Source organism: Rhodamnia argentea, chromosome 9 (genome assembly GCF_020921035.1).
Source record: "Rhodamnia argentea isolate NSW1041297 chromosome 9, ASM2092103v1, whole genome shotgun sequence".
Lineage (NCBI taxonomy): Eukaryota > Viridiplantae > Streptophyta > Magnoliopsida > Myrtales > Myrtaceae > Rhodamnia > Rhodamnia argentea.
In genome coordinates, this window is record NC_063158.1 from 26,089,809 (window position 1) to 26,231,556 (window position 141,748).

Below are 141,748 nucleotides of genomic sequence, written 5' to 3' on the forward strand. Positions count from 1 at the left end.
TCAAAGCACGATAAAAACGCGAGTCGAAATTGGCGGGAGGAATCGAATTTGAGCCGCACGCTTACACAATTTTTTTTTTTTTTTGGTCGGAAGGAAAATTTTCATTTTATTTAAAAGAAAAGTACATAACTTCAAGATAAAAATACAAATCAAACAAAACAAATAAATCTGAAAGATAAATCAACTTAATACTGACTGAAAAGACTTGTTCATTTCGCAAAAACGCATCAAAGCATAATTGGAGGCCGATCACCGAATCTCATATCAATATCAGTAATGAGTATATGCCAATATTTTTCTCTTCAATAATTATAGCTTTGGCGGAAGGTGGTGTGAGTATAGGTTTGGCATCCCCAGCACCATTATTATATAGAGATGGCACTAACAACACCAACAAGTTGAAAAATCACAGATAACGCCTTATAAATTTCATATCTATTTCTAGATCGGAATAAGAGAGTATCCAAATTTAAATCCAAGTCATGATCGGGAGAGAAGACCAGCAAAACAAATGTCAATTGATCATAAAATAACCTTCAAATAAGCCGATTACAAAAGCAGTAGAGAAGAGCAGCGCTCGACTATATAGAATAAATACCGAAATCGAAGCGAGCGGGCAAATCCTGAATAGCAGATTCCTTCGAAACGCTCGCGCTCCGAATTCATGAGCTCACCGAACGAAACTTCAACTCGGACAGTCGACGAGAGTCCTCCATCTTCCTCGCTGAGTCTCATCGTGAGTCAACCACGGACCCTGTTCTTGCTTGAATCATCAAGATGACTAGTCAGCTCCCACGTGGCGCAGATCTTCTCGATACGGGACCCGCGCAGCATGATTGTGAGAAATCATGGCCGTCCAACGTGGTCGCAAAGGGGTACGGGGAGCATCCGCAGTCAAAACACATGATGCATGGCCATGGCGTGTAGCGAGCCTTTGACCCCCGAAAGCCATTCGCCCATTGGCTCCACTAGCAGTGAAAAAGTCGGACAAAAATAACATTTGGTAAAATCAACCAATCGTCACGGTGACGATTTAGAATATGGCAAAAATTGGCGGCTTTGGGCAGCTTCTTGTGTGTTTTGGAGGGGCACTCACTTCTCTACATTTCATTTCTTAATTATAAATAATAATGTTAGCAAAACATAATAATTTTTTAAGCTGTTGATCTAATTTTGCATTTTAAAAACTCATGGCTGCATTAGCAAAAATGGACAAAAACTTTGTGCGGTTAATGGGTACACAAGCAAGACTAACCTGGACAAGGAAAAGTATTTCACGTGGTTTCTCTGAGTACGATATAAATTTGCATGCGTTTACTTGAATCGTGAGCATAGACATGGCTTGGCGAGCAAAAGAGCTAAATTATAAGGTCTAGAATCCCCCCGATAATCATGACGATTTGTAGCTCATGGCATGTGTTGGTTTTCTAGATGAAAAAGAAAATGGGAATCATCCTATGGAGCATGAGACGTAAGATTAACAACATACGTGTAAGATCGATACATAATCCGGTGATGCTGCCATTATTTTTTAGGATCAATGAGTGTGGCAACTTATAGAATTCAATAGAATGTTACTCACGTAGCTGAAAGCAAGAGGTCTCGCAAATTCTAAGGGAGACTTTCTAGAGTGTAGCTTTCTATGGAAAGACATTAAGAAAGACCAAATGAACTACCGTGAAACTTCTTTAGTAAGAAAAGTCCAGATTGATTTAAACACAAAGAACTTTCTAGTCTTGCTTTTGTCTAAAGGTAGGAACCACATCCGACCCGGAAAAAAGAAAAAAGAAAAAGAAAGAAAGTTAGGAACCATATCAAGCAACATTGCAATAAAAATTTCCCATATCATTCGACACATTAGTATGCGATAATAAGTTATTATTTGACTTTTATTTTCTCGTGCTATTTAAATTTTTAATAAAATCATTAAAATCGGTTAACGGAAAATCATTTCGAATTTTTTTTTATGGCATATGAATCTCCTCAAGTACAGGAGATAGCGCCACGTCATCGAGATAGATTAAGTCAAGTTAATGAAATGCGGGGATTCCATTCCTTCTTTTGCATTAATAAGAGGTTTGACGAATAAATGAATAACCAAAAAGCGGAGGCATGTGCGATGAAGTGGAAAAGGCCGAGCGGGAGGAGCCAACCAGCGAGCCGAGCCGAGCCGGGAAAGGGCGCGAAACGCACAAAGGGCCCCGATCACGTGCGACGGGAATCGGACGGCCAAGATCTCGGGCTCTCGAGCCCATCCGACGGCACATCGCGCGTCCAAGTCGCGTAAACTTATCGATAAACGAACGGCGGAGGGCTCCCCCACGTGTCACCCGTGGCGCTCCTCCGATCCAATATTAAAATCTCACAACATATCATCAGTCAGAATCGAAACCCACTTTCCATACGAGCACACCCTCTCTCTCTCTCTCTCTCTCTCTCTCTCTCTCTAACCAGTAGACCGCGGTCTTCTTCTAAAGTAAAACCCTCCCGCAAGAACCATCCAAACCTCGTTGTCTGTCTGAATTCTCGAGTTCAATTCGCTTCGACCCGGTTTGAGTTTCATGGCGGATTCGGACAACGACTCGGGAGGCCACAACGCCGCGAACAGCGAGTCGTCGGCCCTCGCACGCGAGCAGGACCGCTTCCTCCCGATCGCCAACGTCAGCCGGATCATGAAGAAGGCGCTTCCCGCCAACGCCAAGATATCCAAGGAGGCCAAGGAGACCGTGCAGGTAAAATGACGACGACGGCGGCGGCTCCGTCTTCTGTCGAAAACCCTTTTGCGGCAATGAACCTGTTGGGAGAGATGATAATTGTGTGAACCCCGAATCCTGCAGGAGTGCGTGTCGGAGTTCATAAGCTTCATCACGGGGGAGGCGTCGGACAAGTGCCAGCGGGAGAAGCGGAAGACGATCAACGGGGACGATCTGCTCTGGGCCATGACCACGCTGGGGTTCGAGGAGTACGTAGAGCCACTGAAGGTCTACCTCCAGAAGTTCCGGGAGATCGAGGGCGAGAAGACGGCGGCCATGGGGAAGGGCGGGGAGAGATCGGACGGCGGGGACGGCAGCAGCAGCATCGGCGGCGGCGGCGGCGGCGGAGGCAGCGTCGTGAACAGCGGGAGCTCCGCGGGTGGGTATGGTGGGGGGATGTACGGTGGGGGGATGATGATGATGGGGCATCATGTGCATCATGCGCATCATCAGAGTCACCATCACATGTATGGATCCGGTAGTGGAGGGTCATCTGGTGGGAGACTAAGGTAGGTTCTTCCCACTTTTTCTCTCTTTCTTTTCCTCTTATTTTATATATATAAACAAAGAGAAAAAGAATTTAACTTCTTCTCCCTCTTTCTCAATTAATTAGTAAAAAAAATGCTAAAATGGTGATGATGACGATGACGATGATGATGCCTAGCTCTTTTCGTTTTAGCTTGCCTTTCTAGTTTTATTTTTTTCCTTAGTGGATCCAAGTATTGTTCATGAATGATGTTAAAGAAGGGTGGTTTTTTTCCTTTTCTTTTCTTCCTTCCCCAGTTCGTTAATGAGTGTTTTCATGGAGTAGGAAGGGAAGAAGAAGAAGAGGTTTTGTTCACATGTATAATTGTGATTATTAGTGGGATTAGTGACGGCTAATCTTTCAAATGTTCTCTCCATCTCGGACACTGTTGTAAATTGCTGTGAGATGAATGTAAGAAGGGTTCTGCTGTGATGGGTTGGTTTTTCCAGTTGAAATGGAAGTGGAGGAAGTGAAAGAGAGACAGGGAGTGGATAACGCTGTAGGTCCATCTTCGCCTTGGTCCCATTTTGTTTTTGCGGGGTGTTTTTTCCCAACTTGCGGAAACGATTATCCATGCTCAGTGGATTTGAGTTGGTTTGTCGCTATATTTAGCAAAATCTAGTCATGCAGGGAAAGATACGAAGTAAAAAAGCTTCCATCACTTGTCGGTCGGTCTCTCTTTCTCTTTGAGGCTGGTTTTGGCTGCTTTCAACTGCATTATTCAACTAATTTCGTTTCCACACATGGATGTTTGTGTAGACTCTTGGGTGACTTTTCTTTCCCTTTTTTTTTTCGCTACTTCTTCCGCTGCAAATGAGAGTAAACAAGGCATGCCCTCAATCTTTATAGAGTAAAACCATGCTGTCAAAAATAGAACGAAATGGGTAAATCCTATTTAGGGCAACGGCAACATAGGTATGTCAACTTTTGTTCGTTTTGCAACCGAGCATTCAGGTTTCATATTGTTGAATCAAGTATCTCACTTTTTTAGATTTGGCTGAATGTGAGGACACCGTTCAATATCGTGTGATGGGTTTTTACTAGGGTGACTTGCGTATCAGCAAGATGCATATCATCTTTATTTAGGAATTAGGTAATAAGAAGGGAGAGGGAGAGAGAGAGAGAGAGAGAGAGTGTGTTCAGTTGGACTATCTTAGTCCCTCTAACATGTCTATGGTGGCATGACATCATCTCAAGAGGCCAAATCAGATGACCATTACTTAATGGTGTTAATGTCCACGTTGGCATTTTTTTTTGTCGGTGATTGTAACGGGTGAGCCAAATTTGAAAAGTTGAGATATCCTATAGGGATGAACATGATTTTAGGGTAGAATCAGAAATCGATATGAAAGATAGGTTCTAAGTTCCAAAAATTGAGGAATCGGTTTCGACGGGCACCTGGAACCACGCAATCTTGCGGTATTCCATGTGCGTGTAATTTGGAATTTCTAGTATAAGCTTTCATGTCCGCCGATATCCATAATTGAAACATTTATTTTGTTAATATTTCATATTTTCATGTGTCTAAATATGAGTTGTGGTCAATGGATTATAATAGCAAATAGTAGTCATTAGATGTGATGATTCATTGCAATCGTTTAATTAAGAATACAAGTGGAACCTATGTAGATCCTGAAACTGCTCCCGAAACCCGTGACTCGATAGGTTCCATATTTCAATAATTGGAGAACCTGTTCGACGGATAAGGTCCATTTCCAGATGGAACTTGAACCGATCCTGAAATCGTTCTCCCCTAATAATTGGTTGAAGAAAAAATTTACATATTCAATTGTAGAATAGATAATAATTAACATAATTATGGTGTCATCATCCGTTTTTAGGCTTTAGGTTTAATGTAAATTCTGCTCCAATTTTCATTTTGTCTAAGAAAATCATCAACTTTCATTGTAATCCCAAGTTGCATTCGTTACCCCTCAATCCAAAAATGACCCGACGGTTCCTTAAATAATTAACAATATATGGAGGCTATTGTTTTCCATATAAAGGTCACAGTATTGATGAAAACGCACGTGATATTTAACCTCCAAGTGGTCATGATATTGATAATTTTAAAGAAGTAAGATCCGATTTTTGGAGGGAGAGTTAATTGGGACAGATTTGGGATTAAAGTGAAAGATGATGACCTTTTCTCGGACAAAAAAATGTTCAGGAAAGAATTAAAATTAGACCTAAAGTAGATTCTTTATAGGGAATTTTTTTTTTGTCTAACTTTATAGGGAATTAGGCCCCTTTTTTTGATATACATGCATGAAACATTGGAGAAATTTAGATATAAGCACCGGTCAAAGGTAAGAGTTGTGTGGTCACATCCTAGACCAATCGCTTGTTCCTTTAAATGAACACCAAATTTGCACTCATTAAATACTCGACAATGAAGAAGCCTCCTACCATGTGAACAGTAGCTGCGCTCCCCCAACCCCGCAGGCTTGCCATAGCCTCAAGCCAGCCACCATTGCTGATGTTCGTCTGCTATCTCTGCCGCTCACAGTTGTTTCAACACTCCCTCCACTGCATCATTGCCTCCCTCCTTGTTGCCGCACCATTGGTGTGCAAGAAGCGACCACAACAACTAAAAACTAGCCATCATTTGCGGCTCACCATTGAACTCAAGCCTTAAATCTGGGTCGATCCGAGCTCGATCGGGGTCATGAAGACAATAGCTGGGATTTTTAAGGTCGATCCCTAGCCAAGGAGTTGTAGGGTTGAGAGAGAGAGAGAGAGAGAGAGAGAGAGAGAGAGAGAGAGAGAGAGAGGTGGCTCAGTTGATGCCATCGTGCTTGGAAGCCGGTTGCAAGGTCGCTAGAGAAGTCAGGGGCGAGTGTTGCGGCAGCAGCAGCAGAGGGAGAGAGGTGCCGGTAGCGAAACCGGTGATGAGCACCAAGCTGAGAGAGAGAGAGAGAGAGAGAGAGAGAGAGAGAGAGGTGGCTCAGTTGATGCCATCGTGCTTGGAAGCCGGTTGCAAGGTCGCTAGAGAAGTCAGGGGCGAGTGTTGCGGCAGCAGCAGCAGAGGGAGAGAGGTGCCGGTAGCGAAACCGGTGATGAGCGCCAAGCTGAGTGTCGGCAGCAGTGGAGGATGACGGCTGTTGGAGGGAACAACTTATCATGTCTATCAATCCTCCTCGTCCGGTAACTATGCAACTGCCTTTACCAGTTTTCTCCTTAGCAGTAGAGAGTAGAGAGTCATGTGCATGGTCCCTCTCTCACTAAAGGAAAGCGGGCAAGTCATCTTTGCAAACAAGCCCTTTATCCAAGCGCTTGAGGCTCTACCCCTTTCTATCCCACACAATCCCATCTTCCCATTTTGCATGAGAAATGATTAGGATTTTGTCAGTATAATATTTTTTCAATAACCGTGAGAATAACATTATGTTATTGATTGCAAATTCTTGAAAGAGTGGACCCTACAATAATTTTATAGTTAATAATTATTTATTTTTTGTAAACCAAAACAGGTCGTTAGTCTTACAGTCACTTAAAGGCTGTTACATAATTAATTCTCAAATGATTGTGTGACTATCTTTAATTCAAATAAATAATGAATAACTATAGATTGTTGGGCGGTCCAATCCTTGAAAAATTTACTGCCTACAACATGCTATTACTCTCACCGTCATCCAAAAACTTTTACGCTAGCATGAAGAGTTGAGAAGAATGGCTCCTTTGGTTTTTGCGAAAAGTGAATGATTTGAACGATATTTTTCTGAAAACGATTACTTGTATCGTTTACAAAAATGAATAAATGAAAATTATATTAATCATCGATAAAACTACTAACTAATTATTTCAAACATGTAAGCAATCATTTTACGTTTAAATTATATGTCTTTGTCGTGAAACAATTGAAACTTGAAACAAGGTAGAACATATTGATGTTGTTTGATTCAATGGTTTGGGGCACGACCAACCGGTCCGCCACTGATCACCTAATACTGTTGGCATTTCCACGGTTGGGTCAACTCGGATTTCTAGATGGCCATTTCCTATATCACATGTACTACGTATAGAATCTGCGAAGAAATTTAATACGATGTTATGAATTCAATAATTCGCGTTGTTCTTTGATAATTTAGCCCATTCCAAACAACCCAAACAGCTATATGGGCAGTTGGGTAAAGATTGACAAAAAAAAGAACCCTGGACCGCTCCGTCTCGCCAAATCTTGATGACTCGGGTTATATGCGGTTCGAGCCTCAAGTTGAGTCGGGTCGGGTCGGGTCGGGTTGGGTCGGGTATCATGAAAAGTCGACTTGACCCATTGACACCCTTAATAGAGTGATTAATAACTCACTATCTCCAAGGAATTGCTTAAATGGTATGCATGTTCATCCTTTTTTCCTCTTTTCTCAATGGCCCGCGCCGGCAAAGACAGGGAAGGCACTTCTTTTTTTTTTTTTTTTCAAAAAATTTTTTGGGCTTATGTTTTTCTTATTTATTGTATTTTTTTTTCGGTTTTCTCTTCTTTATTTTGAACTTTTTTTCCTGATGTAGAGTCCATTTGGCACTGCATCGATCCTACATGTCCTAAAAACAGCACTTAAACATGCCCCATCGAACTTTTTCACTAGGTACAATTTCATTTTTTTTGTCTTGATAAACGGTTTTGGAATAGAAATCTATTTGATAACTCAATTTCATTTTTTATTTTCATGACAAATTTTTTTTAACCTAGAAATAGGTTTGGAACAGAAACAAAAGTAATAATTCTTTTCATTACTCACTCCTCTCTCTCACGTCCTTGTTGCCAGTCTCCATGCACCAGTCGCCGGTCTCCTTCTACCACCGGTCGCCTCTCTTGCATCCCTATCGCTGTTTTGCCATCCACTAGTTGTCAATCTCTGTTCGCCGATCCCCCTCTACCGGTCGCCTAATCGTAGAAATTTTATATTATTATCAAATGAATCATTGTTCCGAGAATTAAAATTTTTTGTTTTATCAAACACATGTCTCTGCTCAAAAACTTATCCAGGGAAGAGAAATAGAAAAATTTATTCCCGACTATATATAGAGCTCAATAAGAGAATAATTGTCATTCGTACCCTTAATCCCTCATTTCTAGGACATGATTACCTTTTAAATATCTCAGAAGAAAAATGTTATTCTCTTTCAATATAATTGGATGTCTAAAGACCTACATTAGTAAAACCTAAAACATAACTCTACACCGAAGATCATACATGTTTTTTGTGCATGTAACTACGATTGAGCACTGGAATTGGACCGAACTCGCTGAATTTGGACAGTTTCAAGTTCATAATATTTGAAATTGGTGATTGTTCATTCAGCTCTCGATTCTAGGTGAGGAACCGAACCACCCTAACTAAACTGATACACTTTTTTATTGGCAAGTTAACTATATGTGATCATATATTATCACACGTATAATTTCTGGTCACCAAGATTTTTATTGATTAAAGATCCAAAATAGTAGAATGAGAGTTTGGGATAAGGAACAACACTTGCAAATAAAAAATATTATTGTTGATTATTAGATGTTAGGATTCGATGCATAACCACAACGAAATAAAGCGTAAAGCGAAAAAGAGAAAACCATACAAGGTTTATCCTTAAATTAGGGTTATGCTTAACATATAATGCCACTATAATTAGCATATCACATATTTCGTTACATAACTCAAGTCGAAATTATTAATATAAAAATATAAGATCAAACTATAAAAATTATCTAGTGTTCGGGAGGCGCTGCCCTCATTAGACCCCCGCTCACTTAGCGGAGCGGTAGTCCCCGTGATTTTCTATTGATGAAAAATATGAATAATTCCATAATATTATACTCATCCGAAAATCAAATCGAGTCGATCGGTCAATCTTATTTGATTTTAAGACCAGGTGGACTGGTTTCCGATTCTGTGTGCCGAAAAACGACCATTTTGTCCGGTTTTTGGTTGAAAGGTGGGAATCGGGCGCCGAGAAACCGATTACTCTTTGCGGGTTAAGTAGTTTTAACTTCAATATTCGGAAAACCAAAAAGACAACGAACGTATTATCCAATAGAACCAAACACCATGACTGCTCGACACGTCAGAGGGGCAAACCCGTAAATTCGTGCCAAACATAAACCAACCACCGTAATTTCCAAATCACCCTCCTCATTTCACCACGCACCCACCCAAAAACCCCTCCTTTTTACTTTGATTCCATCGCCGCCGACTACTCCAACCTTTTTTCACCTCCACCGTCGCCGTCAATCCCATGGAACTCCTCGCCGGCGCGGCCTTCGCGGAGGGCGTGGACCCGTTTCCCGAGCCATCCCCGGCGTTAATCTGCCACCAGGGCTCGAACCCGGCGACCGGAGTTCGCTATCCCGGCGAAGGCGTTCATTACGGCCGCCCGAAGCTGAAGCCGATCAGGTGCGCCTTCAGGTCGCCGCTGGAGGCCCCGGACGGCGGCGAGGGCCTTCGGGTGCGCGCGGGCGATGATGGGTCTGAGGGTCCGAGCGGAGCTGGAGTTGCTGACGCGGCGGAAGGGTGTGGGCTCGGGTCCGACCTTCGTGAGGGGAGCGGGGACCCGGGCAGTGCGAAGCGATTCTGGGAGGAGTCCTGGGGGTGAGTCATTTTGGCTTATCTTGCTGATTTCTCATGTGTTAAAGCTCGCTGATTTGTGGCATAGTAGTCAGTGCTCACTTTTGCTTGTTGGTTATTAGTTGTTAAGCTCGTGTTAAATCATCGCTTTTTGTTTAACCGAAAAGCACGGGCTCTTGTCGTCGCCCCTGTAATTTTTGTCTTTTTCCCCACCTTTTTCACTTTTAGATGCTGCGAGATGCTTCACCTTCGCTTTCACTGTTTCCTCTGTAAAATTTGTGACGAAAGTACAGTCAAGTTAAGGTTTTTCAAGTAGTGCAAGGCATTTTGACTTGGGTGAATAGGTATTGGCCTCCTAGGTCGCTTGGGAACGATTGTCACTTGAAAAGTTTTGAGTGAACGATGCTATGGAACAGAGAAACTCGGGTATTGTAAGAGTATCCGAATGGTTCTGCGGGAGTATTGGAATGCGTATCGTTTTAACTGGTTGGTTACAGGGTAGGATTTAGTGGATTCCTTCCAATGGAATTACGAGGTTGAGATCGAACAATGGTGAGATGCCGTGAAACGAAGCGTGTAGCATCAGAGAGACTAATCTGATATGACACATGCTCATGGGAGAACCGTGATCATGATGTTGGGTGGTTCTACTTGATGTGAGCTATGTGCTAATGAGTATGCAAGTGCAGAGACCATGAAGAGAGGCTCTTAATCGACCATTCATGCCCTGCGATCCTCTGGCCACTCGCTTTCTGCAAATGTGAGATGCGGGTAACTGAGCTTACTAAAAGCTAACTAGTGCCAACGGAGTTAGCGGCCTGGTACGGAATGGTATAGGTAGTCATCTTGTGGCCATTGACCTTTTTCCCTTAATTTCCTCCTGCCCCCTTGTATATTTTGGATGCCAGTAGATCAACGTGTTGATTCGTTATTTTCTAACTTCCTCCTCCAATAATACATGTGATTCAGCAGTTCATGCCTCTTGAATTGAGAATTGTTGTGTGAAAGAATAATGATAGTCTTGGCTTGACATTTTGGCAAATGTAATGATTCTATTGACACGATAGAAATTCATGGACTCCTGCTTTACCCTCGTTGAATCTATATTGATTGTGGCTATCATGTTGGTCTTTTCTCTGTCCTCAGTTCGTCATCAGATAAGGGCGATGATGCATCGTCAGATGTTCGAGAACTTGATAACCGCAGGAGGAAGAGAACAACAGGGAAGAAACTCGAGCTCTTCATGAAGGATATGGTAATGAAACTGATGGCGAGGCAGGAGCAGATGCACCAGGAGTTAGTACAGATGTTAGAGATGAAGGAAAGGGAGAGAATCAGTAGGGAAGAGGCTTGGCGGCGGCTGGTGATGGAACAAATAAAAAGGAATGAGGAACTAAGGGCGCAAGATACTTCTCGTAGTCTCGCCCTTATTTCGTTCATTGAGAAACTCACGGGACATCAAGTCCCTCAACAATTAAATAGCTTGTCTGTTGAGGAAGAAGAAGATGAGAATCAAGGTTCAAAGGACGTTGAGTTTGATCCGCCAAATTCGGCAAAAAAGTGCAATCCAAACCAGAAACAAAATAATGGGAGGTGGCCCGCGTCTGAAGTACAGGCACTCATTGCTCTCCGAGCGTCTTTGCAACCTAAGCTTCACACGGGGTTCAAACGCTCCATTTGGGAAGAAATATCACAGAGCATGTCGGCTATGGGATACAAGAGGAGCACAAACAAATGCAGGGAGAAATGGGACAACATAAACAAGTACTTCAAGAAGTCGATAGAGAAAGGGAAGAAGCGTCCAGCCTATAGCAAGTCTTGCCCGTATTTTCATGAACTGGATGTCTTGTACAAGACTGGAGTGATCGATTCAACCAATGCCCTCGACAGCTCGGGCCACAAACAAGAGCTCGAGCCCTGCACTGTCTAAGGTCTTCACGGCTTCGGCAGCTCGAGCCAAAACAAGACCACGGATCAAAAGCCTTGTTCTTTTGATTGAGGTAGAGAATTGTTCTCTCTTCTGTTTTTGCATCGCCGGTCCTGCAAATCCGGGAGCTTGTTGTGCTTCTCTTTTTCTGTAAATGAAACAGATTTTGTCAAGGCGCGATGTTCCGTTGCCTTGAACCGGCTTTTACAATTTGATGAAGCAGATGACAAAGTGTTTGAAATTCGTCTTTGAATAAATCGTGAAACTGCGAAGCGATCCATTTTCTGGCATTAATAGTTGCTCGATACTGATACCTTCGGTTCCTTATTCATGGACAGGAGTATCAGACAGCATTTGCACTTCCAGAAAACTAGAACAAACATTCACTGGCACTAAAGAGAGTCGGCGTCAAAATGACAACGCTACACGCTTACGCGTGCGTAATAGAAATCAAAGGGTCGAGTCCATTCGATTTTCGTCTTTTCCTCTTCATGTCGTTGGTATACTTGCTACTAAACCAGTACAACTCTTCATCCCTCGTGACTTGGAGCGAAAAGGCAGCTTCCTATTAGCGTAGCATAATAACTAAATTTCGCACACATTATCTTCCCCTTATGCATAACTTGTAACTTTGGATTCAGTTTTTGACCCATTAGTGCTTGTGACCATTCTGCTCCAAATTCCCCTCAAACGCTGTAGAAACTAACGGGACTTTCGATTCTCGACAAACATGCTAATTGTCATCGACATTTTCAAGTAAACTCAGCAAGATCGCGAGTTGGGTTGTCATGCCGACCTCGTTTTCTTTTAACGCCACTCAGACAACTGAATGTAGGCTAGGCTGTTCTGGAAACAATGGCCATGGCAAAATCATCTGCATCAGTTTGCAGGCACGGAAAAAACGATAAATATAACAGCAGAATCGCATCTTGGGTTCTTAAAACATCGATACGACCTGTTTAAAACGAGCAAACTCACCATTCATCCATGCACTAACAGCATGAGCAACGACAAATTGGTAAACTTGATTGAACAACACAGAAATATGTGTTCTTACACACCAGAAAGACCGGCAGTGTACGTTCACAAACAAAATGAGTGCGAGAGAGAGGGAGGGGATAAGGAAACGAAACAGACAAGTCTAAACCCTATAAACTTATTTGGAGGCTAAACCGAGGAAGATGAAAACCGCGACGAGGACCACGGGGAAAAGCAGGAGGGACAAGCCCGGGGGCTGAACTGGACCCATCACCAATGGGGCCAACAAGAGCACCGCGGCCACCACCACGATCATCAATATCAGAACCGCTTCCCCACCCGCACTCTTCTTCCATCTTCGAAACCCTCTTCGCTATGATCCTCGATTACAGATAACAATGTCGTGAACGTCAGTCTGTTGCGGAAAGGATGGCACCAGTTTGCATATACAACGTTGGAATGGTGAGTCCGTGTATATAACGAGAGAGAAAGAGAGGGGGCATCACAGGAACTGATGAAGCGATGCAATGGTTGGCGAGAGTGAGGCATCGCTTCGGGGATTATCAGGAACTGATGAAGCAAACGCAACGATTGGAGACAGTGCAGGGATTCAAGTGCGTCGCATTGCATGGCCCATGATTTTAAAACTACAAATACTACTGTTCATGACATTATACAATTTGATCTTAATCTGATCAAACAATTTCGGACAAAGACATGAACGAGGATTCGATTATTCCTTCGTTTGGTTCGTAGATGAATCGAGCCTAGACATTATTAAGGGGAGCCGAATAATAGCTTTCCCATGCAACCGGGTATAGCTTCAAATCCACACGTTCCAGTAATATTCTTACATTCTCATTAGATAATTAAATTCAAAAAATTTAATATAAAACAAAAAAAAAATATTACATACAAAATATTTCAAGTATTCCATTTATGCAATGTTATTCAGTTATTAATCCACATTATCGAATTAGACTCTATGAGATCATGAAATCTAAAAATATTAACTACTTGATTGACAATGTAAGTTCAGCATAACTTTATTCTGGAACTTGACTTATTAATAAACAGTTTAACAATAAAAATCCTTCGTTGAATAATTTGAAATATTTATTCAAGTCCTAGTAATTTTGTTCTCGGTAGTTATATATAGATACACACACTCAAATTTAATTATCGTTACGTAAAAGGGCCAGTATTGTTAAGAATTGTTAGTTTAAATAATCTTTTATGACTGCTCAATATGTATCTAAAAAGAGTTTTGCAACTATAAAAATATTTCGTTCCGATAGAATTGGGATAATTCAATAAACGAAATTAAATTCCACATCGCAAACTTTAGTAAAAACTCTCAATTAGTCAATTTTCGGATCCGTGCAACGTACAGATAATGAAATAATAATGATATTCCTAAAGCCTTCCCATGATATAGCAGTCAATAGCTTCCTTTCTCGAAAATATCACAAAATTGCACTTTGCTTCTCACGGGCTGCAAAACTTGGGGATGGTTGAGTTCTAAATTTTTTCTCAATTTTAGCCAAAAATGACTGAAGTGACTATTGGCTGTCAATCACGGTCTATGCTGAAGTAAATATTTTTTTATTTTTTATTTTCCTTTTTTTGTGTTTTTTTCCAAGTTAGTGAGGGTCACCGTGACCCTACTTCTTTATGGGCGACGCGGCCCTTGCCCGGATCTACCCATGGCCAAGCGAGGTCGCGAGGGCCTTCGTGACCCCACTAGCCAGGGGCAAGGCTGCCTTACCCAAGTCTAGTGAGGGTCTTCACGCTCTCATCCACGATTATGGCCTAGCCCAAGTCCTTTGTGACTGCGGGCGAGGTGGCCTTCACCTAATGGGTAAGGCCTTTGCTGCTGACTAGGGTCTTCGGTGACCCTTGTAGGCCAAAAAATAAATAAATAAATAAATAAAAATGCAAAGAAAAAAAGAAACATATAAATATAAAATTAAAAAAATATTATTAGAAATTATCCACGTCAATGCCGACGTCAACTTGAGTGATTTTCAGCCAAAATTGATTAAATGGATTCAATTGAAAAAAATGTGAAATGACTTAGGGCTCAATTGTCAAAATTAAAAGGTTTAAGACTAAATTAATCAAAAGTGCAATAGGCTTAAGACTTTTTGGATAGTTTTCCCAAATTTAAGGACATCTTTTACAATTGTATAACATAGAAATATGATCTATTTTTGGGTCAACTTGAACGAAGTTGGTAACACGTGACATCGATACTTTGTTGAAAATTCACAAGAATTATTGTTCGGATTTGGGGAATTTGTCCGAAAAGCCTTAAACCTATTGTACGGCAATAAATTCAATCGTAAACTTTTTAACTTTTTCAGTTTAGTTTTTAATATTTTTACAATTTGTTAATTAAGTCCTTCCAATAAATTTATGTCTTAAATCGCTAATGTGGACACAAGCTGACCTAAGTGGCACGCTTGCCGATGTCGGCGATTTCCAATCGAAATTAGCGGGAATGGCTATATTGGTAAATCGTCAAATTTTTTTAGACTATTCTGGTAAAACCGAAGAGTTTAGTATTGAAGTGGCTGTTGCGAAATAAGTTTAAGGTTTTTTTTTTTTTTGAATAATTGTCCCCTCCTCTGATTCATTTATGAATCAAAAGTGGCGAGTGAACCCGTGCATTTTTGAGTTCATAAAATTATTATGATTGCTTCTGTCAACGATATATATCATCGGGAGGTGGTCTTTACAATACATTTTCAATTGAAATGGGATTTTCAATTTGTGGGAGTGGGGGGAAAAAGAAAGAAATAAGAACGTAGAGGACGATGTCTAAACAATGTTGAATGCACGGCAAAATCCTATCTTCCCCAAAGCTTTTGACACGACGACGTTGACGACAAGCCGGTGCGATGTTCATTGATCACTTTGAGATTGGGGTTTACTCGCTATTCTCTGACTCGTTCAAACTTGCAATTGACACCGCAATTAAATTCTGATTTTATCTTAAGTTTTCAATTACAAAGACTGATGCCAATTAGTTAGACGGATAAAGACAAGAAAAGAAAAAAGCTTATGATAAAAATGTCTATAATTCATATGATTTTATCTCCTGCTACGAGGTAATCACTAAATTTTGATTGCATTTGTCCTAAATATAAGTTTTGTTAAGCGAATAAGAACGTGTATAAAGTGCTCCAATTGTAGAATAACTAATAGATGGAAAAATTACTAAAAAATTCCAAAACTTATAATAATTTTATCAATTGAGTTTTTTTTTTTTGGTTAATTGAGTCCCAAACATTCTACATTTATATCAATTCGATCCTCCCGATAGGTTGATGCTGATGGGCGATGTGAATAATTTTTTAATAATATTTTAAGTTTTGACTTTTTAATATCTCTCTCTCTTTTTTGTTATTTTTCGAGATGAAAATGTAGTTTCGGATATGTTTTATCTTTTTGGCTTTTTATTTATGTTTGATTTTATAGCATTTGGAATTCATTTGGTTTAATAATGAATACTCTAGTATATTGTAAATTAAGTTTATGTATCGATTTTAGTAAATTCGTGATATCCATTATCCATCCAGCATTCCAGAAGGAGGTTGGACGTATTGGAGAAAAATAGAATTGAAGGAAGGAATGAAGTGATATCAACTTTGACTGTGTCGGGAGATTAGATCCTGAGACTTAAGATGTTACTGGTCTGGTCCAACCCCAATCATCGCAGTGGGTGACTGGGTGGTGACCCAGCTCAGCTCGGGTCACATCTTCCCTCTTTTAATGGAGCATGAACGAGGGACGCGAGGCGAGACCTGGTCCGCCACCAAACTCTCTCTTATTCTACATTAGCTGCTCTCTCTCTCTCTCTCTCTCTCTCTCTCAAACCCCCTGCAACCGGGAACTGAATCTTCCTCGCTGCAAGATCGTCGTTTGGGTAAGTTTTTAGAGTCATATTGCTTGTTTGTTGGGTCTCAGAAAGTTCATCTTTTGCTGATGAGCGGTTCTATCCGCTGTTTAATCTTTGTTTATTTGCTTTTCTTTGAAGTTTTGGGTTGAACCCAGTTGTTCCTGGTGGCAGAATTGGCTCTTTTCCTATAAAAAATCTGGTCTTGTCTGTAGCTGAAGCGGCATTGGATGCTTCCTTCGAAGCTCCCTTTCCGTTTTACTCTTTCGGAAAGATTCTTCTTTTGTTTTTGGGGCCTGAAACAGCATAATCCTTCAAGGAAATTGAAGCTATGGTTGTCGCCACACACATTTAGATATGATAATAAAGAAAGTTTGCTTTACCTTGGATGTTATTCTATACTCAGCCTCCCCGGTCATAAAGTTTTGCCTTTCCTAATGGGAAAAAAATAAAGCTATCCGGCATGTGGTGGTGGATGATGACTGTATCAATCGGTTTAACAACACTTTACGCGTTATTGTGCTTGTTCTTGGCTTCTGGTTTTCTAAAAGGATGCACTCAAATGCACCTCAATTATAGCTCCTGCTGCTTTGCATACTCATTTATGGTTCTAGAATCCTATGTAGATTTCTCTGAACATTGTTCATCAGTCAAAATGCTTACTTTCTTTCAGGAACTCCGGAGGTGGTGTTTGATCTGGTAAATTTCTTGTTTCATTTTTCTGCAAATTCTTGTGTGGCGATATGATTTAAGCATTATTATGTAAGGGAAATTTCCTTCCATTTTGTTTTTCTATTGCAACCCTTTTTTAAGTTCTGCCTCTGCAGAAATTCTGTCTGTGAAATCAAAGATGGGAGAGCCATTGGGACTGTTAAAAGTGACCGTCGTGAGAGGGAAAGGGCTGGTGATCAGGGACTTCAAGAGCAGCGATCCTTATGTTGTTGTCAAGTTGGGCAACCAGGTGAATGCTCGGTCTCTTGTTTGACCAATTTGTGTACCAAGTGTCTCTGCTTCTCGAGTTCATATTCAATTGGTTTTCGATGATCTGGTGCTATGGATCTATTTTTAATGTGTGCCGAGGTACTAATAGTATGAAAACTAATGAACTGATGCTGTTGTTTTGGCTGTCACACAGTGTAAGACATATTGAAGCGCTTTGCTTGTCAATAATTCATTAGTGTGAATGCCTCTTCCTTGAGACTTTGGGTCCATTTCCATAGTTTATACATTCAATTTTTCACTTCGGTGAAAATTTGGCGCTTACGACTGTCATCATTTAGCAGACTGCAAGGACTAGAGTTATAAACAGCTGCCTGAATCCTGTTTGGAATGAGGAGCTAAGTTTTTCCCTTGCAGAACCTGTGGGAATGCTGAACTTGGTAACTCTCTCTCTCTCTCTCTGGGGGCGCGCGCGCGCGTGCAAGTGCATTTGTCATTATGCATGCTAAAGTTATGTTCGAGGTTTTGGAGCATAAAATGTTTAACCTGCTATTCATCAATCTATTACAAAGTGGCAGTTATACTTTATTAGTCGAAGTGCAGATTGGTCGAATCTGTTTAATAGTGTGGGGATTGTAATTAGTCTTGTAAAGCCAAAATCAGCTCTTTTTAGGCGCTTCTTCATGCTTCCCTGTTCCATGTCTTCTGGTTGGGGTTCTCATACTCATGATTTCACTGTTCATCAAGCCTCCCGCATCCTAGCCAGTTAATGTGGTCAATTGCTTTATAAACCTGTGAGAGTATGACATCTCGGGAAACCTAACAGAAGTGCACATTTACTGGTTCAAGTCTCAGAGAGAATGTTTCTTTTATCTTAAACAAGTTGTTAAATCTCATTGTCCTCTTCCTTTTTCCACCTCACATGTTGTTCTTGTTCTGGAAACTTTTCAGAATTTGAACATGGTGGTCTGTGCGTTATATTTATGAACTTCACATGTCATCAATGAAGTAACTAAAGGCCATTGATGATTGTGCACTTGCTGGCATATAACGACATATAATTCAATCACTTGCTGCAGGAAGTCTTTGACAGAGACCGTTTCAAGGCGGATGACAAAATGGGACATGCCCACATAAGCCTTCAACCTATAGTCTCTGCTGCTAGACTGAGACAGATCCTAAAGGTTTCCTCCGGTGAGACGACACTGAGAAAGGTCGTCCCGGATGGGGACAACTGCCTCGTCAGGGAAAGCTCCATCGCCTGCATAGATGGTGAGGTCATGCAGGACGTGTGGTTGAGGCTCAGCGATGTCGAGTCCGGGGAGATTCAGTTGAAGATCAAGTTCATAGATAATTCTTTCCCGGGCACTAGATAGTTAAGAGTCAAAAAGTCGAGGTTAGCTGAAGTGTTGTTGCTAACAGCGTTCATATCCTGATCAAGTTTAGATTTTTCGACTAGTTTAGGTTCCAAAAGGCGGTTAAACCACCAACTCAAGAATAACTACTTTGTTGGTGCTTATGAAAATTAGTGTGTATGGAGTAGGGATGAAGCAGAAATATTTTTCAATGTAGTGTGATCTGTTCTTACTCTTTCATTTTGTGCCAGAAGGTTGGTATTAAAAAGTAGCGTTGGCCTTTGTTACTTACTTGTGTGTGCCTACTTTGTCTGTCCACAGTACCAATTTTTTTGACTTGCTCCTGCAAATGAGATTGGATAATTGCATTCGATCTCATCATCAGATTGACAAACTGTGATCTTGTGTCCTCGGAATTTGATCTGAACAGACCGGTCGGTTTGTTCGAACATGCTAAAAATTTCGTAATCCAAGGTAAGATGTTAAATCCAAGTTGAGAGATTATAAGATCATCGTCCATTCAACCGTTATCAAGCATACAAAATTATAACATCTTCATGGATGGTTTCGGGACAACATTGGTTCCGAGACAAAATCATTAGCTTAAGAGCAAGAAAGAAAAATTCATACTTGCATACTAAATAGGATGATTTGTAAGATTTTCCAAAGTTCCATGAATTTTCCTTTTTGTTCTTTTGGGCCGTAGATGATAGTCAAAAAAAAAAAAAATTGCTCAAAAAATGGCTAGTAAAATGGCCTATAAAAGCAACCTCCTTTGGCGCTGAATTGGCTTTTCGGTTCTTCTTCGATCCTTTCAAAAATAGATGATGACCCTTCGGTTGAAATCGGAACCCATCTCGGAAGAAGAAGAAGAAGGAGAACCCACGCCCTCATCTCGCTCTGGTGAGGAACCCGCGAAGAAATCGACGAGGGTCGATCTTGGGAATGGGAGCGAAGTCGTGTACATGCCTCGCTTCCTCTCGAGCGACGAGTCCTGGCGATTTTACAACTACCTCAACAGTCGCATTCCTTGGACGAGACCTACGATCCGGGTCTTTGGTCGCTCTTGTTTACAGGTTCTTTAACATTTAATTCACGTCGCGTTTGCCTTTCCGGATGTTGTTTCTCGTATTCGATTGTTCGGCAATTGGAATGCTGTCTGAGAATGTGATAATCTCTGGGAAAGGAGAATTGTAGGCGTCTTTCATCTGTAAGGTATCTGGGAAAGAAGTTGAGCTTAGCTTTTTAGGTGAATCAGTTAAAGTTGCAGTCTTTTGTGGATGAGACGATATTGTGGTTTTTGGTTTCTTGTTCACTGTCAGAAGAAGCTGCTAGGGTTTATGTCATACGTTTATAAGGAGCTGCTCATTGTTTCGTCAATACATGCCTTGTTATTTTTCAGTTAAACAGCAAATGTTAAGCCGATACATGCGCACTGTCCTAGGATTGGGGCATTTGTCTCCAAGTCAAATGCTGCTGGAATGAAGTTCTCTAAATGCTCAATCTTTAAAACTTTGAGGTGAGAATTATGAGTGAAGAGCTAAATTGGAGTGCCTCAACTGAAGAGCTAAATGATCCCATATCCTATAAATTCAAATGCAATTTCCTCGCATTGTTTCAAAACAGAAAAAGAATTTCGATTTTCCTGTGGGAGTGGTCTTGATTGGTAATCTTCTTATTCAGTTAGGTGATTCTATAAATTACTAGTGACTTCTGTGGCGGTGCTGCAGAGACCATGCCATTCTGGAAGTTTGTGTCATGGAATTTGATTCAAAAGATTTTTATGTCTTAATTCAGAATGGGGAAGCTGTGTACTATCTAGGAAGAAGATCTCCAATCATTAGCTCTGGTTCACGGCCAGACATTATAGGTTGGTAGAACTGAAAAAAGGTGTTTTGTTTCCTGATGATCGATGCTAGAAGAGTAAGTGGCAGAAGTACTTGGCATAGCTTTGTAGTAGTATCAAGTAACTTGACTGGTGTCAATGAGTCTATTATTCACCGTTTGTTTGCTTGTCAAACGGAATGCATCGGTAGAAACCATCAATTCCATAATTAAGGAGATGGCCAAGATTTATTAGATACACTCACTAGAGTTTGTAGGACTTCGCAGGTTTTCTCTAGCTTTTGTAGTTCTGCGGTGCTCGAGCAATTAAATGCTTTTGGTACATATAGACATTGCTTATGCTGTTATTCTGAGGTATGTATTTTCAATTGCAGCACAGAGACACATGTTATGTTGCGAATGCCGGTCTGACGGACTTGGTGTACAGTGGATATCAACCACATGCCTACTCGTGGGACGATTATCCTCTGCTCAAGGAAATCTTGGAGGCAGTAAGGGTGTTGTTTTATTGAGATTTTGTCACGACAATTTCCTCAAAGAACAGTTTTTTTGTGATTCTCTCTGTGTTGACATCTATATATACTCTTTTCTGAAGGTTCACAATGTGCTTCCTGGGAGTAAATTCAATTCTCTTCTATTAAATAGATACAAAGGTGGCAGTGACTATGTAGGTTGGCATTCTGATGACGAGAAACTATACGGATCTGCTCCAGAAATAGCCTCTGTTTCCTTTGGATGTGAACGTGAGTTTTTCCTCAAGAAGAAACCCAGTAAAACCTCCCAAGGTGAAGTCGTTGATCCTTTAACTTGCTGAAAGGAGCTTCAAGAAACTATGCTTAAACCTTTGTTGATTCCTACGATACAGAACCTCTCTTGACACTTTTGACTGTGATTAGAAGTCTTATGTTATTCAATGTACTGATGCCTATTTTGTCTTTTGTCTTGGTGTGTTGGTCAGCAAGAAGACCGGATGATGGACCGGTGAGAAAGCGATCAAGGATAGGCAGTGATGCTGCTCAACATACATTTGTCCTGAAGCATGGCTCCTTGCTAGTGATGAGAGGCTACACTCAACGGGATTGGATCCACTCTGTACCAAAGCGTGCCAAAGCGGAGGGGGTCCGGATCAATCTGACCTTCAGGCGCATTGTCTCATAGTTGATGTAATTGCACAAACAAAGAAACAGGAGGAGACCAGCATTGTTTTTCTTGTACCCATCTACCAGTCTGTATTGTGGAGATGCTACTTGTAGTTTGCTCTCTTTTGTAACAGATTGGATTGCACTAATCCTCTGTTTAAGTACTTATGTTTCTTAGTAAGCGTCAAGAAGCTAATGTAAGCGTCAAGAAGCTAATGTTATCCTTTTCCTTTGGTGTTCCCATCAGCATTTCTAGCCCTGTGCTGCTTTGTTTGTGCTGAAGTCATCATTCTATCCAACGTGGAAGATATCAAAACATGTTTCCAGACCTGGACATGACCTGGTCAGTTGTCCGTGGATAAACATGAATTGTACGCTAACTGATAATTTTCAAGTAGAATTTGGAATTATGAGTTGTTTTATATTAATCTTATCATACATTCAATGTAATCTGATAACTATATTTTAAACTTAATAGTTATTTGCAGCTGTTCATTCTCAGCTATGACTTCATAACTTTATAATATCAACCATGATGTCTTTAACGGAGAAAATATTAGGTGCTTCTAGAGCGCCACGTCATCTTTGAGCCAGACCGTACACCTAATGTTTTCTCATTATTGTACAAAGGGAAAAGATACGCGAAGGGTTCTTTCTGCTTAAAGAATTCAATTAAAAAGGCCTGTACACATCCCAAGGTGATATGGGCATGAAGACGAACCCACCTACAAACACATATTGATCCACCACGTGCTGCTGTAGAAGGTCCTGAATTCCTGCTCCGCTTCTTCGAACTTCGTAATTCTCTCTCGCCGTTCGTAGTTTAGTACAATTCTTGTATTTTTACCCTCAACGTTTCTGGGTATGTCGCAGTTCTGTTGAGAAGAAGATAGCTGGGACGCAGCGATGGCCTCTGCTTCGGAGTCCATACACCCTCAAGGTTCTTTCGTTTTTTCTTGCTCAGCGTTTCTATTCCCATGGTTAATATGATCATGGCTTGGCTAATTTTGCTTATCTAGCTCCATTTCTTGGTACACACGAGCAAATGAACAGAGCAGAAAAACAAAGGAAAGAAACAAGAGACAGACCCTGTAATAGATTTTCTTTCGGCTGATGATCGGTGCAGGAAAAAAAAAAATATGAACTTTCGTTCGAGTTTGATTTGGTGATTGAATTTGGGTGGCTGGCGTAGCTCTTCTTCTGAATATAGCTTCTTGAATGGTTCTAGTTCCATGGCAAGGGTAGATACTTGCCACTGTTATAATCCATGGAAAGATTGACGCCAACAATGCCACAACTTTCATACGGTACTCATTTTGGTCTAATAACTTTGTCATAGCTTTTAAAGAACGTTCACTTGATTCCTGCCACGAATACTAGGTGGATTTATTTTAATGAAGTCATATACAACTTGGTTTTTCTTTTTTAAAATCCGAAGTAGATAAACGATCGAATGATTTGAATTGGTCCCTTCCAGTCGGCGATGGTGAGGCTCGAGAGGCTCTTGAGCCTGCATGTTTTGGGGGATATTGTGCCCTGTTATGTAGCTGGTCCGCTTGGCCCTCTTGAAAATTGGGTCCTTGGACTTGCCCTGGCGGTTGATTTCAGCAACGCGGCAGGACTCTGGGTCGCAGCTGATGCCGTACCAGTTATGGCCACAGCCAGGGCCAGTCCAGGAGTTGAAGATGGTGAAGTAGGGCTCGTGGAGCGGTTTTCTGAAGGAGAGCAGCGGTGCTCAGTCTGATGTAGGGCAGGTGGCCACGAGTGCAGGAAATAATGAATGCTCACCATTTTACAAGCTTTTGAAGATTAGGTATGGGGTAGGGGTTTTACATTTGACCTAATTTGGCCCCAATTCGTCAATTTGGGGCAAGGAAAGGGTTTTTGATGACATCATTTCCCCTGCAAGTCATGCCGAATGATTTTATATTAAATAAATCTCATGTCGGATTTTTGGCAAAAGAATTCGCCAACGCCACTGAAATGAACGTTTTTTAGGGGTAACGACACTAGTGATCAATTGAAAGGATATGACGCACATGCGAAGGTTATGGCACTGTTAGTGTCCCTTTCCATATAATTCATTTGATTTTCTTCCAAGTCTGAATGTTTGATGTTTTGACTCCAACAGATGTTTGTATTGTTGGTGTTGCTCGTACGCCCATGGGTGGCTTTCTGGGTTCCCTTTCTTCTTTCTCAGCTACTCAGCTTGGCTCCATAGCTATTAAATGTAAGACCCAATTCCCTTCTCATTGATGTTGCACGATCATAGTGCGAGCTTTGAAAGGTCAATCTGATCTTGTTGCTCATGTTCGTTTTAAGGTGCCCTTAAGAGAGCTAATGTAGATCCGGCACTGGTGCAAGAGGTGTTCTTCGGGAATGTCCTAAGTGCAAATTTAGGGCAAGCCCCAGCTAGACAGGCTGCTCTAGGTGCTGGCATACCTAATTCGGTGATTTGCACCACTGTGAATAAAGTTTGCTCATCAGGAATGAAAGGTGACCTTTTGCGACAAGGCTAAACACGCATTGTTTTCACTTTTTTTAGTGGTTCGCATTTCTTAAAGAGTGTTGACATGTTAAATCCCCTTGTTTTATCAGCTACAATGCTCGCAGCACAGACCATTCGGTTGGGCGTTAATGATTTTGTTGTGTCTGGTGGTATGGAAAGCATGTCTAATGCACCCAAATATATAGCTGAAGCAAGGTTGGTATGTGTACTTCGCTGGTTTGTGCTTCAGAGAGTTCTGGAATACATCTCTTCCAATTTGTAGATAGAGCCTACTTCTGGATGGTATTGTTCCATATTGTTTTTACTTTCCTTTTCATCATATTTGGCTGGACCCTGTGGAAAATTTTCTTATTAAAGATTCCGGGCAAGCATTTTGATGCGCTTGTATATTACTGGGTGAACAGGAAGGGATCTCGACTTGGACATGATATTATTGTCGATGGCATGCTCAAAGATGGTCTTTGGGATGTTTACAATGACTTTGGAATGGGTGTTTGCGCGGAAATTTGTGCTGAGAATCATAGCATAACCAGAGAAGCACAGGTCTTGATTCACAATCTGATTCAATGTAAATTATCATATTTCTCTTCACAACAATGAACTTGTTCTATATTTAGCAGACCGTATTTGGAACTATCATCCAGAGAACAATGGTAGCATCTAGGTGGAATTCATTGATGCTGTCATTTCTTAATTCCCTATGACGTGCATGTTTGATGCTATGACTCTCGGCTTCACATTAAATGAATGAACTTTTTGTTGCTTGTGTGCTGCTTTAGCTGATTTGTTTTAACAGGGTGCTGTGATTTCTTAATTCCCTATGACGTGCATGTTTGAGGCTATGACTCTCTTCATGTGGCTTAAGACTAAATGCGTGAACTTTTTGTTCGTTGTCTGCTGCTTCAGCTGATTTGTTTTAACAGGGAACAGGGGTTTACTTGGATTTACTCGTGTTCTCTATTGAATGTGCTACAGGTTTCTCCATTGACTTGAAAGGATTTTACATCTTTTTTCATGGTTGATTACAGGATTCTTATGCTATTCAGAGCTTCGAAAGAGGAATCGCTGCACAGAATAGTGGTCTCTTTGCCTGGGAGATGGTTCCGGTGTGATCTCTATTTCGCAGAGCAGAAGTTCCTGGATTAACTGATAAATTTCTGATTTCAGTATTGCACTTGCAGGTTGAAGTTTCAGGAGGAAGAGGAAAGCCGTCAACAATTGTAGATAAAGATGAAGGCTTAGGAAAGGTAATTACTCTGGTTTGGAGGTATTAAAAAAGACATAATTTGAAATTCTTTTGAAGTTAGTCAATTATGTTGGATCCTTTTGGTTAAGGAGGGATAAGCAACAACAGATTTCAAAATCGTAATACGATGTCAAAAAGTAATCTCTTTAGGGTTTGTTTCGCTTTTCTTCATTTCTGGTGAGTCTGCTGCATTAGATTCTTGCAATTTTCAGATGCCTTCTTATCCTCACCTGTTTCCTCTGCCATCTCTCTTTTCCTCCCATAGTTTGACTCTGCAAAACTCAAGAAACTGAGACCTAGCTTCAAGGAGAATGGCGGTTCTGTTACTGCTGGGAATGCATCTAGCATAAGGTATATAACCATGTGCTAGAGCTTGCGTTTCGGGACATCAAAAAATCTTGGTTGTTTTGGTGGTTCCTGTGCCAAATCTTTTATCATTCTGTGCAGTGATGGTGCAGCTGCATTAGTTCTAGTTAGTGGGAAGAAAGTACTTGAACTTGGGTTGCGAGTAATTGCAAAGATCAAAGGATATGCTGATGCTGCTCAGGTGCCATGGAATTCTAACATTTTTCTTTATACAATTCTATCTATAGAACTTTGAGGGACAGTTGCTGAAGTTTATTCTCTTGCAGGCACCCGAACTGTTCACGACAGCCCCAACCCTCGCAATAGCGAAAGCCATTTCGAATGCTGGTCTTGATGCTAGTCAAGTTGACTACTATGAAATTAATGAAGCATTCTCTGTACGTAGTCATGCTTAGATATTTGACACCAAGCTTTACATTCTTCTGTTGGATCTGCTGACCATAGTTTGGTACCCGTCCCTGTAGGTCGTGGCTCTTGCCAATCAAAAGCTACTTGCTCTTAAACCTGTGAGTGTTACAAAAACTTACTCGTACCTTCCAGTTTAGTGCACTCGTGCATCAAGTCCTTAAATTCTTTCTTCCCTTGAACTTAATTCTTATGTTTTCGTACTTCTGATGTTCCCATCGGCGTTATCTTATTAGGACCTTTGTTTATGTCTGTTGATTTCAGGAAAGTCTCAATGTGCATGGTGGAGCTGTATCACTGGGACATCCATTAGGATGCAGCGGAGCTCGCATACTGGTCACATTGTTAGGGGTATGTTTTACTTGCCTATTTTACTATTCTTCTTAGCAATGTCGCTTCACTAGTATGCTTGAAGCTGGATGATCATCTCCTCTTTCGCTGTGGTGCTTAAGTCACTATGTGCTTTGACCATCTCGGTTAATACATGGTGTTGATTTAGGTTCTGAGACAGAAGAATGGGAAGTATGGTGTAGCCGGGATCTGCAATGGGGGAGGTGGGGCATCTGCCCTTGTTGTCGAGCTCATGTAAGCCTTTCACTGCTTTGCTAAGGAATATCCTTACTTCGGTTAATTTGGAGAAACTGGTTGTCCTGTTACAACCTCCTAATATATTGTGAATTTGCTCAATTCTAGCGCAGAAGATAGAGGATTTCCCTCAGCTGCTTCAATTAGTAATAGCATTTTGTAGTTTGGGTCCTGGGAGATACTAGGACACACATGCCTTGCACTTCTGCTTCTTTCGCTGTTGCCTCTAATCGTCACTTAAATGTGTCCACTGCACGCAAGATGCTAGAAAATTTGAGCTACTTGGTGGACTGGAAAACACCCTTCCTTCCAAGAACATGTAATGAAGTTACTCTGTGTGGGCGCCATAGATGGTCGGCATCGGAGAAATGCAAATAGATGGTTTTCCCTTAAAGAATGTAAAAGTGTTGCATCTAATCGCCGAGTCATTTGAACACTGGTCAATAACGAGACGCAAGGAAATATTTTGTGCTGTGCTTCTAAAGATCGATGCGTCTTTGGAGAGAGCATTTCATTTCAAGTTTAGACACATTTTGTGCTTAGACCCCAGAAGCACACCATTTGTGACCTGCTGCTGTGATGCAACCATGGAATCTGAACTTACTACGAGCTTTTTGTCTTGCAGGTCACCTCTACTGGTCCGCCGTTCTTCCCTGTAGTGGCTGTTCTTTTCACAAAATAACAAGATAAAACAAGAACGTATTCATTGGTGCATCATAATCTTCGTTGGCAAGGAAATGTATAATCGTAAGATCTTGAGAAATGTCTGAAATGTTCTTTCTTCGTTCCTTGTCTAAATTGTTATATGTTCTTCGCCCTCGTCTGTAACTCTCCATAAAACATAATGCACATAATTAAGTGCTTAGCAGATATAACAGAATATTTTTACTGATGGAAATGGACACACACCTGATGCATACATTATGAACAACGAAACCGAAGGCATTGACTAGCTAGAGTACTTAAGAAAAACATTTGCAACATCCGACACGAAAATCATATCGGGTAAAGAACATTTCCTTCAAAATGTGAGAGCCACCAAGAGGATCCCTTCGTGGTAATGATGCTAACTTGCATATAGAAATGAATATTACAACATGCCAGGTCATACATCTGATAGGAACATGGCTTTAGGCTATTCAGTCTGCTAAGGTGCATCCGGCTTGATTGGATTACCTCGAGAAGATAACATAGATATTAGGATGAGCCACATGTATCGTGCCGTTATGTCATGCAACCGGAAATGGCCCACGCATCATCGCTCATGTAATTGAATCAAGGAAATGATCAGCTCTTGTTAGATTCGTTGCTGCACATGTTCGTCCAAAGCATTTTGATCCCGACAGCTTCAATCGCCATTTATTTTAAGGCCGTCCAGCGAGTCAGGCATCCCACTTCCGTTTTCAAACTTCTGTAGCTCGGATTCTATTGTTTTAGCGATCTCCGTCCCTTCTGCAGCGGCCTCAGGCAGAGCAACATGGAAAGAGCCCTGTTTGATGGGTTGGACGGGTTCACGGAGCAGAAATTGGTCGTTGATGTAGCTGTAAAGCTGTTGGTGAAAGGGATGGTCCAGGGAGTAGCAATTTTCCGGTCCGTATGTCGAATGCCGACCAGACCCCGATCCTTCCCCCTTGCAAAAATGTGGGAGGGAACTGTAATCCATTATCTACAAGGGGAGTACAAGAAGCAATACTCAGAATTAGAGGAAGTCATAATAATCATCATGAGTGCCACGGAATTGGAGACACCTAAATGAGTTGGATGAGCCCATGTTCGATGAAAAGTAGGAATTAGAGAAAGAGAGAAAGCCTAATGCCCTTCACTGTATCTAATTATTGTACGAGAAGCTAAAAATCCAACCTGGAATTAGAAAAAGAGAGAAAGTTTAATGCCGTTCACTGTATCTAATTATTGTACGAGAAGCTAAAAATCCAACCTTTAGTAGATCGTCGCGTCCGGAACCAGGCAACACCTGAACTTTCTTTCTTGTCCTCTCTTGCAAAAGTGGCTTCACAACCTGTTCAAATTTGAAGCTTTACACAGATGACAAGAGAACACAGACAGCCTCCAAAAGACATTTTTCATGCAACAGGTCAATACTTTTCTATGTGCTTGACATGCTTTGATGCACTTGGTTTGAGAGAAACTGCCAATTGGAATATAAACTTCCATGGAGGCTTACCTTCCAGCAAGCAGAAAAGATGTATGGAGCATTCGCGATGTAATAGGTATTGGTCTTCTCAGGGTAGTTCAAGTCATCAACGGTTGATATGATTGTCAACAACTGGACAAACATAAAACAACTTACAGTTAGCAATGAGAGGGATACATGAAGGCTATGAATTAAAATGCATGTATGAACAAACATCCTTGTCATGAAAAAAAATCACCTCGCCCTATTCTATTTTGTCATAGCACTGCTTATTTGCAATTTCCATGGGTAGAATGTTAGCAATTACTTGGAAAAACACAGGCCATCTAAAGTACGTTCACGCTTTTAACTTATTTGAAAAGAAACCCACTAAACTAAACATAATAGACCAATAAACAAAAGAAATGTATCATCTTTGAGTCCACAAGTATCAGCCCAAGAAGTATTAGTTGGTTAGAAGTCCAGACAATATGAAGTCCGATTAAAATGGCTAATACTAACTGTGTCGATTAGAGAAACGTGTTTCCCAAGGTAGGATGTCCTCAAGATAACAACCCAAGTACAAAAGTGAAAGTTAAAATCTGAGAAAATAGCGCAACAAGAGTTAAATCTGAATTATATGCACTTCAAAACAGCGAATTACCTTTATTTGACTAAGGGCTGAAAGCCTCAGGCCAGTCATATCTAGAACCTTCAAACAGGTGGTAATAGGTCGCCTGTGCCTCTTGGATGCAGAAGGCTACACCAACAATTGCATGTCAAATTAACGTCTAAATCAGGTCATGATATTCCAGAGCTGACATAAGACTCACCAAAATTACACGGTCTCTGTATTCATTGATTTGAATATGTGATTGCACGTAATAATGAACCTGAAAGTAATCAAGAATACCAGGTTATCACAAAGTTCGTGAAGTTCGGTGGTTAATAAAGGAAGTACTAAAAGAAAGTACCTGATAGAAGCACTTACCGAAGCTTTGTCGAAGCTGCTAAGCCCGACCCCGATAGCAAATACTGGGAGTCCCTGTACAATGACTGCTATAAGCATACATCTAATTCACGAAAAATCGCCTAAAACTTTTTCCTCGGAGAGTGTGACACTATACGATGAATTGGATCATGTGGGTCATTCTATAATATGAATATAGAGATGAAGATTTGGCGTTGAAAATACCTCCTTGGAGTAACCTGACAATCCGATAAGTTGTGAATCTCGCACACTTCTGTACAAGTCAGCAGGGATAATTGGTTTCTGCCACCAAAGATTCAAAAAAGTGTTAATTGAAGGTCTCAGACAGTAAGATACTCCCAGACAATCTCAATATGAGATCAAACATATGGATCATGTTCATGAGCTGCGATTAAACCATGATGTCAGAATCCGTCAATTAAAGCACAACGCAGTCATATGTTCCTCGTGTTCAGTTCTGATCCAGGTGGTAGAAAACTTATGCAAGAAAGTTTGTATATTTCCTGAGAAAACTGCTCATTTGACCAAAAGAAAGAATCTTTAGCAGTCAAACAATCGCAAGGTTACATAGTGACATTAGCTAAGAGTTGGAAGTCTGTAAGCATTTGTTTGTAAAATTACATACAGGCAATAACACATCCACTTCTTACATGCAAATAATCTACAGTTTTACATGTCATTCACTTCAACAGCAGCTGGGGGAAAATGCAAACAGAAATCACAATCACTCACTTACAATCCCAAAAATTAGCATGCAAACATCTAAGCAATAACTCTTGGAGAACATGTAAAACTTGAATAGAATGTTAACTTACCGACAAAATGTCATCGATCTCATTTTGAACACGCCACTTCAAACAATCCAACAACTGCAAGAAAATGATCAATTCATTTATGAAGGCAACCCTAAGGTAAAAGTTCCTCGTCATGCGAAAGGACCGCTCTTTCAGGTAGTTGTAATTCTCACCATTTTATGGGCTTTGGCAACATTGCCTTCTCTCGCCTTTAGAAAACGCACCAGAGTTTCTTTAGGATACCCTTGATGAACATTCTAATAAAGTCAAAAGATGAATCGAAGAATCTAGTCAGTTCTCGTAAACCAGACCTCAGACAGGAGAAACATCCATATACCTTAAACAAAATTAAGCGCAGAACAAAGAAAGGGAATAATTCTTGAGTGATAAACTAAGTAAAACTAAATATGATAATAGAGCCATGCTTCTATTGTAAATCATAAATCTTTTTTCAGCGACTGATAAACTACTCTGCTGAAAGACGTGGACAATATCCTAGGAAAGAGGAGGAGGAGGCCATAAACTTCTGTTGCCTGTAGAACTATTCCATGTCCTATTTCAACCAGTGGTGCAGAAAACTCGAAAAGGCAAATGATTTTTCTTTCTGCATCTTGACAGAAAGTTTTGCAACCTGTATTGAAAGTCTGTACATAGTCATCTTTGGCAGAACTAAGTACTTATTAGAGTTGCACCAAAAGATTGAATAGTGGTGGAATACAGAGAAATTGTCTCCTACATATGTGCGTGGATCAGATGCTGATAGCCTGAATAGTTTAAGAGAAGAGAGTCATATCTTTACTTGTATTTTATTTTTTTTCTTGCAGCATATGCACTTTCCAACATTGATAGGAAGCTACAACCTAGGTCATTGTAAGAGGCGGCTTGATTTGGGAGATGGTGGGTAGGGGCCACTAACATTAGGCCTTACCAAAGGCTGATGAAAAAAAGGTTGGTAATCATATCGAAGCACCCTGTCTAAGAATATCCATCTCATCTGAACCTCAACGTGTTTGGCTAAGCTTCATGATTCAGTTTAGAATCTACTAGATAGCATCAAATTCATAAACTCATACCTTCCCTGGGCAACCCAATATCATGCTCCAATCCATGAAATGCCACAACTTACTGTTTTGTTCACCTAATATCGATGCTACTGATTGCCTGAGCATGCCAATCCCTCTCGTTCTCTAGAAAAACTAAGGGAAGGGAAGGGAATGCAAAAAACAGAGAACTTCCCTCGAACACAAGAACTCGAACACAAGAACAAGCTTGCCAGATGAACAAAAACTGTTAATTTATTCAAGGCTCTGACTGTCGAGCTCTAATCACGAAACTAGATCAACTCTTTTATCAAATGAAAATGCAAACGAAACAATAGATCCTTCACAACTAAGAATCAGACAACAGTAATTCGAATGAACCCAAAAACTCAAATACAGTCCAGGCCGAGTATCATCCTACCACCCAGATCAAGACAATCTTTCTATCGCAAGATTTGAACAATCAAGTCCCAGAAAGAGATTATTCCCCTAATAGCTAATTGAACTGACGGCCATCAATTACACTCAGCATTTCCAACTTTAATAAAGCAAGAAGATTCAAAACTAGGTACCCAAAATCGCCACTACAGAACAATCCAAGAAAAGCACAAGAAAAGCTCAAACGATCTCGCCTCTGTATGAGCACAGATCAGAATATACCCAGAAACGAGAAAAAGAAGCCAAAATGCGAACCTCGAATGTTCTCATCAACAGCTCCTCAACTGCCAGCAAAAGCCCAAGAAACAAAAAAAATGAATTAAGACAAAAAAGGAAGATCAAGAAAACTAAAGCGAGAATGCGAGAATCTACCGGCGGACTGAAAGCATCGAAGCAAAAGCGCATCAAGACTAGAAAAAGCAACAACCCAAAGATTTAACTGACCTCGATCCATCAAAGCTTGGAGCTCGTTGATCGCTTCCTGAGAAACTGTAGCCATGACTCTTTTCTTATTTTTTTCCCTTCAGCAGCCCAGTAAAAGAAATGCAACGACCAAGAAATTTTTCGCCAGTTCAATCCATCTTGCTCTCGCACCGCTGTACCATTCAAGCCTCTCAGTACTTTCTTGACTTCTTTTCACCACTGGTAAGTCTGTCTACCCGCAAAGAAAGAGAGAGACAGACAGACAGAGGAGAGAGAGAGAGAGAGAGGTCAATAGAGATGGGCCAGAGGAAGTTGTCATCATTTGGTAGGAGAGAGAGCTTTTATACTTAGATTTAGATCTCATAAAACATTGGAACTCATCCATGTCTTCTTTCTTAAAAATAATAACATAACGTTTCTGAAAAACATTTTGCAAGAAGCCGTTTAAAAAAAAAATGACGATATTTTTCGACGTTTAGCTGAAATTTTAAAATAAATTGAAAAATATTTTTTCTCATATATCACTCGCAAAATCTGGATTCTTCATTTGAAAAAGCTGCGAAATTTGCAAGAAATCGGCGAAAATTTTTAGGAGGTGGGTTTATTTTGATTTGTGTTTGCTGAATATACTCCAAATAACTGATAAAAAGGGGAATTCTTAAAATGAAAAAAAAAGGATGAAAGATCAGAAAGCAAAAAATGGAAGCTGCGGAATCTCCCAGCTCACGTACTCCTTTGGAGCCTTTTTGCTTTAATTGATGGTGGCGTGGCTCTTCACCACAAGCTCCCCTTTTCTCTTCTCTTCACTGCTTTTGTGGTCTTTTTTTCCACCAACCGATCTGGACCGTTCATCCTGTTGACCCCACACGGTGTTGACGTACTTTTCTCACCCTCTTGATTAAGAAAGGTTCTTCCACTCACCGACCGCATTAATCATAGCATGTCAAGTTCTTAAGATTTGGACCAAAAAAAAAAAAAAAAAAGTTCTTAAGATAAGCTTTTTAATAAGGATCTATTTTATGCCGCTTTTTCTAAGTACGTTTCGTTTTTTTTTTTTCGAAATCGTGAAAATTTTCGAATGGCTTTTTTTTTTAGGGTCGAATATGACTTTGCACGTCGATGTTTATGCATTAGGAATATTTCGAATGTTCAATATTGAAATAAAATCAAATAAGAAGCACCGGAGGAAAAAGAAGAAGTAGGTAGCTATCACTCTTAATAAGCTTTAAGCTAGTGATACTACATCTGAATTTATTTTACGGTCTTACAAATCTATATGTCCACATTTATGCACTGGAAATATTTTGATTATTCAATACTTAAATACCCTCGACCAACCATACATACATACATACATACATACATACATACATACATATACATAGATGGACTCCAGCTCTAAGAACATGTGTAGAATACCAATGTATTGTTTTCGAGCGGTGTTGTATTTATCGCATCATGCATAAAATAAGCCGATATAATATCTTAATTTGTTTTTTTAATGTAGTCCTTTTCTGGTTTAATGGAAGGAGAAGGATCAACAAATGGATGTTTTGAGTCCTAGTGCCCGACGAGACTTTTCTCAAAAGAAAAAAGAAAGAAAAGAAGCCGAGTCAAACACGCATTCTATCAAGAAAAGAGAAGGAAAGTCCATTTACATTCAAAATAATAACAGCGCGCTTCCTAAGAAGATAAACCTAGGTCTCCTCTCTATGATCAGCGCGCACGACAGCACTTCTCCAGAAGTATTTTTAAGCAGAAATCTTTTTAGTAACACAATTGTTAGAGCATAAATCCGTTTAGTTACATAAGTTCATTTTTCTACTTCTGGAGTATTTTTTTCTCCAGAAGTAGTTTTGGAGCCACTTGATAAAGTAACAAAAAAAAAAAAAATAGTTCTCTTCAAAAGTAGAAAAATCAACTTCCGCTTAAAAGTAGAAGTAGAAAAATCAATTTTTGGCCAGAAGTTGATTTCTAGAGTAGAAGTGTTGCCATGCGCATATACAAAAGAGAGGTGATCCACCAAATGCGGGGTTCGCAAAATCATCGGATGATTTAAGTAGTCTTCTCCATGTCGTAATTTGCATAGTATTATTTATTGGGTTATCAGCATCATAATAATGTGGAGAGAAGATAAATAATGATGCTCCCGTAGTATATCAGGTCGGTGATTGCGAAGTCCTACTGGGAATTTTAAGTTCTAACACATTCCGTCTATATTGTGTTAAATGAATGATTTACAAAATACTTTTCTAAGAATGATTGTATGTATCGCTTGAAATAATTACTTGATGGAAAAAATTTTCATTGTCGGCATCAACTTATTTCTAAACATTTTCGTGGACGATAGAACATATTTTCCGTTCATTTATTTTTGTGAACTGTTCAAGCTATCATCATTTTTAGAAAATATTTTCTAAAAAATTCGTTTTTCGCAAAACAAACGAACCCCAAAGGAGTTCCATAGTTTCACCTACTGTTTAGATTATGATGCAGATTAGGTTTTTCAAAATGAAGAATTAAGAAACCGATATAATCAGATGATCATAATGCACTACCTTAATGTAATGAAGTAACAATGACCCTCCTTATTCCAATTTATGACATATTGAACGTAGATCCTGTTTTTTTTATTAGCATACGTGCCCAAAACTTTCACATAGCAAGTGATCCATCTACATTAGGAAGAAGCTGGTGCATCAGTGCCCTAGGACGAAAGAATTACAGCGTTTCCATGCGTTTAAGCTTCTCTTCAGATAGTCAGCGGTGCGAGCATAGAATTTGTCGTTGCTGAGGACGACGTCGACGAATTCCGAGTGGCATGGATCCCCCATCTCCACCAGGATACCGCCGCAAGAGTCGCTCACCTCAGGGCCATCGTGGAAGATGATGTGGAAGAGCTGCAGCCCGCATGGCTGAGTCATTTTCTTGATGCACGCCTCGAGGGAGACATCGGATCCTGGCGCCGGTTCAACGGCAGCAAGCGCTGGCGTCAAACCACTATCCAAACAAGGAGGAGCACGGAAGAGACGATTTTGGACTCGGCCATGTTTGGTTGAGAGATTTCTATCTGTTCATTTTCTTTTGTTTTCACGTTTGTGTTGTATTTAGGACGTTATTTGGAGGAAGTGTTCGAGAGAAGATGCGGTTGTTCTTTTTATAGGGTTATGACCAAAAGGTTACACTGGCATATCTATTGACGTTTCAATAAGATCCTTCAGTCTCTGCTGCTTTTTGCAACTACTTTTCACGTTTCCTTCAAAACTTTGAAGCAAAGGACAATATTTTTCATTTTTTTTTGCTATGGGCAAGATTTTCAAATTACTTCACATGTCGATATTATGCGTTGGGAATATTTCAAACAATGAATATTTAAATAAAATCAAATGACAAGCACTATAGGGAAAAAGGGGGAGTAACTATCACTCTTAACAAACTTTTAGCTAGTAATACTATGACTTCGTTTGTTTCGCAAAAAATGCGACATTTTTGAAAAATATTTTTTCATAAGTAATTTGGATGAAACTTGAAAATGAATTGATTTTATTTTTGTCATTTGATATGGAAAATGTGATTTGATTTTTTGAGGAGCTAGTCACTTGTGCATGGGCAGCTGGCGAATCGGGTATCGGCACTAGAGTTTTGGGTCCGGCCTCGATGGATCCGATCCAAGAGAAATGTTGTCTAAGAAGTCTTGAACCTATTGCACTTTTGTCAATTCCGTTCTAAATCTTTTAATTTTACTAATTGTACCTTAACCATTTTTACGTTTTGCCAATTAAGTCCATTTAGCCAATTTTAGTAAAAAAAAAATTGCCGACGTGGACACCGACCATCCTACATGGCACGACTGGTGCCGACGTGAATAATTTTTATTAATATTTTAGTATTTTAAGAATAATTTATTATTTTTTAATGTTTTCATTTCTAGAAATATTGAAATATTTTTAAAAAAACTAAGTTAGATTCTTTGTGTGAGAAATTAAATTATATTAATAAATAAAAGAGAAATATATGTTTTTTAAAAAAACTTAAATGAACAGTTGGGGCCATGTTGCAGGACTTCATGAAGGCCCAAACGATCTCTGTCGGTCCTTACTGGTGGCAGCCATCGGTGAGGGCTTGGCCTCATCCATTTATTTGATGGGTTTTTTTTTCTTTTTCTTTTTCTTTTTTAAATTTTAAATTTTAAATTTTTTAATTTATTTTATTTTTTTGACAAAAAATATAATTTAAAAAAAAAGATAAAAATCTAATTTAGTTGTATTTTTTATTTCTTGAAGAGAAAAATAAAAAATTAATAAAAATTTATTAAAAATTGTCTATGGTAACGTCAATCTTGCCATGTATGACAACTAGTCTCCACGTCGGTTATTTCTGATCAAAATTGATCGGATAGACCTAATTGACGAACCATAAAAAGGGTTAGGACTCAATTGGCAAAATTAAAAAATTTAGGATTAAATTGACAACAGTGCAATAAGTTTAGAATATTTTGGACAATTTTTCCCCGACCCGGGCTCCAAGGATTGGGGCAGAGGCACCTATGTCTCGATAGACCCGAGTACGGGCATCGCCAGAGCACGGCCTCCATGGACCCGAGCACGACCATTGGCTCAGCCTTAATGGACCCGACCACGAGCTTGGGTGCTAGGGCATTGGGCACGAGTACGGGTATCGGGCCTTTGGGCTAGGCCTCGATGAACTTGGGGATGAGCATTAGGGGCCTTCGCCCAAGCACCACGAGGTCCTAGCCTCGACCTTGATGGATCTAGGCGCGAGTGTCAAGGATCCGTGTATGGGCACCGGCACGAACACCATGGTCATGGGCATGGCCTCGATGAACCCGAGCCTAGGTGCTGGAGACCTGGTCATGGATGTCGACGATCCGAGAACCAACGTTGCCCTTTCCGTGTCTTAGTGCAGAGTTCCATGTCCAATTGCCTATAGGTAGCCATATATTATGGAAATGATATCTAAATTTTTTAAGAGAAAGTCATTTTCCTTAATTTAAGTATAGATTTTTCATTGACTCATTTTTCTAAGCAAACCAAATATCAGAAAATATTTTTCAAAAAAATATTTTTCGCGAAACAAATAGAGCATATATATGAATTTATCATACAGTCTTACTAATCATGTACAACAAAATAGATGGACTCCAGCTCCGAGAAATTGTGTAGAATACCAAGGTACACTTATCGAGTGGTGTTATGTTTATCGCATCATGCATAAAACAAGCCGATTTAATAAAGACTTGAATTGCTCTTATTTTCTCAAAAAAAGCCAAATCAAACACAGCAATTATAGGCCATTGAATCCAAAGGCAAAATATCTTGTTCGTCCGATCAATTTTAAAATTCATTTTGTTAACGAGTATTTTGTTGAACTATTGCATTACATTAAAAATAACGAACTCTTTTACTGAGGTGCCAAGTACTTTTGGGACACTGATTTACATGTTAAAAAAATGCAACGGATAATCGGTTAAGCGACACTTGTAGACTTTTAACGCAATTTACTAAAGCATGATTGTAAATTTCACCGTTAATTAAGAAAATTTACAACAAATGGGGATTATAACTTAAAGATAAGCTCCATAGACTTATGAACTTGAAACCAACGTCGCGATCATTAGGTAAATTTACTCGGGATACAAAAGGGAGAGTTCCAATAAATTTAGATTGCTTACCATTTATCGATAGATGTTGCCATGATTTGGACCTTCGAGCTTGCAAGGACTTGAGGTCGACAGATGGATGCGTTGCTTCCTATTGTACAACTGAAAGAAAAGTGTACAAAAAGGAATATTTGAAAAAAAAAATCCATATCATCATGAAAATATAAATCTGTCTGTATTAATCAAAACAAGGAAAATTTTAAATAAAGACTTGAATTGCTCTTATTTTCTCAAAAAAAGGCTTGGAATGGATTTTACTTCAAATAATGGTCCGAAATTCCTTTATTATTTCAAAAAAAGGCGTGATCAAGAGAATTTTCCTCATTTTTTTTTTTTAGATTTTGTTTCTTTCTTTTTACTTTTTTTCCCTTCCTTCTCACCGGCCTCGCCCGCAGCCAGCTAGGCAACCCTATTTCAATTAATGAGAGCATTTCATGCCCTTATTCAAAAACAAAATCTACTTCAAGCTCTTATTTGGAATTTTCGCTCAAAACAATGATATTCTATTCAATTACCTTATCTTGTTCTCCATTATTTTTCATATAAACTTTATTTCCTCTATTTTACTTACTAATGTGCTCAAACGAATTTATATGAAGTTTTTTTTTTTTTTTTTGTAATGGGTATGGTCCATGTTAGCGATCTTTGTTAATCAAATATCTTAAATATAAGCTATAATCATAAAGAATTCACATATTTACCCAAAGAATTCCCCTGAAGATATTCAACTAAATGCTTGAATGATTACAAGGGGTTATTAGAGATTGAACTTTAGAGAGACACTTTAGATGAATGGACTTTACAAATATTCGGGTACTAAAATTCCATCATTAGAATTATTTTTGAGATAACCAACGTCAAAAGATTCTAGTAAAATAGCATGAGAACATGTGAACTTCGGGAAAAATGTCCAAAAGTCTTAAATATATTGCATTGGTGTCAATTCAGTTCTAAACCTTTTACATTTGTACCAATTAAGTCTATCTAGCCAATTTTGGCCATAAATCGTTGACATGGACACCTGTCGTCCCACGTAACGTGGCCTTCGCTGACATGGATATTTTTTATTTTTTAATTTTTTTCCTCTATCTTTTCTATACTTTTTTTTTTATCTTGGGCCAGCGACCCTCGTCGGAATTGGGCGAGAAGCGCGATGCCATTTCCAAATCTGGCCAAGCGAGGGTGTCACGGCCATCGTGGGGGCTGGGCAAGGGTCGCGACGCCCTTGCCTGGGGCCAGCAAGGATTGCGGGCGATCTTTGTCGGCCCTCAATTAAAAAAGTGTGTAGAAAAGAAAAAGGAGAAAAAAAAAGAAAAACAAAAAAAAATTAAAATATAAAAGTCATTAAAAAAAATCTACGTTAGCGCCAGCCATACCACGCAGGACAACCAGCATTCACGCTAGCGATTTTCAATAAAAATTGACCGAATGGACTCAATTGACATAAATGCAAAAAGTTTATGACTTAATTGGCACAAATACAATAGTTTTAGGACTATTTTGACCCTTTTTTCCTGTAAACTTCTCTTGTTGGAACACAAAAGAAGAAGAAACAGCCGATTAAGAAAGTTTAATAAAATTCACCAGATTAATTTGTTTTACATTAAAGGCATAATTTTCTGCTTTCATCAATTTTACCATTATTGAGTTCTCAATGGGGCCTACTTTGGACACTTAGTTGCCTACATGGCTTATTGATGGAGTGAAATTCATGTGCAGCAAAGATGCCACCTCAACTACTAAACTACTTATTCTTCCTTAATAGTGAGTTTCACAGAGGAGAGGTTAGCGAGATCCGTTATCATTTATTTAGGGTGTGTCCAAAGTTATTTGAGGAGCGGAAAGAGCGTAACTTAAATTTAGATTCAAATTAAGCGTCCAAAATGAAGAAGGAAGCGGTCCAATAAATGACGTTCGTAGTGAAGTTCCTTAACATAGTGAAGTAACAAGGACCCTCGTTATTTAATTTATGATTGTTGAACATACATCATTTTTGTTTTCTGAGCATACGTTGCCAAAACCTCACATAACAAGCGACCCATCTATATTACCAAGAACCTGGTGCATCAGTGCCCTTTGACGATCGATTTACAGCGCTTCCATGCATTTAGGCTTCTCTTCAGATAGTCAGCGGTGCGAGCATAGAATTTGTCGTTGCTGAGGACGACGTCGACGAACTCCGAGTGGCAAGGATCACCCATCTCCACTAGGATACCACAGCAAGATTCACTCACGTCGGGGCCGTCGTGGAAGATGTTGTGGAAGAGCTCCAGCCCGCACGGCTGAGTCATTTTCTTGATGCATGCCTCGAGGGAGACGTCGTATCCTGGCGCTGGTTCGACTGCCGCAAGTGCCGGCTTCAAAACCACGGCGAAAACAAGAAGGAGCACGGAAGAGACGATGGTTGACTTGACCATGTTTGGTTGAGAGATTTCTATCTGTATTTTTTTTCCTTGTCTTTTCACTTTTGTGTTGTACTTAGGATGTTATTTGAAGGATATGATTGAGAGAAGATGCAGGTGTTCTTTTATAGGGTTATGTCGAAGAGGTTACATTGGCGTATTTGTTGGCGTTTTAAAAAGTTCCTTCAGTTTCTGCTGCTTTTTGCAAGTAGCTTTCGTGTTTCCATCAAAACTTTGAAGGAGGACACTTTTTTTTTTTTTCATTCTTTTTTCGAAATGGCCAAAATTTTCAAATGGCTTTACATGATGATATTACTCTTTTGGAAACATTTTAAATATTTAATATTTAAATAAAACCAAAGGACAAGCACTATAGGGAAAAAAAAAAGGGGCTAAGTATCATTCTTAACAAATTTTTAGTTAGTAGTGCCGTGGCTTCGTTTATTTCGTGAAAAATGTGATATTTTTTAAAAATATTTTTTAAGAAGTCATTTTTCAAGAAAATTACAATATTTTTTGGTGTTTGGCTGAAACCTAAAAATGAACTGTAATATACTTTTCGTTGTTTGATATGGAAAATATGATTTGATTTTTTTAAGTAGACGTAATTATTTGGGTACTAGTAACTTGTGCATGGATAGCCGGGGACCAGGTACGAGCACTAGAGTCCAGGATTCGATCTCGATGGACCCCGACTCGGGCATCAAGGATTGGGGCATAGACGCCCGGGTCTCGATGGACTCAAGCATGGGCACCGGGGTGCCGACCCTAGCCTCAATGGTCTCGGACTTTGTGGACCTAGGACTAGGTGTGTTGGGGATCCAAGCTCGTATCGGGATTCCATGCTCGATTTTTATGGACTTGGATCCAGGTGCTAAGGCATTGGGCACGGGGCACAGGCACCGGTTTTTTGGGCCAAGCCTCGATGGACCTAGGCATGGGGTATTAGGGGCTTGGCCTGGCCACCGGTGACCTAGGTGCGCATGCCGAGGATCTAGACACAAACATTAATGTCCCTGCTTGGCCTCAATGGACCTATTCCGAGTGCTAGCGACTTGGTCATGGATGCCGAGGACCTAAGAACCAGCGTTAGGATTTTCGTGCTCAAGCGTAGAGTTTTAAGTATAAGCGCCGATATGTAGTTTATTTTGGGCGGCTCTATTTCCACCCCTATTTTTGCTAAGACAATCCTTTTTCCAGTTAAACGATCAAAATATCCCTATCTCTCTCTCTTCAACTTATTGTATCTTTATATATTAGACTAACTGATAAAACTGCCTTTATTTCTATAATTTCTCTTGTCATATTCACAATGAAATACTCTATTATACTCAACAAGATATCATCTTATCTTGCATTTTGTTATCACTTTGCCTAGAGAAGATTATTAATTTAAAAATATGATATCATATTTTCAATAAAAAAAAATGCTACATAGATTATTATAAATTTATATTCATGATGGCTATATGGCTTATCAACACACAATTAATTGCCTACTTACCAATAATTTGAGCAAAACTTTCTTTCAAAGTTGGAAATTAAAAAATTTATTTATCTAGCCAGTCTTCACCTTGTAGGTATTTTTCCAAAAAAATTAGCGGAGTTTTAAAGTTAAACATTATTTATTTTGTGCTTTTGGGTTTTTCACATTTTAATCTCAATTGCAAGATGGGGGTTGAGAATCTTGTTACATATTTTTCACTTTCAAGCTAACATTGAATTATTTTAGAGAAAAATTTTAAGCATATTTTAAAGATTTTGATCCCCTCGTTATGAGGTTAAATCCAATCGAAATTAATTGCAATATTCTTTATAGTGGGAGCAAAACAACATGAAGTTTCTGTTTTCTTTTCCCCATTTCTGTGCTTATGCGATCTAATCTTAATCATCTTTAACATTTGGTTTATGTTTCTAACAAATTAAAATTTTTTATGTATTCATCAAATTTTTTTTCGATTGTTGATCAAGATCAACTAGATAATTAGATTGAATTTTAATCTTGAAATTTGAATTATAGTCTCAAAATATTTGATGAAAAATAGGCAAATAATTGTGTGTTTATAAGCCCTCATAAATAGAAAATTATAATTTTATGTTTCTTTTATGGGTAAAAATATGAAACCATAAATTAAATTTGACAACTTTCATTAGGTAAAGTGATAGTATGATGCATGACAAGATGATATCTTCTTGAGTATAATGGTGTGTTTGTTTGGTGAAACTAACGAGAAAGATTATAGAAATAAAGCTAATTTTTTGGTTTGCTTGATAAAAAAAAGAAACATAAATTGATGAGAGAAAGGAGGGTATTTTGCTCATTTAACTAAAAAAAAGAAGTATCTTAGCCCAAATAAGGGGGGAAATAGTGCGGCCCATTTTATTTTTTGAAAAATGTATTCTGATTTTTTAAAGAGAAAATCTTTCTTAATTTAAGTATATGTTTTCTGTTCACTCATTTCTTAACGAATGAAATGCCAAAAAATGAGGAAAATATTTTCTCGAAAAATGTTTTTGAAGAAACGAACGAAGCTTATACCTAAATTTATTATATGGTCATTCGAATCATGTACAGCAAAATAGATGGACTCCAGCTCAGAGAACTGTCCAGAATACTAAGGTATACTTTTCGACTGGTGTTATATTTATCATAAATGGAAGTGTTGCTTCCCAATGCACAAATTTACCCAAAGAATTCCCCTGAACATATTCAACTAAATAACTGAATTATTACAAGGGGTTATTAGAGATTGAACTTTAGAGAGACATCGCAGGTAGATGTACTTTACAAATGTTCTGTTGAACTGGAATTCCATCATTAAGGTTATTAAGATGATCAAACGTTAAATGATTATTGTAACAAAGCAAGAGAACGTGTAAACTTCTCTTATTGGAACACAAAGGAAAAAGAAACAACAGATTAAAAAGGTTAACAAAAATCATCAGATTAGTTTCGTTTACATTGAAGGAATATTTTTCTACTTTCATCAATTTTACCATTACTGAGCTCTCAATGGGGGGTACTTTGTGCACTATATGTTTTAGGGTGTGTCTAAAGTTATTAGAGGAGTGGAAACGGCGTGAACCTACACTTAGATTTAAATTAGGTTTTCAAAATGAAGAAGGAATCAATATAATAAAATGGCCATCATAATGAAGTACCTTAATATAGTGAAGTAACAAGGACCCTCCTTATTCCATTTATGATTTATTGAAAATACATCATGTTCTTTTTCTCTTGAACATATGTGCCCGAAACCCCACATAACAAGTAACGCCCCTATATTACGGAGAAGCTGGTGCATCAGTGCCCGTTAACAATCGATTTACAGCGCTTCCATGCGCTTAAGCTTCTCTTCAGATAGTCGGCGGTGCGAGCATAGAAATTGTCATTGCTGAGGACGACGTCGACAAATTCCGAGTGGCAAGGATCGCCCATCTCCACCAGGATACCGCAGCAAGAGTCACTCACTTCAGGGCCGTCGTGGAAGATGTTGTGGAAGAGCTCCAGCCCGCATGGCTGAGTCATTTTCTTGATGCACACCTCGAGGGAGACGTCGTATCCCGGTGCTGGCTCAACGGCGGCGAGCGCTGGCTTTGAAACCAGGACGCAGACAAGAAGGAGCACGGAAGAGACGATGGTGGACTTGGCCATGTATGGTTGAGAGATTTTCTTTCTGTTTATTTGTGTTTTTCACTTTGGTGTTGTATTTAGGAAGTTATTTGGAGGATGAGTTTGAGAGAAGAGGCAGGTGTTCGTTTATAGGGTTATTAGGAAGAGGTTACACTAGAGTATTTATCAACGTTCTAAAGAGTTCCTTCAGTTTCATGGACAGTTAATGTCATTAGATGTAAGTTCATTATTGTTCATGCTCATCAGTTTCATGGATACATTTGAATATGACCGCAAGGGAAGAGTAACCATACACATGATACAAAATGAAATGAGCACAAATATGATTTTTTTTGGGGCTTGTAATAGAAATTCTAATTTATATAACATGTTTTGCTGAAAAGGATTTACACGTTTTGATCCGTATAGAAGTATTTTTGTAGCTGAAGTGCCAATACAAAAAAACTAATGCTTTTGGCATTTGTTAAGATTTGAAACTCATATATTTTAAGAACCACGTGCATCCAATTAGGCACGTAATTAAATGTATAAACCCGTAGATTCAACGATGTTGTAAATTACATAGGTAAGTATCCGACACATAACGAAGTAGTCCGGCTTTATCGGACATAGATAAAATCCGTAAAACTTGCTGGGAAATGTAGTGAACAAATGGAATCGGACTCTGAGCCATAATAACACTCTTTAAGGATAAATTAGTCATTATTTTAATAACCACATGGATCAAATTAGGCACATAATTAAATAAATAAATACATAGATTCTATGATGTTGTAAATCACATAGGTAAGTATCCACCATAAATGAAGTAATCTGGCTTCATCAGACATAGATAAAATCCATAAAACTAATACATCTAGTTTTAATGTTGCACATTAGATTAGTCTTAAGTTCCTATGTTTTCCATCCTATCTAATTAAGCACATATTCAAAGACGCACACGTTGAGTTCTCTCATGCCCATCCGTAGGTTATTGGGTTTCATCATAGATTTAATAAAAGACAAGATACATAATGTAAATTGTAGGGTTTTTGACTATGCAAATTCATTTGGTCACCTAATTCTAGATCCTTGCATAAAATGTCAGACCCTGTGCAATTGATCTCCTAGGCTTGTCATCAGATGATTGAGGTCGTCCCTCGCGGTGTGGCACTGGTTGATCCATTCATGGCGATGGAAAGGTATAGGGCGAGCTATCAAAGGCATTGCAATGGCATGTGACGGTGGTAAGGTGTTGCCGAGGCAAAGTTTCTGACGTTAGAGATTGGGGTTAGGGTTGTATATCAACGGATGGAATAAACTGGATAGTGGCGCTTTCGAAACGAAAATCATGATGTTGTGAACACATGCATGATTCCATACAAGTAAGGATATGCAAACTTGAATTTTCAAAAGTAGACAGGATAATTGCCTAATTAGCAATCGACCATGAACTTATTATACGGATGCTAATTCAGTCATAAACTTTTGATTTTGTCAATTTAGTCCTAAACCTTTGTGTGAAATTCTAATATAGTCCTTCCAATTAATTTTTTCCGGAAATCATTAAAGTTTCCGATCGAATCATCGCCGGCCATCCCACACATGAAAGTGTTTTGTTCATTAGATACACACCATTAGGTCAGACTTATATTCCTAGTTCAGCTAAAAGCTCAAAGTCCAATTCTACGTGGTTGAACTTTTTAGGGGTTCTTGATTCATGCCATGATGGGTTCCTCCATATATAATGTAAGTGATATCCAGTGATATGAGTGGTCAAAGCGACAAGGAAGTGGGAATACCGATCAGATGCTTCCGAATATGCCCGCCTGACAGCGGTGCATATGAGCTCATCTCAAAGAGTCCAAAAAGAGTTTTTGACATGCTTTAGTAAATCTAAACCATAGATTAATGTTTAGTATCCAAGTGCAATTAGCGGGGATACCTCAGTTGGGAGAGCGTCAGACTGAAGATCTGAAGGTCGCGTGTTCGATCCACGCTCACCGCACTCTCTTTTTCTCAATATATATGTATATATATTTGCCCTTCTTTAGAATGAGGTCAAATTAAGTGCATTGGCTAAGATTGGCAGTCTTCCTGCATTTTTAGATTTGCATCTTCGTTTAGTGGTTCAGGCGGTATCTCGGTCGCCAAGCTGATACAACTCCTCGACCCCCGTCGAAAGACCACGTCCTCCACCTCCATCGAACGAACGCCATCCATGCTCAGTGTCGAGCGATGCATGAAGGGTGAGTCGGGTCGGCCGGCTTGCCAACTCGACCAGCACAAAGAGAATCAAAAGCAGGCATCTTTATTTCAGAAAAAAAGACAAAAAAAAGTTCCTTGCTTTTCTGTAGAGATTTATAACATCTATCGAGCACTTCCTTGCAGAGCTTACGAACTAAACACCATTCGCCGAGAGCACACAAATTTCTCAAAGCCAAACACCGCTTCTGCTTGCATGCTTAAGCCTAAAGAGCGACTCCGTGCTTCCTCAAAACTCCTTTTTATTTTTATTTTTATCTATCTTATTTCTAACTCTCCTTTCTCTGACTATTGTTCCGTCTCTTTGCAGATAGCGGAAGTCTTTTCTCTCTGACTTTTACTTCGCATCCTTACAGAGCACGGGAGTTGAACACTACGCCTATAGTACCAGCTTCCTCAAAAATCTTGCTTGGATAAACACATTTCACAGAAAAGTGAGTCATCCTGCCAAATTGTCCTCAAGATGCAGCGCATGAATTTGAATGACTTCTGCTACAGCATACGTACCGACCAAAAGCCGACCATAAAACAGTCCGGTGCATATCAGCAAGCTTTGTGGGAGAGGGAGGGAGGGAGAGAGAGGTGAACTAAACGACGAACTGATGATATAATCCACATTTGACATCGTTAACGCGCATCAACAAACAAACACGGAGTTCCTTACCATCTATTCTTACAGCTTGCAAGCAAAGGAAACTCATCAAACTCCCTCCTAACAACCCCCCCAGAGGATGATAAACAACTATATCCTGAATTATGAATATAAATTGTACCAAAACATCAAGTGCGCTAAAAGAAATCAAACTCAAGGTAATTATCGGAACCTTTCTTATCAGGGATAGTGGTGGCAACGGCGGCCTTTTCGCTTGCTGATGTCGGTGGCACTGGTATTCGCTCTAGCTCGACTGGTTTCGGTACCTCTGGGGGTGTAGCGCAGCGGATCAGCGCCCAGTTCACACCTTCAAAGAAGGGATGTTGCTTGACTTCTGTAGCTCCTCGCTTATACGCCAATCTGTGTTGTGGTTCTTTCACTAGCAACCCTCTTATTAGATCTCTAGCAGCAAAACTTACCACAGGCGACTCTGGAAATCGCAGTGGCTGACCCACAACATTGAACAATGTGGCTCGATTTCCGGATCCTTTGAAAGGGGTTTTACCAAACAAAAGCTCATACAAGAAAATCCCAAAGGTCCACCAATCTACAGCACTTCCATGACCTTCTCCTTTTATAATCTCTGGTGCCAAGTACTCGTGGGTTCCGACAAATGACATTGACCGGGCATCAGTGGGTTCCGCAACGAGCTCGGGCAAAGGACTGACTTGGTTCCCAGTTTCTATTTTGGGTTTCCGGTCCTTCTTGGACTTGCTGGAGAACAGGCGAGGACCGAAGCACGTGGTGGGAACCGCACAGGATGGCTGGATGCAAGAAGGCTCAATGCAAGCAGGCTGTGCACAATAAACAGGGTTCTTTCTGAGAGGCTCAGACTCGAGATATGATGTCTTAACAAGAGTTGGACTCACGGCACAGCGAAGAGAAAGGTCAAAGTCTGATAGCATTATATGCCCATCATCCCTCACAAGAACATTCTCGGGTTTAAGATCACGGTAAACAATCCCAAGCATATGGAGGTATTCTAGAGCCAGTAACACCTCAGCTACATAAAATCTGCAAACAAAGATTAGAGTGTAAGATTTTTTCATACATAAGTGCCATATAACCAAGCTATTTCGCACAAGTCGTATGGTTGAAGATACATCTTTTCTTGCTACATTTCTAGTTCCATCTTGCTCAATTAAAAAGAATCACAAGGGGAAGGAAATATTTAGGTACAAGGAAGATTGTTATTTACGCTTCCATTTCATTTATAGGTCTTTCCGAAATGTAGACTGTCTATGTCATACTAGTCAAATTATTGATCGTTACTTAAGCTACCATTACATTTATAGGTCTCTCTCTCTCATTGCAATGTTGACAAAATAGGATAGTCATCAGCTTCAAAGATGCTGCAGATCAACTTTGCTGAAAACATAGCTATCTCAGCCTTCCCACCATTGCAACTTCGACAAAATAGCATAGTCATCAGCTTAAAAGATGCTGCAGACCAACTTAACTGAAACACTAGCTACCTCAGCCTTACCCACCAAGCTCCCAAACCAAGGATGAAATCACCATAGGAAAACTTTACTAACTAAAAATTAATCCAAACATGTATAAGTTTTAATCAAAGAGCGTCAAAGATGGAGTTCAATCGTACTTTACTGCCTGCTCAGGGAAATATTTCCCGGGTTGCCTCTGTCTAAGAGTGTGCAAGTCTCCTCCAGGACAAAATTCCATGACCAAACATGAGAACTTATCAGTTTCAAAATGCGTATACAGAGTTGGGAGGAAAGGATGGTCCAGACACTGCAATATTTCTCTCTCCGTTTGAGCCCGGAGCAACTTTTTACGACTAGCTAAAGATGCCTTGTCCATAACCTTCATCGCAAAGTAACACTTCGTTCCACTCAACTCTGACAGATAAACACTGCCAATATCCCCGCAACCCAACCGCTTTAGCAGTCTGAAATGGCTCAAACCCAAGACCCCATCCCTCGATCGAACAGCTTGGATGGCTTCCCATCTCAAGTCATTTGCTTTATGAGGCTTGTTAACACTGCTACTCAAACTGCTGCAGCTGCTTTCATCACTAATGTCACTGCTCGTGCTCCCTCTACACATGCTGCTCTTCCCACTCTCGACAAAGTCAACACGGTCAATAACCTTGCCGCTTCCGCTTGTCTTTCTGAGGCTGCTGGCGCCATCGCTAACTTTGCCGGATACGGAACTATTCTTCACGCTTCCATGTTCTGATGTCTTCTTGTTCGGATCAACAGAGGCCTCCCGTGAGCCTCCATTCTCAACAGATGCAGAATGCCCTTCTTTTGATTTTTGCTCCGGATCAGGCGAGGAAGTGCTTAGATTCATTTTACTGACTAGAGATTCAACCGAGCCATTTTGATCTGGACGAGGTGACCTTTTCTTCTCAGCGGGCTCTGCAGAGTCATTTTTCGAATGATTCTGCAGAAACTTAGATGATTTTTCGTGATTCGCGAGCTCGGGTTTGCTTGCCTTCAGGTTTTGTGAAGATGAAAAGTTGTGATCATTCCTCTGTACTGCGATAAAACCAGCTGCTATGTTTTGCTGCTTAGGGCAAGTTCTTGAGGTAGTTTTTGAGGCCATAGGCAAAAGCAGAGAATCTATAAACAAATCAAAATGAAGATACCCCCGGCTCGGGACTCATCATCAATGGAACTGCATCTTCCATCTGCTTGCCCACATAATATGCGGTCCAATGTCAGTTGGGGCAAATATTTCTCTACTGGAAAATATCAACTGTGTTAAATTAGCAGAACCTCATCATTTTCATACTCAAAATATTTTCCTACTCTTCACTTCACGCAGCACAGAAGAACATAGCGAACAGAAAATAAAGATCAGACTTAAAAAAGCACCAATGACCTTCCACCTGTGCTAAATCAGAAGCAAAAATGTAAACTTTCACGACAATGTAGTGCTTAATATCACATTCTGGGTCGCAGAAAGCCGTATAAAAACCTCGAATGGAATCAAGTATCTGTTAATAACTCAAGAAACTAGGGATTTCGTCTGTAGCTACTGAAACCAAAAGAGCCATGAACAATATTATTAATGTAAAATTAGAAACTCAAATTGTGAAAACGAAAAATAAAAACAATAGGGTAAAACTGAAGCAAAGCAAAAGACTTCAAGGACCACAACGAGGTAAAAGCATGAGCTAATAGTCAGCTTCAAAAGATCATGTACGCTTGTTCAGTTCTTGATTAACTACAAACAAGTCGCGACTCAAGGCCATTGGAATTCTTACCACATAAACATACGATCAAACACGAATTCAAGAAAATCAGATCTAGATCTCAAGACTGCAAATTTAAGCGGAACCACAACACAGATCCCGAATCTGATGCAGACCCAGATGCTAAAACCTAACCTAGAAGGCGAATAGAAGCAAACCCAGAAAAAAAAAAGGCTCATAAATGGAGAAGAGAGAAAGATGGAAGACCAAAACAGTACCTGAATTGACGGATCATGACTGGACTGAATGCATTCAGCAGGTAAAAGAGAGAACCCAGTGCAGAGAGAGAGTGAACGACTCCGGATGATGCTAGACAGAGAGAGAACGAGAAAGGGAAAGCTTCAGAAACTGCTGAAAAAATGGGACTGGTGGAGAAGTAATTTTGGCCAAGTGAGAGAGAGAGAGAGAGAGAGAGAGAGAGAGAGGGAGGGAGGTCAATGCAAAGCTCTAAAGTGAGAGCTTTTTGGCGAATTCAATAATTTCAATGGGGGGTGTTTTGTCCCCAGAGGAGAGGAGGGTCCTAATGGCCAAACAGGCCTTGTGGTCTCTCCCCTGTCTGTCGTGCAGCACTTCTACTTGAACTTTGGCCAAAGAACCTCCTTTCCAGGCGAAATTGCTATTTGCTTTTCTTCTTGGCTCATTTCCAATTCTTATCCTCATTTTCTAGACAATTTATGTTTACTAAATATGACAGAGGTGTTTGTTGCACAGCGAAAACTTTATTTTCAGCTAAAATAAATAGCCTGTCTTTTTTTTTTTATTGGAGACTTTTCGTGTCTAAATAAGTATTTTTTAAACTCGACATATCGCATTAACCGCTTTATTCATGTGAGGTTATCGGATGCACATGGATGAAGCAGTTATGAGCCAAATACAATTGAGATGGAATGTGAATCCATATATCCTTACTATAGACAGCTGATTGTATGATCAAATCATATATTGCTTAAATTAGTTAGTTATTAGATAGCGAGTTTGCATCGGCTTGATATTCAACCGATTGAGGTTGAGTTCGTTCATTTGAAAGTCATTTAGTGAGAAATTCTATATATGTTCTTGCATGTTTAGAGATCGACTTCTTAAATTTCTTCTACTTAGAAATCTATTGTTGACGATAAGTGAGTTCACCTTAAATAAGAGTGGTTTTTAACCTTACTTATCTCTTGCTATATCATCTGATGAAATGAATCAAGTACCGCGGCTGTCAAGTACTTGATATCTTTAGCATCCATGAAGAGAGAGCCGGAGAAGCTTTCCAAATCCCTTTGCTTTTATACTAAGATCAATTCCAGAAGAACTATTGAAATCTGGATGAAAAGGTCCAAAACAATAACCAAAAGAAATAGCTAGATAGGTAGATAGATAAAACTGAAAAAAAAATAAACGATAAAATCGTTTCCTTTGGATTCCGGACACTAATGCTGTTCTTGTTTTGGAATAAAATAAATAAGGGATTGAAGAAACTTTGCTGCTAGATCCAGACTTTTCAAAATACAATATGCCAGCTAGTATAGGGTTGTTATTGCCTAACTTTGCCTTAGACCCATATGTAAGATGCATGAGGTGGTCCATTATTACAGATTGGAATTAGATGGGAAAGTATTAATTGCATCGATCCAAGGTGGGGTTTTCCTATTTAAGGTTGCCCACGAGCAGAAAAAATTGCCCTTTAATTGGCTAATAAATGCATAGTTAAAATATCACTATTCTCTCAGGTCCCCAAAGATCAGAAGGCTAGGCATGCATTGCTGTTGGGGACAACATATGACTCTTGCACCACTAAAAAAATTCGGTGTCCTAAAAAATAATTAGCTGGTCCCCCGGAAATTCTGACTTATTAGCTCTAATTATCTTGCCATCTTCTTTTTCCATGAATGTGCAGTTTTTAATTATATATTAGACTTTGATATAGTGAGAAATATTTTATGAAAATTAGTTAACTGAAAAATATTCTCAACATATGACTCTTGCACCAATAAAAAAAATTCAGTGTCTTAAAAAAATAATTAGCTTGTCTCCCGGAAATTCTGAATAATTTGCTCTAATCATCTTGCCATCTTCTTTTTCCATGGATGAGAAGTATTTAAGTATATATATTAGACTTTGATATAGTGAGAAATATCTTATGAAAATTAGTTAACTAGTTGAGTACTTCAGTCTCTTTTTGCAGTTCAACAACAGACATCCCTTTCATCAAAGCAAGAAGCAGCAATCATTCAACATGCTGCGTGCATGTCTTTGTCAATCAACATAAGAATAACTTTGATTTTGGCTTCAAATTGTTAGGTTTTCCACTCGATACTTTTGACTGGTTCGTCTAGGTTTTACTCGGCAGTGGTCCAGGAGGGAACTTCGTCACCTAACTCTCTTGATCAAGCTACATGAGTAGTGAAATTCGGTGAAATGGCGAAAATCAGGCATTGACATAGACATTCAGATTATTAAAAAAAGTGCAATGGTCGTCTTTTGTTTCTCCTAAGATACTTCAAATTAAACCTGTGATTTTATGCAATCTCATGCATAATAAGATTTCAAGATCAATTTTCCATTGCCGATTCCGATATGCCAATGTTAAACCTGCCATATCCGGCCATGCCAGTGTCTATCCGCCTTCGCCCACGGATTTTCAACTTCAACACTTCGTGTATACATGAGGATCAAGTCCTTAGATTCGATCGACAGCTTCGGTCATCGCATATCTCCTGCTCCATTCATGAACAGATTTTTCTGGTTTAGGTCGCAATCCAACTTTTTGACCTATGCATCGACGAAAGTATTATCAATTCAAGTACAAACAGAGCTCAATTTAGTGGTAACCGATGTTGGGCCTTTTTGTGGAATCTTGACCAGTCATCTTCCCTGACGCACACCTAGCTTTTGTTTGTTTCACGTAAAATATGAGATTTTCAAAAAATATTTTTTTAAAAGTCATTTTCAAAAAAATTATGATATTTTTCGGTATTTGGTTGAGACTTAAAAATGAACAAAAAAAAAAATTCTCTTGTTTGGCGAGGAATTGATTTTTCTAAGAAAAATTACCAAAAATTGGAATTTTTAATTATTTTTTATTTTTTGATTAAAAAATAATTCATTATTTTATTTTATTTTTTGTAGATGCAATTCAATTCGACATTTTCATTGTCTTCTTCATTTTCATTTTCTTTGTAGATGCCTTTCGCGGTGGCCCCCCCTTCCGTGAGATCACCCCGCACCTCATCGTCCACCTCTTCGCTGCCTTCGCCGCCCGCTCCCTCGCCTCCGTTGGTGTCGACGCCTAGTTCCAGAATGCTGGGTGGTGGAACTTGCTCCTAGAGGCGCTCTACCGGAGGAATGCCAAGATCGCGTCCTGCTTGGTGCAAGTGGCGCCGCTGCCTCCCGTGGGTGATCTTTGTGCTCGGCCGCTTGCGCGAATTCTACATGGAGATCTTGTTCCATTTCGAGAGCACCGTCATCTCATTTGTCTGGAAGATCGCCCCCTCTGGCATGTACCGGATCTGGAAATGCGGGAATCTCCAGGCTGGCACCTCCCTCACCAGTTTCAATGGCCTGATGATCCAGTGCACCTATTAGAGCTTCCTTTTACTCGAAGAAGGAGACCAGAGCCATGGCGACCCCGAGGGCTTGCTCTTTGTCCTCAACCATGATGATCGAAAGATCTTCAATGAGTTCGAGACTGCTGGAGCTTAGCCTTGCTAGATTCAGTGAGCCTCGAGCTCGCTGGCTCACGTTATGGTCGATTGTCGGGTGGCTGGCTGTCGTCGAGGTTGGCGGTCAGAGGAGGAAGAAGTGGTGGGCGGAGGAAGGAGGAAGAAAGAGGAAGAAGGAGAAAAGATAAAAGAAAAAAAAAGGAAAAAGGAAAAAGGAAAGAAAGAAGAAAAGAAAAGAGTTAGAAAAAAGAAAAATAGAAAAAATTAAAAATTATAAAATAAAATTTTGAAAATTTTTAAAAATAAATAAAATAATAAGAAAGTAAAAAAAAATAATTATAAAGAATGGAAGTGTGAAAGAGAGTATGAAGGAAAAATGAGGAAAATGTTTACATCTTTTTAAGAAGAGAAAAACATTTTCCGCACTTTGAAAGAATTTTTTTTCATGGGTGAAAAATATTTTTCTACATTAGCTTATTTTTGCAAACCAAATGCCGGAAAATCCGGAAAAAATTTTCCTGAAAGTTATTTTTCGCAAAACAAACATCACCCTAGTTTCTATCTAAAGTTTTTTCTATTAATAAAATAAAATGCATCTAACTTTGAAAAGTACAGTCCGAAATAGAAGTTAGAGATCAGGCCCCCGTAGAATAAGGTGAGTTTAGCATGAATTCATTCGATCGAGCTTAGAGCATGTAGGCCACTTGTTGGAGAAGTAATTTTGGCCTAGTGAGAAAGAGAAGGAAGAGGAGAGATCGAACCCGCAGAGGAGCAGTTGCGAGGGAGAGAGCGAGCAAAGGAGCGCCGTCGAGCAAGAGGGCAGATGCGAGGGAGGGGGAGTAGTTGCGAGAAGCAAACGTGAGGCTGCGACGGGTTGCCAGGGAGACTAGGATTTTACTTTTTAAATAGGGTAAACTTGGATTTCTGATAAGTTCTTGAGGGCAAAGTAGACAACTCACAATTTCATTAATAGAGGCATTTAGCATTTCGAAAATGTTGAAAGCTTGATGCCGGTCCCTATCAGCATTGAGCTTTCAACTTTTTCAATGCCAACTTTCACCCCAAGGTCCCTTGAAAATAGTTGTCGAACATCCTAAATTTCTCTCAATATGCTTTTAAAATGCTAAATCAAATGCACCCTTGGTCTGGCAAATGCTAGGAACTACAAAAAATGATTTTACCATGATCTAACTCTCCCATGCTAAGCTCTAATTACGGTAGAAGAACTTACTATAATTGTTATATTCACACTTTCTTTGTTTAATCCATTGTAGATTTTTTTGCTCCTTGGTGTAATGATCAGTTGGTATTAGGCTAGCTTTTGCACATCACTACATGACATGGGAAAAGTACAAAAAAAATTATCAAATCTATTATACTATTATCAATCCAATCCTAAACCTTTTAATTGAGCCAATTAGTTATATATCTTTTCATATTGGTATCAATTCAGCTCATCCACCCAGTGTAGGCCCAAAATATCTAATATGGATGCTGGCTATTTTATGTAACACAGTTGACGTTGATGTAAACATGTCTTTTTTTTTTTTTTGGTACACAAGAGAGAGATGTTTAAATTAGGTTGAGTTTTTCTAATGGGTGATCGAATGTGGGTCTATTATTTGTTCGATAAGAAAACTCGACTCTAATTTACCTCCCTCCCTTCTCGACGTTCTCATGTCTAATTTTTAGTGATGGTTATATCTAATTTGTTATTGATGGTCTTCTGTTATTTTAGGGAATGGTCAGGCTGGGTTCTCGATAATGTTTTTATCCAGCTGTAGCTATACTCTCAAATATAGTGTTTGTGATTTGTTTGATATCCATATCTCAAACATTAGGAGCATTCTTATTGGGGTGTGATTCATATTCTCCATCGAAAAGAAAGCACGGGGTTCCGCTCTTCGGTGATTGGGAAAGGGTCGGAGGGGACCACTTTAGTGAGGTCACAGGGACAGCGCCCTCGAGCCATTGAATGTCTTTTATAGTTTGAGCTCATATTTTTTCATTAGTAGTTTGGGTTTGAGCTTGGGCTCGTGAATAGCTACTGCTATATATAACATTTTTTTCTCTTGTAATTGAGGAATTTAATAGAGATGTGAGAAGTGCTAATTATCTTGAAATTCTCTGCCGGATGTAGCCATAGTTTAAAAATAAATCAGGAAAAACCTTTGCATCTCTTTGCGTCTCTCTCTCTCTCTCTCGGCACGCACGAGCGTGCACTTTTAGACTTTACTTCGTTATGATTGTATGCCAAATCCTCACCATTCTACCAATTCTTAGTTTTAGGTGCTTAGTCATCTTGATTTTGAAATCAATTTGATTGCGCGATGACTCTAAACACTACCTAATATGGTTAGGTGAATCACTTGCAAGTCCACAAACATATATTATTCGTTCCTCGACCTAACAAAGGTCACTTCCCCTATCGACAAACTTTTTTATTTGACTTTCGGTATTCATAAATAGCTGCTCATAAGTTTATATCGACGGAGATACATCACAAATATAACCTACGGAACTTCGGATTGAGACCAGATTTTGACCCATCATCGTCTGTTCAAGATTCATCCACGCGAGTATCATTCAAAAAAAGAAAAGAAAAGAAAAGAATGCATCATCAAGAGAAAACAAATAATTTAAATCTGCCTCGGAGTTGCAGACATCTAACAATGATCTAAGGAATCTCTCTCGGAAATGCCTAGGGCATGGACCATGATTCTTGGGGACAAGAACATAGAAAATGCATTCTTGGTATGGGAAAGCTGAATATCAGAAAGTAGTCCAGTGGAATCAGCTGACAAAGCCCATTTTCTCTCTTTTTTAGATTCGTAAAGTTTACTTATGACCCCCCCAAAAAATAATAAAAGATAAAAAAAAAATTAAGTTAAATATACCGCGGACATAAAAATTATCATATACTTAGGTAATATCATAAATCAATTTTCGTGCGCCAAACTAAATTTATTTCTATCGTCTCGATTTAAGTGATTTTCATATGGTGCTCATATAAAAAAGCCTAGAGACGGTCTTAACGGGAACCCCCATTTTTCTACACTTACCCCCTGAGTTTTGCCAGTAATCAAGATTGAAGATGCTGTTCATTAGTCAAATATGCAAAGTAGAATGCTTTTTGCGTCTCCAAGGATTCTCTCTTTTTCTCTGTTTTTCCCCAGACAAAGAACAGGACAAAGACATGATAATGTATACATTACATGTATATATAAAATGGCAAAGTTAAAATACGAAAAGGAGCTGGCTGACATATAGCAAGACAAACGCCACAAAAAGAAGAGAATAGAAGAAGTTCGTCGTGTATTTACCCCTCACCATATCATAAAGGCCAAGGTTATTCATGTTGAAGTTTATTTGCAAAACAAATAAAAAGTTGCTTTTTTCCAATCTCACATGGGATGTAAAGAAGAGTGAAAGTCTCTTTATTAATTAGAATGCTACTATGATTTTTCAAAAAAAAAAAAAAAAAGAAGTCAAATGAGCTAGATCCCACTATACCCACGTGAGGGTGCGCGCATTTTATCTTTCGAACATGAATAGTTGCCACCGAATTCAATAGTTCTAACTTTTGGATATAAAAAGCTCTAACTTTTAGACAAAAAAAAAAGACTATTTTCGAACGATGAATTGTATGAGAATTAACTACTTTTCGGACGCAAAAAGGTGTGTTATATTCTCATTATTTATTTAACTTTATGTTCATTTTTTTTTTAAAACTTCACTTCTTCAATTTTAGATTTTCGTTTCTTTAAAAAAAAAAGGTACAACCTTCTTTTCTAATTGTTTCCTAGAGAGTTTTTGGAGAATTATTAGAATTGTTATATAATAACCTCACTTGAGATTCTATTGTATCCTGAAAGATCTTTGCGGGTAATCATTAGCAATATTGAGGGGCAAATAATTCCTTAAAGAAAGTACTATCGCACCTTAGAGTTTGATTCTATTGTTCATCCTATTCCCGACAAAATTTCTTAATAGTTCACGGAGTAAATGATCCATGGAGTAACAAGCTCTCTTGTCTTTGGATGTAATTCATACTTTCCATCGACATGAAAATATGGGGTTTTCACTTTTTTCCTCTCTTGTGTCTCGATGTAATCCCAGTTTAAGGATGAATCATGATAAACATTATATCTTGATTTCTCTTTCTTGCATTTTACTCTCTATTTCGTTATGGTGGCGCGCCAAATTTTAACATATTGGCCTTGACATATAGAACTCATGTTCAGTCTCCTGTTGTCCTTAGGCTTTATGATTCTTGGGCCTTTAGAGCATCAGGGGAAAAGGAAAGAGAGAAAAAGGAAGCCTTTTGCATGTGGCGCCACATGCACTCCCTTTCTCAGTTCATAGGTCAATTAATAATTGATGGTCTGATGATTTTGTTTTTTAATTTTTTCACACTTAGGCAGACGAATATCTCGAATACAATATGCTAGAAAACAAGAATAAATCCACACACAGCTCCATGCATAGAGCTGCGAGCTCCACATGCTATCTCTCTATTTCACTTCATATTCTAAAGGGCTTTTCAGATCTCGGCTTTATTGCGGTGTGGTCCTCCTCCTCCTCCTCCTCCCTCTCTCTCTACTAATGGAAGCTAGCATATGACTTTCTTAGGTCAACATTGAGTCACATTTTGCCGCAAGTTCTGCATGATGTTCCTGGATATCTTTTGGTCTTGATATAGTTTACTTCATATAGGAAGGTAGAAGGGAAACACGAAAAAATAACTTGGTTATGCCGTTATGTTCTAAGTAATTTCTAGAATTATTATCTTAAATGCAGTTAAATACGTGGGTGCTGTATAATTTTCACGACAATATTTCTCAGTGCAATATCTAATCTGATTAATAGATTTCAAGCTACTTATCAGTGAGACTTGGCCAGCTTTGTAGAGTCATCTGTTCTTTAAAAAGCATGCATGCGTTCGAGAGTCCTAGTTAAGGGGGGAAAAATGCCTAAGATATACTCAAAATCTAAACCTTCAAATCAATTGGTGCTGATTTATCATATCATTGGTCGATAATGGATAGCCACGTGCATGCAACAAATTAGCCTAACATGTAAACCAGCGAAACACATCGAACTTCATTAGTTTTGATGCATCATGAATCTTCAATTTATATATATGACAAATAAATTGTCACCATAGAAAATGACAAAATTCCAACTGTAGTGAATAAGATAACGTGATGGGAGCTAGTGAATCAAGATGGAATCTCATTTCCCTTGGCCCTTTTTGTTGACATGCACATGTGAGTAGAAAATATTCACAATAGAAATTTGGTGTTGTGTGAACTAGTTGATATATTTTAGTTGGTCCATTACTCATTATTCTAAAGTGGCTTATATAGCACATACCATAGCAAAGATGACATGTATTTGTGTATTATGAGGTAATATTTCTCACGAGATAGAACCTAGTCGGCTTATGATAGTGGGCTCGCATGAGGCGGTCTATCTAATACGAATCCTTAAATGAAGATAAGTGAATGCGTTTTGGTGAATCTTTGAGGTCCCCAGAAAATATGAGAGCAATGACTTTTCTCAATCGGGCATGTTCGGAAAGGAGTCTTGCCTCTTGGGGGCCGAGCACAATCTTTTCCATACAAAGATTCATCCACGGCCCAAAAGTTGAAAGTGGGCCTATACATGCATGGCCCAGAAGTCCCACCAAGACGTGCAAAATTCCCTTGACAAAGTCGGTCCAAGAATGGTCGGCCGCGTTAAAACACAATGTAATATTTGATCCCCAAGGAGAGAAAAAACAAAAGAAAAAAGAAAAAGACTCAGCTAGGGAAATCGCTTATGGAGTCGGGGAGTCGGATAGACGAAAATAATGTTGAAGCAGAGAGGTTATCACTGTCAAGGGCATACATGTAATCTCAATATAATTTTGTATGCCTTAAACTCGTGTTATATAGTATGGTGATACCTCTTGCAATTGTAACTTGATGCTGACCGGCTTAGGGACACAGATCCACAACCACCAAGCCAACCAAGGGAAGTAGATGCTAGACTTGTATACCCCGTACCCCCTCCAGTTCAGAATCAGCCCGCAGTTGGTGAACCTGTAGATCACTACGAGGAAGAGATTCGAAGAAAGCCTCCTCCATTTCCGACCATGTCCTTGGTTCTCACTCCCATGAATCAGATAGTGGCATACGCCCTACCATAACCACTGATAATGAATAGATTGTTTTGTGCTTCACCGTGAGTTTTTACCCTTTTCATTCGAAAATGAATTTTTTTTTTTTGCGTAAAAATTTGTGCCGCGTTCCCGATACTCACAAGGACTCAATAAGAAACTTGAAAATTTGAATTTAATCAAGGTTATGATAAAAACATAAACGATTCACATTACATGTGAACACCTAATTTTGCTCGTTTAATTTCCTTTTTCTTTTTCCTGCTGGCCAAATAGTTCCAGTTTCTTAACTTTGGTTTGCACTTGAACCATTGCAATTGCTATAACGATGGAGAGAATAGTACTAACATTAGTGAAAGCATCCTAGTTAAGCAGCAAATGTTTCTTGAAGGATCAAAGTAGAGCTCTTTGAGATGATCTCCACCAGTAAATTAATAATCATCGAAAATACGCTGATAACTAAGCTCGATATAGGCCAGAAAAATGTTAATAATCGCATATTCAACATCCAAAATCCAAAATAAAAAGTAAGCTATGGACTGAAATACAATATAGAATTACCACGAAATAAAAGGTTGGATGTGAAAAAGATACTATATAGATTCAAAATCATCGATTAGAAAGTTGGATGTAATGTAAATCAGATAGAACTTGAGAATACCAAATAAACCTTAGCCCTTAGCCATATATCACGACTTATCAAGAAAGTATGTATGACCTAATAGACTCATCGCATAAATGATAAGTGGTCAAAATCAATCGCAAGTTAAGAAGATTATGGTAACTTGTAATTTTTTTTTATGGGACCTATTATGAATTGTTCTACTCTAAGATGTCATTAGTTGCGACTCCAAGACCACGTTCATCGAAACTTTCATTATGGGGCTCGAGGTCCCTATGCGTTATTGTCCCTTGATTAAATGTGTGGATGAAACTGAACAAAAAAAAAACACGGACTGCAAATTGACTATTTTTTTTTGTCATAGTCAAATTTTGAGAGAAAAAGTCAACTGTTAACCTTTGCACGAAACTTTGAAATTTGAGATCGTAAATCTATATGCATGGAAGGACAGGGGCACCGATTGCGGTGTTACGACACCTGTTGTTACAATTAAAGGTTGACTTTTCAGTTAGACTAAAAAGTCAACTTTTACTCTATGCATAAAATGTGATTTGAATCCCCACGAAACGCAATGAACCTAATCTCTACAACTTAGATCAAACTAAAGTTTGTGGAGATTTTGAGACATGTGTTTGAATTTTGCGCGTAATGGAACCTAGTAGGCTTATGACACCCCCATCATAAGCCCCATTGAGTGCAAGAGACACATATCTTGGCACCATTGCGTTTGTGTGGAAGATATCATGCGACGCAGAGGATCTGATACTAATCCATAAAATGTGTTAGGTAAATGCATTTTGGTGAATCTTTGAGGGCTCAAGAAAATATGAGATCAATGACTTTCACAATCGGGCATGGACGGAATGAGCCTTCTTATAGACCGACTACATTCATTCACCAAAAGCATTAATCGATGGGCCCAAAATTGAAACTAGTCCTGCTCATGCGTGGCATAAGAAGTGGGAAATTCCCCGACAAATCAGTCCAATGGTTGGCCATGTTGTCACGCGATGTAACATGTGATACCTAAAAAATAAAAGCAAGCCTTAGCTTTAGAACCCACAGGGATTCAATGAAGAACTTGACCATTTGGATTTAACCAAGTTTACGATAAAAACATAAGCAATTCCCATTATTGCATGTAAACATCAAATTTTCCCGCTAGCCAAATAGTTTCAGTTTCTTAATATTGCCCTGGATTGCACTTGAGCCATTGCTATTGATGTGAAGATCGAGAGAATAATACTAAACTTTAGAAAGGATCCTAATTAAACAGCAAGTGTTAATCTTCCTAGTGTTTATTGAAGTACCAAATTAGAGGTCTTTGAAGTGAGCTCCACGTACTAATTTGTAACCATACGCAACTCAGCTTGATTTATGCTAGAAAATGGTTGTAATTCAAGGAAACAAATTCCAATTCTAAAACGATAAATGTGTAGAAAAACATACGAAATATGCCCAATGAAATCAAAAACTCGTATCACTGATTGGGATATGATCACATAAGGGAACGTACCCCTTGTTCATATATTAAATGCCTCTAAAATGCAGCCTTGCAAGAAATTGTTGTCCGTTCAAGCGCGAGGGAGTCTTGGAAGAGTTACTATTCTTGAGAGCGTTTTGGAAGAGAATAAATGGTTGTAGTAAGCAATTGAAATACGTTCCTTTTCTCTTTAATCTTTCATTCAAATAAAAGATAATTGCTCTTTTTGATAACCTCCTACAATTGCCGTAGGTTATCCGTCCATCATGGGCGCACTTAACATGATCGCGGAATTATCAGCATCAAGCGTGATGGATTAATTAATTCAAATCAATTCATTTCTGATTAGAGAAATTTATTTGGTAACGGTTAAAAATTTCTACTTCTGGAACACTATTAACACAATCTTGCATAAAAAATTATTTCGGCGATCGAAAAATTTCTACTTCATTTTTAAACTTTTTAAATTTTTTAAAAAATAATCTTTATTATTAAAGAACATTTACTTTTTAAAATAAAAAATATTATTTACTTTTTACTTTGGTGGTGGCAGTGGGAGACGGTTGTGGTCGGCGGTTGGTGGCGTGGGCGATGGTCGCGGCCGGTGTTGGGTAGTGATGGTCGCAGAGGCGGTGGTCAATGGCCGCCGGAGGTAGGCAGTGAGTAGTGGTCGGCGGTTGCGGTGGTCGGCGGTTGGAGGTCGGTGGCGGTGGTTGCGAGCGACGAGGGGTGGAGGTCAATGGTGGGCAATGGTTGGTGGCAAGATGCTGTCGGCGGTAGCGGGCAATGGCTGGTGGAGTTTTGCGATGGGTGGCAGTCGGTGGTGGTCGACGGCTGTGGTGGTTGGCGGTTGGTGATGAGTAGCAATGGATAGCAGTGGTTAGCGGTGGGCGGCAACGAAGGTTGGTGGAGGTGGGTGTGGTCATGAAGAGGATGATGGCGTAATGAAAAGAGGGTGAGACGATAAGTACATTTTGAGGTTTTTTTTCTTGTCCAAGAAGTATTTCTTGAGTTGAGAAGTAATTTTTTTTTTTACTTCTCAAATTGGGGAAAAACAACTTCAGAAGTGAAAATTCACTTCTGAAGTAGAAATTTCTTTTAGAAGTAGGAATTTTTACCAAACGGATTTCTGCTCAAGAAGTACTTCTAGAAGTATTACCATGCACACCCTTAGAAACAAAATTTATTGGCACATGACTCTACGGAATAAATTACCCAGAAAAGAAAATCTATTGTACTGATGCCAATATAATTCTAAATTTTTTAATTTGACCATTTAGTCATAACCTTTTGAGAATTTGCAAATATACTCATTCCAATCAATTTTAGTAGAAAATCGCTAAAGTAGACATCAATAATCCTACGTGGAACGGCTGGTGCCGACGTTGATAATATTGATAAATTTTAAATAATTTTTTTGATTTTTTTATATCTATCTTTGATTGTTTTGTCTGTTTTTCCATTGTGGCCGACGAGCATTGCAAAGGCTTCATTGGGCTCGAGTGAAGCGGCCCTCGTCCAAATTTGGAGAGGGCAAGGGCAAGGGCTGCGAATGCCTAGCCTAGTGGTTGGCAAGGGTTGTCGGCCATCGCCGAGGCCCCGACTACCAGCCGGCTACAGTGGAAAAAAGAAATAAACAAAAAAAAAATAAAATATTCATAAATGATCAATATTTTTGCTTGAATATGACAAATTGTCCACGTTAGTGGCAATCACATTACATAGGACGACTAGCATCATCGTCAGCGATTCCCGATCAAAATTGATTAGAATGACTACATTGTTAAATTCTTACGATATTTATGACTAAATTGGCCAAGATAAAAAATTTTGGACTGAATTAACATTCGTATAATGGATTTATGATTTTTTTTTTTGTAATTCTTTGGAGCATCATGCATAGGATTGAGAGCTCTACGTGCTATCTCCATTTCGCTTCATATTTCAAGACCCTGTGTTTGTGTGTATCTGTATTTTTAATACACACGGCTCCATGCATGGAGTTGCCTTCAATTAATGAATTGAAGTTCCAACTTGTGAGTACTTTAGGCTCTGTCAAAACATGGTTGACTTGACCAGATTTGGATTATTTGCCCCGTGGCAACGTCATCACAAAAAACAGTGCAACTGTCCTTGATTTTATTAAAAGTCTTTTAAAGAGGCTTCACGTTTCATTCTGAATTTCAGTTGATTATACGAGAAGTCGTTTGAATCTATGTCATAAGTTACATTCACGAGGAACTGAGCCAAGTCCGGCCAAAAGAGTCAATCTAGCAATCGACACAATCTACGGGTAATCGAAAATAAGAGTCCTTGAAATAATTTGCCTCCATACTCTTCACCTCCACGCTCAACGCCTTCATATTCACCCCCGCTTGTTTTCATTCCTTCCTCCATTTTTCCTATTCCTTTTTATGAAATAGAAACTGTCTATTTTTACGTAAATGAACTCTAGAAATTGGCATTATTTCAAGATAATAAGTAGACCTATAAAAAAGTATCACATATGAGACGTTAGCAATATTGTTTCGTTTGTCTAGTGTCAGGCTTTCTATATCATGCTATAATGTAAACAAATTTCGTGTTTTTGGGCTTTACACTAATTTAGAGAATGGTGAATGCTCGATGGAGTGACAAGCTCTCTTCCTTGATATGCAAAACTCATTTTCAGTCCCCATACACAGTTCCATGCATAGAGATGTGAGCCCCACATGCTCTCTCTCTATTTTCTCTCTATTTTCCTTCCTACGTAAAGGCTCTCTAGATCTTTGGTTTTGCTGTGCGGTCATGTGATGATTTTTTAACACCAAGGTCTGACGAATATTTCGAGTATAGTAAGCTACAAAACAAAATTTACCACACTCACTTCCATGCATAGAGCTGCGAGCTCCGCGTGCTCTCTCTATTTCGCTTCATATTTCGAGGCCGGACGCATTTTACACGGAAGAAGAAACTTGATACAGACAATTAAACAAAGAGAAATGCTTCCTTAATGGTACTGTCGAAGATTGTACAATCTCAACAGTAGATCTACACACCATCGTCGCGTGTTTTGCATAAAGTACTTATTAATTGGGAGATGGGTGGTCAGAAATAATTGACAGTATTATCAGAGTGTCGGACTAGTAACTTTCTTAAACAAAATGGAGATTTCCTTTTTTATTTTTATCTTTCTAAATACCGATGATATTGGGGATTGAAATCTTAGTTTTTGCCGAATCAGCTATACGGACGGACCTTATTTTATGAATCAACAGCATCAACTATCTTCCCTATTGCCAATAGCTGTGAAGACTGATTTTGCATTGCGATTTTGCAATAGTAGTGACGATCACGTGAGCGATAAATTTAGAAACGGGACTTAGAGCTTTGTTTCTGAAAAAACTCAATTGCCGATTACATTCAGGAGGAACAAGGATATTGCTTTTATCTTCACGGTGAAATAAGGACAATCGTAGAAGCATGACTTAAGGTTTTCATTAATATTTCACATGAATATTAAGAACGTACATGAGCTATTGAAGGTATCAAAGGGTCCTAATGAGGCAAGGGAAGAGTCTCCATCCTCAGTTTCAAGAGATGTAAGACAATATTTCTAATACCTCCTCTCACGTGCATGCCGGATTAGGAGGAGCATGTGGAATTTGATTGATAGAGGGTAGACGCACACGCTTGAAACGAATATGACTGATTCTAATACCATGTTAGAAAGTCCAATCCAAAAACTTAATCTATTAGGTAGAGGAAGACCACTTGAATATTAAGAGCGTAGAAGACCCATTGTCAAGTTATGCGGGACAACGTTTTAACAGTTTGGGCAGTTTTGATCAATTGAGAACTTAAACGGTTTTGTTTTGGTCATTTAAGAACGAGTTTTGAAAAGCTCCATTCATATGTCGAGCTCACTACGAGTGGAATTCAAGCATTGCAATTTTTATACTGCACACAAAATGGTTACCATGACTGCGTACCAGCGTGGGTGTACTGATTTACCAGGACAGCATGAGCTGCTACTCCCGACAACTTCAAGTTGTTGGGAAGAAATACCAGCCAACCGTTAGAGTAGTTCCAACGGGATAAATCCTAAACAATGACTCACCCAATTAGAATTTCGTTGATAAATGATAGAAAAATGACTCACCTAATTAGATTTTCGTTGGTAAATCACAAACAATGAATCGCCTTCGTTGACCGTGGCACTATTTATGGTTTTGCAAGTTCACTGCACCTATTTCCATCGATCATCATCGAGCGAAGCCCCTGTGCCCCTACATTTCCTCCTCAAACAATGGACAAGAAAAGTCTGGCCAGACAAGAAGTAGAAAAGGCTAGGGAGTCCAAGCTTCAACGGGCAATAGCAAATGATGATGTTGCTAAGGTACATGAGTTGATTGCGGAGGAGCCAGAACTCTTAGGTCGTGTATCTAAGCACCCCTTCCCAAATACTCCACTACATCTTGCCGCAGCTGCTGGAAAAACCCAAGTGGCCATGGAAATGGCTATCTTGAAGCCATCGTTTGCCCGGAAGCTGAATTCGGAGGGTTATAGTCCCATGCACTTGGCTTTGCAACACGAGCATTATCACATGGCGAGATCACCAATGAACATCAACCCCAAGTTGATTCGAGTCCGAGGATGATGTGGAATCACCCCTTTGCATTATGTTGCCTGGAAAGAAGGAGACAATAAGCTGGAGCTCTTGGCCGAATTCCTCTGCGCTTGTAAATCATCCATCGAAGACTTGACAAGCCGATGTTAGACTGTGGTTCATGTTGCTGTCAAGAACCACAACCTCCAAGCATTTAAAGTTTTGTTTGGATGGCTTAAGCGAGTCTACCTAACAGAAATCTTGAATTGGAAAGACGAAGATGGTAACACCCTCTTGCGCATTGCTAAGTCCGAAAAGCAAACTGAGGTACGGTTCATCGATTTCATGGTTGTTCGTGCTTGTATTGTTTAATGCTTGAATCTAGAGAAAAATGTTCTGATAATGAAGTACCAGGAGTTGAAAATACATGGAGTTAGAAACATTCAAAGATAGGAGATTTGAACTACATTTCGCTTTGACAAAAAAAAAAAAAAACTACATTTTGCGCAACGGTATATCACCTATTATAATCATTCGACGGTTAACACTTGCCGATAAATGTTTATCTGACAATTGACATTTGATATTGTTGTGGAAGTGTCGTAAATTTGCTAGCTTGGAGTGATCCATCAGAGACACAAAAAAATAACAACAGAAATGATTTTTCAAGCTATATGATTATTATTGGCGAATATTTCACGCACCACTCCTAATCCGACTTGCACCTAAAATATTGTCTCACATCACTTGATAACAGGTCCATATGCTTTTTTACATTAATATGATTTTCTTTCACTTATTAGTTTAAGTTTTTGAGTCGGACATTAACAAGCATATGAGAGTTGTGGCAATAGATAAATCCACTTTATGCAGAGATTGAAGTTCAACAAGAGATAAAAACGTGTATAGATTAGCATAAAAATTGGGACAGGACTTGATACAAGGATGAGAGAGAGATCATATCTACAATTTTACCACAAGTCCAATCCAAAAGCTTAACCTATTCGATGGAGGGAGACCACATATATGGATACAAAGTTCATATAAAGCCCGTTGCCAAGTGATGCGTGATAATATTTTAACAAGAGAGATGGAAGCAGGGTAAATGAGGACTTTTCGGATATTTAACACTACTAAAAATAATCTATTGAAAATCCCTTAAATGAATTTCGTCTTTATAGAGTAGGGGTTGGTTCAAATAAATCACAAGTGATAAGCAAAATTTGAAATTAACGACCTGCGTGAACACTAAAGCTTTTTTTTTAGTAAGAAATAATACACCATTTAGGATTTCATTACATGGGGGGAAATGGTTGCATTCGATAGATAACGTTTCGTAAACTTGTTCGCAATTCCCATGGTACATCGGTCGCTGCATCACTAGCATCAAATTAAACTCATGTGGCATGAGCTCACTTTGTGACAATGGTAAAGATAGAGACAGTGCAGTGATCGAGAATTGAAGGGATAAACGCTTCATTTTGTTCCCTTTGCATTTCTACCAGATCATCAAGCTGTTGAGTGGGTACGTCAAAGTGGGTGCGAAGAACTTCCAGGGTAAGACGGCTCGGGAAATCTCCCACGTGAATCCCAGTGGCGATCCAGATCTTGCGGAGGAGTCGCGACCTCCTACTGTCAACCACGCTTTATCACAGTTTTCAAGTGGGGAACTATCTTTCATCGAGGAGCATGCACTTTGGTTCGGCTTCCGAAATGCATCCGCTCGCGACATAGTCCTTTTAGTGGCCGCCTTAATTGCGCCACCACTTACCAAGCCGCGCTCGCTCCTCCGGGAGGATACTGGCGGGACAAGTCTTCAAATCCCCCAGCCAATTCCACTGTCGTTACTGCCAATTCCAGCGGCATTGCTGTTGAAAAGCCACATCAAGCCGGAGACAGCATCCTGAGCGGCGCAGCTCTGTATCTGTTCCAGTTCCTCAACGGTACGGTTTTCTCGGCCTCCATCATCGCAGTTTGGATCACCGCTACTCCCCTATTGCCCCCACACTTTCCCGGTTTACTTCTTAGTGTGCTGTGTCGGTGGTGCCTACTTAGCTACCGCTACAACCAGATTCCCGAAATCCGATGAAGTTGGAGGAGACCTCATAGGGGTATTTCTCATGATCTTGCTGGGTGCCGCGTTTCTTGTCCCCATGAAATTGTGAGTTAACTGCAGTCGATCCCGACGTAGAATAGAAGCCACGTGGAGACGTGTCGGCAACTTTGTAGAATTGGAGGATCGGAAATAGTTTGCAAGTTGATATTTCTTCTCGCGTATGCAGTATCATCTATGTTTTTAGGCTTGAGGTTTGCCAGTACCAGACTCTTCTTATACGCTGCATGGTACTCTTCTTGTGCGTTGCATGGAATGGACTCATCTATTAATTCCTTAATCCCTACCGACCTTTAATCTCGCTTAAGATTCAAGATTTTGAATAGCTTTTTTTCTTTTTCGTCCTAATTCAACTTCGATGCGGTGGAAACAAAAAGCACTGAGTGGCAACTCGCAAACAGCGCACAAATTGCACCAGCGGAAATCTCTCTAGGTTTTTTTATTTCTAAAAAGAAGTGAAGTAAAACATAACAACTTAATACAGTTGCAATCGCAAAAGAAATACTGAGAATGTAACAAAAGCCTAGTTAAACCTTTAAAAAAAAAAAAAAAAAACTAGATCCTGTGGTTCATGATATTAAAGTGGAAAATCATGATACAAGAAAGGCATGTGCATGGCACGTGGGGAGTTCCACGGTTATGAATCGGTTGAAGAATACTAGGATACTTATCGATAATCACACAAGTTGATGCCACGCGTCTCACCGACGGCACACGATGAGGAAAACAAAATAGCTATGAATCTTGCCGCCAATAATCGATAATGCCCCAAAGAATTTGACAAATCTTACATCGGGCGGGAGAATAGTTGTCGATCGTTACACGTGTTCTAAATATGACTGCCTAAAGACTCGGCTCGGAGGTTCATAGTGAGTGGAGAACATGGGAACGATCGGTAAGGGTGAAGAAAGAGAGGAATTAAACCACAACACGCCATTTAAGAATCGGCGACGGTTACATGGTTCATTACATAGGCCATAAATAACTCGCCCAAAGACATGGTCAAATCGCTCGTGAGGAACAGTGGATGTGGATGCCATCGATAAAGATGCTACAACAATCGAAGAGCAAGTTACCGTATCAACCATTATAAATACCACCCAACATCCATCAAGAAGGCCCCCGAACAAATCAATAAATTTATATTTATCTTTACTTTCGCACTACACTTTAAATTCAAAAGCTGTAGCTATCTTTATCCCATGAACTCTACCATCCAGTTAAACTCCGCGTGTTCGGGCTCGTTGTCGATTCAAACTCGGCAAAGTATGTATACGTTGGTTCCTTTTGTAAAAATTGCGCTTTCCAAGCATTTCCGTTGAGTGAAACTCTAACTTGGTTTACGTTTGTACAATTTCATTCAAGTTTTAATGTGTTGATTCACTAGAATTGTACTTCCTAGACGTTTTTGTCGAGTTAAACTCCGGCTTTACATGTTCTACGTGTTGATCTCCTGATTATCTGAATCACTCTTGTCCAGAGTTACCACAAAATCTTTTTTCCACATTTAAAAGCAGAAGAACTAATTTTGATGAAAGATATTTCATCTACTGAACTTGGGAAAACGTCGGCTAGACTTTAGAAGCATCGGCTAGGCTTCAAAAGCGTCCGTAAAGTTTGGATATTGATAACTCTCAACACAAGGAGAACGTTCAACGAAGGAGACGAATGTGCTATCCCATGCTCATACCAATTCACAACTTAAGATTTAAATAGTTAACATGGAAAGAATTTATATTTGAAGTCGCCACTAATCTATTTTTAGGTAAATTGATTAGAAACCTTAGTAAAGCATCAATAGAGTTACTTTAGCTTTACGAACCAAAACTTAGATGGACTCGGGGATTGCATTACCTATATTACTTTGGTGCTTTTTTGTACATTTTTTTTTAATTTTATTTTCAAAAAATACTTATGCAGACAGCTTGGATTTGTTTTAATCAAATGTATTGTACTTTGATCATAGTAGTAAGTAACAATCTTCTTCTAGAACAATCCCAAATCATAGAGCAAAACTCTTAGTCAAATAACTTCCTCGATTGTCTCTGTTGACACCATGTACTTGGCTTCAGCTGTCGGCAAACAACCATAGGCTGTTATTCTGCTTTCCGACCCACAAAACCTAACATACAAATGTCAAGGACCTCGCTGGCTATTCAAGTGACCAGGATTATCTAAATCTGTATAACCTCTTACGCTAAAATCTAGTTCGATATATTGCATCTTCTCAAGAAGTGGATATAAAACATAACTTTATTTCGTAATTTGAGAGGACATGAATTGATGGATTAAATAGCAATTCATCTTCGTTTTGGGAAGATAAAAGAAGAATTGCTTCCTTTTGTGTGAACTCTTGGTGTTCTTTATTATTCTCGTGGGGTAGGTGGGTCAGACAGCGGGTTGAGCCGCTTCCGGGCTTTGCTCGTTCGCCATTTTCCTCCCGCAAAAGTCGTAACAAAAAGACAAGGCAGGGACAGTTGACGTTAATTTATCAATTTATGGTCCTTTTAAATTTAGTCTTTGATGAGCGCATGGCTGACATGAACAGGTTGGGATTACTTGCCTTGTGGCAACGTCATCTTAAGAAATAGTTGACTTTGGCAGAGTCTAACGAGGCCGGAGCCTAACCCACGCAAATATTCCAAAAAATTCAAATTATCAGATGAAGGGGAGTTTAAGTTTTAACTAATTTTAACAATAAGAAGCTCTCATCGCCTTTTGCAAGTGGTCCCACATGCACGACCTTTTTCAGTCGGTGGTCAATTTATTAAATCATGATGTCCTATAATTTTTTTTTATTTTTACACAAGGGCAGAGGAACATTTCGAATACTGTTTTCCCAAAAATTTAAATAAATTGCGAGCTCCACATGCAATCTCTATCTCAATCCATATTTTAAAGGCCAGACAAATCTTACACAAAAGAAGCATAAAGAGACAGATAGTGAAAAAAAAAAAAAATGGAGGGTGGACTCGAAATTAAAATAAAACATCATTGTGAAAATAAAATCTTAATATTTTTTTTAAGATGCTAGTGGTGGAAATCAAAATTTTAAAGCAACATTCGGAGAACGGCGACTTCAGTTATGCTGACGGACATTATTTTACGAATCAACAACATCCCTTGTCTTTGACAACAACAAAAAAACAAATAAATGAATCAATTGTCTGGTCCGTAAGGTGCAGGTTGTTGGGAAAGCCCTACCCAGCATAAGTTTTGGGGCAACCCAATCCTGCTCATGTTAGCTTGGATTATACGGAGATGAACTAAATTTTTGTGTGCGTAAATCAAATGGCAGATGATGAATCTTCCTGAAATTCTTAAGACAATCTCATCTTCACTGCACCCGAACGGCCATCTCAATGGAAGAGTTCACTAAGGTTTTTATGCAGTTCATTCCCGTTCTTCAGTTCTATCTCGGTTTCTGCAGCTGAACATAAAAATCCATCCTTTCACTGTCATTTTTCCATCATGGGTCTTTTCATCTAGGCTGCGCTCGTTTCGCCAAAAATAAGTGACTTGAAAAATACTTTACAGGAAATGATTGCTTATGACACTTGAAAGAGCTGGACAATGGAGAATGTTTTTACTATCGACGATAATTTATGTCTAAAAAAACTTTCGTGGATGATGAAAATATATTTCTTTCATTAATTTTTATAAGTGATACAGACGATCATTTTTGGAAAAACATTTTCAAATCATTTATTTTCGCGAAATAAACACACCCTAAATGTTGACTTTTAACATACATACGGTATGAGGTATTTTAGTTAATATATAACCCCTCCCCAAAAGTAGCTACTAGCTAAGTAGACTTATTTTGCATTACGATTTTGCAACGGTAGTTACAATTCACGAGACAGATAAGTTAGAAACAGGGCTAAGAGGTTTGTTTGTGAAAAACTCAATTGCCAATTACATTAAAGAGGAACAAGTGACGAAGAACCCACAAATTAACATCCATGATGAAGATAAGGACAAATTGTTAAAACATGACCAAAGGTTTGAATTAATGTTCCACGTGAATATTAAGAGCATACATGAGCTGTTGAAGTTATCGGAGGGTCCTAATGAGGCATGGGGAGAGTCTCCATCCTTAGTTTTACTTGGATAGACTGAGGTCCTTCACGAGTTACATATTCATTTTTACGAAGCATCAGTTGGAAAGCACAGTTACAATTGGAAGTTGCTTTGTTGACAATTGAAATGGAGTATTTGATGTCAATCAAGAAAGTTATTGGGTTTAGAGGATTGCTCAGTTATCTGGAATTGCAATTAGGAGCTGACATAACACATTGATGTCAAGTACATTTTTATATGTGATATTGTGTCATAAGGAACTCCATTCGTTGAGAAAGTGCACACGATAGATAATCCAACGAAGCATATGCCATTGACTAAGTCCCAACACTATTCGGACTTGGTTAGCTTCTACAATAAATAAGGAGCCCACAGGGGTTTGGGAGAAATGACAACCGACGAGATGAAATTGAGACGAACAAATGTAGCCTTAGTATGCAATATTTAAGATTATTGTTTCCATTATTTTAACTTTTTCGAATGCGTATGTACGTTTTAGTTTTCATTAGAAGATGCCACAGGATCTAGTTGTTTTTTTGAGGTTTCACTAGGCTTTTGTTATATTCTCAGTATTTCTTTTTCGATTGTGTTGTAACTAGCAATATCATCTAGAGGGGGTGAATAGATGATTTCGACCAGTTTTGAAACTTAATGCAGAATTCAAACAGTTCCAAAACACAAACTAAACAATATTGACAACGTAACATGCAAAAGAACTAAACAAAGTAAGAAGAGTTTAGAGAAGGAGAGATTGCACGCGATGTTCATAGTGGTTTGGCTTTAGCAAGCCTACGTCCACTCTCCCACGATGACAGGTGATTGGCTGTATTCCACTATATGAATCAATGGAGGTTATAAGAGATTTCACTTTCAATCACTCTTATAGAGCCTCTCAAAGATAGATCGTTTAGCTCTCCGAAACAAGTATGTGAATCTGAATAATTCAAGCACTTTGGAATTTGTAAATTCTGATCTCTCTTTCTTGGTCACCATGGATTTTCCTTTTATACTCCTTCACCTCTAAACTAGCCGTTGGAAAGGTCTTCAAAGGATTGCTCTTCAATCATTGATTGGACGTCATTAATCGTGATTGAAGGAGATTGTATCCGGGAAGACATGATAACTGTTAGAGTTGAGTCTGAACACTTTAGATTCGGTCGCCTATACAACTAAATCTTGGGTTTCTAAAAGTAGAGTTGATTCAAATAATCAACAAACCTTATTCCTGGAAGGTAATATCCAATTGTAAGTATTCTTCTTATCTGATTGGAAAATAATCTTGTTAATCAAAGATTACAAACTTCCATAAAAGACATCGCCAATATTGAAAACCTATCAAACGTGGGTCTTCAGAATCTGTTTGAAAGATATTGAAGAATCCGAACATTATTTAGAAGCGGCCTTATGAAATGAGACTCTCTGAATCCGAACAAACTTTGAACAGTGACTCTAAGTTTCAATAAAGTCCTTGCTGACGCGTCACATAAATCTTTAGAAGAACAAGTCTTTAGAGGCAATAACCTACTCCATCCGAACGACTTCAAAAGCAAATATATGACGACTACCACTTGAGTCTGATTGTTAGGTTTGGATCAATATAAGCTTCTGTTCATATGTTCACCTTGCAATAAAACATTCATAAAAATTAAATAGATTCGTTATAAGAAATTATAGTTTTGTCAGAATCAAAATATTCAGGAGGTAGGTTTTCTCAACAGATTGTAACCGTATTAAATGACTCTCATCGGTGACGCCGACTTGATTCCTGGTTTTTGTCATAGCAATTCCTCAAATCGGACCACAAATGATCCCACCAGACTTGCCAAAAAAATGTTTCCCTGGAAATATTCGCGATGAAAGATCTTTCACCAAGAGGCGTGGAGCCTTCATATTTATTTTTTATGGGTTCTTGTGAAGATTCCGGACAGAAAGTAAAGTAAATGGCAAAAAGATAAAAAGGACAGGAGACGTAAAGTGCGATATAAGATAAATGCTAATCAGGTAAACTGCAAAGAAAAAGATAAATGTTTTTTACTGATGATGATTGGTCCATTGCAAAGAGTCGTCTCCAACCATACATAGCCTAATACAAGGTATAACAGTCACCTACCATTACTTCATGTGCACCTTATCCCTAAATTCTCGAATTGGCTCGGTAATTGCTCTCTTATGGTTTAAACAGTTTTAAGCCTATACTTAACTACTCTGTGTAATTGTCGGCTAAACGTAATGACTTTGTGGTGTTGCCGACATCTCTACCTAACTGAGCATCGGTTTGCCGTATTTCGGCTATTTCTCTCTGGGGGCTTTGTGACGTCCCGTGGGCTCTGTGACCATTTAAGGCCCAAGACAATTTTCAATGTCAAAACAACTGTATTAATTTGTTATATTTTAAAGGATCATGCACTTCACCTCTTTTGAGAAATAAAAACCTTGAGATAGATTTCTGTTGCGCGCAACAAACGATCGAACAATAAAATAGACAGTACAAGAAAATAAATCGGACACCGGATGTACGTGGTTCGGTCGTAGAGACCTACGTCCACGGGGAGAGCAACAATGAATTCCACTATAGAACGAGCGATACACGGAGATTACAGACCAAACTCGAGTAACTCAAATACTCACAGTGTTTCCCAAGCCCCAATTGCAACCAAGAACGCACATAGTGTTTAGTCTCAAATTCCTAACAAAATAATATCTCAATCTCGCAAAGGAATTAAAACAAATCTTAGACTCACAAGATTTAATCAGCTTTGACACTTGAATACTTGATGTAATTCCACGGAATAAATTCCACAAGCAAGCACTCGACAAACGGCGCTTCAATAAGTCCCTCTTCGTTGGATCAACAACCAGCACTTCAAGACTTCGTGCAATCTCCAACGGCCAAGTTCACGAATGATATATATACCTCCAACAAAGGACATTCGTTGGCCGACTCAACATGGACTAGGATTAGGAAATCCATGTACATGGTCAACGTCCAAATCTTGGACTTTCACCTCTATTGTACGCAACCTTTTTCAACAAGAAAGCAAATCTTATCTTATCTTTTCTTCTTCTTTATTTCTTTCATTGTCGTTATCTTCAAGGAGTCCACTATGAACAAATATTCATATAATCCGGTCAAAGTCAAAGATTGCACTTTTCCCTTTTCTCTTTCTTTCACGTGAACGGATATCCACCGGCGAATACATGCGCCAATCTTTTTCGTTCTTTCACATGCTAGAGCATCCACACAATATATCGTTGGATTTCATTCGAGTTCAAACTCGAGACATAATTTCAACAATTTCTGCTGGTGCGATTTGTGTGCTCGTACGCTTAGGGCATCCGTGTTTGGGAGTTGCCACTCAGTGCTTTTTGTTTCCACTGCATCAAAGTTGAATTAGGTATTTGCAAAAAAAAAAAAAAGCTATCCAAAATCTCGAATCTTAAGCGAGATTAAAGGTCGGTAGGGATTAAGGAATTAACAGAAGAGTCCATTACATGCAACGTATAAGAAGAGCCTAGTATTGGCAAACCTCAAGCCTTAAAACATAGATGATATTGCGTATGCGCGAAGAAATATCAACTTGCAAACTATTTCCGATCCTCCAATTCTACAAAGTTGCCGACGCGTCTCCACGTGGCGTCTATTCCACCTCGGGAACTGTTGTATTTAAGCCACAATGTCATGGGGACAATCAACGCGGCACCCAGCAAGATCATGAGAACTACTGCTGCGAGTTCTCCTCCGACCTCATAGGATTTCGGAAATGCGGTTACCGCGGTAGTAGCTATGAAGGCAAAGCCGACACAGAACAGTAACAAGTAAACCGGGAGAGTGTGGGGAAACCGGGGAATAGCGGTGATCCAGATTGCGCTGATGGCGGCCAAGAAAACCGTACCATTGAGGAACAGGAATGAACACAGATCTGCGCCGCTCAGGATGGTTTTTCCGGCTAGATGTGGTTTTTCAACAGCAAAGCCACTGGAATTGGCGGGAACGACAGTGGAATTGGCTGGGGCATTTGAAGAGTTATCTGACCAGTATCCTCCCGGAGGAGTGAGCGCGGCTTGGTAAGTGGCGGTCGCAATCAAGGAGGCCACTAAAGGGATTGTGCTGCGCGCGGATTTATTTCGGATGCCAAACCAAATTGCATTCCTCTCAATGAAAGTTAGGTCGCTCCTTAAAAACTGTGATAGAGAGTTGTTGAGAGTTGGAGGTCGTGACTCCTCCAGATCATGATCCCGACTAGGATTCCGTGGGGAGATTGCCCAAGCAGTCTTACCCTGGAAGTTCTTCGCATTCGCCTTGACATACCCACGCAACAGGTTGATGATCTGGAAGAAATGAAAAGGGAACAAAATGAAGTATGTGTCCCTTCAATCTTCAATCACTGCTCTGTCACTAGCTTTACTACTATTGTGCACAAAGTGAGCTCATGCCATACAAGTTTGAGTGATGCTAGTGATGTACCAAGGGAATTGGGAAAAAGTTTGCTAAACATTATTTATCCAATGCACCCAACCATTTCAACCCATGTAATGAAGTGCCAAATGTTTTATCATTTCTTGATGCAAAAATGTTAAAGAATTCACGCAAGTCATTAATTTCAAATTTTGCCAACACTTCTGATTTATTTGAGCCAAACCCTACTCTATAAAGACAAAATTCATTTCCTAGTTTTTCAATAGATAATTATTGGTGCGTTAATTACCCCTAAAAGTCCTCGTTTACCCCTTGCTCCATCTCTCTTGTTAAAATATTCCCACATCACTTGACGACGGGCCTTATATGTCGTTTATATTCATATGATCTCCCTCTAACTAATGGATCAAGCTTTTGAATTGGACATTTTAACATGGCATCAAAGTCAATGCTATCCCTTCCGCGTCTTTGCGTTCACCCGTGCCATGGTCAAATTGTGGATTTGACCTCTCTCTCGTCCTTTTATCAAGTCATTTCCCAATCTTTATACTGATCTATACATTCTCTCTTGTTTAACTTCAACCATTGCATAAAAGTGGATTTATCTATTGCCACAACTCTCATATGCTTGTTAATGTCAAACCCAAAAGCTTAAATTTACAAGTAAAAGAAAATCACATGAATGTAAAAAGCATATAGCAGTTGTCAAGAGATGTGAAACAATATTCTAGGAGTGGCACATGAAATATTCACCAATAATGTATCATATAGCTTGAGAAATCATTTTTGTTGATTTCGTGCTTCTGATGGTCCACTCCAAGCGAGCAAATTTATGGCACTTCTACAACAACATCAAATGTTATTTGTCTGATGAACACTTATCAAAATGTTTTAACCGTCGAATGATTATAATAGCGATATGCCGCCCGAAATGTAGTTCAAATCTCCTTCTCTTTGAATGTTTCTAAATCCGTGTCTTTTCAACTCCTGGTACTTCATTATTATAACATTTGTTTCTAGAGTAGATTATGCCAAATTCAAGCATCGAACAATACAAGCACGAACAACCACGAAATCAATGAATTATACCTTGGTTTGGTTTTTAGCCTCGGCAATGTGTAAGACGGTGTTACCATCTTCATCTTTCCAATTCAAGATTTCTGTCATATAAACTCGCTTAAGCCATCCAAACAAAACCTCAAATGCTTTGATGTTGCCCTTCTTGACAGCAACATGAACGGCAGTCTCACATCGGCTCGTCAAGACTTTGATGGATGATTTGCAAGCGCATAGGAATTCGGCCAGAAGCTCTAGCTCATTGTCTCCTTCTTTCTCAGCGAGACAATGCAAAGGTGTCATCCCGCATCGTCCTCGGACTCGAATCAACTTGGGGTTGAGGGTGATCAGTGCCCTCACCGTGTGATAGTGCCTGTTTTTCAAAGCCACGTGCATGGGGCTGTAACCATCCGCATTGAGCTTCCGAGACAACAACGGCTTCAAGATGGCCATCTCCATGGCCACTTGGGTGTTTCCAGAAGCCGCGGCACTATGTAGAGGAGTACTTTGGAAGGGGTCGTCAGATACACGACCCAAGAGTTTTGGGTCCTTCGCAATTACCGCATATACCTTATCAACATCATCGTTATCTATTGCTCGTTGAAGCTCAGACTCCCTAGCCTTTTCTTCTTCTAATCTGGCCGGACTCTTCTTGCCCATTGTTTGAGGAGGAAATGTAGGAGCACAGGGGCTTTGCTCGATGATGATCGATGGAAGGAGGAGTAGTGAACTTGCAAAACCATAAATAGTGCCATAGTCAACGAAAATTTAATTAGGCGAGTCATTGTTTATGGTTTACCAACAAAAATCTAATTTTTTTTGGTCGAAACGAAAATCTAATTAGGCGAGTCATTTTTTATGATTTATCAACGAAAATCCAATTAGGTGAGTCATTGTTTAGGATTTATCCCGTTGGAACTAGTTAACCGGTTGGGTGGTCTTTCTTCCCAACAACTTAAATCACAACTACACCCATCCTTGTTACGCACTGATGATAACTACTTTGTGGGTGAAACTAAGTGGAGGTCCGAATCGACTGATGTTGGAAAATCAGAGGATGAGTTGTGATTAGGGGTGAAATGCCACTCGAACTCAGAGCTAACTGGTTGTGGTTATGTATGATTTTCTGACCAGTCGCCGTTATCAATATCCATATTTCCATCATTTCTTCCATTATTAATGGATAGACATTGATGATTTATCTGTTCTTTCACCCTTTGCCGATGCAAATGATCCTTTCATCATTTTTCATCACTAATGTATCAGTCCTAGTCCATCCTTTTCATCCTTTTCTTCACCATTAATGGAGGTACTAGCTCTAAACCTGCTCTTTGCACGGGCCAATGAAATCATATTTAAAATATAGAAGTAACATCATAACTAAATAAATTATTGGATTAGAATGTCAATAAATTATGTTCTTGTCCGTTGTCCCCACGTCCTTTCTTCCACTGCTCATGGACAGCCACGTGGAAAGGGAAGAGTCGCGGGAGACGGAGGGAAAGAGAGAGTAAATGAGAGTAGCTGGGGCAACTGAGACATGGCCTTTAATGCGTCAGCTCCCTCCTTCTGTATTTTACTGTTCCTTTACTTGACCGGTTCTGGACAAACATCTAATACACGTACGACTGCCGTACTTAGGGCAGTTGTGAGAAAGAGAGATATTTAAAGGTGCGTTATATTTGATAACCTTTTTAATTTTCTATTTTTCTGTTCTTTTATTTTTTGAAACGAAAAAAAAAAGAAATCTATTTATGTACGTCGATTGATTTTTTGTTTCCGAAAATAAATCAATGGCCATGAAATAGATTTGAAATAAAAATAAAAAAATAATTTTTTATTCTCGAGAATAAAAATAGAAATAATGTCATTTAAAAAAATTAAATTTAATGTAATTTAATGCTCATCTTTGGAATCACGAATTCACTATCGGTCACCTGCCTCCGCTAATTGTTACGGTCGCCGATCACCGCTTGCCAAAAAACCAGTGGGGGTCTCTGCCAATCGCCGCTCACCGCCGTCTATCACTCTCGTTCGATATAATTATTTTAGGGACGTAACAAAAGCATTTAATTTTTTTTAGGAGTAAAAATTTTATACAGTTACTAAATGCGTTGGTTTGCTCAGAAACTCATTCATAAAATAAAAATAGAAAAGATTATTTCTAAAAATAAATTATTCTCAAAAATAAAATATTACCACACGCACTACTTACCTAAATGAGATGGCGTTTCATGCCACAACTCCATCTTCCAGCATCCTCATAAATGTATGACAACTGACTGGAAAGAAGCTTACCAAACTTCAATTAAGCCTTAGCCGCGTGAGGGCATGGGGATGTCCCATTGAGAGATAAGTAGACGAGGATCTCGATGATTTGCCAATGTAAAGATTACATATTGAATAGCATTTTTGATAATGTTCTCCTTATTGGCACATTAGACCCTCATGTCTCACTAATATTAACCATTAATTGAAAATAAATCTTGACTTTTCATGTAGCATCTTTCCTAGATTTGTTGATAGAAAGCCCCTCAAGGAGTCCCTTTAAGTGGGAAAAAAAAAATTCAGTTCACAGAATAAAATTGAAGTTGTGTAATCTTTATACCAACCATAATTACTAGATTAGACTGTGAAATAACGACCATAAAATTGCCGTTTGATGATATGGTTTAAATTTTGTTATTGTCTCTCTGTTGTTGCTCTTTTAAAAATTACATATTGATATGAGTTTAATGAAAAATTTTCCTGTTCTTGTCAAAGGGCAACATCGACTCACAGTTTTATTTGCTTCTTCTTCTGAGAAAGAAAAAACTGAGTCTCGCTCCAATAATGCATAGTGAACACTACAATTCTGACTCGGATGGGCGTACCATTCCAGGACATCTGCTTCGGTGGAGACTGATGGGAACTTGATGATACATCAACGGGGCTCGCAGGGACATGTGCGGCATTGGCCCACAAGTAGCTGTAGTTTACAAGACATGTGAGTGTAATTCTTGGGCCATCCAAGCTCTTCGAGATGCGTTGGTAATGTTCTTGAACAGAAGACATCATCTCTTCTTCACTTGACAGCACCAATTCTCCAGATAAAACCTTGGCCACCCACTTCGATTGGAACTCGCTAAGTTGTGGCGGAAAAGCCTAGTCATGGTCGCGAGCGATCGAGATAATATGAAAATAGGGAATTAAACCCTAGCAAATACGTTTAATTGCTGTGGCAATTCTAAACTCGTGTTTTCATAAATTTAAATTATACGTATGGGATAACACATCCAAAACTGAAGTGTTCTCTTTCCCATTTTCTCTCTAGGCATTTTCACCTATTGTGAACGATTAATTCTTACATCTTTCAACTTAAACATTAGTTAATCAGTAACCGATTCTCTAAGTGCTGGAGAAGAAGTTGTTTGTTTGGCTCAAAACATGTACCAGCGTTACCTTTTGCTATTATACATCAGTTAGTCTACATGATGGGAGGGGAAAAAAATTCATGAAAAGAAAATACCAGAGAGGGTATGCCAATGAAAGAGAGGCGAGGAGCTAGGCTTGGTGCGAAAACATGTTTATATAAAGGCCTAGAAATATCTCTTGTGTTGTTCCCGAAATTCCATTCGAAATCTTTCTTCTTCTTTATTTATGGTGAACAACTCATTGTCCTGTTGCTTGTGTAAGACGATATAAAAGATGGGAGATTTCGGCCTAAACAATTTTAAAGATAACAAACATATTTTCTTTAAAATATGATCCTCTTGGAATTTAGAACCAATATCTGCAAAAGCGATCAAAATTTCTTGCTTTAAAAAATGCATATCTACTATGTCCCCCTTTTCTCTTCCTTCTTTATGTTTCTATAATACTATCTAATTATATTTTTAAATCTTTTTGAGTTTAAAGGTACCAATTATGTTCCTTCCGATCTTTTTGCACATTATGGGTCAATGTCATATTTTATTGAAGCTACAGTGTATCATTAGATTAAGTCTACCTTTGTTTTATTAATCACAATCTAACATATTTATTTTTAAATTCATGTATTTTTTAGTTTTATGTTAGCTTTTATTTCTTTTTAAAAATTCTTTTTTGTCCCGATTCTCTTTTACTCATCTTAATAATTACAACCACATCCTACCTTGAAAAGATGTGCCTCAACTTTGTTTATACATTCACCGAATTATGACTAGGTAATGTCATTTCTTCTCTTAGATATAGAATATATCTCGAAAGTTAATCGCTAGTTAGATGGTAGGCACACCTCCTCAACCTTATCAATGTTACGGGGACCAAACCCGTCCCCTGGTGAACTTGCTTGGAATGAGTCGGGTAAGACTTGTTCGGGCTGATTTCCGAGTTAAATAGACTTGATTCTAGATTGGATTGTTAGGAATTGCGCACCAATTCCAGAATAACAATCCAAGCAAACAATCAACACTAGCATAATATAATAATAAAATAACAGAATCAGAAAGAACACACCAGAGAATTTATTATCCAGTTTTTAAAATGAGCAACCCATGAGTCATGTCGTGCAATTCTTGCAAAAACATAACAAGAAGCGAAAGAGCAAAAATGGGAAAGCGCGATAGGAGCGTAAATTTACAAGCCCGACGATTTCCTTACCGGTGGAAGAATATGTTGGGCCCCACTCACCCCAACCTGTCGTTGGGCCCACCAGTACACTTGTTGACTCCCCTAATTAAATTTTCTTTGACCGGGGCATTATATATGATTTTGCAAGTTCGCTACTTCCATCGATCATCAGCGAGCAAAGCCCCCCTGCTCCTACATTTCCCTAGTGACACGATGAGCAAGAGCCTGGACGAAAAAGAAGAAGAAGAAAGGGCTAGGGAGACTCGGCTTCGACAAGCAATAGCAAATGATCATGTTGCTGAGGTACATAAACTAATTGGGGAGGAGCGAAAGCTCTTAGATCGCGTATCTAAGCACCCCTTCCCAGATACTCCTCTACATCTTGCAGCGGAAGTCGGAAAAACCCACGTAGCCATGGAGATAGCCATCTTGAAGCGGTCGTTCACTCGGGAGCTGAATCCGGAGGGTTACAGCCCTATACACTTGGCTTTGCAACACTTGGCTTTGCAACACGAGCATTATCAAACCGTGAGGGTACTGATGACCCTCGACCCCAAGTTGATCCGAGTCCGAGGACGAGGCGGGATCACCCCTTTGCATTATGTGCTCTTTCTTAAGAAAATAACAACATCAAAATAAAATTATCATATATATATTTTTTGATAATCCAGGATCCGCCAGTCGTAATCGGGTCAACTCACCACCACCCGAAGGGCGGCGAAGACCCTTTCCGACTGCGACTATACCTGGAGGGAGGCTAGCCCCGCAGCCCATCAGCAAGGGCCCCCCACTTAAGTCCGAGAAACGCGTTGGGAGGGTTTTGAACCTTCGACCAGCTTACGCCTTAAGGCCAAAGAGCTCAAAGCTCACCAAACGCGCCATGCCCGTGGTGGGTAAGTTAGAATGTTATGTAAGTATAATTTACATGTATTGGAGAATAAGGGTCATTTCAATATTTTCACAATTTCTAAGAAAAGATAAGAGATTTAAGGAATATTTGACAATTATTTGACAACATTAATGTTGGATAAATTACGCGTGACTTGACCGAATGATTAGATTACATTTTCCCTTAGAAATTTAGGACGACATTGATTCAAAAAACTGGTTTAGGACTTCCTAACTAATTTTCAAAGGTTCTGGTGGAACCGAAAGCAAGCTATAAGGAAATTTTTTTTATTTTATTTTATAGTTTGGTAAGTTTTACCTATCTTTCCAATGAAGCAATTCTGAGCGGGAGATTAGAGATACATATACAATAATGTCATTGATTACGTGTCAGAGGCCAACCTTACTCATTGTTAAATTTCTTAGCAATCCAAGAAAATCCAATAAGGACATCCACTCAAAAAATAAGTATATTAACTTTTATACAGCACTCACTTACGTATCATAACTTTTTTTTTTCGATTACTTAAGTATTATAAAATTTTAAAAACATTAATCTTAAGTGCCATGCCACGTTGGATTCTCGCCATTTGGGATGAACGTCTTAAAAATTATATAATACTTGAATGATCGATTGTTTTGAAAGTTATAATACTATCACCAATCAATCGACATAGAAAGGGATGATTTTTAGCAAAGATCCAAACTACAAGGAAAAAAAAGCAGATGGGATACGGAGTATCGAGGTCATTAACCTAACCTTACTTAGGCCTTAACTAAACGTCAACGAATTCTTTGAGCATAGAAATGGATGATTTTCTGACCAGTCGCTGTTATCAATATCCATGTTTCCATCATTTCTTCCATTATTAATGGATAGACATTGATGATTTATCTGTTTTTTCACCCTTTGCCAATGCAAATGATCCTTTCATCATTTTTCATCACTAATGTATTAGTCCTAGTCCATCCTTTTCATCCTTTTCTTCACCATTAATGGACAAGCACTGATTAGGTACTAGCTCTAAATCTGCTCTTTGAACGGGCCAATTAAAACATATTTAAAATATAGAAGTAACATCATAACTAAATAAATTATTGGATTAGAATGTCAATAAATTATGTTCAAGTCCCCACGTCCTTTCTCGTCCCCACGTCCTTTATTCCACTGCTCATGGACAACCATGTGGAAAGGGGAGAGTCGTGGGAGACGGAGGGAAAGAGAGAGTAAATGAGAGTAGCTGGGGCAGCTGAGACATGGCCTTTAATGCGACAGCTCCCTCTTTCTGTATTTTACCGTTCCTTTACTTGACCGGTTCCCATCGTCAATGTCTATCTCCTTCTCCACCTCCTTTCGTCCATCGCTACTGGACAAACATCTAATACACGTACGACTGCCGTACTTAGGGCAGTTGTGAGAAAGAGAGATATTTAAAGGTGCGTTATATTTGATAACCTTTTTAATTTTCTATTTTTCTGTTCTTTTATTTTTTTGAAACGAAAAAAAAGAAATCTATTTATGTACGTCGATTAATTTTTCGTTTCCGAAAATAAATCAATGGCCATGAAATAGATTTGGAATAAAAATAAAAAATAAAAAAATAATTTTTTATTCTCAAGAACAAAAATCGAAATAATGTCATTTAAAAAAAAATAAGTTTAATGTAATTTAATGCCCATCTCTACAATCACAAATCCACTATCGGTCACCTGCCGACGCTAATTGTCACGGTCGCCCATCATCGCATGCCAAAAAACCAGTGGGGGTCTCTACCAATCGCCGCTCACCGCCGTCTATCACCCTCGTTCGATATAATTAATTTAGGGATGTACCAAACACATTTAATTTTTTTTAAGGAGTAAAAATTTTATACAGTTACCAAATGCGTTCTTTTGCTTAGAAACTTGTTTATAAAATAAAAATAGAAAAAACTATTTCTAAAAATAAATTATTCTCAAAAATAAAATATTACCACACGTACCACCTACCTAAATGAGATGGCGTTTCATGCCACAACTTCATCTTCTAGCATCCTCATAAATGTATGACAACTGATTGGAAAGAAGCTTACCAAACTTCAATTAAGCCTTAGCCGCGTGAGGCCATGTAGATGTCCCATTGAGAGATAAGTAGACGGGGATCTCGATGATTTGCCAATGTAAAGATTACATATTGAATAGCATTTTTGATAATGTTCTCCTTATTGGCACATTAGACGTGGGCTAACTTAGACCCTCATGTCTCACTAATATTAACCATTAATTGAAAATAAATCTTGACTTTTTCTGTAGCATCTTTCCTAGATTTGTTGATAGAAAGCCCCTCAAGGAGTCCCTTTAAGTGGAAAAAAAAAATCAGTTCACAGAATAAAATTGAAGTTGTGTAATCTTTATACCAACCATAATTACTAGATTAGACTGTGAAATAACGACCATAAAATTGCCGTTTGATGATATGGTTTAAATTTTGTTATTGTCTCTCTGTTCTTGCTCTTTTAAAAATTACATATTGATATGAGTTTAATGAAAAATTTTCCTGTTCTTGTCAAAGGGCAACATCGATTCACAGTTTTATTTGCTTCTTCTTCTGAGAAAGAAAAAACTGAGTCTCGCTCCAATAATGCATAGTGAACACTACAATTCTGACTCGGATGGGCGTACCATTCCAGGACATCTGCTTCGGTGGAGACTGATGGGAACTTGATGATACATCAACGGGGCTCGCAGGGACATGTGCGGCATTGGCCCACAAGTAGCTGTAGTTTACAAGACATGTGAGTGTAATTCTTGGGCCATCCAAGCTCTTCGAGATGCGTTGGTAATGTTCTTGAACAGAAGACATCATCTCTTCTTCACTTGACAGCACCAATTCTCCAGATAAAACCTTGGCCACCCACTTCGATTGGAACTCGCTAAGTTGTGGCGGAAAAGCCTAATCACGGTTGCGAGCGATCGAGATAATATGAAAATAGGGAATTAAACCCTAGCAAATACGTTTAATTGCTGTGGCAATTCTAAACTCGTGTTTTCATAAATTTAAATTATACGTATGGGATAACACATCCAAAACTGAAGTGTTCTCTTTCCCATTTTCTCTCTAGGCATTTTCACCTATTGTGAACGATTAATTCTTACATCTTTCAACTTAAACATTAGTTAATCAGTAACCGATTCTCTAAGTGCTGGAGAAGAAGTTGTTTGTTTGGCTCAAAACATGTACCAGCGCTACCTTTTGCTATTATACATCAGTTAACTTTCTTCTTGCAAAACCTTAATCTCTAGTTAGTCTACATGATGGGAGGGGAAAAAAAATTCATGAAAAGAAAATACCAGAGAGGGTATGCCAATGAAAGAGAGGCGAGGAGCTAGGCTTGGTGCGAAAACATGTTTATATAAAGGCCTAGAAATATCTCTGGTGTTGTTCCCGAAATTCCATTCGAAATCTTTCTTCTTCTTTATTTATGGTGAACAATTCATTGTCCTGTTGCTTGTGTAAGACAAGATATAAAAGATGGGAGATTCCGACCTAAACAATTTTATAGATAACAAACACATTTTCTTTAAAATATGATCCTCTTGGAATTTAGAACCAATATCTGCAAAAGCGATCAAAATTTCTTGCTTTAAAAAATGCATATCTACTATGACCCCCTTTTCTCTTCCTTCTTTATATTTCTATTATACTATCTAATTATATTTTTAAATCTTTTTGAGTTTAAAGGTACCAATTATATTCCTTCCGATCTTTTTGCACATTATGGGTCAATGTCATATTTTATTGAAGCTACAGTGTATCATTAGATTAAGTCTGCCTTTGTCTTATTAATCACAATCTAACATATTTATTTTTAAATTCATGTATTTTTTAGTTTTATGTTAGCTTTTATTTCTTTTTAAAAATTCTTTTTTGTCCCGATTCTCTTTTACTCATCTTAATAATTACGACCACATCCTTCCTTGAAAAGATGTGCCTCAACTTTGTTTATACATTCACCGAATTATGACGAGGTAATGTCATTTCTTCTCTTAGATATAGAATATATCTCGAAAGTTAATCGCTAGCAAGATGCTAGGCACGCCTCCTCAACCTTATCCATGTTACGGGGACCAAACCCGTTCCCTGGTGAACTTGCTTGGAATGAGTCGGGTAAGACTTGTTTGGGCTGATTTCCGAGTTAAATAGGCTTGGTTCTAGATTGGATTGTTAGGAATCGCGCACCAATTCCAAAATAACAATTCAAGTAAACAATCAACACTAGCAGAATATAATAATAAAATAACAGAATAAGAAAGAACACACCAAAGAACTCGCCAATGACTCACCAGATTACATATTTAATTTGATCTTCTTGATAATAATAGGGATAAGAGTAGAAACAGGACTTGAAGTTTGGGCAGCTTCAATTGAAGACTTTGAAAGTTTTTTTCGCCACCTAAGGACTTAGAATTTTTAAAAAGCTCCAATCAGATGCCGAGTCGGCCGTAAGTTGAATGCAAACGTTTGGAATTCTTATAACCCACGCAGTTTAAGAAGTTGCCATCGCTCCTCGTACCATGAAGGAGAGAAAGAACACCTATTCGGATCATTTTCCAGGAATAAAAAAGAATTAAAATAAAAAATTTAGAAATTAGATACTGATTAGGTTTGCTAGATTTTTTAGTGTTTATTCTAGTTTAGTTTAGTTTTATATTTTCCTAGGTTAGAATTCATATAGTTTAGGAAATTTTATAGACATTTTAGGTTAGCATAAGAAAAATGTGAAAATCTTTGGATAAAAATTGGACTCAAAATTGAATAAGTTCTTGGGGCTTTACGATAGGATTTTGGATATTCTTAGAGACAAGTGCTAGAAATGACCACAAAGACACACACACACACACACACACCACACACACACACACACACACACACACACACACATATATATATATATATATATATATATATATATATATATATATATCCAGCAAAGCCACTACCAGGTTATTTCTATTCCTGTTGATATTTGAGTTGTTTGTCTATTCAGATTTTTCCTCTCTCAATTTTTCTGTTCTAGTTTCATATCACGTTTCGTGATTTAAAGCCGAGTTGCCACTGTTACTGATTTGTAGTGCCGTGGCTGCCTCAAATTTATCGTCACTTGATCGTTAAGTTTGCTAATCACTGCACGACAAGTCCTTGGTATCAATCTGTGGTTTTGCTGGAAGAATAGGTTACGCTTTGTCTTTAATTATATTTGATTCAATGGACAACAAGATCGTTATTGGTAGACACCAAGGTGTGAAAAGAAGAGAATTGCCTGCAAAAGAGGAGAAGATAAAGGAAAGTTGGACCTATATAAAAGAAAAAAGGAAAGAAGAAATCTTTTTGACTATCTTTTTTTGAGTCTTTTTTATTATTAAAGCATGCTAAACAGTAAGCCACACAAGGGGTAATGATCAAAGTATTGTGAAAGAGCAACGTTATTGGTAGACACCGAGGTGTGAAAAGAAGAGAATTGCCTAAAAAAGAGAAGAAGATAAAGGAAAGTTGGACCTAAATAAAAGAAAAAAAAGAAAGAAGAAATCTTTTTGACTATTTTTTTTGTGAGTCTTTTTTACTATTAAAGCATGTTAAACAGTAAGCCACACAAGGGGTAATATGATCAAAGTATTGTGAAAGAGCAACGTTATTGGTAGACACCAAGGTGTGAAAAGAAGAGAATTGCCTCCAACAGAGGAGAAGATAAAGGAAAGTTGGACCTATATAAAAGAAAAAAAGGAAAGAAGAAATCTTTTTGACTATTTTTTTTTGTAAGTCTTTTTTATTATTAAAGCATGTTAAACAATAAGCCACACAAGGGGTAATATGATCAAAGTATTGTGAAAGAGAGGGTTTATGCCAAAATAAAAAGGAAGCCGCTAGCCCGACAGTCTAACAGTCTTGTCATTATTTTTAACCCTCCGATTTTTCAATTAATGAGTGCTTTATGAAAAACACGCGGTGATGGTGTGTGGATTTACGGTTAGAAATAACCGACAATCTTGTCGGACTATTAAGGAAGCATCTCCCAAATAAAATGGAAAAAGCACGACCCGGTTTGGCTTGCCAAATTCAATTAGTTGGCTAACCCATTTATACTAAATGCAATAGAAGTAGAGCCATTGCCTCTTCCAAGGGCCGGAAGTTCAAAACCATTCATCCTAAGGAGCAAATAGTTGGAGATGGCACTAGGAGTTGAGTCAGCTGCCAGGCCCCATCTTTCTTTTTGGCAAGATCATGCGAACTATATAAGACAGTTTTCTAGTTACTTTTGTTTGTATAAGCGCTTCACAGCAAGGCATCTTCAAGCGGCATCTTCCTTTCCTCCTCCCATCAAGGGAAGGTTGGTTTGCCAACCTAATAAATACAGTTTTCTAATTACTTTTTTTCTGTATGTATGCTTTCTAGCTGCTACCCCCACAACTTCAAGTTGTTGCCAATAATTTGAGTTGTCCCTAGGGGATAAATCATAAACAATGACTCTCTTAATAATATTCTGGTTGACTATGGCACTATTATGGTTTTGCAGGCTCGCTACTCGTACCTCCATCCATCATCAACGGGCAAAACCCCTTTGCTATCTACATTTCCCTCCTCAAACAATGAACCTTCAACAAGCAATAACAGCTGATAATGTTGACGAGCTATATCGCTTATTAGGGGAGCAGGGAAATCAAAATCTCTTAGATTGCGCACCTGATGACCCCTTACAAAATACTCCACTACACAACGCGGCGGATCAGGGGAAAACTAAGGTGGCCAAGGAGATAGCCATGTTGAAGCCATCATTCGCTCGAAAGCTAAATGGAGAAGGTGACAGCCCCATGCACTTGGCTTTGAAAAATAAGCATTATCACCTTGTGAGGGCACCGATGACCCTCGAACCTGTTTCGATCCGAGTTCGAAGACAAGACGGGACCACCCCTTTGCATTTCATAGCTGGGGAAAAAGGAGCCAATGAGCAAGAGAACATGGAGCTCTTGGAACTCCTAGCCGAATTCCTATATGCTTGCAAATTGTCTATCGAAGACTTGACGAGCCAACGCGAGACTGCGGTTCACGTTGCCGTAAAAAAATGCAACACCGAAGCATTCAAGATGTTGTTTGGATGGCTTAAGCTAGCCCATTTGACAAAAATCTTGGATTGGAAAGACGAAGATGGTAACACCGTCTTACATATTGCTGAGTTGAAAAAACAGCGCGAGGTATGGTTCTTTAATTTCATGGTATTTCTTGCTTTTATTATTTGAACCTTGAACTTGACATAATCTAATCCAGGAGCAAATGTTATGATGATGAAACACCAGTGTTAACACCTAAATTTTGATTTTTCTTAAATCATTCATTTCAAGCATAAAATAAGAACTAGTTATAGTTCTTACCAAAAATAACTTTTCATGCATTGCATATTTATTTTCTGTCAGTCATTGCATTTAAGGTCAGAGGTGAATCAACCGAGCTTAATTTTGACAGGTAGATGAACCAAGATCAGTGTGAAGTGTTAGATCGAGGGGTGTGCCAAATTTGTTTAAATCAAGAGGACCTAGTTTTGAGCCTAATTCAGTCCATTTAAGCTCTATTATTTAATTAAGGTTTTCAACTTAATGTCCATTATTTAAAAAGCCTTAATTTGGGCATGAAAAAAGCAAGACAAACTCATGGGCTTATGATGGGGAATGTGCCGAATTCTATAAGTTCAGACCTTGATAAACCTGTGTGAGGTTTTACTTAATTATTCATTTAATTAATTTAAGACCAGAATTGCATTTTTAAGCCCATTAGGAAAGGCCATTTACGGCCATCAATTCACCAAACACCTCATGGCCGAACTTCTCATTGTCCTAGTGGAATTAGAACTCTTCAAAATTGCAGATTTGGTTAAAGAGTTTTAGTAACGTAGAATTCCTATCTAGATAGAGTTTCATCAAATGTGGAAACTCAAAATCTAATGGCTGCAAATTAATCCTATTCGGTTTTAGATTGTCGATCCAATGGTCACTAGGAAGTCCTACTCCTACTAGGACTTCAAGGACCAAGCTCTATATAATAAGCTCTTCACGTTAACGCAAGGAGGCTGGACAAACCCTGAAAAATTTCGACACATATAGAGCGAGGGCTGAATCTTGGTGCATCCGCTCATCAAATTCATGCATTAAGGCTGCCGTTTGAAGCTCGCACGATCACCCCCATTCAACCTTTGTGCTGTGCCCAATTCGTGAGTTTGTTCAAACTCATCCGAAGCCACCTGAGTCCTCCACCGTCCATCCAAGCTGCTTCCTGTTCCAGCTTTCTGTTTGGATGCAAATCAGCCCTCTTTAGTGGTAAAAGAGCTTCCTTTTATTTTGATTCTCGAGACCTCACAAAGTACCTCATATTGTGTTAGAATTTTGACGATTTCGGAGCCCGATTCGAATCAAAAGGGGACTGTTTTAGGCAGATATACAGCTTGTGCGTGTGCAGAATTTTAGCTTGGGAAAAGGTAATTTTTCTTAACCTTTGATTGCAATTTATGCTTGTTTATTTGGAAACTTGCATATATGTTCTAACACTTTGACGAACATACTTGAATTGCAATTAAAGACGAAAGTCGAACCCTTTTCAATCTAGTTTTGCTCAAAACCGAAAATTACCAATGGTAGGATGAAAATCTGATTTGTTTGAGAAGATAATTCGTTCATAAGATAGGCTGAATTTTCATGATGTTCTTGAAAATTGCTTGACATCAATTAGGGAATATCTTTTCTCGAATAAAATTGTTCGTCATTGTTGTGATCTAAATTGGATTGGGAAAAGATCAGATTTTTTTCTTTTTGTTGAATTAAAAAAAATCAATTTTTGGTAATAAATTCTATCGTGGCCGAATGTCACACGTTGGAAATCCTTGCTTGAAATTCCCATGTTGGTTGGTCGACTGGAACTTATCTATTGGGTGTTCGACCATGGCTTTGCGTTATTGATAGGAATTTGTGATTGTTCGATATTATCTCCTAGTGTGAATAAAGATTCGACTAAATTGAAATTTTATCTGATTTGGCTAAGTTAGATAATTTTTGACTCATGGATACATTTTTTTAGCTAGTCGTTATCTTTAACACATGAGAAGTGATTTGGATGTTATATGTTGTTATCTTATCTTATCTCCGGGGAATTTTCTGAACACATTTGATTAGAGATAAGGTCTGGTTGGATTGAATGTCTATCTATTTTTTTTTATGAGGATTATCTAAAATTAGATTTTCAAATCTCAAAGATAATTTCTCAAATTAAAAATGGATTGAGTTTTTGGATGAGGAAAGGTGGATCCCCAATGCCATATTTTCGGCCACCCCTCTTTGAATTTTCAAAATTTCAAGCTCAATTGATTTTCATTTTTATTTTATTTTTGTCGTGTTTGTTTGTTTTTGATTTGTTTTAAAATTTGCACATCTTTAAACAAACATGCTCATAATATATGCTCCCCTTTGTGCCTAGACCCGTCGGAAAAATAAATCACACACCTTAGCCACGATCTCGTGGAATGGGATGGTGATTTAGTATAGAATTTCGTATTCTGCCCTTTGGCAAAAGGGATGTTGTTTTTCTATACGCGTATCCGCATACCGGCTCGAATCCTCGAGGATGTAGCGGATAAAATCTCGCTCTAACCCGGATCTTTGGGAATGAGAGGATTTTCGAAAAAATCGAAAATTAAAGGTATATTATGGGCATTTTTGTTTATTTTTGTTCAGATTTTTGAATGCTTTTGAATGTTTTCTTTTATTGTCGAAAATACCAAAAAAAATCATCTTCTGGGCACATAATATATGGTCTCATATTACACTTTTTTTTTCAAAAAAATCAAAATCATTCAAATCACATCGATTAATCAAAAAGGGATTTTTCATGAAATTGGTACCGAAAGGGCATTAATTTTTCCAATTAATGTAACCAAGTCCCCGAACCCATTTTTCTCTGGTGTGCAGAAATAAAATAGTTCTCCCTCTATTTTATTAAGGTTTCTAATCAACCTTCCGTAAAATGATTAGTGGCGGCTCCGATTGAATATATTTTCATGAATAAACCTAAGTTGCGATTCCGTAGGACTTGGGAGGGTCCAAATTAGGTTAGTTGATTCAATTAACCCGATAATCCGTTAACCTGAATTTTAGGTCGCGACAACCAGGAGTTGAAAGTACATGGATTAAGAAACATTGAGAGAAGAGATTTGAATTACATTTTGTCTAAACGGTTTACCATATATTCATTATTCAAAGGTTAACATTTGTCGATAAGTGTCTCGGATTGTGAACCCGATCAACCTTCAACGAGCAATAGCAGCCGATGATGTTGATGAGCTATATCGTTTATTAGGAAAGCAGGGAAATCGAAATCTCTTGGATTGTGAACCTAATGACCCCTTCCCACATACTCCACTACATGACGCCGCGGAGCGAGGGAAAACTAAAATGACCATGGAGATAGCCATCTTGAAGCCAGAGTTCACTCGAAAGTTGAATCAAGGGGGTCACAGCCCAATGCACTTGGCTTTGGAAAATAAGCATTATCACATTGCGAGGGCATCGATAACCCTCGACCCCGAGTTGATTCGAGTTCGAGGACGAGGCGGGGTCACCCCTTTGCATTTTGTAGCTAGGAAAAAAGGAGACAATGAACAAGAGAATGTAAAGCTCTTGGAAGTCCTGGCAGAATTCCTATATGCTTGCAAATCGTCCATCGAAGACTTGACGAGCCAATGCGAGACTGCGGTTCACGTTGCCGTAAAAAACCACAATACCGAAGCATTCGAGGTTTTGTTTGGATGGCTTGAGCGATCCCATCCGACAGAAATCTTGAACTGGAAAAACGAAGATGGTAACACCGTCTTACATATTGCGGTATCCACATGGCAGCCCGAGGTATCATTCTTGATTTCGCGCTTGTTCTTGCCTTTATTATTTGATCCTTAAATTTGACATAATCTAATCCGGGAATAAATGCTATGACAATGAAATACCAAGTGTTGAAAGTACATGGATTACAAACATTGAGAGAGAGGAGACTTGAACCACACTTTGTGTATCAAGTATCAACATAGTGCACGATATTACCATCAACGGTTAACATTTGCCGATAAGTGTCTACTTGACGATTGACATTTGATGTCGTGCAGCATGGTGTTGTCTTGCTAGGAGTGATCCACCCGAAGAACAAGTCAAAAAAATTGATTTATCAAGTGATGTGTATACTATAGGTAATTATTGTGATGATTGGACCGTATTGAAGCTTCCACAATAAAAAATCTAGCACATCCTTTTATAAATCAGGTGTCATCAGTACTAATCACTTTGTGAATGAGAGAATTTACTCCTCAATCGGATTGATTCTTACACATAAAGGATATAAATATACCTAACTAAGATAGTCTTCCTTTTCAGAGCAAAAGAATTCATGTACAACATGTAATCGAATTCTAAACACATTTCAATTGACTGATCAAGTCCTTAACTTTTATGAAAAATCATAGTAATTCTGGTTAGCAGTTTTGTAGCAATCATTTATATGATTTCAGGTTGAGATGACTAAATCGCACTTTTTGAAAACATTTGGGACTTCATGACATGGGTTGAAATAAGGTTTTAGTACATTGTCCCCATGGTACGTCGGTCATTGCATCACTAGTATGGTTCAAACTTGTTTGGGCATGAGCTCACTTTGTGCACAACAGTAAAAGCGAGTGACAAAGCAGTGATTGAAATTGAAAGGGATACATACTTCACTTTGTTCCCTTTGCATTTCTTGCAGATCATCAGCCGGTTGATTGAGCATGTCAAAGTAGATGCGAAGAACTTCCAGCATAAGACGGCTCTGGAAATCTTACCAGCGAATCTTCCTGGCGATCAACATCTCGCGAAGAGGTTACGCGATCAAGAAAGAAATAATCTTCCTCCTCCCTTCGGAATTCTTGCTCCTACCTTGGCAGCTCTTGCTCCTCTTTTTCCTACACTCTCTTTATCAAAGTATTTACGCAGGAAACTATCTATACTTGAGAAGTTCACATCTTGGGTCGGCCACGTAGATGAATCTGCTCGCGAGGTAATCCTTGTAGTGGCTGCCTTAATTGCGACCGCCACTTACCAAGCGGCGCTCACGCCTCCAGGAGGATACTGGGCGGATTCTTCTCCCTCTTCGAATCCCATGGCCAATTCCAGCGGCATTGCTGTCGAGAAACCACATCAAGCCGGGAACACTTGTTGGGGAATTTATCCCTCTAGAGTGAATGAGAAGGAAATGTGGGAGTCCCACATAGGATGAGAGGTAGATGGGAGATGGGTTTATTAAGTGGAACCTCACAAATGGGTTTGGGCCCCAAGGGGCACCCCACTTTTGTGGAGGAGGGAGGACCTACGCAAATGGATTTCGGTCCACACGCGCGCGCGCCGCCGCCGCCGTCCGTCCGGCCGGCTCGGCTCGGCTCGGTTCGGAAATTTCTGGACATTCGTCCGTGAACGAACAGTTGCAATTGTTCGGATTCGAAGAATAACGAACGAATACAATTGTTCGTAAGGAGTTGGTCGGTTATGAAAAAAAACTACCGCCCGAATTCAAGCTTCGTGACTCTTCGTGACTTTTCGTTCTTCCAAAATAAATAGTCCTCGAATAGGCCATTTCGGGACACGGTTTTTCTTTCTTTTTTCCTGAGCATACATTTCGGTTTTCCTCCAAATCTTGCATACCTGTTTTCCCCTCATACATTCGGTGCGATAATTCTGCAAAGTTACGTTCGTTGGAGTCCTTTGAAGAAGTACCGCTTCGGAGGAACGCGATCCGTTCTATCCTGGGAGACAATTGTCCAACGTCCTCGGGTACGAAATTTATCTGAATTGAGGGGACAAATTTGTCTTAAGGACACAACGACAATACGTTGGGCTCGGATCAACTTTCTGCATACTCATCCGCATTGGCTTCAGGTTAGTTGTTCGTCGTTCAATTGCAATTTATTACATACGAACTTAGCCGACAACAATCTTAAGACAAATTTTTTTTTTTCTACCTTTTTCTTGAAATAATATTCTGTTTCAATTCTGTTCGGTTCTGTTCGTATAATGATTGGCTTCGGTGCGTATTCTTATGCGTTGTTCTTTGAGTCGGAAATCTTGTATATTCCATAGTCGAAATTCTATGACTTCGTTCATATAGTTATTTCATAGTATATACATTCTGTTTTATAGATTTTGTGATAGAAATGGCATCAACATCGATAACGCCCGCACATATTCCGTCGGTTTCGACTCATGGAGAAAAGCCAGAAAAGTTCAATGGAACTGATTTCAAGAGATGGCAAATGAAGATGTTGTTCTATCTCACGACTTTGAATCTGGCAAGGTTCCTCAATGAGGATGCTCCTAAGTTGGATGAAGGAGAGGTAGACAAGGAAAGGTTTGCTGCGATAGATGCGTGGAAGCATTCGACTTTACGTGTCGTAATTACATCCTTAATGGTCTCGACAATTCCCTCTACAATGTTTATAGTCCGCTGAAAACGGCTAAGGAATTATGGGAAAGTCTTGACAAGAAGTACAAGACAGAAGACGCTGGATTGAAGAAATTCATCGTCGGTAAATTTCTGGACTTCAAGATGGTAGATCATAAAACCCTCTTAAGTCAAGTTCGGGAACTTCAAGTGATTATGCATGACATTCATGCTGAAGGTATGATTTTAAGTGACTCATTTCAAGTGGCCGCTTTCATTGAAAAACCGCCACCGTCTTGGAGAGATTTCAAAAATTATCTCAAACACAAGAGAAAGGAATTGTCACTTGAAGACTTGATTGTTCGATTGAGGATTGAGGAAGACAATAGACTCTCTGAGAAGAAAGTTGGCAAGAATCTGGAGAATTCAAGGGCCAATGTTGTTGAAGAAGGATCAAAACCCAACAAGAAGAGAAAAATGCCTAGCAAGTCGGGAGAGGGATTCACCCAAGGCCCGAAGAAGTTCGTTGGCAAGTGCTTCAACCGTGGAAAGTCCGGACATCGAGCCAAAGACTGCAGAGCCAAGAAAAGACAGAAAACTCAGGCGAATGTGATGGAACAGATTTCCAATGGCGTTGATGATATCAATCTTACTGCCATGATATCTGAATGCAACATGGTGGGAAACCCCAAAGAGTGGTGGATTGATACTGGAGCAACTCGTCATATCCGTGCAAACAGATCGATGTTCTCGTCCTACACTACTGTCGGGGGTGATGAAAAACTCTATATGGGTAATTCGTCAACCTCTAAGGTTGAAGGTGTCGGAAAGATTGCTCTGAAGATGACATCCGGAAAGATTGTGACACTAAATAATGTTCCGCATGTGCCGGATGTTCGCAAGAATTTAGTGTCTGGATCTCTCCTTAGTAAGAATGGCTTCAAGTTGGTTTTTGTATCTGATAAGTTTGTACTCTCTAAAAATGAGATGTATGTAGGAAAGGGTTATTTGAGTGATGGTTTGTTCAAGCTGAATGTAATGATTGTTGTATCCAAGGATGATATGAATAAAGTTGCTTCTACTTATGTGCTTGAGTCTCCTAATATCCGGCATGCTAAACTAGGACATGTTAATTATAAATCAATAAAGAAATTAATGAGTATGGGACTATTGCCGAAGTTTGACTGTCCAAGTGAAAAGTGCCAAGTGTGTGTTGAATCTAAATTTTCTAAACCTCCTTTTCATTACGTAGACAATAGAATCACGGAACCTTTAGATTTAATACACACGGATATATGTGATATGAAATCAATACCGTCAAGGGGTGGTAATAAGTACTTTATCACATTTATAGATGATTGTTCAAGGTATTGCTATGCTTATTTGCTTAGTAGCAAAGATGATGCAGTTAATGCTTTTAGAACTTATAAATCTGAAGTTGAAACTCAGCTAAATAAGAAAATTAAAATGATAAGAAGTGATAGAGGAGGTGAATATGAATTTCCTTTTAAGGAAATATGCTCTGAGTTTGGCATCATTCACCAATTCACCGCTCCTTATACACCGCAATCGAATGGTGTGGCGGAAAGGAAAAATCGATCTTTAAAAGAAACAATGAATGCATTGTTGAATAGTTACGGTTTACCGCAGAATTTGTGGGGGGAAGCTGTTTTGACAGCAAATTTTATTTTAAATAGAGTACCCCACAAAAGGACACAACAAACTCCCTATGAGAAGTGGAAAGGTAGAATGCCTAACTTGAATTATCTCAAAGTGTAGGGGTGTTTGGCTAAGGTTGCGGTTCCTAAGCCTAAAAAGGTTAAGATAGGACCAAAGACTCGTTGATCGTGTTTTTATCGGATATGCTCGGAATAGCAATGCATATCGTTTTCTTGTTCATAAGTCAGAGATCCCGGATATACATGTTAATACAATCATTGAATCAAGGGACGCTTCGTTCTTTGAAAATATATTTCCGTATAACATAGTATATGAGCCAATTGAAAATAATAAGAGGTCTCGAGATACTACATCTAGAAGTGATCCAATGGAGGATGAACCTAGACGTAGTAAAAGGCAAAGGACTTCTACGTCTTTTGGACCTGAGTTTCTGACATATTTGTTAGAGAATGAACCTCGGACATATAAGGAAGTCGTGACATCTCCGAAGCCTCGCTCCGGAAAGAAGCTATCAATAGTGAAGTTCAATCCATCTTGTCAAACCATACTTGGGAATTGGTTGACCTTCCTCCTGGCAATAAGCCATTACAATGTAAGTGGATATTTAAGAGGAAAATGAAAGCAGATGGTACTATTGATAAGTATAAGGCTAGGCTTGTCGTAAAAGGTTACGGACAACGTGAAGGTCTGGATTATTTTGACACTTATTCACCTGTCACGAGAATTACATCTATACGGATGTTAATTGCTATAAGCGACCTTGTATAGACTTGAAATTCATCAAATGGATGTCAAAACAGCTTTTCTAAATGGGGATCTGGAAGAAGAAATATATTTACAGCAACCTGAAGGGTTCATTGTTCCGGGACAAGAGAATAAAGTATGTCGGCTTATCAAGTCACTATATGGCTTGAAACAAGCACCAAAACAATGGCATGCTAAATTCGACCAGGTTATGTTGTCGAATGGTTTCAAAATTAATGAGTGTGATAAATGTGTATACGTTAAGAACACTCATAATAGCTTTGCCATCTTATGTCTATATGTAGACGACATGCTTATAATGGGCAGTGATAGTGAGATTGTCAAGAAGATCAAATGTTTGCTCACAAGTAAATTTGATATGAAAGATATGGGGATCGTGAGATGTCATTTTAGGAATTAAAATCCGTAAAACATCTCGAAGGACTATCTCTATCACAATCTCATTACATTGAGAAAATTCTTGAAAAAAGCAAGAATTTAGGCATATCACCGATAAGTACACCGATAGATGTTAATTTACATCTTTCAAAGAATACTGGTGATAGTAAGGCTCAAAATGAGTATGCAAGTATACTAGGCGGTTTAATGTATGTCATGAACCGCACTAGACCAGACATAGCTTGTGCGGTAAGCAAGCTAAGCCGATTTACAATTAGTCCAAATGAAAATCATTGGAAAGCTATGAAGCGTGTATTGGGCTACTTGAAGCATACTCAAGATTATGCTTTGCATTATACAGAGTATCCAGCGGTACTTGAGGGATACTGTGATGCAAATTGGATAAGCGGCACCAAAGACACAAAATCGACAAGTGGATATGTATTCACACTTGGTGGGGCAGCGATGTCATGGAAATCATCCAAACAAACTTGTATTGCTAGATCCACTATGGAATCAGAATTTATAGCTTTGGATAAAGCCGGTGAAGAAGCAGAGTGGCTTCGAAACTTCTTGGAAGATATTCATAATTGGCCTAAACCGATTCTTGCTGTATGCATACATTGTGATAGTCAAGCGGCAATAGGAAGGGCAAGGAATGTCATGTATAACGGTAAGTCTCGACACATACGTCGAAGACATGACACCGTAAGACAACTTCTTTCTAGTGGAATTATCACCATTGACTATGTGAAGTCAAAAGATAATGTTGCAGATCCATTAACAAAAGGCCTAACTAGAGAGATAGTTGTAAAAACATCGAAAGGAATGGGTTTAAGGCCTATAACTAAGTCCTCATAGCGGATACCCTACCTTGTTGATTGGAGATCCCAAGATCTAGGTTCAAAGGGACAACCAAGTTATGAAGACTGTATAGAGTCTTGTAATTTATTACTCATTCCTAAATGAAGACAGTACTAATATATAAAGGTTAAGCGAAAAGCTTTTAATGATTCTGAATTGAGTATGTGATATACTATATGTTCGGAAATCACCTATGTGAGTGTGAAGTGAGGGCCGCTTCTGTGAGAATTGAAAAGGCCGAATTCTCTAAAACACTCATGAGACCAGGCGGTGTTCATGGCCAAAACGAACACAACAGTGAGAACTAACTTTGTTCGAGAGAAAGTTATGTGATTTTTATTGTCTAGGCTTACACCAAAGGTCGACGGTTCAAAGACATCAAGTCTGCTGATTGACCGAGTAAGTCCGATAGGTTTCACTAGGGAAAGTTCAAAGTTTCAGACTACTTATCCCGATGTAACTATCTCTCAAGGAATAATCGCACATTGCATTTCATGCATATACGAAGAGTCGTGATGTCTGAATATCTCATTCATGTGGGGGATTGTTGGGGAATTTATCCCTCTAGAGTGAATGAGAAGGAAATGTGGGAGTCCCACATAGGATGAGAGGTAGATGGGAGATGGGTTTATTAAGTGGAACCTCACAAATGGGTTTGGGCCCCAAGGGGCACCCCACTTTTGTGGAGGAGGGAGGACCTACGCAAATGGATTTCGGTCCACACGCGCGCGCGCCGCCGCCGCCGTCCGTCCGGCCGGCTCGGCTCGGTTCGGTTCGGGTCCGGGCTTCTTATATTCCATTTTTTATTTTTTGCCCATCAATCTTTTATTTTTTGCCGAACAGACACATAGCCGAACGGAATTGTCTAGAAATTTCTGGACATTCGTCCGCGAACGAACAGTTGCAATTGTTCGGAAATTTCTGGACATTCGTCCGTGAACGAACAGTTGCAATTGTTCGGATTCGAAGAATAACGAACGAATACAATTGTTCGTAAGGAGTTGGTCGGTTATGAAAAAAAACTACCGCCCGAATTCAAGCTTCGTGACTCTTCGTGACTCTTCGTGACTTTTCGTTCTTCCAAAATAAATAGTCCTCGAATAGGCCATTTCGGGACACGGTTTTTCTTTCTTTTTTCCTGAGCATACATTTCGGTTTTCCTCCAAATCTTGCATACCTGTTTTCCCCTCATACATTCGGTGCGATAATTCTGCAAAGTTACGTTCGTTGGAGTCCTTTGAAGAAGTACCGCTTCAGAGGAACGCGATCCGTTCTATCCTGGGAGACAATTGTCCAACGTCCTCGGGTACGAAATTTATCTGAATTGAGGGGACAAATTTGTCTTAAGGACACAACGACAATACGTTGGGCTCGGATCAACTTTCTGCATACTCATCTGCATTGGCTTCAGGTTAGTTGTTCGTCGTTCAATTGCAATTTATTACATACGAACTTAGCCGACAACAACACTATCCTGAACGGCAAACCTCTACGCTTGTTCGCGCGCTTGAACAGTTTCACTTTTTTCATCTCCATCATCACCATCAGTATCACCGCTATCCCCCTGTTGCCCCGCACTTTGCCGGTTTACCTTTTAATCTATTCTGTCGGTATTTCCTACTTTGCAACCGTTTGTGCGCTCTTGCTGGTTGGCGGGATGGTAATTTCCATGTGCTCATGGCTTACCTGCAGCAGCCTTCGACGCCAAATAGATGCCACAGGGAGACGCGTCGGCAACTTCAGAGAATTGAAGGATCGGAAATAGTTCGCTGAGTTGTATTATTTACTCTTTCAAGAATTCTTCTCGCGTATGCAAATATCATCTGATGTTTCTTCGAATTTGCTCGTCTCCCACACGCTAGTTCTGCTTCTGTGTTGGTTTCCTTTTATTGTTATTACTATTACTATTACTATTATTATTATTAGATTAATTAAATGAAAATTTTTTAAAAATCAAATTTGGATAAAAAAGACATCGCTTTAACCATGCCATCGTTTTGATCAAAAGAAAGAAAAATTATGTCATCACCATGTAGAAGAGAATATATTTAAAAAGAACAAGCATCGTTTTTTGCTAATCGAATATGATGTAGTTAACTGAAGGACTCAATTGTATCAATTTTGACACGTTTTAGATTAGATCGCACTTTTTATAAGTTTTAAAATTTAATTACACTTTCGTGTTAAGTTTTAAGATTTCTATCGAATATATGAAAAAAAAAAAAATCAACTGCCACGTCTCCCATGCAGTTTCTTATTTTATTTTGACTTGTGTCCCCATCTGGTCCTCCACTTTCGGAGTCGTCTTATTTTACTTTTAACTTTTTTACTTTTGTCCCATCCGGTCTTCCACTTTTGAGTTGCCTTATCTTATTTTGACTTTTGTACTCTCCTGTCTTCCACTCCTTATAATAAATCAAAACCATTACACATGCATGACACTTCCTGGAACATTGTGACTCTCAGCTAATACTACGCCTCCCCCCTGGCGGGTGGTTTGCAATGACAACCATCTTTGATAGTCCTTCAGCCAAGTGAATTCTAAGGAACCTTGAAGCATGGTGCCATCTAGATAGAGAAATATCAACGAATCCACATTCAATGGCTGAGATTATCCAACTAGTTGACTCCGTCGATTTCTGTCATCCAAAGATAGGCAATCAATGGTGTACTGTACAACAGCAACTATAGAAGCGTCCATCATTTCACGGTTGTTGTTATCGAGGATCATGTGGAGCTGGCTTGTTCAGCTCGATCATCAATTCACAAAATCGCCGCCTTAGCAGATTTCGCATTTTTTGCCCCATTCTAATCGACTCTTTACTTGCTCTTTTCCGCTCAGCCTGCACCTGATCTCACAAAAACAGAAAACGGATCTCCCTTCACTCTACAGGCTAAGAGATTTGCTTGTCCATCTTTTGATTGCAAAAGATGATCTACATCTGCAATAAAATCTTTGGGGAACTCTTTGAGACAATGGTAATGGTCATAGTTCTTGACGCTGTCGAAGATTGTACAATCTTAACAGTAGATCCACACACCATCGTCGCGTGTTTTGCATAAAGTACTCATTGATTGGAAGATGGGTGATCAGAAATAATCGACAGTATTGTCGGGGTGCCGGACTAGTAACTTCCTTAAACAAAATGGAGATTTCTTTTTTGTTTTTATTTTTCTAAATACCGATGATATTGGGGATTGAAATCTTAGTTTTTGCCGAATCAGCTATACGGACGGACCTTATTTTATGAATCAACAGCATCAACTATCTTCCCTATTGCTAATAGCTATGAAGACTGATTTTGCATTGCGATTTTGCAATAGTAGTGACAATCAGGAGAGCGATAAAGTTAGAAATGGGACTTAAAGGTTTGTTTCTGAAAAAACTCAATTGCCGTTTACATTCAGGAGGAACAAGGATATTGCTTTTATCTTCACGGTGAAATAAGGACAATCGTAGAAGCATGACTTAAGGTTTGCATTAATATTTCACATGAATATTAAGAACATACATGAGCTATTGAAGGTATCAGAGGGTCCTAATGAGGCAAGGGAAGAGTCTCCATCCTCAGTTTCAAGGGATGTAAGACAATATTTCTAATACCTCCTCTCACGTGCATGCCGGATTAGGAGGAGCATGTAGAATTTGATTGATAGAGGGTAGACGCACATGCTTGAAATAAATAGGACTGATTCTAATACCATGTTAGAAAGTCCAATCCAAAAACTTAACCTATTAGGTAGAGGAAGACCGTTTGAATATTAAGAGCATAGAAGACCCATTGTCAAGTTATGCGGGACAACGTGTTAACAGTTTGGGCAGTTTTGATCAATTGAGAACTTAAACGGTTTTGTTTTGGTTATTTAAGAACGAGTTTTGAAAAGCTCCAATCACATGCCAAGCTCACTATAAGTGGAATTCAAGCATTGCAATTTTTATACTGCACACAAAATGGTTACCATGACTGGGTACCAGCGTGGGTGTACTGATTCACCAAGACAGCATGTGCTGCTACTCCCGACAACTTCAAGTAGTTGGGAAGAAGTACCAGCCAACCGTTAGAGAAGTTCCAACGGGATAAATCCTAAACAATGACTCACCCAATTAGACTCTCGTTAATAAATGATAGAAAAATGACTCACCTAATTATATTTTTGTTGGTAAATCACAAACAATGAATCACCTTCGTTGACCGTGGCACTTTTTATGGTTTTGCAAGTTCACTGCATCTATTTCCATCGATCATCATCGAGCGAAGCCCCTGTGCCCCTACATTTTCTCCTCAAACAATGGACAAGAAAAGTCTGGCCAGACAAGAAGAAGAAAAGGCTAGGGAGTCCAAGCTTCAACGAGCAATAGCAAATGATGATGTTACTAAGGTACATGAGTTGATTGCGGAGGAGCCAGAACTCATAGGTCGTGTATCTAAGCACCTCTTCCCAAATACTCCACTACATCTTGCCGCAGCTGCTGGAAAAACCCAAGTGGCCATGCAAATGGGGGCTTTTTTCCAAACCAGGTGGCCAAAACAAAGTAAATACCAAATCGGGTGTTGACTTTTTTTATTTACCAAATCAGGTGTCGCTCGGCAGTCATAATGCCGAGCGACACCCGGCTCGGCAGTCCCACCGCCGATCGGCGGGAGGAGCAGTGGTGGCCCGCCACCCGCTCGGCACTTATAGTGCCGAGCGGGTGTGCCGGTCGGCACCAAAAATGCCGAGCCGCTCCCGCTCGGCATTGTCGATGCCGGACGGCCGCCGCTCGGCATTTTTGGTGCCGAGCGGGTGCCTAATCCACCCCCACCCACCCCACCCCACCCCACACATTGGACACACAACGTAACATATGTTGGTGCTTTGGGACAAATTTTAGGGGGTGCAATTGTCTTGACAAAGTGGATGATATGGAAATATCCCCTGTTTACGGAAAACGTCTCTCTCACGGAGAGGGAATGATTCGAGAGTAAAAAGACGAAAATGGGGTCATTCCCGAGAAGTGAGCTTGGGTTGATATGTGAATGATGGAAGCTAAATGGGCAAAAGGTAATTTTCGTATGTGCATGCATTTGAATTGGGTCGGGGTATCCTGGCACTCCAAAGGGCTAGGTGATTACGAAAATTCACGTGTAATTGACTAATCTTAGGGAACCAAACTCTTAGCTAGGGATGAAGCTTGAATTCATTTGAACAAAAAAAAATCACGCGACAAACTAAGAAGTCTCATAAGCAATCGGCTGATTTAACAACCCGTGGATTAAGGGGATAGCGATTTGGCGCGTCGCGAGAATTCTTATAATTATGTATGTGTATGTAGCCACCGATATCACACGAAAGCATATGATATTCATGCCTCATGTTTGAATGAGGAGGGGCGCAAAAAATAAAAAAATAAAAAGGCATTCTCTTGTCGAATGAGACTCTCATCACTTGCACGAGCCTCCGAGAAACCAAGCAAAGGATTACCAAAAAAAGGAAAAAAAAAAAAAGATGCCTCTTAGGCTATTCAAAGAATGGCTTCTTCGAACATGCAATTTGCAATTTTTTTATTTTATTTTAATCATGTTTTGTCAATCAATAGTTACCGAAGTACTTTCTTGTGTAAGTGGAGCAAAAAAACATGGCTGGTGAACAAACTGAAAAGTTCAATGTACATGATATTGAAGAGATTAATTTACATCGAAAGGACATTAAGGCAGTCTTTTATCTTTTTGGGGGTTGGTCGAAGTTCATTTTAGTACTTGGAAAGAGGCAAATTTCGTGAGCCGATGTTGACTTTTTGAGTAGACCATAAAGCTCATTAGGGTTCAAGTCATTGTCTAGCTTACGTGGATTGGAGTAATCTCGTATTAAACAACGGATCGGGGTGTGGAGCGATATAAGATGGATTCCGAATACGATGTTTGCTACGTTTTAGGAAGAATCTTGAGGAGATTAGTGACCGCGGAACGACTAGAACCGCTCTTCTTCCCACTTAAAATTGATTAGAAAGCGTAGGGTGGGTAGAACAAAATAGATGTTGTTAGAGAAATTGTTAGATAAATGCTTTCAGTTAATGGTTGGAATATATGAAAGCGGGGACAAGAAAAGTCCCGAGGTAGATAGACAATAATGATTTGGGGCTATTGAGGTCGTCTCTTTGCTCATCCCTTTTATGCTCATGGTTTGAGCATTTTCTTATTTCTTCCATTCTTCACCCTCGTCCACTTGGTTCTTAGTCCTCCTCTTCTTCTTCTGCCCCGTGGGAGTAAAGCCTTCCCCATTCGTGTCGGGTTTTCCAATCTCGGGTTGACAATCCTCAGAACCAAAGAACGTCCCCATGGAAAACTACGGTCTCTAGGCAATAACCGAAAAACGGATAAAAAAAAATGAGGCCGACATTCCAAATTTATAACAGCGAACATTCTCTTGCATGCATGCATACGAGAATGCACATGTATCATTATGTGATGTAATTATAGAGGGTGTGAGGGGCGAACTTACCGGTGGACAGCGTATTCCTTACGGTCGTTACGGTAGATCAAAGTTTCCTCAAAACCGGTATCTCCGCATTGGAGGCGGACAATCGCCCGCACGAACATAAAATCAGGGTAGACCTCAAACCTTATTTGGAATTTTAGGCATTTAAAAATGTACGGCCTTTAAAACCGATCAACCTAATTCACACAAAATGGAAACCAAAATTGTGATGGTTGTGAAAAACAGCGATAATGAATGAACCTTTACGAGAAATTAACGACGAAAAGTCTAGGACGGCCAGAGTATGCGTACCATTTCCTTCGCTGGATTCACCGCCACGAACGTAGAATCCCCGTCCTGGCCGTGGCGGGAGGGGTACTCGCCACGCTCGGCGGGTCGGTCTTGTTGGACGAGAGAATCCATCCTATCCTTCCTTTTTTTCACGAAGCACTTAAGAATGAGAGAAAAATAACTGGGACTAACTTCGTTTTTGCGCTCCAACTTTGAATTCCTTCCCATCCACTTTATCTTGCGAGATTTGGGGAGGCCCTCCGGCTTTGCAGCCCGTATTTGGGGGAGGCCCCCCGCCGCGGCGCCCTGCAGACTTGGGGTGCTGCGGGGGCCCCCTCGGGTGGATCGCCGAGCGGGCCCGCCTGCAGCACCCCCACGGCTCGGGCGCCGCGGCGGGGGCCCTCCTCCAAATACGGGAGAGAGAGAGAGAGAGAGAGAGAGAGAGAGTGAGTGAGAGTGAGAGGTCATGTCACTTCAAATTTGAGAGAGTGAGAGAGAGAGAGAGAGAGGGAGAGTGAGAGGGAGAGGTCATGCTACATTATTGGCACAAAACCGAGTACTTGGTTGGGGAGCCTCCTCAACCAAGTACGTTGCGGTGCCAATAATGGCACCGCATGAAAAAATAAACAAAAAAAGGTAGTACGTTGCGGTGCCGCAATGGCACCGCAAAGCACTTATGGGAGGCCCGCCCTACACCTTATTGTGTGCACGTAGCATTGCGTCGCACACGTGGCTGCGGCGCCATTCACGGGTTTGAGTAATTTAGTTTGAAGTATTCTCTTTTGCATTTGAAAAGTCCATGATGCCCAAGTTTTTTGGCTCCATACGAGGTGGGAAGGGATACTCCGACGACGTGTATGTGTGCAATTACATGTAGCAATTATATGTGCACAAAGTAGGAAACTATTGGCCGTATATTAATTAAGTAATTATATGTACACATAAATGATGAAATATCGCGCAATTGAGATATGGTAATGTCACAAAAAAAATTACACATGGTTACGCGATCTATTACAAAAGTGTCAGCAAACTATTTTACATAATTGGCACAACCGGCATCTAATCCCGAGCCGATCGTGCGCACATGTTTGCTGTTGTGCCCCGATTTCCGCAGTTCGTGCAATGGTTACGCGAATCGCCATTGCTCGGGGTTCTCCAGTCCATCTCATTACGTATCCGAGATGCACGAGGCCTTCCTTTCTTCCTAATACGCCTTTGATCCGGAACTAATGGCAACTCATTAGCTTTATCCCGGTAGTCATGATGCCCTAACGGATGAAACATGTACCGATAGCACTGAAGGGTTTTGTCCAACGTATAGCATTCATCTACGAACCAGTGTAATCAATTGCATGTAGTTGGCATACCGCAATTACGTGGGAACAAGGAAGTTTCAACTGTTCAAATTTCCCACATGTGCATGTTCGCTCGTGTAGATGCACTTTGTATTTGTTGCCCCGGATCCTCTAGTTCTATCACGTGCGTTTTCACTTCGTAAATCCCTCTTTCGTAGTCGAAACATCTTACCCGATGCCTCTTTGCCTTTTCGCTATTTTTGTGGAGCGTTTCACCCGCAATTTGCGTAAATTGCCATTGGTTGGCCTTTCGCATCGTGTACATCGTTCTCCTCGTGTCAAAATAATGAGACAACCGGTAGAATATCTTTTCCACCATGGCTGTTATTGGCAAACCACGAACGGGTTTCAGCATCCCGTTGACCGATTCAACCAAATTTGTGGTCATCGACCCATATCTCTTCCCTCCATCATAAGCCTTTGTCCATTTCTCCTTGGAATCGATCACACCATTCATGTGGGTTGATCGACCTCCCTAATTCGGCTCATGATGAAATCGAACTTCCGTCGTTGATTCGCGTAAGCTGCACATTACAACAATAATCGATACAAGTACATTATAGTAAAATTTTGTAAAAAGTTTTGAGGTGAGAATTCACAAAATTTAACATTTACCTGCCATTTGAACATGTTTTATCCCGTCGGCATTTTTGAAATATTTTTTGTAGTTGCTGACAATATGAAGAATGCAATATCTATGGTGGGCATGTGGAGGACGCCACCGTCTTTGTCTCGCATTGCTTGTTGAATCCCGATTATGTCTGTCTGATATCACACAAATATCATCCCTTCTGGTGACATATCTCCGCAGCATATTCATAAACCACCGCCAGTTGTCAACATTTTCCCTATCAACCACAAGAAATGCCAATGGGAAATTATGATTATTCCCATCAAGTGAGACCGCACAAAGGAGCGTTCCTCGGTATTTTCCATACAAGAAAGTACCGTCGACAAATATAACAGGCCGACAACTTTTGAAACCTTCAATTGTTTGCCTAAAAGTCCAAAACATGCGGTCGAAAACCGTGCGGCTCTCATCCTCGGCCATGCGTTCTCGATCACGAAATGAGAACCTGGATTCTCTTTCATCATTGCGTTCATGTACCTCCTCAACTTACCATATGACTCATCCCATCCGCCAAATTCTTTGGCAATCGCCAATTGTTTGGCCTTCCAGATTTTACGGTAAGTAGGTTGGAAGTTAAGCTTGTCTTGAATCTCCGCCATGATCGCCTTGATTTTGATATCTGGTTGGGCGGAGACCATTTGTTGGATGAAGCTGCATATGTACATTTGATCGAGGTGCGGATGATCCGCAGATGCATGTATATTCGCATGTATGTGGGCCATTATACTTACTTATTTTCCAAAACATGCCACCCACTTTTGTGATCGCGGGAGCCTCCACCACATGGTCCATTCGGATTACCACACTTGATGACATATTCTCTCTTCTTCGTGGTATCATAGCAAAACCTATGATTTCTTCTCATTGAGTACTCCTTGGCGTACTCGCATCCCGTGATGGAAAAAGCTGCCCAACAGCAAATTCTTTCGACGGATCAAATACCGTACCGCCCGGCTTTGCTCTTGTATCGTCTTGCATCATATCAAAGTCGATCTCTCGAGTAGGGCGTGGATGTACCAATGGTTGAATGGGGTTACTATATTGCGTGTTATAGTAACTCTCCATATTGTCAGATTCAACGGCTTCGGCATCACTATCATCACTGTCCATCCAACTATCATCGTCTTCATCGCTAGCCTCATCATGGTCATTATCATCATTATCACCATCATCATCATTATTATCGTTATTATCATCGGACTCACCCGGTCGATTACGCACTGCAGCATCTTGTCCTGCTTGTTCTTCTTCTTCCGCTCCTTCTTGTTCTTGTTCTTCCGCTCCTTCTTGTTCTTCTTCTTCTCCTTCTTGTTCTTCTTCTTCTGCTCCTTCTTGTTCTTCTTCTTCTTCACAAACATTGGACCCTTCCCCCGTATGATAATCATGTATCACCTGGTGTTCATCTACAATGACATAAAACACTAGAAACCCCATTCCAAAGGTCTGATTGGCAAATTGCTGGATCATCCCAACGATATTGTCATCACGCACGTCCATTATATCATACACGACAAACCCTTGTGTGACATTTGGGCATCTATAGATGATGCTATGAATATACTGATTTCCGTAATATTCAACGCGTCTCAATCGTAGCACGTAATGCATCTAATGTCCATATGTTTGCAAACGCGAAGTAGGTGGATTCTCCGCCTTCGTAATCAGCTCCATAATCTTTTTGCACTATTCTACCTCCCCAATGCAAAATCGCAACGGATGTAGACGCCATTCTGCTAAAGAAATTATAAATTATTTGGCGGCTACATTTTACGAAACATTACAACAACCAATATATCAAATGAAATAAACATCCTTCTATAGCCATAAAAATTATGCTAAAGAAATGTTTACAAAATTAAAATTCAATGAATTTTAAATATTGTAATTATTTCACGTATAAATAACAATCCAAAAAAATAAATCTATACTTCAGAAGCTGTAAAAAATAGGTACAACAAAATTAACCTCGAAATATCGATGGAGAGCACGTGCCGAATGAATATTTCTTAACTCCCAAGACAATGCACCGAGCAACAACGTTGGCTTGGGACAAAATCACAACTTCTGGGGAAAAAAATTTCATAAATTAATTTCAATATGACGTAGATATTAATAAAAAATATATAAAACACACATCGTAATATACACTTACGAAGCAACAGAGAGGGCAACAATTTCGAGCCTGGGCAACGAGAGGATGTTAGTGTGAAATAGAGGAAGTGCAGAGTTGGAGCACGAGAGAGGGAAAGCGCAAGAGTGATATGAGAATGAGAGAGTAAGAGAGAGGGGAGCTTTAGTCGTGCTTTAAAATCAAAGAAGAGAAGTCAGAGCACCCGTGAAGGAGGTAGGACGGCAATAACACCACAATGAGGTTACAAAAATAGGGGGTGGGAGGCACCCCCTCCTACACCACAATAATGGCGCAGGGGAGGGCCCCCATTTCCGGCGCCATTATGGCGCTGAAGGGGGCCTCCCCCACTCCCTAGGGCTGCGGCGCCATGTCTGCCCTAGAGGGGCCCTCCTCCTACCTCCGCGGCGCCATTATGGCGCGGCAGGGGGGGAGGCCGGCCCCCTCCCCACGTCGTAGCGTGGGGAGGCCCCCGCTCGGCGATCGCCGAGCGGGGCCTCCCGCCTACGGGATCGCGAGCGGGGGCCCCCCCCGCTGCCCGGGCGGGGCCCTCGCCCGCCTGCCGCGCAGGCGGGGGCCCCGCTCGGCAGTCATATCGCCGAGCGGGGGCCTCTCCCGCCGCAAAGCAATGCCGCAGCGTGGGGAGGGGGGCCCGGCCTCCCCCCTCCCGCAGCGCCATAATGGGCAGAGGTAGGGGAGGTCCCCCTTCGGCATGGCGCCGCAGCCCTAGGGAGTGGGTTGCCCCCCACCCCTAATTTTGCGCGCCAATAATGGCGCGCAGCCATAGGGGAGGGGCGCCCCTCCACATGAGCTCGCGCCAATAATGGTACTGCAGCCATGGGGGCTGCGGCGCTTTCACGGGCGTTGCGAGTGTCCTTCGCTCTTTTTAAGTAGAGGCGAGTGCTCTCATTTCTCATCATCGACTATATTTCTTCGATTGATTACTCAACTCTCGTGCTCTTCCTCGATTACTTACTGAGTTACGAATTTTTAGCATTCTTCACAATTCGTTGAAATGGCACAGGAGTCACATTCCGGGGCCGAGAATGATTCACTACTTAGTGGACGGCGCGACACGGATCACAAGCTTTATGGGACACCGAGGTAATTCGGAATTTAGCATGTTAATCGTCATTTGTCACGACATTATGAAAATAGTCACTAATAGTTGATGTGACAATTTTGCGTATACCGCTGCAGTTCTTAGATGTCAAAGAGCGGCGCAACACGTAGGTGAACTTGATCCGTGAATACTCCCTTATTCGCAAGATTCGGGATTTTACGTGTTTATAAAATGGGGTTTGTCCACTTGATTGGCATTTGATTACAGATTGGTCGAGCGATGGAGGCGAGACCCATACCTTTCATATGCCGGAAGGTGAAGTTACCATCACGCTGCGGACATTGCGATGATTACGGGGCTTCCTATCGAGGGACTTGTCATTCGGCCCCTACTGATTGGAATTGGGGCAATCTCTGTGATCATCCGCTTGGTGCTCGGCCACCTCAATCGCGCGGCACACAAATAAATTTAAGATGGTTGAGTGAAAACTTTCACCATCTTCCCGAAGATGCCGATGAGGACACTGTACTATATCATGCTAGGGCATTCGTTCTTCGCCTGATTGGAGGATATATTTTTGCGGACAAATCAGGTGCTCGAGTTAGTTTGCTATTTCTCCCACTATTAACGAACATCGAGGCCCCTACACAGTGCAGTTGGGGTTCCGCAGCACTAGCATGGTTGTATCGGGAGCTATGCCGTGCAACCGATCCAAACGCGAGGCAAATGGGCGGTGCCCTACATGTACTTCGGATTTGGGCTGGGAGCGTTTCAAATGTGTCTCCCCTGGTCTGACTTCCGCTGCTCCTTTCCCGGATGCACCTTTCGGTAGTCGGTATGTCATGTATTGCCTTTTTTCATTTCGTGCGTCATTAATTTTTTTGCAGCGCGTATAGTACATGAAATCTAAAGTTGTATGTTTCTGCAGCATGAGTCGAGGCCGAACTACAACCGACGTCCCCACGCATCTTGTGACACATCTACGCTACCAATTTGATCGAATGGGGACCGATGATGTAAGTAATGATAGCAACGAGTGGGTTTAATATAATGTTAATCTTTAAATTTAGCTTTGGTGTAATTTGATATATTTCATTACGATAACAGATTATTTGGGAGCCGTATGACGAAATTGAAGAAGATGTACCAGATTCACGCTTTCACGGACAAAACTATTGGAGGGCGAAAGTCCCACTCATCTGTCTTGGATAGTTGAGTGGCACTATCCAACCTGTACTTCGGCGGTTTCGGTTGCAGCAGCCAATACCTAAGAATCCTCACGATCATAGTGCCTTGCATGGTCTTGATAACACGCCACCCAAGATCGATTGGGAGAATAAGCATAGACGGTGGATCGATTTGTGGAACGGACGTGCCGAACGTATAGTGCAGGGTAGACATTCAACGGAAACACTCCACTTTCATTCCGGATATATGGAGTGGTTCCGTCGACATACAAGGAAGTGGATTTCTGTTGCAGGAGCTGCAATGGGTTCAACGGTTCGTGCATTTTAATTTTAATTTATTTCACTACTTATTTTAAGTCACATAAATTATTGATATATTGATAACTTTTGTTAATTTTAATATCATTACTAGGGTGACGGGGTTGAGCAGATCGTACATATCATGGATTCGGTCGGTCCATCTCCTCGGGCTTGGGAAAAAGTAAGGACGATAGCTAGGGCAATGTTATATGCCCGTAATGAGGAACGGCGGCTAACAATGATGCCGCACCTCAACCAGCAACTACGGCAACACCCGTTGGGCCGGACGAGGAGGATGACCCCCCTGAGACTGTTCACCCGACCCGGAGAAGTCCTCGAGCTCATACATATGATGATGTCGTCCCGTATTCCATGGAATATCATACAACGGATTTTGCTCCCGAGTTCACTCCGGGGTTCAGCCAACATTTCGATGCAGGGTTCACCCCAGTTCGCGGAACATTTGATGATCAACATCCGAGACTCGGCTAGTTCTCCTTCGAGTATGGACCCGATTTCTCTCATTCTTATCCAAGTCCCTCCTACGAAGGGTATGACATATTTTTTACAAGATATGCCTTCGTCATCGAGACATCCTACTCGGTCGGACCCTCATTCTCGTCGGTATGACACTAGGCTTCCCGATCAACGGAGACAACCTCATTGCGGAACAGGAGGTCATGTAGGAAGACGACATCGTTAGTACATGTAATTGCAATTAACTTGATATCTATTATGAAGATTTCGTGTTTTTGTATATCTTATGCAATTATATGTCGTGTTTCGACACGTACCCATTTTTATTTATTTGAAGAAAACACCAAAAATATAAAAATAAAAAACCACGGAAACGGTGCCCATGGTAACACAAATACGCAATTTTTTTGTTCATCACTAAAACCTTAAAAATTGACCTACCACCAAAAACCGTAAACCCTGTGCATCAAAAGGGGATGGTGGAAGAAAAGCATTAGATGGAGCAATTTTAAAACACTAATCTCCATTCAAGAAGATCATATAATTATTCAAGAAGATCATATGATTATTGGAGAAGCTACTTTTCTACGTTTCTCCCCGGTTTAAACACACGTCGAAGTTTTCCAACAGCAAATTTCATGTTCACTTTTACCCCGGCAAAAGTACACTTTTAGTGTCATAGTTGTGTATGAAGATTACTTTAGTGCAAAAAATTTCAAACGGATTACTTTAATACTAAGTCGGAGACAAAAGGATCGTTTGGTACCTCCGGCAAAAATTATCGGTGAAAATTAATACGTGGCTTGAGCATTTTCTCCTTTTAAATTTCATCCAAAAGGAGCTTTTGGTGATCAAGTTAGTAAATCTTGTGGAAAATTATGTGAATTCTGTCATCGATTGTCTCGCATGAATTGTGAGGACTATAAAGAAGTGACAGTATTTTAGTGACTCAAGTGTAGTTGTAATTTTCGTTTTGTCGCTTGATTAATGGTGAATCATGTGCTGCTCCTCATGGAGTATGTGTCGCCAATCGGATCGCGTAAATCCAGTGTCCGATATATTTTCTTGTTTTTTATTATTGTGTTCGATTGCTTTTTTTTTTTCCTTTTTTTGAAACAACCGTATGAATAGCTTCAAATTAACTTGATCACGGAAAAAGAAATTAACTCTCATTTTTGCAGAGATATTATCATCCGTATTTCCTTTAAAGTAGTATATATATATATATATATATATATATATATATATATATATATATATATATATATAGGGGGTCAACCCTCAAAAGATTCTATGCATGTTTCTATCTAACATGAAATCACCGATCCAACTACCCCGGCGAAGTCAAATTCCTATTTTGTTTTCCAATCAATGTTCGAGATAATTTTGATGAAATGTCCGGATACAATTTATCCTTAAAAAAAAATATGAATCGGTCGGTTCGTTCTCTCATAATTATTCCAAAAAGAGCTAAAGACAACATATCGTGCAGACACATATATGAGCTCAACTTGCATCTTTCCAGCAACTTCATAGGATGAATGCTTTGACCAATGAAAATAATAAATTAAAAAAACCAATCGATCCCTTAAAAAAAATATAATGCCTACTCATATAAACACTGGTAGATGATAGTTCAAAGTAACTTACAAAATGCATAGAGAGTGTACAGATATACTAATTATGTTTGAGAGTGACCACGGAATTCTTTTGTCTGTTCAAATTTACAACCCTAGAGCAAAGAGGGAAAATCCTTAGCCGGAAAGTTACAACCGTCAAGTTACGCCGCACCATCTTGTGTCCAGTGCTTCTTGTGAATTGGTATCACAATTTGCATACAAACAATTTTGACTCATCATCAATATATTTGCAAGTAACGCTCTCTTACATTTGATTCAACGATAACAATTGCAGCTAGCCATTTCAAGTACGCGAAACACGGGGTTGGCGCTCCGGACCAGGACAAACTCACATACAGCTACAGCTGGATCGAGGGCGACGCCCTGATGAACATATTCGAGAAGATCTCGTATGACATCAAGATCGAGGCCAACCCCGAGGGAGGGTCCATATGCAAGAACAGAAGCAAGTACTACGCCACTGGTAACATTCAGTTCACCGAGGAGCAAATCAACGAAGGCAAGGAGAAGGTCTTCGGCTTGTTCAACGCTCTTGAGGGTTATCTCTAGGCCAACCGTAATGCTTGCTAAGAATGTCAAACGTATGAGGTGATCACCGTCTATTACCACAAGATTGTCGATCTTATCATGATGTCTCTCCTAAAGGGTGTGTGTCTCTTCATGGTTGTTCATTTTTAATCTTGGGTTTATGTTCGGATTAAGGAGCCTCGGGCCTGCCCTGTAGCAAGTCTCTGAGATCGTTCTGTTGTTTTGAGTATTTTGAGAATGGTGTGATGTCAAAAAATAAATACGAAGGAAATCCTCTTTCTATTTTCTTAGTATGCGCGTAATTTATTATTCCTTAATTTGATACGTGAAAACTAAGGAGGGAAAACGTCAACCGTCAAAAAGCAACATGCTCTTTATTTCTAAAATAATTGGTGTCCGCACTATCATTATTTGGATAGTATATGACACCTCAACTAACAATTTATTCTACAAAAGAATAAATCGTTAAGTACTTAGCTTACAAAGAACTGGCTAGGTGTTTGAGGTCCTGTATGCTCGATACTTAAAACTCCAATTCGTTTGCACCTTCTTAATTACAATGTACTGAATAATCGTTATCAATTTCGTGATCAACCCAATTTGCCTACTTAATTAATTATGATTAATACATACTCTTCCAACAACTCTGTCATTTGGATCAAATGAAATTAGCGCATCCCATGCGAAGTTAATCCAATTATAGACAATATGAAAATGATAGGAGTGTTGTGTTGTACATTTTACAATCTAATTCGTCCACAATTTGTAAAATGAAAACCCATTGACCATTTAGCCGATGCCTTTTTCTTCCCCAACCTTGACCGCTTTCATATGTCAGATTAATTATTTCCTAATCATTCACTCTATAATACAAGTCCTGTTTCTATCATTGAACGAATCCAAATATATAATTATTTATGATTTGTTTTATTTCGTGAAGCCGGTTAGCATTGGTGGGGAGACCGGCTGCCGGTCGGCACTTATAGTGCCGAACGGATCCGGTCGGCACTAATCTTGCTGAGCGGATCCGTTCGGCACTATAAGTGCCGACCGGCAGATCCGTTCGGCACTATAAGTGCCGACCGGACTTAGTCCGCGAGGCTTCGACCGCTCGGCAGTATGACTTGCCGAGAGTGTCGCTCGGCACTATGACTCGCCGAGCGACACCTGATTTGGTAAATAAAAAAGTCAACCCCCGATTTGGTAATTATTTGGTTTTTTACACCTGGTTTGGAAAAAAGCCCTGCAAATGGCCATCTTGAAGCCATCGTTTGCCTGGAAGCGGAATTCGGAGGGTTATAGTCCCATGCACTTGGCTTTGCAACACGAGCATTATCACAAGGCGAGATCACCGATGAACATCGACCCCAAGTTGATTCGAGTCCGAGGATGATGTGAAAAATTCTCCCCTTTGCATTATGTTGCCTGCAAAGAAGGAGACAATGAGCTGGAGCTCTTGCCTGAATTCCTCTGCGCTTGTAAATTATCCATCGAAGACTTGACAAGCCAATGCCAGACTATGGTTCATGTTGCTGTTAAGAACCACGACCTCGAAACATTTAAAGTTTTGTTTGGATGGCTTAAGCGAGTCTACCTGACAGAAATGTTGAATTGGAAAGACGAAGATGGTAACACCGTCTTACGCATTGCTGAGTATGAAAAGCAAACTGAGGTATGGTTCATCGATTTCATGGTTGTTCGTGCTTGCATTGTTCAATGCTTGAATCTAGGGACAAATGTTCTGATAATGAAGTACCAGGAGTTGAAAATACATGGAGTTAGAAACATTCAAAGAGAGGAGATTTGAATTACATTTTGCTTTGACAAAAAAAAAAAAAAAAATTTGCGCAACGGTATATCACCTATTATAATCATTCGACGATAAACACTTGCCGATAAATGTTTATCTGACAATTGACATTTGATATTGTTGTGGAAGTGTCCGTAAATTTGCTAGCTTGGAGTGATCCATCAGAGACACAAAAAAATATCAACAGAAATGATTTTTCAAGCTATATGAGTATTATTGGTGAATATTTCACGCACCACTCCTAATCTGACTTGCACCTAAAATATTGTCTCACATCACTTAACAACGGGTCCATATGCTTTTTTACATTAATGTGATTTTCTTTCACTTATTAGTTTAAGTTTTTGAGTCGGACGTTAACAAGCATATTAGAGTTGTGGCAATAGATAAATCCACTTTATGCAAAGATTGAAGTTCAACAAGAGATAAAAACGTGTATAGACCAGTATAAAAATTGGGACAGGACTTGATACAAGGATGAGAGAGAGATCATATCTGCAATTTTACCACAAGTCCAACCCAAAAGCTTAACTTATTCAATGGAGGGATACCACATATATGGATACAAAGTTCATACAACGCCCGTTGTCAAGTGATGTATGATAATATTTTAACAAGAGAGATGGAAGCAGGGTAAAGGAGGACTTTTCAGATATTTAACACTCCTAAAAATAATCTATTGAAAATCCCTTAAATGAATTTCGTCTTTATAGAGTAGGGGTTGGTTCAAATAAATCACAAGTGATAAGCAAAATTTGAAATTAACGACCTGCATGAACACTAAAGCTTTTTTTCAGTAAGAAATAATACAACATTTAGGATTTCATTACATGGGGGGAAATGGTTGCATTCGATAGATAACGTTTCGTAAACTTGTTCGCAATTCCCATGGTACATCGGTCGCTGCATCACTAGCATCAAATTAAACTCATGTGGCATGAGCTCACTTTGTGACAATAGTAAAGATAGGGACAGTGCAGTGATTGAGAATTGAAGGGATAAACGCTTCGTTTTGTTCCCTTTGCATTTCTACCAGATCATCAAGCTGTTGAGTGGGTACGTCAAAGTGGTGCGAAGAACGTCCAGGGTAAGACGGCTCGGGAAATCTCCCACGTGAATCCTAGTGGCGATCCAGATCTTGCGGAGGAGTCGCGACCTCCTACTGTCAACCACGCTTTATCACAGTTTTTAAGTGGGGAACTATCTTTCATCGAGGAGCATGCACTTTGGTTCGGCTTCCGAAATGCATCCGCTCGCGACATAGTCCTTTTAGTGGCCGCCTTAATTGCGCCACCACTTACCAAGCCGCGCTCACTCCTCCGGGAGGATACTGGCACGACAAGTCTTAAAATCCCCCAGCCAATTCCACTGTCGTTACTGCCAATTCCAGCAGCATTGCTGTTGAAAAGCCACATCAAGCCGGAGACAGCATCCTGAGCGGCGCAGCTCTGTATCTATTCCAGTTCCTCAACGGTACGGTTTTCTCGGCCTCCATCATCGCAGTTTGGATCACCGCTACTCCCCTATTGCCCCCACACTTTCCCGGTTTATTTCTTAGTGTGCTGTGTCGGTGGTGCCTACTTAGCTACCGCTACAACCAGATTCCCGAAATCCGCTGAGGTTGGAGGAGACCTCATAGGGGTATTCCTCATGATCTTGCTGGGTGCCGCGTTTCTTGTCCCCATGAAATTGTGAGTCAACTACAAGCGATCCCGATGTAGAATAGACGCCAAGTGGAGACGCGTCGGCAACTTTGTAGAATTGGAGGATGGGAAATAGTTTGCAAGTTGATATTTCTTCTCGCGTATGCAACATCATCTATGTTTTTAGGCTTGAGGTTTGCCAGTACCAGACTTCTTATACGCTGCATGGTACTCTTCTTGTACGTTGCATGGAATGGACTCATCTATTAATTCCTTAATCCCTACCGACCTTTAATCTCGCTTAAGATTCGAGATTTTGAGTAGCTTTTTTTCTTTTTCGTCCTAATACAGCTTCGATGCGGTGGAAACAAAAAGCACTGAGTGGCAACTCGCAAACAGCGCACAAATTGCACCAGCGGAAATCTCTCTAGGTTTTTTTTTTAATTTCTAAAAAGAGGTGAAGTAAAACATAACAATTTAATACAGTTGCAATCGCAAAAGAAATACTGAGAATATAACAAAAGCCTAGTTAAACCTTAAAAAAAAAAAACCAACTAGATCCTGTGGTTCATGATATTAAAGGGGAAAATCATGATGCAAGAAAGGCATGTGCATGGCACGTGGGGAGTTCCACGGTTATGAATCTGTTGAAGAATACTAGGATACTTATCGATAATCACACAAGTTGATGCCACGCGTCTCACCGACGGCACACGATGAGGAAAACAAAATAGCTATGAATCCTGCCGCCAATAATCGATAATGCCCCATAGAATTTGACAAATCTTACATCTGGCGGGAGAATAGTTGTCGACTGTTACACGTGTTCTAAATATGACTGCCTAAAGACTCGGCTCGGAGGTTCATAGTGAGTGGAGAACATGGGAACGATCGGTAAGGGTGAAGAAAGAGAGGAATTAAACCACAACACGCCATTTAAGAACTGGCGACGGTTACATGGTTCATTACATAGGCCATAAATAACTGCCCAAAGACATGGTCAAATCGCTCGTGAGGAACAGTGGATGTGGATGCCATCGATAAAGATGCTACAACAGTCGAAGAGCAGTTACCGTATCAACCATTATAAATACCACCCAACATCCATCAAGAAGGCCCCCTGAACAAATCAATAAATTTATATTTATCTTTACTTTCTGCACTACACTTTAAATTCAAAAGCTGTAGCTATCTTTATCCCATGAACTCTACCATCCAATTAAACTCCGCGTGTTCAGGCTTTGTTGTCGATTCAAACTCCGGCAAAGTATGTATACGTTGGTTCCTTTTGTAAAAATTGCGCTTTCCAAGCATTTCCGTTGAGTGAAACTCTAACTTGGTTTACGTTTGTACAATTTCATTCAAGTTTTAATGTGTTGATTCACTAGAATTGTACTTCCTAGACGTTTTTGTCGAGTTAAACTCCGGCTTTACATGTTCTACGTGTTGATCTCCTGATTATCTGAATCACTCTTGTCCAGAGTTACCACAAAATCTTTTTTCCACATTTAAAAGCAGAAGAACTAATTTTGATGAAAGATATTTCATCTACTGAACTTGGGAAAACGTCGGCTAGGCTTTAGAAGCATCGGCTAGGCTTCAAAAGCGTCCGTAAAGTTTGGATATTGATAACTCTCAATACAAGGAGAACGTTCAACGAAGGAGACGAATGTGCTATCCCATGCTCATACCAATTCACAACTTAAGATTTAAATAGTTAACATGGAAAGAATTTATATTTGAAGTCGCCACTAATCTATTTTTAGGTAAATTGATTAGAAACCTTAGTAAAACATCAATAGAGTTACTTTACCTTTACGAACCAAAACTTAGATGGACTCGGGGATTGCATTACCTATATTACTTTGGTGCTTTTTTGTACATTTTTTTTTTAATTTTATTTTCAAAAAATACTTATGCAGACAGCTTGGATTTGTTTTAATCAAATGTATTGTACTTTGATCGTAGTAGTAAGTAACAATCTTCTTCTAGAACAATCCCAAATCATAGAGCAAAACTCTTAGTCAAATAACTTCCTCGATTGTCTCTGTTGACACCAAGTACTTGGCTTCAGCTGTCGGCAAACAACCATTGGCTGTTATTCTGCTTTCCGACTGATGACCCACAAAACCTAACATACAAATGTCAAGGACCTCGCTGGCTATTCAAGTGACCAGGATTATCTAAATCTGTATAACCTCTTACGCTAAAATCTAGTTCGATATATTGCATCTTCTCAAGAAGTGGATATAAAACATAACTTTATTTCGTAATTTGAGAGGACATGAATTGATGGATTAAATAGCAATTCATCTTCGTTTTGGGAAGATAAAAGAAGAATTGCTTCCTTTTGTGTGAACTCGTGGTGTTCTTTATTATTCTCGTGGGGTAGGTGTGTCAGACAGCGGGTTGAGCCGCTTCCGGGCTTTGCTCGTTCGCCATTTTCCTCCCGCAAATGTCGTAACAAAAAGACAAGGCAGGGACAACAGTTGACGTTAATTTATCAATTTATGGTCCTTTTAAATTTAGTCTTTGATGAGCGCATGGCTGACGTGAGCAGGTTGGGATTACTTGCCTTGTGGCAACGTCATCTTGAGAAACAGTTGACTTTAGCAGAGTCTAACGAGGCCGGAGCCTAACGAGGCCGGAGCCTAACCCACGCAAATATTCTGAAAAATTCAAATTATCAGATGAAGGGGAGTTTAAGTTTTAACTAATTTTAACAATAACAAGCTCTCATCGCCTTTTGCAAGTGGTCTCACATGCACAACCTTTTTCAGTCCATGGTCAATTTATTAAATGATGATGTCCTATAATTTTTTTTTTCTTTTTACACAACGGCACACGAACATTTCGAATACTGTTTCCCCAAAAATTTAAATAAATTGCGTGCTCCGCATGGTATCTCTATCTCAATCCATATTTTAAAGGCCAGACACATCTTACACAGAAGAAGCATAAAGAGACAGATAGCGAAAAAAAAAAAAAATGGAGGGTTGTCTCGAAATTAAAATTAAAACATCATTGTGAAAATAAAATCTTAATATTTTTTTAAGATGCTAGTGGTGGAAATCAAAATTTTAAAGCAAGATTCGGAGAACGACGACTTCAATTATGCCGATGGACATTATTTTACGAATCGACAACATCGCTTGTCTTTGACAAAATAAATAAATCAATCAATCAATCAATTGTCTGCTCCGTAAGGTGCAGGTTGTTGGGAAAGCCCTACCCAGCATAAGTATTGGGGCAACCCAATCCTGCTGATGTTAGCTTGGATTACACGGAGATGAACTAAATTTTTGTGTGCGTAAATCAAATGGCAGATGATGAATCTTCCTGAAATTCTTTAGACAATCTCATCTTCACTGCACCCGAACGGCCATCTCAATGGAAGAGTTCACTAAGGTTTTTAATGCAGTTCATTCCCGTTCTTCAATTCTATCTCGGTCTCTGCAGCTGAACATAAAAATCCATCCTTTCACTATCATTTTTCCATAATGGGTCTTTTCATCAAGGCTGCGCTCGTTTCGCCAAAAATAAGTGACTTGAAAAATACTTTACGGGAAATGATTGCTTATGACACTTGAAAGAGCCAGACAATGGAGAACGTTTTCACTATCGACGACAATTCATGTCTAAAAAAACTTTCGTGGATGATGAAAATATATTTCTTTCATTAATTTTTATAAGTGATATAGACAATCGTTTTTGAAATTTCTTTTTAAATTTATTCATTTTTCACGAAATAGCAGCATCCTAAATGTTGACTTTTAACATACATACGGTGTGAGGTATTTTAGTTAATATGTAACCCCTCCCCAAAAGTAGCTACTAGCTAAGTAGACTTATTTTGCATTACGATTTTGCGACGGTAGTTACAATTCCCGAGACAGATAAGTTAGAAACAGGGCTAAGAGGTTTGTTTGTGAAAAACTCAATTGCCAATTACATTAAAGAGGAACAAGTGACGAAGAACCCCCAAATTAACATCCATGACTAAGATAAGGATAAATTGTTAAAACATGACCAAAGGTTTGCATTAATGTTCCACATGAATATTAAGAGCATACGTGAGCTGTTGAAGTTATCGGAGGGTCCTAATGAGGCATGGGGAGAGTCTCCATCCTTAGTTTCAAGGATGTAGGACAATATTTCAACCACCCCTCTCACGTGCGGACCGGATTAGAAGCGGCATGTGGAATTTGATTGATAGCAAGTGGACGCACATCCTCAAAAGGGATAGGACTGGTTTTGACACCATGTTATAAAGTCTAACCAAAAAACTTAAACTGTTAGGTGGAAGGAGACCATATCAATATTAATAGCATATATGACGCATCTTCAAGTTACGTGGGATAATATTTTAACAGTTTGGAAAGCTTGAATCAATTGACAACTCAAAAAAAGTTTTGTTTTGGTCATCTGAGGACTCAAAAGTTTTAAAAAGCTCCAATCATATGTCGAGCTCAGCATCAGTGTTATTCGAGCATTGCAAATTTTTTACTGCGCACAAAGTAGTTATCATCAGTGCGTACCAAGGATGGGTGTAGTTGTGATTTAAGTTGTTGGGAAGAAAGACCACCCAACCGGTTAGCTAGTTCCAACGGGATAAATCCTAAACAATGACTCACCTAATTGGACTTTCGTTGACAAATCATAAAAAATGACTCGCCAATGACTCACCTAATTGGACTTTCGTTGATAAATCATAAAAAATGACTCGCCTAATTAGATTTTCGTTTCGACAAAAAAAAAATTACATTTTTGTTGGTAAATCATAAACAATGACTCGCCTAATTAAATTTTCGTTGACTATGGCACTATTTATGGTTTTGCAAGTTCACTACTCCTCCTTCCATCGATCATCATCGAGCAAAGCCCCTGCGCTCCTACATTTCCTCCTCAAACAATGGGCAAGAAGAGTCTGGCCAGATTAGAAGAAGAAAAGGCTAGGGAGTCTGAGCTTCAACGAGCAATAGATGACGATGATGTTGATAAGGTATATGAGGTAATTGCCAAGGACCCAAAACTCTTGGGTCGTGTATCTAAGCACCCCTTCCAAAGTACTCCTCTACATAGTGCCGCAGCTTCTGGAAACACCCAAGTGGCCATGGAGATGGCCATCTTGAAGCCGTTGTTGTCTCGGAAGCTCAATGCAGATGGTTACAGCCCCATGCATGTGGCTTTGAAAAACGGGCGCTATCACACGGTGAAGGCACTAATGACCCTCAACCCCAAGTTGATTCGAGTCCGAGGACGATGTGGGATGACACCTTTGCATTGTCTCGCTGAGAAAGAAGGAGACAATGAGCTGGAGCTTCTGGCTGAATTCCTATGCGCTTGCAAATCATCCATCGAAGTCTTGACAAGCCGATGTGAGACTGCCGTTCATGTTGCTGTTTCAAAGGGCAACATAAGCATTTGAGGTTTTGTTTGGTGGCTTAAGCGAATTTTTAAGAATTAATTGGAAAATGGTCATTGTGTGCTTGTTTTTCGTGTTGATTTGAATAATCTAATCTAGGAACAAATGTTATAATAATGAAGTACCAGGAGTTGAAAAGACTCGGATTTAGAAACATTCAAAGAGAAAGAGATTAGAACTACATTTCGTGTGGCATATCGCTATTATAATCATTTCGGTTAAAACTTTTTGATAAGTGTTCATCAGACAAATAACATTTGATGTTGTTGTAGAAGTGCCATCAATTTGCTCGCTTGGAGTGAGCCATCAGAAGCACGAAATCAACAAAAATGATTTCTCGAGCTATAGGATACATTATTGGTGAATATTTCATATGCCACTTCTAGAATATTGTTTCACATCTCTTGACAACTGCTATATGCTTTTTACATTCATGTGATTTTCTTTTACTTGTAAATTTAGGCTTTTGGGTTTGACATTAACAAGCATATGAGAGTTGTGGCAATAGATAAATCCACTTTTATGCAATGGTTGAAGTTAAACAAGAGAGAATGTATAGATCAATATAAAGATTGGGAAATGACTCGATAAAAGGACGAGAGAGAGGTCAAATCCACAATTTGACCATGGCATAGGTGAACGCAAAGACGCGGAAGGGATAGCATTGACTTTGATGCCATGTTAGAGTGTCCAATTCAAAAGCTTGACCTATTAGTTAGAGGGAGACCACATGAATATAAACGACATATAAGACTTGCCGTCAAGTGATGTGGGAATATTTTAACAAGAAAGATGGAGCAAGGGGTAAATGAGGACTTTTAGGGGCAATTAACATACCAATAATTATCTATTGAAAAACTAGGAAATGAATTTTGTCTTTATGGAGTAGGATTTGGCTCAAATAAATCAGAAGTGATGGCAAAATTTGAAATTAATGACCTGCGTGAATTCTTTAGCATTTTTTCATCAAGAAATGATAAAACATTTGGCACTTCATTACATGGGTTGAAATGGTTGGGTAAATTGGATAAATAATGTTTAGCAAACTTGTTCCCAATTCCCTTGGTACATAACTAGCATCACTCAAACTTGTATGGCATGAGCTCACTTTGTGCACAATAGTAGTAAAGCTAGTGACAGAGCAGTGATTGAAGATTGAAGGGACACATACTTCATTTTGTTCCCTTTTCATTTCTTCCGGATCATCAACCTGTTGCGTGGGTATGTCAAGGCGAATGCGAAGAACTTCCAGGGTAAGACTGCTTGGGCAATCTCCCCACGGAATCCTAGTCGGGATCATGATCTGGAGGAGTCACGACCTCCTACTCTCAACAACTCTCTATCACAGTTTTTAAGGAGTGACCTAACTTTCATTGAGAGGTATGCAATTTTGTTCGGCATCCGAAATGAATCTGTGCGCGGCATAATCCTTTTAGTGGCCTCCTTGATTGCGACCGCCACTTACCAAGCCGCGCTCACTCCTCCGGGAGGATACTGGCCAGATAACTCTTCAAATGCCCCCGCCAATTCCACTGTTGTTCCCGCCAATTCCAGCGGCATTGCTGTTGAAAAACCACATCAAGCCGGAAAAACCATCCTGAGCGGCGCTGATCTGTATTCATTCCTGTTCCTCAATGGTACGGTTTTCTTGGCCGCCATCAGCGCAATCTGGATCACCGCTATTCCCCTGTTGCCCCACACTCTCCCGGTTTACCTGTTACTGTGCTGTGTCGGCGGTGCCTACTTAGCTACCGGGGTAGCCGCATTTCCGAAATCCGATGTGGTCGGAGGAGACCTCATAGCGGTATTTCTCATGATCTTGCTGGGTGCCGCGTTGCTTGTCCCCATGAAATTGTGGGTTAAATACAACCGATCCCGACGTGGAACCATAGCGGTATTTCTCATGATCTTGCTGGGTGCCGCGTTGCTTGTCCCCCTGAAATTGTGGGTTAAATACAACCGATCCCGACGTGGAATAGACGCCACGTGGAGACGCGTCGGCAACTTTGTAGAATTGGAGGATCGGAAATAGTTTGGAAGTTGATATTTCTTCGCGCATACGCAATATCATCTATGTTTTAAGGCTTGAGGTTTGCCAGCACCAGGCTCTTCTTATACGTTGCATGTAATGGACTCTTCTGTTAATTTTCCTTAATCCCTGCCGACCTTTAATCTCGCTTAAGATTCGAGATTTTGAATAGCTTTTTTTGTTTTTTCAAATACCTAATTCAACTTTGATGCGGTGGAAACTAAAAGCACTGAGTGGCAACTCTCAAACACGGATGCCCGAAGCGTACGAGCACACAAATCGCACCAGCCGAAATCTATCTCAAGGTTTTTATTTCTCAAAAGAGGTGAAGTGCACGATCCTTTAAAATATAACAAATTAATACAGTTGTGTTGACATTGAAAATTATCTTGGGCCTTAAATGGTCCCAGAGCCCACGGGACGTCACAAAGCCCGCAGAGAGAAATAGCCGAAATACGGCAAACCGATGCTCAGTTAGGTAGAGATGTCGGCAACACCACGAAGTCATTACATTTAGCCGACAATTACACAGAGAAGTTAAGTACAGGCTTAAAACCGTTTAAACCATAAGAGAGCAATTACCGAGCCAATTCGAGAATTTAGGGATAAGGTGTGCATGAAGTAATGGTAGGTGACTGTTATACCTTGTATTAGGCCATGTATGGTTGGAGACAACTCCTTGCAGTGGACCAATCATCATCAGTAAAAAACATTTATCTTTTGCTTTGTAGTTTACCTTATTAGCATTTATCTTATATCTCACTTTATGTCTCATGTCCTTTTTATCTTTTTGCCATTTACTTTACTTTACTTTTTGTCCGGAATCATCACAAGAACCCGTAAACAATAAATATGAAGGCTCCGCGCCTCTCGGTGAAAGATCTTTCATCACGGATATTTCTAGCGAAACATCTTTTTAGCATGCCTGGTGGGACCATTTGTGGTTCGATTTGAGGAATTGCTATGACAAAAACCGGGAATCAAGTCGGCATCACCGATGAGAGTCATTTAATACGGTTGCAATATGTTGAAAAAACTGTCTCCTGAATATTTTGATTCTGACAAAACTATCATTTCTTATAAAGAATCTATTTAATGTTTATGAAATTCGTTGCTGCTCTTCCCGTGGACGTACATCTCTACGACCGAACCACGTACATCCGGTGTCTGATTTATTTTCTTGTTCTGTCTATTTATCACTCGATCGCTTGGTTCCGCGCAACATAACGGATGCGAGGTCATGAGCTCGAGGAAATAGTCATGTGCTAAGGTTTATAAGTGGACTTGTTTCAAATAAAAGAGGTAGCAGGTCCGGTGCTATTAAATCCTCAAATGTATTATTAAAATCTGGAAATGATCTTCTTTAGTTTGGGATTGGCAATAGCAAGTGAGGCGTGACAGCTTTTCTATTACCTGAGAAAGATTCGATGGGTTAATGGTGGGGAAGTGGCACTTTTGCTTACTTTTTTTTTACTTTATTTATTTTGCTTTTAGCTTTATTAGCTCTCTATTTCACATGGACAAATGGTAAAAGGACAAAAGGGAACGATTCAGCTTTAACCGAAAGTTCAAACCCATTCATCCTTTTGTCTGTATGTACGCTTTCCAGCAAGGCATCTTCAAGCGGCATCTTCCTTTCCTCCTCCTATTTAAGGGAAGATCGATTACCCACCTAGTAAATACAGTTTTCTAATTACTTTTGTCTTTCGACACCCCCCAAAAACGATTTTTTTTTGGGTTAATACCATGAAAAACCCTAAACCGGTACACCTGTGACAAATTTACCCCAAACTATTTTTTTTACCACGAAAAACCCCAAACTGGTACATATGTGACAAATTTATCCCAAACTATTTTTTTTACCACCAAAAATCCTAAACTGGTATATTTGTGACAAATTTACCCTAAACTAATTATTTTGACCACGAAATACCCTAAACCGGTACACATGTGACAAATTCACCCCCGTTAAATCGTCACTTTGTTTTGGCTTTTGGTCCGCTACGGTATGGGAGGACACAACCCTTGGTGCTCCACCCATCCGTGCGCTATGGATGGTGTCATTGTACAAGAAGAGACTACTGAAGGAAGGAGGTTCACGATTTGACATAAATAGATAAGCCTTAGGGGCAGCCGTGGGCGAAGATCCCGACCATGGAGACCATGGGGATAACCTGGTAACAATGATACAGAAAGCAAGTCTTCGATCTTACAAAGAAATGCGATGGCTCGAAGACCTCGTCTCTAATGCTTTTGCCTTCCACGAGACCGTACACGTCGGATCCGAAGATCGCCTATCTCAAATTGATAAACCTGTAACAAATAGAGGGTTAAAACCCCATATTGGTATACCCGTCAACTATCACATGTCACTAAATCAACAATTTGATAGTTAAATTTAATGAAAATTAACGGAGGGTAAATTTGTCACATGTGTACCAGTTTAGGGTAAATTTGTCACAAGTGTACCGGTTTAGGATTTTTTGTGATCAAAAAAATAATTTGGGGTAAATTTGTCACAAGTGTACCAGTTTGGGGTTTTCCATGGTATTAACCCTTTTTTTTTTGTCCGCTACCCCCACAACTTCAAGTTATTGGGAAGAGAGAACCCCCAACCAGTTGAGTTGTCACTAGGGGATAAATCACAAACAATGACTCACCTAATGATATCTTGTTGACTATGGTACTATTTTTGGTTTTGCAAGCTCGCTACTCCTACTTCCATCCATCATCAACGAGCAAAACCCCTCTGCTATCTACATTTCCCTCGTGAAACAATGAACCTTCAAGAAGCGATAGCAGCTGACAATGTTGATGAGCTATATCGCTTATTAGGGCAGCAGGGAAACCAAGATCTCTTAGATTGTGCACCTGATGGCCCCTTCCCAACCACTCCACTACACGAAGCCGCGGACCAGGGAAAAACTAAAGTGGCCGTGGAGATAGCCATCTTGAAGCCGTTGTTCACTCGAATGCTGAATCGGGGGGGTCACAGCCCCATGCACTTGGCTTTGAAAAACAGGCATTATCATATTGCAAGGGCATTGATGGCTCTCGATCCCGAATTGATACGAGTCCGAGGACAAGGCGGGATCACCCCTTTGCATTTTGTAGCTAAGGAAAAAGGAGCCAATGAGCAAGAGAACGTGGAGTTCGTGGAGCTCCTGGCCAAATTCCTTTTTGCTTGCAAATCGTCTATCAAAGACTTGACGATCCAATGCGAGACTGCAGTTCACATTGCCGTAAAAAACCACAACATCAAAGCATTCGAGGTTTTGTTTGGATGGCTTAAGCAAGTTTGTCCGACGGAAATCTTGGATTGGAAAGACGAAAATGGTAACACCGTCTTAGATATTGCTGTGTCTAAAGGGCGGTTCGAGGTATGGTTCTCTAATTTAGTGGTATTTCTTGCTTTTATTATTGGATCCTTGAACTTGACATAATCTAATCTAGGAACAAATGTTATGATAACGAAATATTGGGGGTTGAAAGTACATGGATTAAGAAACAGGGAGAGAGAGGAGATTTGAACTGCACTTTATCTAACGGTATACCATATATTATTATTTCAACGGTTAACATTTGTCGATAAACGTCTTAGATTGTGGACCAGATCAACCATCAACAAGCAATAGCAGCTGATAATGTTGATGAGCTATATGACTTATTAAAGCAAGCGGGAAACCGAAATCTCTTAGATTGTGCACCTGATGACCCCTTCCCAAATACTCCACTACACAACGCCGCGGAGCGAGGGAAAACCGAAGTGGTCATGGAGATAGCCATCTTGAAGCCATCGTTCACTCGGATGTTGAATCGAGGGGGTGACAGCCCCATGCATTTGGCTTTGAAAAGCAAGCATTATCACACTGTGAGGGCACCGATGATATTGGACCCCGAGTTGATTCGAGTCCGAGGACGAGGAGGGATCACCCCTTTGCATTTTGTAGCTAAGGAAAAAGGAGCTGATGAGCAAGAGAATGTGGAGCTCGTGAAGCTCCTGGCCGAATTCTTATGTTCTTGCAAATCATCCATTGAAGACTTGACAAGCCGATATGAGACTGCGGTTCACGTTGCCGTCGAGAACCGCAACCTCAAAGCATTCGAGGTTTTGTTTGGGTGGCTTAAGCGAGTCAACCTAACAGAAATATTAAACTGGAAAGACCAAGAGGGTGACACCGTCTATGATATTGCTTCATGCCCAGAGTCGCAACCCGAGGTATGATTTATCGATTGCATGGTCCTGTGTTCGTGCTTTTATTGTTCGATCCTTGAATTCAATTATCTCTAGTCCAGGAACAAATGTTATGATAATGAAATACTAGGAGTTGAAGATACATCATGTTAAAAACATTCAGAGGGAGGAGATTTGAACGGGATCACCTTGTTTGTTTGTTTGTTTGGAGAGAAGAAAAGGGATTAGTGGGGATGGACATCACGAGAAGGTAGGCGCCACTCTTAAATTGAATACAGTTTTCACAGGTTGATTCATTCTTTCGCCTTCGTTTATTTTCTTAGTTATTATTCTAATCATTTTATATTTCTCAAAATTACTACGTCCAAATGTATAATAAAATTTTATGCTAGAAATTATTTAGTGATGTAATTTTAACTATTATCAAACAATTTTTACTTCTAGTGGGACATAGGCACACATATTTAAGGTAGTCGTTCTCTTCATTGCAGAAGGACTCATGTGCAAAATGAAATTAAGTTCTAAATTTTGCAGTTGACTTGATCAAGTCGTAAACATTTATGAAAAATCATAGTCAATTGAGTCAACACTTTTGTGAATTCGCCTACGTTACAACTCTCATAGGCCATTCCTAGCTATCACATAAATAATTTCGAGAGTGATAATTGAATTGCACTTTTGAAAACCCTTGGGATTTCATTACATTGGGATTTCATTACATTGGTTGAAATGATTGCATTTGATAAATTAGGTTTAGTACACTTGTTCCCATAGTGCATCGGTTGTTGCCTCACTAATATCACTCAAGCTTAGGGAAAATGACATCAAAAGTGTCATAACTTGCTTATGGCGCTCATTTGAAGGCAATAACTTTTTTTTTTCCGATCACTCGAGTGCCTTAACTTTCGTACGACACTCACTTGAGAGAGATTTTTTTTTCCGATCACTCGAGTGCCTTATAACTCTTCAATCGGTCACTTGATATTATTTTTTAAAAAACATATTCTTCATAAGTGCCATTGCACGTCGGATTTCCGACACTTTTGCGAACGTATTTCAAAAGTTATGGCACTCAAATAATCAATTGAAAGTTAATGCACTCAAATAAATATTTTTTAGAAGTCATGGTATTCAAGTGATCGAAAAGAATCTACGGCCTTCAAGTGAGCGCGATGCGAAAGTTATCACATGACGTGTCCTTATCCCCTCAAACTTGAACGGCATGAGCTGACTTCTTGCACAATAGTAAAGCCAGTGACATAGGCAGTAATTGAAATTCGAAGGATATGTACTTCATTTTGTGCCCTTTACATTTCTTCCAGATCATCAAGCTGTTGAAGGGGAATAAAAAAGAAGCTGGGAAAATCAAGCTGTTGATTGCAAAAATGATACGCGGTGCAGCATGTGTAGCAAATTGTTGTCTCAAAATCTCTATATCGCAGTTTTTAAGCATGGAATTAACTACCTTTGAGAGGTGGAAAAATAGGTTCAACCTCGAAGATGAATCTGCTCGGACCATAATCACTGGAATTGCTACCTTAATCGCGACTGCCACTTACCAAGCCGCTCTCAGTCCTCCAGGAGGATACTGGGGGGCCAGCTCTTCAAATCCCCCAGCCAATTCCACTGTTGCCACTGCCAATTCCAGCGGCATTGCTGTTGAAAAGCCACATCAAGCCGGAAAGATTATCCTGAGTGGTGAGGATCTATACTGGTTCGCGGGCCTCAACACTACGATTTTCTTGGCCTCCATCGCCACAATTTGGATCACAGCTATTCCGGGATTGCCGCACACTCTCCCGGTTTACCTGCTGACGTACTTACTCAGTGGTGCCTACCTTGCTACGGCTATAACTGGATTCCCGAAATCCGATGTGTTTGGAGTGAATATCGCAGCGGGACTTTGTATAACCTTGCTGCTTGTTGGGTCGACGGTCCCTGCGTTCTTGTGGTTGAACTACTCCATGAACAAATTACGAGTCCGGATAGATGCCCCAGGGAGATACGTCCACGACTTCCTTGAATTGAAGGATCGGAAATAGTTTGCGAGTATTATTTACCTTTTAAGTAATCTCCTTGCATATGCAATATCATCTATGTTTCTAGTTTCGAGGTTTGCAAGAACTAGACTCTCTTTACTAGTTGCATGTAATGGACTCATCTATAATTGCAGTCCTTTCTCTAAATATTATTACTTGATAAAGTAATCGAGAAAGAAATACTGAGAAAATTGCAAAAGCCTAGCTAAACCTTAAAAATCAAGTAGATCATGTGATATCTTCCAATAATATATTAGAAACAATCAACTCAAGTATTATATACTAATTGCATATCCTAAACTAACTCAAGTAAAGATGGAAATATGAGATTTCATTATCCTAAATTCATCAAATAGAAGATGTAAATCCAAACTTAACGCGTCCCAATCATTTCCCCTTTATTAGAAAAAAAGCTCGACCTCGAGTTTTTGAAATGTTGGATTATAGCACAAAGCATGTGTGCTAAAGTCCTCTTGGCATTGGGAACCATATCTGCGGAATCAATGTTTGGGAAGCAAGCTTGGCATCTTGTACAAAAACTTCTGGAGTCAGCTACTAAAGGGTATCTACTCCCCCATGGTGATTTCTGGTATGCAAATAAGGATAACCGCCCGCCCTAGGGATGGCAGAGTTTACTAGAAGTGGTGATTTTGCTGTTGGTTGCAGGCCATCGGAGAAAGTAAGAAGCGGTGGCGCGTTGGACAAGATGCAGAATCATACGCAATTAAGCTGGATAAAATTTGAACGAAAAAAAAAAAGCTGGATAAAAGCTAGACAAATCTTTACAGCGACAAATTCAATATGAAAATCCAATATAAAAAAGAGCAATCGACTGAAATACTATATAGAATTACCACGAAAAAAGTTGAATGTGAAAAAGATAATATATAGATCCAACATCGTTGATTTTGCTTTCAACATCTTATCTTTAAAGCCACCTTAAAAGTGACTTATCATGAAACAGAAGGTTGGATGGAAAAAAGATGGAATCGAGAATACCTAAAAAAACCCGAGTCCATTGCTATATATATCACTACTTATCAAGAAGGTATGATATGATAGATTCATCGTATGAAATGATAAGTGTTCAAACTCAATCCTAATTTAATAAATGTATGAACTCGTATTCTTAAATTAGGATTGAGTATGAACCCGAGTCCATGTCTATCTATAAAATGTGATTTGTTCCAATTAACACTGAAACGTGAACAAAAGAAAACACACTATATATATATATAACTTGAATACCACGGATTTACATGATATGGTGATGTGCCTACTACATGTGGAGAGATTGACAGGATAATTCCATTATAATCGGTAAAGAAGCTACTATAATCATTCAATCACACTAACTCATAAGTGCTTTTGAATTCGAGATTAAATACGAGCTTACAAGAATCAATCACAAAAAAGGGAGTTATATTACACCGTCACTCTCTTGGATGAGAGTTCTCAATTCTCTTTGTATATCATGCAAGTTTTCATACATGTTAAGCATACTCACTGCGCAGCCGAGACCAAACTCAACAACATAATTATTTATATGCAAAACAACTATAAGCCCTTCTCCGATGTCAACATGGACTCCATCTTCAATGAAGAAAAGAAGTCTTGTGCGAAATGAATTTCCTTCTTTGCATCATCCATGATCCTGTTTGCAAGAGTCCAATAATACAGCTTGAGTTTCCTTGTGATTCAATCATAGATCGAATTTCAAAACAATCAGAATTAACGTCGAGCCATGATCAACGAATCGCCACTTTGGTGAGAAGTCCAATTTCATCTCAACGGTTGTCATTTCCCCCAAAACCCTGTGGCCTCCTCACATATTGTAGAAGCTAACCAAGTCCGAATAGTATTGGAACTTAGTCAATGACACGCTCTTCGTTAGATTATCGTGTGCACTTTCTCGACGAATGGGGTTCCTTATGACACAATATCACGTATAAAATGTACTCGACATCAATGTGTTATGTCAGCTCATAATTGCAATTCCAGATGACTGAGCAAACCTCTGACCCTAATAATTTTCTTGATTGACATCAAATACTGCACTTCAATTGTCAACAAAGCAACTTCTGATTGTAACCTTGCTTTTCAACTGATGCTTCATAAAACCGAACACGTAACTTGTGAAGGACCTCTGTCTATCCAAGTGATTGGATAACCTGAATGCACATAACCTGTTATATCCAATTTTTGCATGTTCTCAATAGGTTATTTAGAATGCCTATGGTGCATCGCACCTATTAGAATAAGGTCGTTCTAAAGGTTGCACCATTTGGGAAAAAATTATTCTCATTTGGTTCCTTGCACTCTTTCATGCGACATAAACATCATTTCCCTTCAATAGTCAATCGTGTCAACTATCAATGTTTGACCAACCTATTTTCCTCCTCCATTCTTTTTCTTTCTCCTTCAAAATAAGATCCGTAAACAAACACAACGTAAGTACAAATCGATCATTCTAAAAGCCAATAGCACACGTAGTAAAGTATTAACCTGTTAAGAATATAGATAAAAGTCGTCACTTTATCTCATAACTTCAGAAGATCTCAATTGATTGATTAAATAACAACCCATAAAAGTTTTTCGAACATAAAAGAAGAATTGCTTCCACTTTTGAGAATGTGTCCTCTCCAAATTGGGACTATTGGTCTTCTTTATTTTATTTTGTGTGGTAGGGCTGACAATAGGTTGTTGAACCATTAATATATGAATTGATGGTCAAACTAGTGACTGATTTATTCTCTGCTGAATGCATATATAAAGTTGAGCAGATTTGGATTCCTTGCCCTGGGCCAACGTCATCATAAGAAACAAGGAAGCACTTTAAGGAGGATTAAAGACATGAACATACGAACATCATATTATATGATATATATGCATCACGGCCTTTATGTTGTACTTTACGTCAACAAGGCTCTCTTTTTCCCGACAAAGAACGGAATAAAGACATGATAGTACAAACGTTTTCCATGTGATAGGAAATTTAGCACTTTGCTTTTCTTTTTCTTTTTTAATTGATTATTAGCACTTTGCTTTTTGGTCTTCCAAGTAATCTGTTGTATCTAGTAACATTACCTAAAGGGGGGTGAATCGATGAATCTAAGCAGTTTTGAAACTTAATGCGGAATAGTGATAATAGTTTCAAAACACACAATCTGTGCATAGCTAATAGCAAAACATACGGATATATCAAACACAGTAAAAGAGTTCAGAGAAGAGAAAAATGCACGCAGCACTTATAGTTGTTCGGCTTGGCAAGCCTACATCCACTCTCCCACGGTAATCGTCAATTGACTGAATTCCACTATATGAATCAATGAGGGTTATAGAAGAATTCACTCTCAAAAACTCTTACAGAGCCTCTCAAAGATAAGATGATTTGCACTAAAGAATAAGTATATGAATCTGAATAACTTAAGTATTTTGGAATTGTATGTTCTGATCTCTCTCTTCTTGTCACCATGGATCTTCCGTTTATACTCCTTCTTCTTCAACTAGCTGTTAAAAGAGTCTTTGAAGGATCGCTCTTCAATCATTGATTGGGCATCATCAATCGTGATTAAATGAGACCGTATGCGGGAAGATATGCTGATCGTTAGAGTTGAGTCTGAACTCTTCAAATTCAGTCGCCCACACAACCAAATCTTTATTTTCCAAAAGTAGAGTTGATTTGAATATTCAACAAGTCTTACCTCTGGAAGGTAATTTCCAATCATAGATATTCTCCTTATTTGATTGAAAAATAATCTTATCAATCAAAGATTACAAACTTCCATAAACGATTTCGCCTATATCGGAAACTTGCCATCCATGGGTCTTCAAAATCTGTCGGTGAATATTGCAAAATTCGAGCATCATTCAGAAGCAGCCTTCTAAACTAAGATTCTATGAATCTAAATAGACTTGGAGCAATGATTTCGAGCTCCAATAAAGTCCTTGTTGACGCTTCACATAAAACTTCAAACGAACAAATCTTCAGAGGCAATGACTTCAGCAGTAAATATATGATAATCGCTACTTGAGTCTAATCATCGTGTCTGGATCAATATGGGCTTTTGTTAACTGTTTACCTTGCAATAAAACAATCATGAATATCAAACAGATTCTATATAGAAAAAAAAAAGAGGGTAGTTTTGTCAGAATTAAAATATTCAGAATGACGATTTTATCAACATAATCATTGCAATTTCGACTTCAAGAAAACAAAGCATGCCATTATTCTTATTTCCACAATTGGCGTATACTTATTTAGCCATTAACATATTATTAGGTTACCGACGGTTTTTTGAAAGTACCAACATTTATTTGTACTTCCAAAATTATCAACGCTAATTTGTTTCTTCCATTAAGTCATCACCTAATTTCAGCTTAACAATTAACATTCGAGTCACTTGTTAACATTTATTTGATTGTTTCAAAATTACCAATTATCGCAATATTTTACTAACATTTGTTTTCGTAGCTTACCAACTAATAATGCTACCGACTATTATATGAAATTACCAACTCTTATTTGAATCCACCGACCGACGTTTATTTGATTGCCACGAAAATTACCAAATGTTGCTATAGTTCACAATATTTATTTCAGGGCTTATAATAGGGTTAAAGTTACTAATTCTTACACGAAATTACCAACTTATTTCACAATTACTGCTTCTCTTAATAACTTACTAACCTTTATTTGTGGAGCTTAAAAATTATAAACTCCTATATGAAATTACAAACTTTAGTTCAATCAGTTATCAATTTTTTTTTTTTTTGAAAATGACAAATTGTTCCAATTCTTTTGAGGGTTTTAAAAAAAATGTGTTTAAATAGCTTATAACGAAACAAAATTAGCAACTCTTATTTGGGTTCACTCTCCAAAGTTTATTTGATTGTTTCAACAGTACGAACTATTCCAATAATATAACAATACTTATTTACGGAGCTAACTAATGAGTTGAAGTTAGCAACACCTGCACAAAGTTACCAACACTTTTAAACCTTTGTCGACTAGTTCAAAAGCTTAACAAATTTATTTGCGAAACTTAAGTTATCAACTCTTATTTGAGTTATACCAACTTACATTTGATTATTTGGAAATTATTAACAGTCCCAATAACTGATGCGGATTCATTTGCAGAGCTCACTAACGTGTTAAGGCCATAAACTCTTATACGAAATTACCAATTCTTATTCGAGTCCACTTACCAGCATTTTTTTTTATTGTTCCACAAGTATCAACTGTTCTTATAATCTACTGACATTTTTTTTAAGGAGCTTATGGATTAATCGGCACTTCAAATAATTTATCAATACTTATTTGTGAAGCTCGAGTAACCTCTTGCAATACGTAGTTATAATTCATGAGAGCATTCCTAAAACTTTTGGATTAAAAGCTTTGAGATTAAAAAGCAAGTGAAATATTATTAGCAGCCATCTGATTTATGACTAGGGAAGGCTAAACTGCCAATTACATTAAAGACGAGCAAGCGATGAAGAACCCACCAATGACTCACCAGTTTACAATTAAATTGTTAAATTTGTTGTGCATTCATGGTTTATATAGCTTTATTTTCTGAGCTAAACCGATGATCAACTTCAAACAAAATCTTCATTCCATAAACCATTGTAGTAACGAGTAGAGAACACCCCTTCGTGTATTGAATGGAATTGAAGAACTGATGTGAGGTCATGAGCTCGAGGAGATAATTGTGTACTTAGGTTTATAAGTGGACTCGTTTCAAATAAAGGACGAAGCAGGTCTAGTGCTATTAACTCCTCAAATGTGTTTTAGATTCTGCAATTCATCTTCTTTAGTTTGGGATTAGCAATAACAAGTAAGGCGTGAATGCTTTAGTATTACCTGAGAAAGATTCTTTGGGTTAATGGTAAGGAATTGGCACTTTTGCTTTTTGTGCTTTATTTATTTTGCTTTCAGCTTTACTCGCCCTTTATTTTACATGAAGGGGAAAAAAAAAGGAGAAAAGAGAATTGAGAGGGAAGAAAGAACTCCCCGTGAGCAAAATCACCATTTTTATGGGAACGCGCAAAGAATAATGCAACTTTAGAAACGAGTACCATCGCATTCACTCATTTCACAAGCGTTATATGTGTTCCAGCAAATCATAAGATACGCACCATATCATAAACAATATAATATAGTATAGCCAGCATATGCCAAACTCATCCTATGCTATGTTGGAGTGTGAAGCCAAAATATTTCATTAAGGTTTTTTTGTCTTTTGTCCTTGTTTTTAATCCTAAGTTAAAAGCTATACTTTTTATATTAGCGATATAAAGGTAGTGACCGTTATAAGGGGGGAAAAAAAAAAGAAACGTAAAGTAGCAAAGCTCAAATAATGTACACTATATGCTACCGGTATGGTCCGAGTGGGCAGATGGGCGGTTCCATACTTGGAACCGGGAAGGGGATTGGTTCCAAGCCGATTTAGTCTAGTTCCGAGCGGTCTGAGTGGTTTTCGATTCCTTTGCACCCCCCACTAATAAGCACATTACCAGTTTGTAATATACTTCATTAAGAGTATAATTCATCATATAATAATATAAGAGAAGATATTGACTTCTCATGTCTGGCTGAATTTTAGTATCAAACAATCACTTTTAGATTTGAGCAGATTTGGATTACTTGCCCTGTACTAACGCCATCATAAGAAACAAAGAAACACTTTTAATGAGGCTGGAGCCTAACACATTAAAGACATGATTTTTTTTTTTTTTGGGTCGAGAAAGACATGATCATACGACCATTATATAATACGATATCTTTGCCTATGGGCTTTATGTTGTCTTTTGTTGGCTATCATCTATAAAGCCTTTATGTTGGCAGAATCAAGATTGAAGATGCTTGAAATAATTAGTCGGTAGAGTATGTTTCTATTATCGACAACTATTTATGTTTAAACATTTTCAAAATGATTCATTTTTATAAGCGTGCAAGCAATCATTTAAAAAAAAAGGTTATCCAAATCATTTATTTTTTACAAAATATTGTCAAATAGCACCCTTTGATGAGAGATATGAACATGAAACTTCGAGA

General features: G+C 39.4%; 12 protein-coding genes, 1 non-coding gene and 2 pseudogenes across 26 annotated transcripts; 10 read left to right on the forward strand and 5 right to left on the reverse strand.

Annotated features, from left to right (window-relative positions):
* The first annotated feature begins 2,488 nt into the window (after nucleotides 1-2,488).
* Nucleotides 2,489-3,711, forward strand: LOC115742973 (nuclear transcription factor Y subunit B-3-like). The gene is made up of 2 exons (XM_030677542.2): nucleotides 2,489-2,732; nucleotides 2,838-3,711. The coding sequence occupies exons 1-2, from the start codon at nucleotides 2,562-2,564 to the stop codon at nucleotides 3,264-3,266; spliced, it is 600 nt and encodes a 199-aa protein (XP_030533402.1). The 5' UTR covers nucleotides 2,489-2,561; the 3' UTR covers nucleotides 3,267-3,711.
* A 5,582-nt stretch (nucleotides 3,712-9,293) lies between these two features.
* Nucleotides 9,294-11,782, forward strand: LOC115742968 (trihelix transcription factor GTL1). Its single transcript, XM_030677537.2, has 2 exons — nucleotides 9,294-9,863; nucleotides 10,986-11,782. Exons 1-2 carry the CDS (start codon nucleotides 9,511-9,513, stop codon nucleotides 11,767-11,769), a joined length of 1,137 nt encoding a protein of 378 aa, XP_030533397.2. The 5' UTR covers nucleotides 9,294-9,510; the 3' UTR covers nucleotides 11,770-11,782.
* Nucleotides 11,783-16,549: 4,767 nt separating this feature from the next.
* On the forward strand, nucleotides 16,550-19,230 carry LOC115742975 (protein C2-DOMAIN ABA-RELATED 11-like). Of its 6 annotated transcripts, none has more exons than XM_048285412.1 (5): nucleotides 16,566-16,675; nucleotides 17,319-17,344; nucleotides 17,473-17,606; nucleotides 17,926-18,024; nucleotides 18,664-19,230. In XM_048285412.1, exons 3-5 carry the CDS (start codon nucleotides 17,496-17,498, stop codon nucleotides 18,958-18,960), a joined length of 507 nt encoding a protein of 168 aa, XP_048141369.1. In that variant the 5' UTR covers nucleotides 16,566-16,675; nucleotides 17,319-17,344; nucleotides 17,473-17,495; the 3' UTR covers nucleotides 18,961-19,230. The 6 variants fall into 6 exon arrangements, with proteins under 6 accessions (XP_048141371.1, XP_048141369.1, XP_048141368.1 ...); XM_048285411.1 differs by having other exon boundaries at nucleotides 16,659-16,675; nucleotides 16,787-17,344; XM_048285413.1 differs by lacking the exon at nucleotides 16,566-16,675 and adding an exon at nucleotides 16,687-16,852.
* Nucleotides 19,231-19,669: 439 nt separating this feature from the next.
* Nucleotides 19,670-22,117, forward strand: LOC115742972 (DNA oxidative demethylase ALKBH2-like). Its single transcript, XM_030677541.2, has 4 exons — nucleotides 19,670-20,015; nucleotides 21,159-21,275; nucleotides 21,380-21,569; nucleotides 21,743-22,117. Exons 1-4 carry the CDS (start codon nucleotides 19,764-19,766, stop codon nucleotides 21,940-21,942), a joined length of 759 nt encoding a protein of 252 aa, XP_030533401.1. The 5' UTR covers nucleotides 19,670-19,763; the 3' UTR covers nucleotides 21,943-22,117.
* A 448-nt stretch (nucleotides 22,118-22,565) lies between these two features.
* LOC115742967 (acetyl-CoA acetyltransferase, cytosolic 1-like) lies at nucleotides 22,566-27,905 on the forward strand. 3 transcript variants are annotated; one of them, XM_030677535.2, is made up of 15 exons: nucleotides 22,566-22,721; nucleotides 22,797-22,863; nucleotides 24,055-24,153; nucleotides 24,246-24,419; nucleotides 24,522-24,627; nucleotides 24,837-24,975; nucleotides 25,461-25,538; nucleotides 25,614-25,679; nucleotides 25,944-26,029; nucleotides 26,126-26,225; nucleotides 26,311-26,421; nucleotides 26,509-26,550; nucleotides 26,714-26,800; nucleotides 26,949-27,034; nucleotides 27,660-27,905. In XM_030677535.2, exons 2-15 carry the CDS (start codon nucleotides 22,830-22,832, stop codon nucleotides 27,691-27,693), a joined length of 1,242 nt encoding a protein of 413 aa, XP_030533395.1. In that variant the 5' UTR covers nucleotides 22,566-22,721; nucleotides 22,797-22,829; the 3' UTR covers nucleotides 27,694-27,905. The 3 variants fall into 3 exon arrangements, with proteins under 3 accessions (XP_030533395.1, XP_048140977.1, XP_048140978.1); XM_048285020.1 differs by lacking the exon at nucleotides 27,660-27,905 and adding an exon at nucleotides 27,148-27,515 and having other exon boundaries at nucleotides 22,571-22,863; XM_048285021.1 differs by lacking the exon at nucleotides 27,660-27,905 and having other exon boundaries at nucleotides 22,572-22,863; nucleotides 26,934-27,034.
* A 144-nt stretch (nucleotides 27,906-28,049) lies between these two features.
* Nucleotides 28,050-33,118, reverse strand: LOC115742969 (phosphatidylinositol/phosphatidylcholine transfer protein SFH1). 3 transcript variants are annotated; one of them, XM_030677538.2, is made up of 11 exons: nucleotides 32,873-33,114; nucleotides 32,684-32,712; nucleotides 31,124-31,207; nucleotides 30,972-31,025; nucleotides 30,361-30,438; nucleotides 30,157-30,210; nucleotides 29,999-30,058; nucleotides 29,830-29,925; nucleotides 29,217-29,318; nucleotides 28,971-29,051; nucleotides 28,050-28,700 (listed from the first exon to the last, which is right to left on the reverse strand). In XM_030677538.2, exons 1-11 carry the CDS (start codon nucleotides 32,925-32,927, stop codon nucleotides 28,383-28,385), a joined length of 1,011 nt encoding a protein of 336 aa, XP_030533398.1. In that variant the 5' UTR covers nucleotides 32,928-33,114; the 3' UTR covers nucleotides 28,050-28,382. The 3 variants fall into 3 exon arrangements, with proteins under 3 accessions (XP_030533398.1, XP_048140980.1, XP_048140979.1); XM_048285023.1 differs by lacking the exon at nucleotides 32,684-32,712 and having other exon boundaries at nucleotides 32,873-33,113; XM_048285022.1 differs by lacking the exons at nucleotides 30,972-31,025; nucleotides 31,124-31,207 and having other exon boundaries at nucleotides 32,873-33,118.
* Nucleotides 33,119-40,507: 7,389 nt separating this feature from the next.
* Nucleotides 40,508-41,010, reverse strand: LOC115742904 (protein DOWN-REGULATED IN DIF1 11-like). Its single transcript, XM_030677427.2, has one exon. It carries the CDS (start codon nucleotides 40,946-40,948, stop codon nucleotides 40,598-40,600), a length of 351 nt encoding a protein of 116 aa, XP_030533287.1. The 5' UTR covers nucleotides 40,949-41,010; the 3' UTR covers nucleotides 40,508-40,597.
* A 3,160-nt stretch (nucleotides 41,011-44,170) lies between these two features.
* LOC115742905 (protein DOWN-REGULATED IN DIF1 11-like) lies at nucleotides 44,171-44,664 on the reverse strand. The gene has a single exon (XM_030677428.2). The coding sequence runs from the start codon at nucleotides 44,586-44,588 to the stop codon at nucleotides 44,238-44,240; it is 351 nt and encodes a 116-aa protein (XP_030533288.1). The 5' UTR covers nucleotides 44,589-44,664; the 3' UTR covers nucleotides 44,171-44,237.
* A 1,817-nt stretch (nucleotides 44,665-46,481) lies between these two features.
* Nucleotides 46,482-46,554, forward strand: TRNAF-GAA. Its single transcript has one exon. It is a non-coding gene; the product is annotated as a tRNA-Phe (tRNA).
* Nucleotides 46,555-47,394: 840 nt separating this feature from the next.
* LOC115742908 (serine/threonine-protein kinase D6PKL2-like) lies at nucleotides 47,395-51,180 on the reverse strand. 5 transcript variants are annotated; one of them, XM_048285068.1, is made up of 4 exons: nucleotides 50,902-51,180; nucleotides 50,135-50,167; nucleotides 49,067-50,100; nucleotides 47,395-48,477 (listed from the first exon to the last, which is right to left on the reverse strand). In XM_048285068.1, the coding sequence occupies exons 3-4, from the start codon at nucleotides 50,029-50,031 to the stop codon at nucleotides 47,601-47,603; spliced, it is 1,842 nt and encodes a 613-aa protein (XP_048141025.1). In that variant the 5' UTR covers nucleotides 50,032-50,100; nucleotides 50,135-50,167; nucleotides 50,902-51,180; the 3' UTR covers nucleotides 47,395-47,600. The 5 variants fall into 5 exon arrangements, with proteins under 5 accessions (XP_048141025.1, XP_048141024.1, XP_030533293.1 ...); XM_048285067.1 differs by having other exon boundaries at nucleotides 50,135-50,170; XM_030677433.2 differs by lacking the exon at nucleotides 50,135-50,167 and having other exon boundaries at nucleotides 49,067-50,116; nucleotides 50,902-51,179.
* A 15,672-nt stretch (nucleotides 51,181-66,852) lies between these two features.
* LOC115742906 lies at nucleotides 66,853-69,578 on the forward strand (annotated as a pseudogene).
* Nucleotides 69,579-76,819: 7,241 nt separating this feature from the next.
* LOC125316714 (ankyrin repeat-containing protein BDA1-like) lies at nucleotides 76,820-79,625 on the reverse strand. Its single transcript, XM_048285828.1, has 2 exons — nucleotides 78,889-79,625; nucleotides 76,820-77,711 (listed from the first exon to the last, which is right to left on the reverse strand). Exons 1-2 carry the CDS (start codon nucleotides 79,513-79,515, stop codon nucleotides 76,968-76,970), a joined length of 1,371 nt encoding a protein of 456 aa, XP_048141785.1. The 5' UTR covers nucleotides 79,516-79,625; the 3' UTR covers nucleotides 76,820-76,967.
* Nucleotides 79,626-90,957: 11,332 nt separating this feature from the next.
* Nucleotides 90,958-117,571, forward strand: LOC115732953 (receptor-interacting serine/threonine-protein kinase 4-like). Its single transcript, XM_048284844.1, has 4 exons — nucleotides 90,958-91,516; nucleotides 94,628-95,250; nucleotides 96,137-96,584; nucleotides 117,297-117,571. Exons 1-4 carry the CDS (start codon nucleotides 90,958-90,960, stop codon nucleotides 117,569-117,571), a joined length of 1,905 nt encoding a protein of 634 aa, XP_048140801.1.
* Nucleotides 117,572-125,805: 8,234 nt separating this feature from the next.
* Nucleotides 125,806-128,575, forward strand: LOC125316491 (annotated as a pseudogene).
* Nucleotides 128,576-131,234: 2,659 nt separating this feature from the next.
* Nucleotides 131,235-134,694, forward strand: LOC115742907 (alpha-latrotoxin-Lh1a-like). The gene is made up of 3 exons (XM_030677430.2): nucleotides 131,235-131,837; nucleotides 132,059-132,676; nucleotides 133,975-134,694. Exons 1-3 carry the CDS (start codon nucleotides 131,235-131,237, stop codon nucleotides 134,692-134,694), a joined length of 1,941 nt encoding a protein of 646 aa, XP_030533290.2.
* Nucleotides 134,695-141,748: the final 7,054 nt, after the last annotated feature.

Bases quoted from the DNA above. Each gene is read 5' to 3' on its own strand.
- LOC115742973 (XM_030677542.2), top strand. From the start codon at position 2,562: ATGGCGGATTCGGACAACGACTCGGGAGGCCACAACGCCGCGAACAGC. The intron at 2,733-2,837 runs GTAAAATGACGA...CGAATCCTGCAG, and splicing joins AGGCCAAGGAGACCGTGCAG to GAGTGCGTGTCGGAGTTCAT.
- LOC115742968 (XM_030677537.2), top strand. From the start codon at position 9,511: ATGGAACTCCTCGCCGGCGCGGCCTTCGCGGAGGGCGTGGACCCGTTT. The intron at 9,864-10,985 runs GTGAGTCATTTT...CTCTGTCCTCAG, and splicing joins TTCTGGGAGGAGTCCTGGGG to TTCGTCATCAGATAAGGGCG.
- LOC115742975 (XM_048285414.1), top strand. From the start codon at position 17,496: ATGGGAGAGCCATTGGGACTGTTAAAAGTGACCGTCGTGAGAGGGAAA. The intron at 17,607-17,925 runs GTGAATGCTCGG...GTCATCATTTAG, and splicing joins TTGTCAAGTTGGGCAACCAG to CAGACTGCAAGGACTAGAGT. The intron at 18,025-18,663 runs GTAACTCTCTCT...CACTTGCTGCAG, and splicing joins CTGTGGGAATGCTGAACTTG to GAAGTCTTTGACAGAGACCG.
- LOC115742972 (XM_030677541.2), top strand. From the start codon at position 19,764: ATGATGACCCTTCGGTTGAAATCGGAACCCATCTCGGAAGAAGAAGAA. The intron at 20,016-21,158 runs GTTCTTTAACAT...TTTCAATTGCAG, and splicing joins TTGGTCGCTCTTGTTTACAG to CACAGAGACACATGTTATGT. The intron at 21,570-21,742 runs GTGAAGTCGTTG...TGTGTTGGTCAG, and splicing joins ACCCAGTAAAACCTCCCAAG to CAAGAAGACCGGATGATGGA.
- LOC115742967 (XM_030677535.2), top strand. From the start codon at position 22,830: ATGGCCTCTGCTTCGGAGTCCATACACCCTCAAG. The intron at 24,420-24,521 runs GTGACCTTTTGC...TTGTTTTATCAG, and splicing joins TTGCTCATCAGGAATGAAAG to CTACAATGCTCGCAGCACAG. The intron at 26,551-26,713 runs GTGAGTGTTACA...TGTTGATTTCAG, and splicing joins AGCTACTTGCTCTTAAACCT to GAAAGTCTCAATGTGCATGG.
- LOC115742969 (XM_030677538.2), bottom strand. From the start codon at position 32,927: ATGGCTACAGTTTCTCAGGAAGCGATCAACGAGCTCCAAGCTTTGATG. The intron at 30,211-30,360 runs GTATTTTCAACG...GTCATTGTACAG, and splicing joins TGTCAGGTTACTCCAAGGAG to GGACTCCCAGTATTTGCTAT. The intron at 29,319-29,829 runs GTAATTCGCTGT...ATGTTTGTCCAG, and splicing joins CAGCCCTTAGTCAAATAAAG to TTGTTGACAATCATATCAAC.
- LOC115742904 (XM_030677427.2), bottom strand. From the start codon at position 40,948: ATGGTCAAGTCAACCATCGTCTCTTCCGTGCTCCTTCTTGTTTTCGCC.
- LOC115742905 (XM_030677428.2), bottom strand. From the start codon at position 44,588: ATGGCCAAGTCCACCATCGTCTCTTCCGTGCTCCTTCTTGTCTGCGTC.
- LOC115742908 (XM_048285068.1), bottom strand. From the start codon at position 50,031: ATGGCCTCAAAAACTACCTCAAGAACTTGCCCTAAGCAGCAAAACATA. The intron at 48,478-49,066 runs GTACGATTGAAC...CTTTGTTTGCAG, and splicing joins TTCCCTGAGCAGGCAGTAAA to ATTTTATGTAGCTGAGGTGT.
- LOC125316714 (XM_048285828.1), bottom strand. From the start codon at position 79,515: ATGGGCAAGAAGAGTCCGGCCAGATTAGAAGAAGAAAAGGCTAGGGAG. The intron at 77,712-78,888 runs GTATAATTCATT...CATTTCTTCCAG, and splicing joins AGGCTAAAAACCAAACCAAG to ATCATCAACCTGTTGCGTGG.
- LOC115732953 (XM_048284844.1), top strand. From the start codon at position 90,958: ATGAACCTTCAACAAGCAATAACAGCTGATAATGTTGACGAGCTATAT. The intron at 91,517-94,627 runs GTAACACCGTCT...TTTGTCGATAAG, and splicing joins GGATTGGAAAGACGAAGATG to TGTCTCGGATTGTGAACCCG. The intron at 96,585-117,296 runs GTTGGGGAATTT...TAACAATTGCAG, and splicing joins ACATCAAGCCGGGAACACTT to CTAGCCATTTCAAGTACGCG.
- LOC115742907 (XM_030677430.2), top strand. From the start codon at position 131,235: ATGAACCTTCAAGAAGCGATAGCAGCTGACAATGTTGATGAGCTATAT. The intron at 131,838-132,058 runs GTATGGTTCTCT...TAAACGTCTTAG, and splicing joins TGTCTAAAGGGCGGTTCGAG to ATTGTGGACCAGATCAACCA. The intron at 132,677-133,974 runs GTATGATTTATC...CATTTCTTCCAG, and splicing joins GCCCAGAGTCGCAACCCGAG to ATCATCAAGCTGTTGAAGGG.